This window comes from Colossoma macropomum, unplaced genomic scaffold (genome assembly GCF_904425465.1).
Source record: "Colossoma macropomum unplaced genomic scaffold, Colossoma_macropomum, whole genome shotgun sequence".
Lineage (NCBI taxonomy): Eukaryota > Metazoa > Chordata > Actinopteri > Characiformes > Serrasalmidae > Colossoma > Colossoma macropomum.
The window spans coordinates 19,518,321-19,620,231 of record NW_023494808.1 but is presented as its reverse complement, the minus strand read 5'-3'; the positions used below and the strand labels follow the sequence as shown (position 1 = coordinate 19,620,231).

The 101,911-nt window shown below is 39.1% G+C and overlaps 7 protein-coding genes across 8 annotated transcripts in view; 5 read left to right on the top strand and 2 right to left on the bottom strand.

The window, feature by feature from the left end:
• Positions 1-5,569: 5,569 nt before the first annotated feature.
• LOC118798182 (heat shock transcription factor 2 binding protein) lies at positions 5,570-20,061 on the bottom strand. The gene is made up of 8 exons (XM_036557548.1): positions 19,953-20,061; positions 18,118-18,265; positions 14,938-15,041; positions 11,822-11,971; positions 9,707-9,848; positions 8,523-8,640; positions 7,721-7,824; positions 5,570-6,710 (listed from the first exon to the last, which is right to left on the bottom strand). The coding sequence occupies exons 1-8, from the start codon at positions 20,001-20,003 to the stop codon at positions 6,478-6,480; spliced, it is 1,050 nt and encodes a 349-aa protein (XP_036413441.1). The 5' UTR covers positions 20,004-20,061; the 3' UTR covers positions 5,570-6,477.
• Positions 20,062-23,390: 3,329 nt separating this feature from the next.
• Positions 23,391-49,862, top strand: ankrd10a (ankyrin repeat domain 10a). Its single transcript, XM_036557353.1, has 6 exons — positions 23,391-23,591; positions 27,266-27,418; positions 33,584-33,675; positions 45,450-45,685; positions 47,767-47,853; positions 49,086-49,862. Exons 1-6 carry the CDS (start codon positions 23,391-23,393, stop codon positions 49,463-49,465), a joined length of 1,149 nt encoding a protein of 382 aa, XP_036413246.1. The 3' UTR covers positions 49,466-49,862.
• A 3,802-nt stretch (positions 49,863-53,664) lies between these two features.
• On the top strand, positions 53,665-56,169 carry LOC118797850 (ubiquitin-conjugating enzyme E2 A-like). The gene is made up of 6 exons (XM_036557128.1): positions 53,665-53,833; positions 54,215-54,295; positions 54,893-54,918; positions 55,022-55,111; positions 55,324-55,412; positions 55,513-56,169. The coding sequence occupies exons 1-6, from the start codon at positions 53,790-53,792 to the stop codon at positions 55,639-55,641; spliced, it is 459 nt and encodes a 152-aa protein (XP_036413021.1). The 5' UTR covers positions 53,665-53,789; the 3' UTR covers positions 55,642-56,169.
• Positions 56,170-56,325: 156 nt separating this feature from the next.
• On the bottom strand, positions 56,326-59,639 carry LOC118797848 (inhibitor of growth protein 1-like). The gene is made up of 2 exons (XM_036557125.1): positions 58,798-59,639; positions 56,326-57,518 (listed from the first exon to the last, which is right to left on the bottom strand). The coding sequence occupies exons 1-2, from the start codon at positions 58,931-58,933 to the stop codon at positions 56,782-56,784; spliced, it is 873 nt and encodes a 290-aa protein (XP_036413018.1). The 5' UTR covers positions 58,934-59,639; the 3' UTR covers positions 56,326-56,781.
• Positions 59,640-60,414: 775 nt separating this feature from the next.
• Positions 60,415-75,374, top strand: cars2 (cysteinyl-tRNA synthetase 2, mitochondrial). Its single transcript, XM_036557124.1, has 15 exons — positions 60,415-61,424; positions 61,503-61,553; positions 62,430-62,547; positions 62,636-62,707; positions 63,679-63,784; positions 63,887-63,967; positions 65,931-66,060; positions 66,661-66,794; positions 68,459-68,526; positions 68,718-68,784; positions 70,466-70,604; positions 70,730-70,853; positions 72,233-72,331; positions 73,163-73,390; positions 74,930-75,374. The coding sequence occupies exons 1-15, from the start codon at positions 61,243-61,245 to the stop codon at positions 74,996-74,998; spliced, it is 1,668 nt and encodes a 555-aa protein (XP_036413017.1). The 5' UTR covers positions 60,415-61,242; the 3' UTR covers positions 74,999-75,374.
• A 1,182-nt stretch (positions 75,375-76,556) lies between these two features.
• On the top strand, positions 76,557-84,866 carry LOC118797849 (ras-related protein Rab-20-like). Of its 2 annotated transcripts, none has more exons than XM_036557126.1 (2): positions 76,557-77,886; positions 82,719-84,866. In XM_036557126.1, the coding sequence occupies exons 1-2, from the start codon at positions 77,691-77,693 to the stop codon at positions 83,273-83,275; spliced, it is 753 nt and encodes a 250-aa protein (XP_036413019.1). In that variant the 5' UTR covers positions 76,557-77,690; the 3' UTR covers positions 83,276-84,866. The 2 variants fall into 2 exon arrangements, with proteins under 2 accessions (XP_036413019.1, XP_036413020.1); XM_036557127.1 differs by having other exon boundaries at positions 76,557-77,880; positions 82,719-84,861.
• Positions 84,867-98,770: 13,904 nt separating this feature from the next.
• irs2a (insulin receptor substrate 2a) overlaps positions 98,771-101,911 on the top strand; it is a 12,306-nt gene continuing 9,165 nt past the window's right edge. Inside the window, exon 1 of the mRNA XM_036557852.1 lies at positions 98,771-101,911. This exon is cut by the window's right edge and continues 286 nt beyond it. Coding sequence (XP_036413745.1) covers positions 99,014-101,911 — 2,898 coding nt within the window. The 5' untranslated portion in view covers positions 98,771-99,013.

Genomic DNA, 101,911 nt, shown 5'->3' with positions numbered 1-101,911 from the left:
TACCATCCTATGTATATACTCTTCTAATGATCGCACTGTTAAGGGTGGTGCACTCTTTTAGACACCCTGTTTAGTGTGCTAAAATGCGGTTTGAGACGCAGCCTTTAAAAAGTGCAACCTTCATTAGCACAGTCAGAGTACTGTGGCACAGAATGCTGGTTTGGACCCAGTCAGAGTGTCTGAATCTGAATCTGGAGCTCACCTGCTCAAGCTTTACACCAAAACATCACGGCGAGGTGAGACTCCTGGTGACCGGTCAGTCCTGAGAGCCGCTCTGTGAAACTTCCCCTCCCGCTCATGTCTGTTCGGCGTGTTTGAAGAGTTCAAGTCCTGCTCTGAGCTCCGCTCCGCTCACAGAGGAGACTCTCCTCCGCTGCGCCGAGACTCTGCAGCTGTGCTCTGTGTGTGTTGTGTGTGTGTGTGTTTCTCCTCGAAACCTTGCACACACTTCATTAGCGTCACACTGACGTCAGAGCACCTAGTCTGGCGGGCGCGCGCGGGCCGCGGGCTCGGCGGCTGGCGGGAAAGTCATGTTGCCGAGCAACGCAGCGTCTACGTGATTTAGATACGCGCGAATTTACGATCAGAACTTATTCAGGAAAATATAGCAATAAAGTTTCTGTTAGAGGGTCCTGACTTTTCAGGTTACTTCAGCGGGGTCTACTTTGCCAGCAGGCAAAAATAACCGAACTCCAGCCACATTAAAAAACTAACTGTTTTTGTAACCGTGGCGCCTCAGCAGACGCACTAGAGTGAGATGTTGTGGTGTAAAGACAGGGAAAAAACACCTTTAAGATGACGTATCTTAAAGGTGGGTGGAACTTCTGAGAATTTCATAGCACGTTACTCTGAACACCATAGCATAAACACTCACTATCTGCCTTAACAGTTACCTGTTCTTCCACTCACTGGCCACTTTATTGGAAACCCCTATCTTGTACTTCTACTCACTGGCCACTTTATTGGAAACCCCTATCTTGTACTTCTACTCACTGGCCACTTTATTGGAAACCCCTATTTTGTACTATTTCTCACTGGCCACTTTATTGGAAACCCCTATCTTGTACTTCTACTTAATGGTCACTTTACTGGAAACCCCTATTTTGTACTATTTCTCACTGGCCACTTTATTGCAAAACCCTTTCTTGTGCTTTCACTCACTGACCACTTTTTTGCAAACCCCTATCTTGTACTTCTACTCACTGGCCACTTTATTGGAAACCCCTATTTTGTACTATTTCTCACTGGCCACTTTATTGCAAACCCCTATCTTGTACTTCTACTTAATGGCCACTTTATTGCAAACCCCTATCTTGTGCTTTCACTCATGGGGTCACTTCATTGGAAACCCCTACCTTGTACTATTTCTTGCTGGCCACTTCATTGGAAAGCCCTATCTTGCGCTTTTACTCATGGGGTCACTTTATTGGAAACCCCTACATTGTACTACCACTCACTGGCCACTTTATTGGAAACCCCTACATTGTACTTCCACTCACTGGCCACTTTATTGGAAACCCCTATCTTGTACTTTCACTCACTGGCTACTTTATGAGGTCCACCTCCCTTATATGTCCTCTATAGTCTCATACTCTGCATCAGCACGGTGGAGCCACAAGACAGGTGTTTCTCATATAGTGGAAGGTGTGTGCATATTTTTAGCATAAGCTAAGCATCCATTATTTACGATGAAAAAGAGGGTGTGGGTGGCATACAGGGTTATTACAGGGTTATTAGTAAGGCTGAATCACACAGAAACACCCACAAACCACCTCTGTCAGCTAAAAGCTAAAAGCTGTGTTGCCTTCCAGTGTTTCACCCTTACAGCTTCTTAGCTCTGTGTCATCACTCACTGCGCCTGCAGCAGTAACACCTGAGAGCATTAGCTCTGTCAGCTCTTCTGAACACTCACCATGGCTCTTTTTTAAAATCAGACTGCTGGAGACCAACAGCAAACCATGTCCTCACTGCAAAACCACCAATGCTGCATGAACACAGTGTTTATACAAATCCAGCTAGACACAAATGAAACACTGCAAGAGCTCTGTGTTAATTCAACACAGGGGATTTCAGGCATGAGCAGGCAGAATTACAGCATAGGCTTAACACTGTGTGAACACTCACGCACACATAGAATCCCTGAAGGACTTGGCCAAGTGAGGCAGGGCTACACGGGCCAAGACCTGCAGTATTAACCCAGCCAGCATGTCCATGTGGGGCCCACGTGGGTTTTAACTGGGCATGGACTTAGAGTGGCTCCCTGGTTTTGTATGTGGGCCACAGTTGAGTTAAAAGTGTGGGTTTTTTTGGGATATCTTGTAGATTGTTCTGGCCCCATCATTAGCCCATTAGGAGATACGATAAGAGCCCATGTGAGCAATCATCCTCCAATTATGGCCCACCTTGGCCCCATTTAAAGCCCACATAGTGAGCCGATGGACAAATCTTTGTGGGCCCCTGCTGGAATGCCTAAAGGGGGCCTAAGTGCCAGCCCACTGTTAGTCTTACAAAATACACTTCTAAATGAATCACTAAGGAAGCAGGAAAATCCATTTAACTGGCACAGACAAGAAACAATTATAGACCACTGTTTTAGCACAGCACCTCAGGACAGACAATTTTTCAAACCAGGGCTGCAACCAAAACAAACCCATGTGTAACAAATGCAAAGGTAAACCTGGAGCCCTGAACCAGAGTCATGAACGCCTTGAACGTCACAAACGTTTTTTTCAATCCAGCAACTATCTTGTTGTGAAAGGCTCAGTCACAGTTGGCAGCTGCTTGCAATTTTTCATGTCTTTTCCATCAGACCCTAGATAGATCCTGTTCCATGGAAGCTAATAGTTGTGGTCTGCTTATCATGCATAAGACAGACACTCAGTTTACGTTTACCTATGTGGAGCTCACTAGGACATGTTGGCTGGGGACAGTTTTCATAATGAGCTTCATCAAGGAAACAGTATTCAACAGAATCCCCTGTGCTTAATTAAAGGAATGGTCTTTTACACTGTAGTCCACACTGTGAAACAAAATGCACACAGTATACAAGTATGTTGTACGCACTGTAGTCCTGCAGATTAGATGTGATATCATAATAAGAATGGGAAAACTGTGACACATTTTGGGCTAACTGTGAGTGAGAACGTGGACTTATTAAGGTAGGAACACTCTGAGTGTGTAATTTCTAAACCGATCCAATGCCTCATGAAGTTGGAGCTCCAAGTAAGGGGTGATAATGTGCTGGTCAACAATAAAGGACAACAAGCCTGCCGTTAGCCCACTGATGTAATGTAAGTTAGCATAGCTTAAAACTCTCCCCAGAAAGTCCAAATAAGCATGTAGATGTGAGTCCCGTTGTGGAGAACACAGTGCATGCAGTAATAAGTTGTCCTTAGAGGTGTATTCTCCAGATTATGTCTGGCACCGCAAGATTACATGCACTGAGGCCTATGTAGCTAACAAGAAATCAAGCAAGTATATTGTCACTGTTAGAACAAAACCTTGTCCCTCAAAAATGGTACTTTTACAGGAGAAGGAAAAACATTTGTAACTTTGAATGGAAGTTAATGGAAAAAGGTGTTCCCTGTTTGAAGCATTTATTTTGCTCCATTCATTGTGAAATTCTTACACAGTTTAAACAGCAGCTGGCTTTTTCAAAAAACATTCAAAGTATTTTTTTTTGACCGTGACAATAAGTCAGATGACTTAATTCAAAGCAAGTGTGCAACGAGTCAGTTACGAGATTCACTTTCTTATTAGCCACATTAGCTCACATTAGCCTTGTAGCTAATGCTAAACTAAATAAATACGTCTTGACTCATTATATATATCTGTGGCAAGGGGAAAACTGTGATGTGATTTCTGGCTGAACTATTCCTCTAACCCCTACCAGTGTCCAGCTGGACACAAATAGACACTGTCACTGTTCATTCAACTAGGATTTCTGGGGTGCAATGAACTGAGGGACATCTTTAGGCATTTTCTCATTTTCCCCCCTTTCAAATCTCCACTCTAAACTGCTATTTCTACTTGTTGTTTGTAACAGTTTCATAGAACTCAGAATTTAAAATTTTATTACCTAACCTCAACTTCTTTTCTCTGTCTGAAAAGATAAAAAAGACTTCTTAACTCTCTAATGTTCTTGTCATATCAATGATGCTTTGGTTATACTGTATTTAAATACGGTCATGCTAATAAAGCTGAATTTCAATTGAAATGAAATTTCTGTACTGTGCTGTTATCACTATGTCAAAACGTTATATATAACACATTTGTGGGGACTCAAAACCTTCTTTGCAACAACAACCATCAGCACATGGCTAAGTTATAAAGGACTATTTACAATGAACACACATTTCTCTTGCTTAAATACCTCCAAAGCACTGAACTAATGGAGGTTTAATCAACAGTGCGCATGAAGTCATTGTAAAGCCTTCTGGCAGTGTGCTCCTTGTTGTATAGCTAATGCTCCTGACAGCAGGCAAAGGTCACATGTGCTTGTAAGAGTGTCTACCTGCAGCTGGTCACATTGAGCGTATAATGCGATGTTATTTGCAGCAGTATTAGGGACAGTGCACAGCTACACATGGGCTCCATTTGACCTAGGCTTGAAAGTGCAATCTTCCTCTAGGGAACTCTTAAAATAGATAATTATTGTCCAGAGAGATTGAGTCCAGTTTTTTTTTAAATTTTAGATTCTTCTTTAGACTAGTCTCGTGGATGTCATTTTACATTGTGTGAACGTTTTATGATGACTGGACCAATAGAAATGGTACAAAATAACATGCATTGAAGTTAAGGATGTTACTTCCTTCTATAAAGTTACCATTTCAGAAATGTAAGTTTTTTTTCTTACGACAGTTGTGATATAATGCAATATTTGGACTATCTGTCCCTTTCACTTTCCATTTAGGTCATCAATTTAATGCAGTTCCACTAAAAGTGGAGCAAGAACGGTACTTGGTATTCTGTCACAAACGCTGACTGATAAGAAGTCCGCTATCTCCTAGCCTGACTAATCTCTTGCATGAACTCACCCACAGTTTAGACTATATATAGTGTATTATGTGGTTTCTCCCTGCAGATAAAACCGAATATAACCCCCACAGTCTAGCAAGGATTACGTACTGGAATGGCTAAATGCAGCTATCTCTTGCCGCCCACTTAAATAGTACTTAAAATCTAGAGATAAAGCCAGGGGAATGGCTACTTCCTATAGTGTTAGAGGTTTATAATGTATTTAGGATCCACAACATGGATCTGTAATCAGAGCGGAGTCGACTGAACACGTTTGCCACCCACAGAGGTGATCAATGAAAATCATCAATCTCTGTTGACCTTCATCCAGGAAGCTCACCTTTAATTTGAGAGTCTCTAATGTGACACTTTGTTTCATGGGACTGCTTCCTTTCAGTGAATACAGCGGAGTTAGGCACACAAAGCTTCTTTTATCTTTTGTCACACCTTGGTGGGTTAACAGAACATCATTGGTGATCCTAAAACAGCTTTTTATTACTGAAACAATGCAAAGACATTAGAAATAGTATTAACAGGAACATGTTATCGACACTGGTTATTAAGTGCAAAAATTGGATACAATCACAGCAAGCCAGAACTGCATGCTTAAAGGAATACTCCAGCATTCCTCAGCTTTATCTGCCATATCTAAAGAGTTTGACAGATTAACATGTGCTTAGAAACAAGCAGAAAACCTGAGCGAAAACACATTGGAAAATATCTAGAGACAATATATAGAGAACATGTTTCAAGTCAATGGACTTTTTCTATGTACAGGGAAACACGCAAAAAACACAGCAACATTATCATCCATGGTAAATGACCATATCGTTGTTGTCAGAAGAAAACCTCGTATCTCCATTTTTGTCGTTTTGCAGTTTTTAACATAATTTAAAAATGCCTGTTGCCCTTTACATTGTGTGTAAATTTTATGAAGAATGGACCAAAAGAAATGGTCCAAAATAACTTGGAAAAAAGGATGGTTTCATTGACTTACATTAAAAGTAAAGTAGGTTTTTTCCTTCTCCTGTAAAGTTACCTTTTTGAAGAAGAGGTTTTCTTCCGACAACAGCGATACGCTGCAGACATCGCAGATAGAGATTAGGTTGAAAATTAGGTTGAATATTTTTTATATATTAAAGACCAACCAATAATCCTCCCTATCCAGTGCAAACCAAAAGGTAACATTGGTTACTTAAACCAATATTATTACCCACTGGACCACCCCGGAGGTCAGTGAGCCATTTTTTAATTGGCTCTGTGACCTCTGACCCTTTTAACTGATTACACTTACCAATGATGAACAGAATTAGAGCTACTGAAGAAAGCCCCCATTGAAGAACTTGCCTGAACCTAGAACACTGTTCTGTCTGGACTGGGCCAGCAGTGTACATACACTGGCTCTTAATTTAACTGCAAGGGTATAATTAATAATGTAATGGTCTAAAGATGCCCAAAGCCTCACTGTTCTTTCTCATGGGCCGGGTTCTGGTTGTTGGTGAGCCGCTCTAGGTCCTCCAGGGCCTCCTGGGCCGTTTGTCTGAGGGTGGCATGGCGACTGGAGGTCAGCTGACAGACACGTCCTATTGGCAGAGAGCTCAGCAGGTCTGGGGTGAGCTGCTCCACAACCTTGCCCTCTACTAGCAGAGACTGGAGCAGCCGCAGAGCCTGCAGACACACCTCTGAGTCCCGGTCTAAGACGGAGGGAGGGAGAAACATGGGAACAAGTAAAGCGCTGAATTGACTTCATTCAAATGCATAGTACAGTGCAAACATCAGAGAACACCCTTCATTTGTTTCATTTCCAGTCAATATGACCATTAAGTACAAGTTATTTAAGGAGATATTTTCAGGAGATACTGCTGAGGAAATAATTCACTTGCATAAGGAAAAGCAAAATCAAAGGAAAATAAGTCAATAATTAAGATCAGCGTTTCCATAAAAAAGAAAGATATAGAGAAAATGGGACTCATAACAACCATGCAATATCTGGTAGACCACCAAAACTTTTATGTTAGATAAACAGTACTTAAAACTTTCATCTTCGAGAGAGAGGAGAAAATCAAGCTCCACTCTTGCTTTAGATCTGAAAAAAATGAATAAAAATGAGAAAACACGGACCAGTCTGAATAGACGAATAGTTGTCAAGAAGCCATTACTGAAAAATGTTTGGAAGCCCATTCCAGCACTAAAAATAAAAAAAATCCAGCATTGTTTTATTATTTGTTTCATTACTAAGTGGACTGCTATGCCATTATTCTGTGACGTACAGGTCATTACTTTGAAATACTACCTAATTTTTTGAGATAATATCTCAAAAATGCTCATGCTTAAAGGCTATTTTGACTGGAAATGAAAATGAAGGGCGGTCTCTGACTTTTGGATAGCTGGAGGTTTGTGACTGAATTAATTTTTTGTGTGTGAGATTAAAGGCGAGACTAAAAAATGGACATATAAGGAGGTGAATGTGTACTGGACTAACATGCACTGTTACATGCGCAAGAAAAAGAGAGGAAAAAAGCAACGTGCAAAGGACAGAGAGAGAAAGTGTGGGGGCTTTTCTTAATCCTCCCCTCCTCCGCACGTGAGTTTAGCTGTCATGACGTCAAAGCTGAGATCAGATAAACTCTAAAGCCTCTGGAGGCCTGCCTCAGCTGCAATCACTTACTCACACACTCATGCACACATGCAGACACACACACACCTTTAAGCAGGGTGCAGATAAGGGGGAGGAGTGCTGGACTTTCGCTGATGTATGTTAGCCCATTCACACTGATGCTGACGTTATATAAAGCCATCAGCATCAACCTGCACACATAAAGAAAAGTGTCAGTGAGAAACATTGAGAAAACTCATTACAGCATATGCACTGAAAGCCCTGACATTATTTGTACTTAAATAATTGAGTTGTAATTACTTAAATTCTCAAAATTAGTTGTTATCAATTAAAGGACACATTTTTTTTCTTATGTTATATTTTCCCTGACATCCATTTATGGCAGCTGTGTGCATTTATGTACCAATAAAAAGACATCATTAATTTTAACGTGACCATTTTCCAACCTCTCCTGATGCCTTAGAATTAAACAGGCCATTAATGCTGCTCTTTTAAAACTGATGAACATAAATGAGCTCTGTTGCGATTGTTTGCCCTGTATTATGCCTGATTTAGAAAGCAGTCCAGGCTGAAACACTCCTAATAACTTCAGCGTGAATAGGTGGAGCTAAACTGCTGTAGGATGAAGAGGCAGATGTATGTAAATGCATTGGTTATTGTGACATCACAAAAAACACTAAATACAAAGCAGGTTGCTACCAATATGTTAAATTCAGCAAATAAACAGTAATTGTGCATTAAAATGTGTGGAAAAGCGTATACTCTGTAAAGGATGTGTTTACTTATTTTCTTAGAAAATCAACAAAACGTCATTTTACCAGAGGTGACAGAGACTTTTGCACTGAGTGAGAATGTATGAGTGTCTGTGCATTTGTGAGTTTCAACCCACACTTTGAGTTTTGGAAACACTCCTGGCTTCATGAGCCCAAGCAGCTGCATTAGAGTGTCCAACAGGATGTGGGCGGAGCTGGAGATGAAGTCCCTCCCACTCGACACAGCTGCTAAATCTGTAAAATAACGACAGTGCTGAGTCTTGAGTTCTTTAAAGACATCTTAAGTACTTTAGTACAGCTGTTTAATACTATCACAGCAACCGTCCCCACAGCAGCACAAAATTCCATATTGTTTTTACGGCGTCACTGGTTCTCGATTTTTCAAGCAATTTTGTCACGTGATAGTAGATTTTGGGCTAAATAGCAACCTTCAGTTCTTCACCGTGTTCATCACCTTTCATCAACAAACTACGCATAAATTTGTAGAAAAAACAGATAGTTTGTCCTGCTGTCTTGTGAACTGTTCTATCATCTACCATGTTTTGTGATAATGAGGGTTTTGCTGTGTTTTTCCACTTATTTATTTATTTACTTATTTAATTTTATGAGGCTGTCCTGAACATGCAGATAAAAAATATCTGAAAAGTTATTGGCAGTGTTTCCCATACAGTCTACTGATATCCACCCAAGTACATGTTGTCCCATTTTAACAATTTCCAAAATATTTTATATTATTATGAACAAATAGGGGCACACTCTGTGTAAGTGACAGTCATTGACAGTTATATGCTACAGTGTGGGCATCCATTCCATTTTTGAATCAAAGTAACCACAAGATCTGCAACATATTCATTTGATTTTTTCTATGAATGGTAATTTCTTTATGTTTGATTAACTTAAAAAATAGAATTCTTAGTGGCTGACAAGACATTATTTTCATCAAATACTTTCCTTTTTTCCACCAAACCTACCATAAGTGTCAGCTGATAAATCCTAATGGCTATTCATGACCCTCCTTAACCAGTCCTAATGAGTCATTTAAGGCTTAAGTTAATTACATTCTCAGACTTTAAAACAGGAAGGCTGTCCACATTTTTTAAGTTATTCAAATATAAAGTAACTGTACATTAACATTTGTATAAAAATGTTTTTATTTATTTAGTTTGCTGCAGAGGTTGTGTTTACTTCTTTTCACTTAAAAAATAACAACAAAATATGGAATTTGGCCAAAAGTGCCAAACTTGTGCACACAACTGTACAAACTGTGTACAAAATTACAAGATAATGTCTGAGCCCTTACTGGTAATGACACCTGCCAGTGCTAGCACAAACTGATGCTCATGGGAACTGTAGTTCTGCTGAGGTTTTTCCTCTTCATCCAGAGATTTGACAAAACTTTCAAGAGTTTGACCTGCTACTTTCAGGAATGGCTCCAGCTTTCCCTTTATACAAACACACACACACACACACACACAAAAAGAGGGGTAGATAACAGAACTAAAACAGACTTCCTCCTTTTATACTACATGTATACACACACACACACACACACACATACACACACACAAGCACACATATATGTGTGTGTGTATGTGTGTGTGTGTGTGTGTGGAAGGTACAACATATTTTGAACTCCCTGCTGACTGTGAGATACGCAATATATAAATAGAATCAACAAACTAGCTTCAATGTGGGATATTCTGCTGGCTGCAGTGAGTACATTGACATTTTTTACTGGATAGTGTTCAAAATGCAGCAAATGAAATCCAGAAGAAAGCAGACCATATGACTCAAGGTGGGCAATAGTGATATCATGATAATTCAAAACATTTTCATCATAAGTCAAATCACTTATGTTTTCTGACATCCAGTAAGTTCAAACAAAGAAAGTAGTGCTTCATTTACAAATCATACTATGAAAAACTATTAATACAATTTCTTGTATTTAACATTTCACATACTACACTGCACTAAATCCAGTGAAACAGGACCAAACATGCTTCCTGTGACATATTGTAATGTAATTTATCGGGATAACGATAAATACTGTCAGGCCTACATCGTCATCTTTCACAGGAGAACCTTGACTGCAAACTCAATTTCAGTTAAAAATGAAGTAGTATCTTATAGTCTTCCATAATTTCCATATATTAACTCTTTGCCCAATGTTTGAAAGCTTCACCACTCACGAAACATGACTCTCTTTTCACATCTTGCTAACATTATCTTAGTTCTGATTGGTCAGTAAAGATTAAATACTATATCTGTGGGTTGGCTGAATAGTGACTGTGTAACCTGCTGTTGTTCCTGTGTTTGGGGGAGAGGAGGGATTCTCCTTCAGAATTTTCAGCTGGCAGCAGACCACCCAGACATTTCCCAAAACTAAAAACTCACCAAATCTACACAATTCATGTTCATGGCATATTCATAACTCAAAATGGCAAATTTCACTGAAAACAATTCAATTTTGATTTCAGGTTGATATTAAGAGTTTAAAGATTGTTTAAACACAACAAATGCAATGTGTAGATCCACTTATTACATTTCTGTGGGTACCAAAATAGCCTTGATTCATTTGCAGATGACCATTTTCCAACCTCTCTTTCATTCCTTAGAATTAAACAGGCTGTTTCTGTTGCTGTGCCATAAGACTAACATATGTAATTGTGCTCTCGTCTGATTGTCTGCCCTGTGATGAGCCTTGTTCAAGAAGCAGCATGAACGGTAAACACTCCTTACAACGTCAGTGTGAATGGGCAGGGTGAAACTGCTGTAGGTTAAATAGGTTCATACATGTTAATACCCTTTTTTTATGACAAGACAAATTCAATACAGTAACTTGATTTCTGTACATGGACTGTATGGACTGGAACTTCATTAAATTCTTATTTCAAATAAGTGAGGAGAATACAGTGTTCCACAGCTGACTGTCAAAACAATAAATTAGACACTCCAACTCAGAATAATGAGTGATACAGTTTGTAGCTCAGCGTTTGGAGATGCTAGTGCGAAAAGTGGCGAAGCAAAAGACAAATTAATCTTTCTGACATTTGGCAAAAAGTTCTAGCAGCTCAGATACAGCCAATTATTCAGCTTGGTTATCGCCATGTCAACATTAGAGACAGCAGTGAGAGATCAACAAATGAATGGAGAATAAAGCAGCATCGCATTTTCAGTGCCCTGAAAGACTGTCTTTGTTTATTTTCATTAGTTTTACACGTGTTTGAATTGATATATTGGCGTATGAATTTATCACACTCATTGTATAAAGGCTTTTACACAACACGTTGCCCAAAAATGTTAATAGCGCTAACAATAAACAAAAATGCTTCAAATCACTTAGTACTAGCCATTCAGTAACTGACAGCTTGGTCAGTATTTCTGGAAGAAGAATTCCTTTTTCAGGTTGACTTACATCAGCCAATATGTCCCTGACAGCCTCTTCTCTGCGGGAGGCGCTCCAGAGCAGAGTACAGGAGGCGGCGCCCAGACCAGTACAGAACTCAGCCTGCTGCTGCAGCTGCTCCCTGCTCTCCCACAACTGCTCCCTCAGGACCATCTTCTCCTGCAAACAGACACATAAAATACAGTAAATAAATCTCTGACCTCACAACGATTAGATGCGAATACAGTTGTGTAGGTGCATCATAAAATCTCACATTTCACCACAATCCAATTTGATTTTCATAAGTAATTTCATAATTAATCATTAATTTTTGTCTGGCTAACTTTTAAAAATAATTAGCACATACAGTGCTGTGCAAAAGTAAGAGACCAGCCTTCATTTACTCACTTTCCAGTCAAAACAATCATTAAGTACAAGTTATTCATGTTTCAGGAGATATTTCTGAGGAGATTAGATAGAAGACAGTCCACTTGCATAAAGAAGGGGGAAGTCAGAGGAGGTGTTCCCAAAACAGAAGATGAAATAATCTAAATGACTAAAAGTTATTGAGATAATGAGATTCTTAACAGCTGTGCAAGACCTAGTAGACCACAAAAGCTTTCATCTTTGAGGCAGAAGACAAAAACAAGTTCTACTCTTGCTTCAGATCGGAAATAATCCACAGGTGTTTCTTTCCATCCTTCCACTGTGAGAAGACGACTCAACACTATGGATCTGAAAGGATGTGCAGCTGTCAAGAAGCTGATAATGAGAAAAGAAAGTAGACAAAACAGAACATTTACAAACCACACAAAAAAGCTGCTGGTGTTCTCAGAACAATGGACTGGTCACTCCAGAGTCCAGACTTCAACATCGCTGAATATGTTTGGAATTATTTGGATCGTGAGAAGCAGAAAATGCAACCAACTTTCTAAGACTGAACTTTGGAGGTGTGAAAAATATCCCTGCAGGAAGCTGTCATGAAGTTGTGGACACACAAAATACTGATAAATAGCAAAAATAGTTTTCTGCTTTTATCTCACGCTGAAAAATGAGTAAATTGTACTTAATGGCCGTTTTGACTGGAAATTAAATAAATGAAGGGTGATCTCTGACTGTATAGTACTATACATGCAACCCTAAAAGGCCCCAAAGCAATGATTAAGGTAATCATAATTGGACTCATTTCAATTCATCCCACTCTCATTTACAATCATGTGTGCTTTCAGCTTGTTTTGCTCCACAGACATTATCTCCCCTGGAACTAACTGTTCGTCTGACTAATCAGCGTGTGCTGATTTACAGCGAGGCTGCCCAACTCTGCTCCTGGAGATTTGCCACTCGGCAGAGTTTAGTTCCAGTCCTAATCTAACACACCTGACCCTGTCAATCATCATAATGAAGGCCTTCAAGAGCGTCCCATTATTATAGCTGTGCATGCTGAAACTAAACTCTGCAGGGTGGTAGCTCTTTGGGAATAAAGTTGGGCATCCCAGAATTACAGGGATGATTCAGTTGATGAATAAAGGGACATTTTTTGCATTTTATTTTTTCCCTGGCATACACTTATGACATTTCTGTGGGATTATGTACAAACCCACTTCCAAAAGAAGTTCACACAGCAGGAATATAAAAATATAAATCTAAATAAAATATAAATAAAAACAGATAGCAATCATTTGCAAATCCTTTTTGACCTGTATTCAAATGGACAAAGTACAAAGACAAGACGTTTAACGTTTCAACTAATTTTGTATATATACATTTTTCATACATTTGATGCCTGAACCAGTTCCAAAAAAGTTGGGACAGGAGTATGTTTACCACTGTTTATATCACCTTTCCTTTCAACAACGTTCAGTTATTGTTTGGGAACTGAGGACACCAATTCTGGTAGTTGTGAAAGTGGAATTTCTTTCCATTCTTGCTTGATATAACACTTGCTCAAGATTCAATCTAGCACTGTCTTGCTGAAACAAGCAGAGCCGTCCCTGATGGCAGCATATGTTGCTCCAAAATGTGAACGTACCCCTCAGCATTAATGATCCCTTCACAGATGTGCAGTTACCCACTAACACACCCCATAGCATGACACACGCTGGCTTTTGATCTTTGCTTCAGTAACAGTTGGGATGGTCCTTTCCTCTTTGGCCTGGAGAACACAACATCTGTTATTTCCAAAAACAATCTGAAAGGTGGACTCGTCAGACCACAGCACATGTTTCCAATTTGTGTCAGTCCATCTCAGATGAGCCCAGAGAAGTTGGCGGTGTTTCTGAATGTTGTTGATATGTGGCTTCCGCTTTGCATAGTACAGTCTTAACTTGCATTCGCAGATAGAGTGATGAACTGTGTTTACTATCAAGGCTTTCCGAAGTATTCCCAAGTCCATGTGGTTATATTCATTACAGAAACATGCCAGTTTTTATTGCAGTGCCGTTAGCTTTGCTCTTTTCGCACAGAGATTTCTCCAGATTCTCTGAATTATTTAATAATGTTGTGGACTGTAGATGGTAAAATCACTAAATTCCATGCAGTGGTGTGTTGAGAAATGTTGGTCTCATCTGTTTACCTGTGAAATGTTTCAAAACACGCGTTTTGATTATTCCACAAACTTCCCCATCTTACATTGCCCCTGTCCCAACTTTTTAGCATATATTTACAAAAATCAGTAAAGTTAATAAAGCACAATATTAAATGTATATTCTTTGTGCTGTTTAACTGCCTGTAAAAAAAAACTGCTCTTTGTTTTTATCTGCATTTTACCTACTGTCCCAACTTTTTGAAACACTCCTTATAACTTCAATCTGAATGGGTGGAGTTAAACTGCAAGAGAAGAATTCAACTACCATACATGGACTACACAGACTTGAACTTTATCAAACTCTTTTATTTTAAATAAGTGGGAAAAGTTTTGTGCTCCATGATATTGACCCTTTAAGCAAATATTAAATAGCAAGTATAAATAAAATGTTAGCAAATACAGGGCAAAGAACCCAGTGGAACCATAAGAACCGTAAGAAACATTTGGATTCACAAAGTTTTTAGGTTAGTGCTCATGTTATGCTCATATGCACCAAAAGCTAGACTAAACTCAAGCAGCTGTAAAAAATTCTCCTTTTCTATGCATTCTTCCTCTCCCTCACCTCCTTCTCTCTCTGACACTCTGCCTGCAGGGCTTCCAGGCGCGAGTGAAGGTGTAGGCACTCCTGCTTTAGCTGCTGCTGCTCTTGCTGGCTCTGCTCCTTCACTGCACAACAAAGAGAACCTACAGTGAGATCCCCAAGAGCACAGTAGCACAAAAATGCACTTTATTACCTTCATAACATATGCAGCTTACCATTGGCAGCTACAGAGAAAAGAATGTTTATGATTTTTAGATGTGAGGCCTCTACATAGAACTGTCTTATAGTTCATTCACTTAATCATGTTTAGCAGGTTGAAAATTCTCCACAAGACGGGCATCATTAAAAGTCAAATAGCTTTGGATGCTTCATAAGAGCAGTGCTTCACACTAGTGAGACTGTGTGTCCTTCTTTGCACGTTTATTCCTTAAAATACCTGTGACTGACAAAATAAGCATTCATAAATGTCTATCTTTAAATGGTGCATTGTAAATACCTCACAAAGTTTTTAAAGAGATAGTTCGTAGTATAGTGTTGAAGCCTGGTCTCTGTCTCGAGTGTTATGGTGTTGAGACATCATTTGAACTTCTATCTTGTCTTGGTTTCAGGGAATAATGTGATTTATAATAAATGTAAAATATAATGTCTTCTATTAATATATATCATGTTTAACAAATGATAATGAATGTACAGCAATGAATGACACGGACTCGACTACTACAAAGTGTTGGTCTTGGCATGGACTCAATATGTCCAAGTTTCGGTCTTGACTCATCTCTAGTGGTCTTGACTATAACACTAGTTTGTACAAAATCAAATCTACGCAATTTTCCTTTTACCTCAAACATAGTTGATCAGTCAAGATATGTTTGGTGTCTGAAATGTTCTTCTTTAGTTTTGCACTGAAGCTACGAGGCCAATGTAGCTAACATGCATTGGAAGTTCATAACTCATCAATACTGTATTAAGACCATACCTAAATCATCACTTGCCCCAAGTCACGCCAAGTAGTTTAGTAATCTCAAATAGACTCATACCTATGATTTCTCACAGTTTAGGACACACTACTATATAAAAATGGACTAAAGTACACCACATAGGTAAAAAACAGCAGCAGAATGCACCTTTTATTTTATTTGGATTTTTGTCTGTACCTGTCCAATTTCATAGATAACAGTATGTCACACATTGTCAGAAACCACATAGGCACAGAATTATTCCTTTAAGTTGGGACCTTAAAAGGAAATTTCTACATAATGCACACCTTAAAATGCGAAAGTCATTCAGAGCGGTTTGGTGTGAAATGCTTTGCTCTAGATCAACCTACTGAGTCACAGTTGTTCACAGTGGTGGTGACAGGAACCAAACGTTCAAGGCGTTTAATGCGTTAAAAGCTACTTTCACAGAAAACTATTACAAAAAATGGTTATGCTGCCTGATGCCTGGAACGTTGTTCGGAGATAAAATTTTGAGATAAAATTGCAGGGTGCTGTAAGGCAAAACAGTTTTAAAAAAAACAAACCTTTTTTTTTAGATTTATCACTGTTTCACCATCATCAACATTATGTATTAAACTCAGAAGACACGTGTCGGTTCACTGGTGGTTTTGGATAGTAAATAAAATCACTATATTTGCATTGTAGACATCATGAGCCCTGGTTCCTATCACCACCACTGTAAAAAATTAATGTCCCAAAGAATGTACAAAGAAACATTTCACATGAAAGCAATGCTTGAAGTGGTAAAGCATCAGAGTCTAAACGAACTACAGCAGTGGAGCTTCATAAGTGTCTTAACTCACGTAACTGCATTCCATTTATGTGATGGTGACATAACATTGTGCTGTATCTCAGATTCGATCCATGTCTTTGTTTAAATAGTTTACAGCGCTGCTGAGAGCTAAGACCCCAGCGCAGTGCTGATTCTGAATTAAAAAGGCTAAAGGACAAATAATACGTGCCTTTTTGAAACACGTAGAAAGACAAAAGCCTTCTCACATGTTAATTAACTGCACACCTTCTGTGATGTGTTTAACACATTTGGTGCCACTGCTTTCTGTGTTAACCTGAACTGCACACACAAATGTGTTAACACAAGCTGTGTTAAAAGTAACATATCGTGTGTTGTAATTAACTAATGAACATGCCTAGATAAACACAACATGTGTTGTTTTTAACATCTGTTTTGGGAGCACACTGATATTTAGCTGCTCTTGTTTTCAAGCTGAAACAGTCCACTTACGTTCTTTACTCTTTCATTATTTCACGAGGGGCCAATAATGGTAGACCATTAGATAAATACACCTTAAGTTCACTATATTAAATAACCAACACAACATGACATGACATGTTTAGTGACATCTATTTTAACCAAAGATGTTTTTTGTAAATATTGTACTAGTTTGCAGTGACACATTCATATTCTAGTACATAATACTGGAAAAACTCTCACAGCCTTTGTTGATAACTGTTCCTTACACTGATTTATTACACCTGATTGAGTTCATAAAGGCTTCAGGAGCTTCTGAATAGGACAATCAGGTGGATCTGATCAGGTAAAACTCAACAAAATCCTGAAGAATAAGTCGCAGCTCTAAGGAGGAAATAACTTAGTTGTACTCTATTACTGCAGACATTTTAAGAGGAATTCCAGTGATTTTCCACCGTTCTAGAAAAACTTATCAGAACTGTTAACAGTTTAGTCAAAATTGTTCACAGTGGTAGCGATAGGAACCAGATGTGTGAGGAATTTAATGCTTCTGAAAGGTCTCTTACTGAAAGTTATTACATAAAATGATTACAAATTTGCTGCTTGATGTTTGAGATGTAGTTTCACAACAGCTTTGAGAAGGTTTTGGCTTAAAATGCATTTTTAAAAGTCATTAACGGAGAGATGTGCATGCAGGATGTGATAAGGCAAAAAAAGAACCAAAAGAAAACTTTTCTTTCCAAATTTTCCACTATTTTATCAACAATACATATAAAACCTCAGGAGACATGTTTAGGTTTACTGGTTGTTTTGCGACCCCTAGTTTCTCTACAATAAACCATTTCATATCAAACCACTCTGAAAGACTCTGTTTACATCTCAACCAGCAGAATTATGCAGACATTTTAATATCTCTTCTTGTCATGCTTATTTAATTAACTGGCTTCCAAACTGTTCTCCTGCAGTGTATGACTATGAGGGGGGTTGACTTACGTGTTTCTAAAGATCGTGCTTTATGCAGGGAGTCGATAAATTCTCTGTTAATAACCTTTGGCAGAAACTCTCGGAGCTGCATGACCTCTGTAGACAGTCTCTCCAAGTCCCTTTTTCTGACTCTGACAAAACAGTCTCCTCCTAAATCCTACAAAAGACAGTGCAAATTAAAAACGTGTGTTGTAATGAGAAGATCAAAACCGTCCACATCAAAAGAGTGATGATAGATCTGTGTTTTTCAGTTCCTGCACCTGACCTACATCATTAACTCACAACCAAAACCTCCTTTTGCTGAATCACTTGAACTACAGCAGGAAAAACAGTGAAAATGTGTGAAAACTGTGGGACTGAAACACTGATGAAGGTTATCCTCTCTGGCTTCTATCACTCTTCACTGGTCAATGAGTATTTTAAGGAACAAACTGAAACAATACTGACATCTAGTGGTGACTCTGAGTATCGACTGCAAGAAGTAACAAGAAAACAAAGGCCTTGACACTTGAACTCAATAGTAAGTATAATCTACCGCCATATATACACGTTTAAACTTCAATTAAACAAATATTTTAGCTCCAGGCTGTCCCACTTAAGTTGTGTCAAAACCTTAATTAAATATGCTGTACTGTATTCTCAATTCTGCATTTATGTAGAAAGCTTACATACTAACTTAAATGGGCTGTACAATGAAAAAACAAAATTTCCTCCCTTTTTTTTAATCAAATAAATGATTTTCACGTAGCATGTAAACATTAATGAAGTTTCAAGACATACTGTTCACTCCTCAGTCCACACAGTCCATATATGGAAAATAAGCTACAGATAACAGCTCATTTTTAATTCAGTGTTTTGTGATGTCATAAAAACTCAAATTTACATATATCCACCCATTCAGCCTACAACAGTTTAGCCCCGCCCACTCCTGCTGAAGTTATAAGGGGTGTTTCAGCTCAGATTTTCTGAGTAATGCACAATGCAGGGTAGCCAATCAGAACAGAGCTAACAAACATACACCAGTCTTAAAGCTCCCATTTAATGTTTCTCCCTTGAGGTCCACTTTTAATACTTACGTACATTTTTCTTGACCACCCGCCCGCCGCCCCTCCTAAATATATTTTTCTTGTATTTTATCTTTATTAACCTTTTCAATTAAACAGATTGTTTTAGTTACTGTACTGTTTAAGACTGATAATATGAGCTCTCTTCTGATTGTCTGCCCTGTGTTGTGCCTTGTTCATAGAGCAGTCTGAGCTGAAACACCCCTGATAACTTCAGCGTGAATAGGGGGGTGTATACTGTCAGGACTGGGGAGTTAAGGAATTATGTTTTGAAACTGTATTAGTGTTTACATACTACTTCAAACTCGTGCCTTTCAAAAAAGCAACAAGGGGAATTAATTTTACTTTATTTTTTATATAAGCCCTTAAAAATGCATAGTAACAAACATTTATCACCACTTTTTTAGTACATAAAACGACAAAAATAAGAACACAAGGAAATAAAACAAAATACAACACAGACTGTGGGACCTTGGTCCTTTAACGTCAGCTTACGTTAGACTTCATTTTTTCTTGTTTCACAACATTTAAATATTGTGTTGTTTTGTAGAAACTGGCTACTTTGGTTGTGCTTCTCTAGTTTAGAAGAGAGAGTTCACCTTGTCTGCGGTGTATTTGGTAGCTAAATTAGTCAAATTAATCCCCATTTAACTTCAGTTAACCTAGCTGAGTTAGCGTTAGCCACCGTTACCTGAACTATCCAAAATAAAGTGACACTGTGAGTCTCTCCGCTGTCTGAGAGTGAAAACCCTACAAAAGGACACGGACAGTGATATGTACCTCTCTTGTCGAGCTCAAAGGCGACACTTTAGTGGCGTCTAACGCTTTCATTTTGAGAAACGTTGACGGTTAAATATCTACCAGCATTCACAGCGTTTCTCTCACGGTGTCTTAGGCTGAGCGGGTTAATGGAGCTCTGTGGCGCCCTCTGCTGGAGATTCACGGCGGTTCTTTTCAGTGTTTTTAGAGCAGCACAATTCAACACTGCCGCTCAGAGGAACAAGACACAGGGCTAATCCAGCCAGCGATGAGGGTTAAAATCGATAAGTAGTCCTGACTCAGATGTGAGATCAGTAAGTCACATAACGATACTTTAAAGGGGAATCCCACCAATTTTTCAAAACGTCTCCACAATTCAGTCCTTGAGATGGAAACAAAGTGTTTCAGGGTGGTTTGATGTGAAGTGGTTCGTTGTAGAGAAACGTTTTCTTTACAGTGGTGGTGATAGAAACCAGGGGTCACAGTGTCTACAACACATATATAGCCATTTTATTTACTATCCTAAACCACCAATGAAGCTACACTGAGTCTTCTGAGTTTTTATATGTAATGTTGATTATGGTAAAATAGTAATAAATCTGAAAAAAAAAAAAAAAGTTTTCTTTGTGGACTATTTTGCCTCATAACCCCCTGTTTGTATCCCTTCACCATGAGTCAATTTAAATAAATTGATTAAAATACATTTTCAGCCAAAACTTTATCACAAAACTATCATTAAACAATGTCTTAGGCATCAGACAGCATTTACCTAACCACTTCATCTAACAACTTCATGTAAAAGAGAGGCCTTAAACTTTTCAGATGTCTGGTTCCATTTACCACCACTGTGAACAATTCTGAGTCTGTAAATTTCACATTAAACCACTCTGAATGACTTTGTTTACATCTTAACCAGTTCATTATGTGGAATTTTTGAAAACTTGGTGGAGTTCTCCTTCATAGTCTGCTATCTGTTCTGTCAAGTGACATTCAGATACAAACATATTAACTGTTTGTATGTGTTATTTTTAAGCCCCTTTGTCTTTCATTCCACATTGTCATATCCGAAATTTAATTTAGATTAAAATTAAAATGTTATTTGTAGTAGTAAAAACATGAAATACAAAATTCTAACATTGAAATTCTTTACTTATAGAAATCAGCATGTAAGATTTGAGTTCACACTAATAAGAATTCGTTGCTTTTCCCAGTCCATTTTAATGAGAGGAACAATTTTACTTGCATGAAGTAAATTTCGACATGGGATATTTGCAAAAGTAAAAATTAAATGTTGAATTTTTAATAGTTAAAGTTTACATATTTCCAAATTCATTTCTTACCTTTGAAAACTGAATCTTCAACATGTAAAAGTAAAACTGTCTATTTGAATTTCAACATGTCAAAATGTTAATTTAATATATATTTTAAACTAGCAAAAATTGCTCCTTACATTAAAAGGGAACCTGCCTTCCGCCCAATGACAGCTGGGATAGGCTCCAGCACCCCACCGCGACCCAGAAGGATAAACGGTTTAGATGATGTATATTAGTGATAACTGAAGTCCTACATGCTAAAATGTAACTGATTAATAAAAGTTACATTTTGAGAAATGTTGCTTCTTTGTCTTCTCTTCTTGTCCTAGTACACAGATAATTCTCTTTCATCCTAAATGAGATCTTTAACGCAGCTGAGCCTGAGCAGACAATGCCTCTGATGGGTTTGGTGGCATCCATCCTTTTGAATGCCTGTGAAATTGCCTTTGTTTCTGTGTATCTGAGGAGACAGATCCCTCACACTCTGGATTAGGATGGCCTGTATTATCATTTGGGCTCATCTCCATTTCTCTGACTACTCTTGCTTGTATTATGAAATCTCACTCAGATGAGAGGGACTGGACCAACTAAGAAAGCTGACCAGGTTCTGTTGGGTTTATCTTATTAAACTAAGATGCAAAAACAGCCCATTTTTTAATTTGTTGTTTTTGTGATGTCATTTACATGTATCCACCTATTCAGCCTATAGCAGTTTAGCCCCGCCCACTCACACTGAAGTTAGGAGGAGTGTTTAAACACAGACTACTTTTTGAATGAGGCACAATGCATGGCAACCAATCAGAACAGAGCTCATTTACATATCAGTCTTAAATTCAAAGTAAAATAACAGCCTGTTACATAGGGGATGAAGAGAGATGGGAAAATCATCATATAAAAATGAAACATGACTGGTTTTGGTACAAAAATGTCATAAGTGGGCCTAAAATTTATAGTGTAGGACATGGGCCTTTTAGGCCCATAGACAAGTGCTGTAGAGATTGTGGGCCAAAATTCCCTCTGCCCTGTAATGCTAACAAGTCCACATTTTTTCTTGATAATAAAGTGCTAGCTTGACCCATCTTCAGTCTTCTTGGAGTTTGTGTTGTGATGAATGTGTAACTGTACAGGCTTGAAGCTCTGACCTGCACAAAGATTTAATACTTACAGAAACTAGCGCCTTGTGCCACTGACCATCAGAGGTGGGTGGAACCCAGTTACACTTACTCAGTTACATCTTCTTAAGGAAACTTTTGGTTGACTGGAACTTTTCTGATTACTTTCAAATGTTTTTATTTATTTATTTTGCGTCTGTTCAACTATGTGTGTGGAGAAGGGAATCTACTTTTTACTCAGTGTTATTTTAGTCCTTCGTGTTCATAGTTCCTGATTCCTTTTTTTGGATAAGTGTGCTCGTTTTTTTCTGTTTGGTCACTTCCATGCTGGTGTCTATACCTCTCACCTTTGAGCTCTAGTAAATCTATTAAAGGGACTGTATCATGGAAAACTGCTATGTTTTATGTAGTTTCCCTAAATGGACTGTGTGCTACAGAGACCTTAAGGTGACATGGTGATTCGTTTTTAATAAGGTGTGGCCACAGATTAATACATTGAGGCCCCAAGTTAAATTTCTCATAACTCATGGCCTCAATATAGTAATTTGTTTTCTCACTATAGCATTTTGTGGCCTCAACAGTAATTCATGGCCTCAATTATAGTAAATTCAGGCCTCAGTGTAGTAATTTGTGGCTTTAACATATTAAACAATAATCAATATGTCACCTTAGAGGCTCCGTAGCATAAACAATGTAGGGGAGCTTAGATTTCGATTGGACATTAGTTTAGCAGCATTGGAGTTCCAATCCATCGTGTGTGTTCCATGTCTGCCTTTAGCCCCTACTGCACTAGAGGCCGTGATGCGGAGTTGAAAATCCGCTCCGGGTTTTACACGCGGCCACTCAAGTTACACTTCCAGAGCGTGTGTCTGTCTGTGTGTGTCCCGGAGTGTTTTGTCTGGTGTGTGTGTGTTTTTTGTGCGGTAGGGGTTTTCTAAGTCCACGCCTCGCTGGGTCCTGATCGGCGTGTTCAGGAAAGCTCCATTTTTTGTTTAGTTTCCACGCAGCTCAGTTTGAGCAGACGTTACACGGCCATGTCTGTGGGCGTCGAGTCCGGCTTCTCAAACGACGAGCTGCTCCACATTCGCTTCCCCATCCACCGCGCCTGCAGGGACGGGGACGTGGGCGCCCTGTGCTCGCTGCTCCAGCAGTGCTCCGCCAGCCCGGAGGACCTGGCCGCCGAGGACTCCTTCTACGGCTGGACGCCCATTCACTGGGCGGCCCACTTCGGAAAGGTAGCTAGCGTTAACGGTAACGGTTAGAGTCGCGTTAGCAAAAGTGACGTTAAAGGGGGATTTTAGTGTTTTTTAAACTTTCACGTTGACTCGACGTGTGAGGCGCAAGTTGGGCAGACGAGGCTGAAGTCGGTTTCCTATTCGTCAGCTTATTATTTGAATTTTCCCGTTCCACCTTAAATGGTGTAGCAGTTGTGCGTACAGCAGTTACACCCAACCTGAGGCGCCGGAGGGTAACTGCTGCACCATTTAAGGTGGAACGGAGAAATTCGAGTGAGAAGCTGACTCCAGCTTCGCGTTAAGCTGCAGGTTTGTCCACATCGCGGTTGGCGGTTTCAGCTGGCCTGCGTTAGCCAAACTCAGCAACAGACCTGAGGGACCACATCGTTTGGTCGACGAGGCCCAGAACCGGGAAGAGTCCTGTTTAACCGCCGCTCGCCGGCTGACCGAGTCGTGTTCAAATGAACGTTAGAGCATCAGCTGCATGGACGCGAGCGGGATTTTCTTCGTATTTGCCTCCGAGCGCTCTGTGCTTAGCTTTAAGTGAACGGGAGGTGGGATTGTTATGCTGGAAGTGTGAAAACGTGTCGTATTATGTTAGTGGGCCGGTAAGTTTTGACGCTGCGGTTTAGACCGATGGGGAAAATCAACTTGATCAGACCGGCGAGTCGGTCTCCAGGTGGGCGCGCGCGCAGCAAAAGCGAGTCGATCATTGGCTGAGCGGGAGCCAATGAGAGGCGAGGCGCCAAAACCGCCGTTTAAAAAGGGGCCCTTTGACCCCTGAGTCTCAAACACTGACCTTTTTACTGTTTGTTTGCTTTTTTCACAAAGCAGAATTACTGATACAGCCAGACAACATAAAGGGGAATTCCACCAATTTTTGAAAATTTCTGAATAATTCAGTCCTTGAGTTGTAAAGTCATTCAGAGTGGTTTGATGAATTGAGGAGAAACTTACTGACTTTATTTACAGTGGTGGTGATAGGAACCACGGGGTCACAATGTCTGTCTATAGCTGTTTTATTCACGATCCAAAACCAATGAACCTGCACATGCCTTTCGAGTTTATATATGTAATGTTGACAATGGAATAGACATAAATCTGAAAAAAAAAAATTTTTTTGGAGACTGTTTTGCCTTACAATGCCCTGCATGTATCCCTCCGCCTTGAATGGATTAAAATGAATGGATCCAAATGCATTTTATGCCAAAACTTTATCACAAAGCTACATAAATCAATGTGTCAGACATCAGACAGTGTATTCATAACCATGTCATGTATTAACTTTCTGTGAGGGAGCTTTAGGAAGTGGACATCTGGCTCCTATCATAACCACTGTGAATAATTCCGGCTCAGCAAGTTTATGTAGAACGGAGCATTTCACACCAAACCACTCTGAATGACTTTGTTTACATCTCAATAATTTAATTATGTGGAATTAAAAAAAAATTGTTCCCCTTTAAGCCCAGTGTTCGTACCATCAACTGTGTGGCCAGTTCTGACTGTGTTTATTATATATCAGAGCATTTCCCATCAAACCACTAAAAACACATTGTGTCCTTAACTAGACACATTGGTGTGTTTCGTTGAGGACAGCACTTGTTACTCATAACAAGAAATGTGTTGCTTAACATGTCATTACTGTGAATGTAAGAAGTGATCTAATGTTGTGCTGGACCCACCCAGGGAGTGTGAGGCCATTTGTACTCTCTTGGACTGTTGACCATGGAGGGTTGGGGCATCGCCAGAGAGAGAATGATGGAGCCAATGCTTAGACAGTTCAATCAATCAAATCTTTGTTTTTATAAAAAATTAAGATATTAAACTATAAAATAAAATAGTTGTACAGCCCTAATAAACATCTAATTAAAAATAAAATCAAAATATTGGAATGAAAGGATTATAAAGTAAAAGTGCTGTTGAAAAAGTAACACTTAAGGTTCAGTTTAAAAATGCCCTCAAGCTCTCTGGCACGATATTCCAAAGGCGAGGGCGGTATATGCTAAAAGCTGCCTTTTTATGTGTTTGTCTGTGCCCTGAGAACTACAAGTAGAATAGTGCCAGAGGAGCAGAGTGACCTGTTTGGTTCATAAAACCAGTTGTGCCACTCAGGAGCACCAGCTGCACCCATTGCTAATACTGGCATTCAAGAAAAGCACTGTTAATAGAAGTGGATGCTCTGGAGCAGCTGCACATGAGCCTAAGGTCACTATGCATAATGCCACGCTTCTGCTAGAGGGGTACAAATCCCCCCAGCAGTGGACTGTGGAGCAGTGGAACTGTGTATCCTGGAGTGTTGGAGCTCCATCCAATACCTTTGGAATGAGTTTGTGATCCAGGACTGATCTTTCAACATCAGTACCTTACCTCATTAATGCTCTTGTGGCTGAATGCAATCAAATCCTCACAGCAGTGTTCCAACAGTCTGCATCTACTGTAAAGTCTTACCAGAAGAGTAGAGGCTGTTACTGTAGCAAAGGAGGGCAAACTCCATATTAATACCTTTTTAATTTCAGAGGAAACGTTGTATGAGCAGGTGTAACCAACCTTTGGACATATTGTGTAGATGAGTAAACAAAGTGAAGAAGAAACAAAGACTTATTCAGAACTGTTATGCCAGTATGTCATACTGCCCACATTCTTTATGATCACTTTCAGCAGCCTGTAACTATTTTTAGTCTTCATCCCTAACGGAAGTTTCCACAGAAACTCCCTGAGCAGAGTCAAGTGAAAATAGCAGTGAAAAGTGTGGCATGGTTCAAGGCTAAGTGGGAGTCTGCTTCCCAAACAGTGCAAATCACAAACTTGTTGCATTCTTTTGTTTAGTTACATATTTTCATGCTTTCTTTGTGCTTTTCTTTTTAAATGTGACTTTGCAGCTGTTAATTTTCTGTGTAAATCTCACATCAAGGATGTGTACATCCTTTACAGCATGACATCTGTGGCTAATAGGACCGCTCTCAAGGCCGCTGTTTGTCCACTTAGTCTTATTGTCAAAGTAATGTATGGAGGAGGAGACATGAATCAGCATCTCATGTCTCAGCCAGACTTTTTGGGCAGATGTTTTGTACGTTTCTGCTGTCTGTGTATGCAGATCAGAGAGGAGGAGTTTGGCAGATGTGCGTATGTTTGTCTGCAGAAAGTGTCTCTCATGCTGGAAAGTTTGTATGCGGTGGTGGGAGAGCAGGGCCAAAAGACTAGGCGATGAGTCACCATGGCTTTCAAAACTAAAACAACAAAACAGCTGCTGAAGCCATGCAGCGATACACGGCCAAGAAACAGGAGCCTCAAACAACTGTAGCCAATCAGAGCATGACTGAAATAAGAGCTTCAAATACATTTCACTATTGTGGCTGGAAAACAAGGAGCTTGAGTTGTGTTTGTGTTTAGTGGTTAAAATTGCACAAGCCACCCTCAGTTTAGGTCCCATTTGTCACAGTAATACTATAATTAGGCCTTTCCTTATCACTTTATCTCATGAGAATTGAATTATGGCAAGTCCCTGGTGGTTAAAACCGTTTCCCGCCATTTTTTTTTTCTGGGCGTTTTCACAAGGTCAGACTTCCATTGCGTGTTTCGTTATATGGTGCCGCCTGTCTGAGGACTTTGGCTCTAATCCCTGTTAGAAAGTACCAACACTAAATGTCTCCGTATTTCTCTCCCTTCATCTATAGCTGGAGTGTGTGTTGCGGCTGGTGCAGGTGGGCTGTGAGGTGAACGCGGTCACATCCCGATTTGCACAGACTCCGGCACACATCGCTGCCTTTGGAGGTCACCCAAAGTGCCTCTTATGGCTCCTCCAGGCTGGTGCTGATATCAACAGACAGGTGGGTGATCTCATAAGTCACTGTACTGATAACAGTGGTGATGGGTAGAGGTGGACAATATGATATTGTTACTTATGAGTAATGACTATTTTTATAAGTATATCTGAAGTAGAGATGCACCGATCGCAAACTTTTATAGCTGATTGCAGTTTATCTATTTGTCTGTCTGTCTATCTGGCTATCTGTCTCTTTATCTACCTACGTAACTACCTAACTACCCACTTCCTCTTCTAAGCTCACACTGTGTGAGCTAAGTGAACACATGAAACCCACTAGCACCCATTTTCCATTACTCTCTATTATTACCTTTATTTAACCAGGAAGAATCTCATGGAGATTAAAAGTCTCTTTTACAGGGGAGTCTTGGCCAAGATAGGCAGCAATATATATATCATTGTTCCCACAAAAACACATTACATAACATAAAACAGAAAAATCAATACTTAAATTACTACACACTTTTACGTGGACATGCCACCAGCCTGTCTCCAATATACACATACATTTTATTTGCTCATTAATTGGCCAAACTGGCATTTTACATTCAGTGCCTGTCGTTATTTACTTTATAAAACCGCAACACAGGCCTGCCAAAAATAATTGGTTGGCGTCTAACCATTGCATGTATGGAGAAAAAAAGTTGAAATAAAGTCTAATATATAATGCTGAACTACTGAATGTAGCGTTTAAAAAGTTTGTAAACATCAAACTAAGGACCTTGAAAAAGAAATTTGTACGTCAGCATTAATGGTGACTTCACATGTGCAAGTTACTTGTTAATGCCCCAACATAACATGACAAATCCTGGCATTTTAACTTTATGCTGGTAACAATAGGGACGGTCCTTTTCTTCTTTGGCCCAGAGCACACAATGTCCATTATTTCCATAAATAATCTAAAAGGTGGACTCATCAGACCACAATACATGTTTCCACTGTGAGTCAGTCCATTTTAGATGAGCTTGAGCCCAGAGGGGTCATCTGAAACTTTTGATGCCTTTTAGATTTTTTGGCATCGTAGTAAGTCTTGACCGTCCTTGCTCGTAACAGACCAGACATCTTACTGGATGCTCCTTTCATACCCAAGCGTGATTGTATCACCTGTTTAAGAGTTTTCTTTTAACATTTCACAACGTTTCTAGTCTTAAATTGCCCCTATCACAACTATTTTGGGAAGTGTTACAGAAATATGATATATACTGTTTCCACAGTTTATGCTGTATGATCAATTACGCGCATAACATGAGTTTCCATAAAAAATAGTATTTTGTTCTTAATATTTCTTTAACCTGCAATCTACTGTTCTCCTTTAATAGTGTGGTTCCTTTTGATGTCCTGCTTATTTTGATGTCACAAACCAATTTGAGCAAGCAAACATATCAATAGGAATTTGTCCTGCTTCAGATGTCTGTTATTATTGCAGAGCGTCCAACAATAAAGGCAGCATGATAATGGCGATAAAATGGTAGCACACAGAAAGCTCCAAAACCACATGCTGATCCATTTTATGATGACCGATGTAGACATGAATGCGGACGTGCTAGGCAGACACTGAATGTATCACAAAAACATACGTTAGATAAGATGATCTTTAAGGCACAATATCCAAAAGGTAGTTTGACATGTTAATGTCAAAGGAACAGCAGGATTAAACATTCTCAGAAAGCTTTTAGGGTTACTGCGTATTTTGCAGATCAATTAGTTGATTGATTAATCCACAAACATTCCGAACAGGAAGTAATGCCTGAGCAAACCAAGCACCCAAAAACCCAGCTAAGCAAAATCTCACCTCCATCCTCCCTTTGTCTGCTTTACGGTGATCAGTGTAAATCTCTGCCAAGCTGATCCTCTTGCACAGGATCATCCTGACCTGACATTGACTGACAGCTCTATGAACTTTGGAAGATACCTCTCAGAGTCGGGCATGGACAAACTCAAAATACACAGTTGAAAATTGTGAAAAAGGTTAACTCAGAATTACTAACGACATATCATTGTTAGCCAGGTCATGTTCTTATCATACAATACATGCTAAAACAAAATGCCAATACGATGCAAATCCTGTACTGTGGTGTTGTGATGGGGCTGGGTGATGTGGTGGAAATACATTGCGTTACTCCCCCCAATTTTTTTCTGATATCTCATAAGTTGGAATGGCCAAAAAAGAACAAAGGGTGCCATGTTTAAGAAAAACATTATCAAAAACTATGAATACAGTCATTTTTATTTAATGTTTTACCAACAATACTGCCTTAAATCTAATTATGCTGTTTGTAATGAAACATGCAGTTGTTTACTGTTCCTCAAGTACTGATATCCACCATTTGCTCAAAAACAGTGTATAGTGATGTAATTTATCATTATGAATATCCTCATATTGCCCAACTTTATGCTGCAGTGTGTTCAGCACTTAGTTCTGACCACACAAGCCAATTGGTAGGAAGGTGTTCAAACCTGTATTTGATAACTTCACAGCATTTTTCTCCATACCTTTATCATTCTCCTGACCACCAGTTGCTAAGCAACAACAATGGCTAATTGGTTTGGTGGAACTACTTTTTTAGGCAGAAGAAATTTAGTATTGATAGTCGTTGTGTGTGTGTGTGTGTGTGTGTGTGTGTGTGTGTGTGTGTGTGTGTGTGTGTTTATTTATTTATTTATTTTAATAATTGCACACACCAGCTGCCCTTAAAATTAGTAAAGCTTTTCTGGTGAACCAATGGAAAAAGTCCAAAATGACATGGGAAATGTCTTCCATTATACGTTGAGAATGTTATTTATTTTTTCTTTTCTATTAACTTTCTTTCAGACAGCATTAATACATTTGAAATAATGTTCAGGGCTTCTTTGATAACCTTCTTTTTTCCTTTAGCTGGAAAGATGTATAGCCATGATGTTTGCGATGATAATGCCTCCTCAAGTGTTCGTATTGCTGCAATAACAAATGACTAAAGGAATGCAACCTGTATCTGGCTTTATATTTATATTTATATAAATATCTATTTAAGGGGCGGCACTGTGGCGGAGTGGGTAGCGCTGTCGCCTCACAACAAGAATGGCCTGGGTTTGATTCCCGGCTGGGCGACCAGGGTCGTTTCTGTGTGGAGTTTGCATGTTCTCCCTGTGTCTGTGTGGGTTTCCTCCGGGTACTCCGGTTTCCTCCCACAGTCCAAAAACATGCAGTTAAGCTAATTGGACATGCTAAATTGCCGCTAGGTGTGAGTGAGTGTGTGATTGTGTATGTCTGTCTGCCCTGCGATGGACTGGTGACCTGTCCAGGGTGTATCCTGCCTTCTGCCCAATGACAGCTGGGATAGGCTCCAGCACCCCACCGCGACCCAGAAGGATAAGCGGTTTAGATGTATGTATGTATGTATGTATGTATGTATGTATGTATGAAAATATCTATTTATCTACATCTGGCAGCTTATGAATGGCAGGCCCCTAAAACAGATGGGGGAGGGGGGTTGCGGGGGCAAATTCACTTTGTGTAAGGAGGTTAGCATGAGGGTTACTATGGGACTGTTAGGGGGAGGTATCCCTGTTGCAGCAGTGAGTCTGCTATAATTGTGCAGTGTGACCTACATTCTGCTGCGTTATCCACTGTTTTTGAAGAGCTACCAGTTCAGCGTGTCTGTATTCCTGCCCCTAGAGGGAGTGTTTGAGTTAGGGTTAAGAGTTCACTCTCTCCCTCATGGGCACTGGCTCTGTCTCCTAAATGTTCTGCTCACATTAAGATGACAGCTGCTGCTTCTGAATGCACTCTGAACGACAGTGTTGTGTCAGAGTTTTATAAATTATTTATCAGACTGTGGACTTGTGTTGCACAGTTCTTTTAATGCTACTACATGGCAAACAATTCAATATTCTAACTTTGAAAACTTTATTGAAGGAGGCTAACAGTACACTGATGTATTTTGCCTATAGGCGCATTGAATTGCAGATGCTGATTTAATGCGGATGGGCAGAGATGTTAGTATATCTGAAACATACAGGTGAAGAGTTTTATTCAGTAAAGTGTGGCCTTATGCTCTTAAGCAATATGATGTACATCCAATTTTTTAAGATTAGTTTTAAAGCCAGTGAGATAATTGTAATTAATAAACATGTTGTATATGTTTAACTGTTTAGTTGAGTATTTGATTTATTTAATATTTTTGACGAGTTCAGTATCGAAGATTGAATGTGAAATATAGAGATGTAAATTAAGCAGTAACATCTTGAATATTTTCCAGGATATGTTGGCTGTCCAGATTATGACAACATAGATGCCAATTTCCAGAGAAAGTATATTGTATATTCACAGGCTCCAAAACTGTATAAACATACCCGAATAGAACATTTCTAACATTAAATCATAATGATTTTAATGGATTTTCTTTACTAACATTCCTCTAGTAACCAGCTGTCTCTCTTACATAGTTAAATATACAGACATTATGGGCAGCACAGAGAGCACGAGAGTAGGTTCTACTGTTAGCTGACAGAACAGAACGTCTCGTATGAGCATGCTGGAGACAACGTTTCAATTAAATCAGTACACCACCACCCATAATGTGGCCACATCATTTAGAAAGGGCAATAAAATAAAAAGAAGAAAAACAAATCTGAATCCGACAGAGTTTATGATATTAGTTGTATGTGGGCAAAACCATACTACATACTAGATGTCCCGTGTCCCAGGCTTATACCTTCAAAATTGTGGGGAAAAATATATTTTAGAAGGGTAAACTATGGGTTGACACGTATGGGACAAGCGTGTTTACTGTAACATTATCCCCCACATGGTGTTCGGCAGGGATGCACGATCATTCATTTTTAATTTCTATCAGGAATAGGCATTTTAGTTAGATTGAATATTCGGTTTTTCACAGCATTTTTCAAATAATATCCAACAAATTCAGTATTCTGTAAGTAGGCTCTTGCTAGCTGTGCTAGCCATAGGTACTTGTTCTCATTCACTTTCCACCAATTCAGGGGGCACACTTGAAGTAGTATGCATGTGTCCTTGCAGTTGTGTTGAAGAGTAATGTGTTGAGTAGTGTTGAAGTTCTGTTTGAGGTGATTATTTTTGTGTTTTAATCGTTGCTGAACCGGACGGCTGTGGCAAAGTTTTTGGTTTCTCGGCCACCAGCTCAGTTGTTTGGCTCATTTTAGGTGCAGGGCTCTCATCCACATTCACACTGCTGAAAGCTAAAAGATGGTCTTAAAGTTGTTTCACGTTTAACTACATCGGCACATTTAACTACATCTGTACTGAATCTCGAGTGTTTGTGCCTTGGGGTGAGAAAAGATGCAATGAGTTTATTTATGTATTTATTTTGAATTGTTTTATTGTACATATTGATTGTACATTTAGACATTTCATATTGCATTTTGTCTATTTGTCTACAAATATTGCACATTGCACTGTCACTTTGTTTATGCATCTATAAATGTCATATTGCACAACTGTTAACATAAATTATCGTTACAGTGTATAGTCACTAGTTAATTCACTGGAGGGGACATGCACCACTGCATTGTCAACTGAATAGTATTTATACAGTATACTTCTTAGTTTTGTACTGCACATTATTTTATTGTTTTATTTTATTATTCATCTCTTTCTATTTATACATCTGGAAATAGTGTACAGCAATACTTTGCTCCTGTTCATTTTGCTCTTGTGTTACTCCTTCCTGTGCTTTGTACTGCTGCAATGAAACAATTTCCCTCTTGGATTAATAAAGTTATCTATCGATCTATCTATCGATATATATTTTTTTTCTTTTTCCTAAACTTTAATGACTATTTGAATATTCAAATATTCTGACTCATCCCTATCTTAATTGTGAAGCTCACATTGTGGGCTAAATAAACATATGAAATATATTAGCACTTTTCAGCACTTTCTGTTGTCCAAAATTGCATCATAGGATTATTTGCATGCATGTGAATTATGACAATGTTTTTGTATGGCTGTAGCAGCAGCATTCAAGTATAGCCTGAATGCTCTTATCTAATATGTATGTTTATATAATTAAATTGCAATATAGATCAGCCAAAATGTACAGAAACTGACTGATTTGCATGTTTGGAGCAAACATTTGCTAAAAAAAAATTTGTACAGTGATATTCTGGATATATGATATGTAAATATTAACATTCACTTGTGTGCTTCCAGGACTATGTGGGTGAAACACCCATCCATAAGGCTGCAAGGGCAGGTAGCATGGAGTGCATCAGTGCCCTGTTGATATCTGGTGCTAAACCGGAGTAAGTCACCCTCTGCTTTTTCCTTACTTGTTATATTTCTGCTCTTAACCTTGTAACAACATCTTAAAAGGGACCTCCACCTTCACTCAAAAAACATCTGAGCTTATTGCTGGCTTTGTCCATCTAAAAGAACCAGATGGTGCTGAACTAGAGTGCCTCAAGTCACTGGCAGCTTAAATTGCCCAGATACTTTCACCAAACAGAGCCAGTCAGTTTTGGGTGCACAGGGGGCTTTCAAATCCTATTTTCATCCTGAAGGGCTTAAAGGTTACATATAGCTCTAAGGAAAATTCAGCGTCCTTCTGAACCAGCTAGTTTCTGTCCAGTTTTGTTGAAACAAAGGCTTTCACTGGAAAAGCATCAATTTGAATAAAGTAAATTCTTGGAAGAGATCGTGCCTCCAAATATACAGACCCAGCAGCAGGCTGGCCCTGTGGTAAGAATTTATCTGGAATGAATCAAGCTGCCGTCTGCTGATTAAGTTTCCCTGCTGTGTAGGATCAGAGAGGCTTTTAGCATTTGGCAAACTAAGGGCATTAGGTGGAGTTCCCTTATTCAAATAAATGTCTGTTTTAACCTGTGTTCATCACTCAGCCTAAAGGTAAATTCTTGAGATTTTTTTTATGAGTTTTTGAAGAAAGATAGTGTTATTTCATAATGTGACGGAACAAATGCACAATTCCTTGTTTATTCCCTTGAAGGGAATTGACAGGTTTTTTTTTTTAACTTGCTCCTGATCAGAGCATCTGTTAAAAGAATAAATGTAGGGATGAAAGATTAATTGTTTTTATACCAAAAACTTATTTTCAAAAAAAAATTGAAAGTGCAATTTTCAAATTGGAGAAGCTACAACTTCAATTATATCTTACATCGTTCAACGTTTTCTTAAATTTTACGTGGAGATTTAACCTAGTAACAAGTAAGTTTGTGAGCTGGCAGTCTGGCACACTGCCATATTACTCAGAAAAATTACAATTAAATATTTTCCAGAAATACTTAATAGACGTAAAATCTAAACTTGCTACTGCATAATACATGTAAAATATGATGTGCCAGATTCATAAAATGCAGCACCAGATTTACTGTGACGTTAAGAGCAAATAGCGTTACTGTAATGTGTTTGCTCATTCATTAACGAGGATTACTGGTGTGTTTTACTGCTTGTGTGTTATGAGGTGTGGCTGTGCTTTTGTCTCATTTGCACATTCAAATTTAACTGGCACTATGCTTAAAATGGCCACTTCTTCCTATGACAGATTTGATGTTTCATGAATCCCCCTCCTGTGAATGGAAAGCACGTTTAGCTTTATTGCAAGCAGTTTTAGCTTTTAATCCCAATTTTTAATTTATAATGGATTTTTATAAAGAAATTCTATTGAAACATATAAAAATTACATTTGTACTACTGAATGTTTTTTAATTACTCAAAGCTAAATTTTAGTAGTTAAAAATTTAATATATGCTAGCTGAATTTCAACATTCACATGTGCAAATTGAATTAATGTGATCAAGTAAAATAGAGGAAAAAAGCCCTAGTAGTTAATTTCAGCATGTCAGTTTAATTGTGGAAAAAATTAACATGTTAAATTTTAAATCATTACTAAAATATTACTGCATTTATAATGAATTGGAAAATGGCTTGAATTCTAACCAATGAGATGAAATTTTACTTGCTAAAATATAATTCCTACAATTAAAATCTGAATTTTATGATGTTAAAGTTCAGTTCTTTATAGAAGTCATTTTTTTCTAGTATCAACAATTTTCTGATTTAAGAAACTTTGTTTCTTGATTAAAAGTTAAAAGCATCTTTACCAAGCAAACTCGCCAGCACATCTTTTAAAATTCGTCGCTTTGTTTCTGAGAATTCTTTATTTGACACGCATCGTCCGTTTTGTCAGGCAATTGAAGCGTCACTTTCAGTTTAATATGCATGACCTCATTTACATGTGGATTTTGATTGGCTTTTGCCCACCACAGGTGAAAATAGCATTAAAGACACCAGTGAATAGGTTTTATTTACTATGCCACACATTTTGCACATTTTATGAATCTGCCACAATGTATCTAAACCTGCTACTGTGTTTAGTTAGCAGCATGACTATACTCACATCTTGTGATGTTTGACCTGTTTTCCTTCTTCACAAATGAAGTAATGTCTCAGATCCTGCAGCGTTCCCTTAAATGGTTGCTATGATAATGGTGGGATTTACCACTGTCTTCTAGACTGTACTGCTCTTTTTATAAAGAAACATGTAGATAAAGAGGAAATGGATGTGTCTAGCACAAGGGAGTATGATTGTATAATTGCAATGGACACATTATGCATTGTAATGAAATAATAGCTGTAAAAACTTCAAACATTACTGTAATGGTCCTGTATGATCATTATGATTGCAGCCTCTGCAATTAGCTGATCACAGAAGTTTGTAGTTAATAATGAGTAAATTACTAGGATTCTGCCTATAAAACAATTATCATTAGTAATCAGGTGAATTGTAGTAATGCCATAATTACACATTTTCAAATGTAACAATCTACACTTCATTATAACTGTTAACATTTGGGAGATCAGTGAAATTATAGTGTTCCTTCCTTCCTTGGCATTGTTTCATTGTAAATCCCAGAATACCTAATTGGTTAATCAGGAAAGTAAATCCTGGACAAGCTGAGATTACTTTGTCTTAGATGACAGAAGTAAATTGATTATAGGGTTAAAACCGGTTATTTGTATATTACATTCAGTACAAAGATTTTAAGTCCTCAAATGTCTGTCTTCATGAGATTAAGACATGGCACTCAGACTTCTAAGGGAGAAGACTAAAGGGGCTGTGCATTTGTTCTGGAAGTAGAGTATCATGTTTTAAGGCAGTAGAAAAGCATGTATTATGTGTTTTTTTTCCTGTACAAAGGTAGTTTATTATTAAACTTGATGAAATGCTTTCTGCCAAAGTGCGCACTTGAAGAGAGGAAAGCTCATTGTGGGTTTTTTAGGGGGTTCTGTTTTATGGGGATTTATTCTTGTCTGTAAAGTCTCTCATAAATTGAGGACACATAAATGACACATTACATGTTCATCAGCATATGTTGATGTCGAACAAATTTGGCTGAGCTGCTAGACACATGCAGACATCTCTCCATTGTGCTTTAAGTTAGCTTTAAATTAACTGTATATGGTCTGGCCATTTTTGTTTGTCAACACATGGCATTAATAATTTTATATATTCTGTACAGGATGTTTTTGATATTTTTTCCTTGTGAGTTTGTAGAACACACAGAAATCAGTTTGGCTCTGATGAGATAGTTGGTGATGTTCCAAATGGTGTGGAAGTGTTTCCCCTTCAGTGGAGTACAACTGTCACTAATGGTTATTTGGACAAGTAATCAGATAATCACAGCTTTTAAAAATGTTAAACAATAAAAAAATTACTTAACTAAACAATAACAAACCATGCAGAGCATTTCAAACACTCTAAAATACTTAACTGAAAAGATAAACAAAAATCAAGTGATAATGCATGTGAAATTGCCAACGGATTATCAATGCTTCAAAAAGGTACATTGTAATCAGTGATTTTTTTTTTTTTCCATTTTATTAATTATTTTATAGGTAATTGTGACAGCTCTACAATGGAGGAGTGAGATGAGTAAAGTAAGGTTTGTGATTAACAGATGTAATTTAATTTGACCTTGAGGCAGTCGTGTGAAATGCGCTTAGATACAAGCAAGTATATGAAAGTATTTTAACAAAAGTGAAACTTGAGCAACTACTAGTAAAAACTTTTCATGATGAACTCACAAAGCTCAAGGTAACAAAGTGTATTTACACATTAGGTACTTACAGTAAACCATTTGGCTTCAAGAGAATTTACGAACCAGAGACTTGAATACTCAGAGAAACCCTTTGTTTGAGTAAATTGGGTCTGAATACACCCATAATTTGGACTAATTAAGTCAGTTGGATTAACATTTTTTAACTCATTGTAGAGTCAGTGTATCCTCAAATGTGTTTACATAGTCATTTATATATGTATGTAAGATGATACATTGACACTATGTAAAGTTCTTATTTCTACTAAAAAAAGCCTTTTCTACATAAAACTTATTGCTGATTTATGATAATTTTGAAACAAGTGTGGTATTCAAATTAGCCACTGGGAAAACTGTTGTAAACACAAACCTTATTTTCTCAGACCATCCAAAAACAAAGTAGTGCCTTTGTTGCTATTTTAAGTGATGTTCTTACACCTCCACACCACTCCTGGGACAAATTCAGGTACAGAGGTTGCCTATTTTAAGTATGTGTTAAGTCTGATTTATTCTTCTGAAGAAAAGTGTTGATGAACCAAAAGCACTGAGTGGTTTAAAGCCTGTCTGAGACTCTTAAACCTCCTAAAGGTTTGCTGAACTGTACTGCATGCCTGCTCAATTTTTAATCAGTGCTAGAAGACTTTTATCACACAGCTGTAATCAGCTGGCTAAAGAGATGTTTAGCACATTTTAGTGTGGTTCAGCTCTTTGTTCTGTAAGCAGGTATTTTTCTTGAACTTTTTGTTTGACATTAAATAGCTTTAACATCTTCTCCATTGTTGAGTTCCACTGCACTTCCACTCCTGAATTCTTCTTAAGAATGTAAATGGACGGTTGTCTTGGCGTGCAGTTGCCATGGAGAAGTCTCCAAACCATTAATGTTTAAATAGGTAAAGACACCTTTCTTCTGAAGTGTAAATTAGGCTTTGTATGTCAACCTGTGCAAAATTCTTATAAAACTGCCAGCGTTACAGCTGATCACAGTAGTAGTTTGTTGACTTTGTCATGTTAATGTTTTGAGGTCATGCACAAAAATAATTTATATAGTTCACATTGGCAGTTTAATGGGCCAAATATATCAAGATATTATTGTAAACAAGGCTTTGTGTTAAATTTGGATTACTGAATGTAATTAATGTGTAGCATATACTAACATTTAATCAAACAGTACTCAACATGTTCAGGGACTCTGTAAAGAATCTGTTATTTTCAAGTTTTGCAAATCTGCATTTTCTCAAGGCTTTCTGTAAAAAAAAAAAAAAATCCATGTTATTGAGGTGAGTGAATTAAAATGAATAATTTTTATCTTTGGCACAATGTAGGTTGGGATGTTTGGCTTAGAACTGCTCAGTTTTACTGTAATTACAGCGAGTAAATTTATATTGGCTGAATGAGGTACTGCTGCTTCATGATCTGAAATTAGATAGTATTCCTGGTAGGGCTGGGCGATAAAACGATAACTATAATTATCGCGGTATAACTTTTCTCGATAGAAATATAAGAAAGGTTCAATAAATGTTCAATATAATAGAGCATTCTCACATTTCCACGTTCTAGCGACAGCCCTGGTGGCGTTTTCTACTGCAAGGAAAGCGACACTACTCTGCTGTCGCCACGAGAGGGTGCGCTTTCCAACTTTTTTCGACATGAGTAGAAAGGGGTGGGGCAAAGAGTAAAATGAGTTGCCAAATACACTTCAGCAATACTTGACCAAGTGTGAGTGAGGAGATAAGTGGTGTAAGTATACTGTCGTAGAGTGAACTCACCTCTCTCCTAACATCCTAACAAGCTTTAGCAGCGTTAAATCACGTCTGCTCCACACAACTACAGCGCTGTTACAGTGCCAGAACAGTCGTATTTAAGTATAAGTGCATTCCCAAGCAACGAAAGTGAAAGAAAGAAGTGAGTTCATGCAAGTTACAGCCCTGATTTAAACGAAAGTAAACTAAAGATGCTGTATGTGAGGCATTTGAGAGTGAAAGAATGCTAGCTTCCCAAACTGGCTGTTTTTAGCATCTGGCTAACTTGAAGCAGCGCTCAGTCACTCGCACAACACGGCGAATTGATGTTACTGTAGATCAAACAAGACAAAACAGCACTGATTTCAGTTTAAACGTGCCTAAAAGGAGGACTCTGTCTAGTGTTAGAGAATCACACTGCAGTTAAAGCTTTTACACAGCGAGCGTCAGATATATTGCGGTTCACCCCTCAAACTACTACGATAGAATAGGGAAATCCAGACGTCTGCTAGCTGGTGTTTGAGTACTGTGATGTGCTCTGACATGGATGTGATAGGATTGATGAGAGTAACGCGGTGTGATCCATCGTTGACCTACCGAGCTAGCTAATGTTTGCTGTTCGTATTAAGCTGATTTTGAGCAACTAAACAGTTTAGCACTTGTAATGGGTTAGCCCAGCACTCGTCACCCGACAGCTAAAAATAATCTTTTGTTTCTTAAATTGTGACTATTACAAAAATTGTGGCTGTGCTTTTCCAGCTGGTAAAAACAGCCAACCAGAAACTTTGTCCTACTATCCCATGACAGATTTGTGAAATGTTCCACTGCTTGGTTGTTTCAAGTGCCGTGTTCTGACCATAAAGGATAGTTTAAAATAGCAATTAACTACTCAGGAGCAAAAATCAGCATTCAAACTTGAAAAATAATGAATTGACATTTATCACAGTATGTATCGATATCGAATGATATGAAATTTTTTATCGTGATAACATTTTTGGCCATATCGCCCAGCTCTAATTCCTGGTTATATTAAGCACATTTCATATAATTTAAAGGATAAAATTCTTGTTTTCCCATAATCTTAATGCAATGACCTTTACCCGCCTCTAAAAGCGTCTTTTGCTTTTCGATTATTGCCAGTGCACCAGCGGCAGGGAGAAATTAATTGATCACAGCCTGACTGATAAGTCGGCATGCAGATATTATCGTCTGATATGAGGTAGCTGCAGACAAATCAGTAACAACTGATAAAAGACAAACTTGGCTCTACTTCCAAGCTTGGTTGGAAGTTCCCAGACAAGCAAAGTGTTAGAAATTTGCCAACCTCAATCAGCTGGCTTGAAGTAGAGTTTTCTAACAGTTGTGTGGGCATAGATTTAAAGTCTTGCATTTGTGTTGTATTACAGTATGTTGACCAGTGCAAAAAAAATTGTGTAAAGCTAAAACTTTTGAAACATAGTAGAAGGATTTAGACATGATCCCTGTGGTAGGTTTTACTTTATGCAGCTGGAAGTCCAAGAATCTGAGACTTTCCTGCTGAGCATCTAACACTGTAGAATAGGTACTGCCGATGTTTTAATAAAGCAAAATTCTAAGGTATTCTTGGCAGCAGTACTTCATTTTGCTTAAACCATTTCTCTTACCTGTGTCGCTGCCGCGTGAGGCCTACGGCACTGTTGTCAAAACAGTTTTACACAGTTTCCACATAGCTCTCAATACGTATCGAAATGTTGTTAAATATTTGAATCTTTTTTTCACCTCTTTCTAATGAGCTTTCAACCCTCAAGCTTTGTAGGAACTTGTAATTATTTGCAGTCTAACTTGCAAATAATTATTATTCTTTTGGTTTAGTTGGATGTTAGTGAGGTTAGACATTGTTCAGATGTATAAGATCTGTTAAGGCAAGCAAATGTACAAATACGATTCTCAAATGTCTGTTTTTTGCTTCTTGTTTTCAATGTTAAACCATTCTGAATTTGACCTAATTGAGATCATGTCACTTTTTTCTGAAAGTAGCATGTTCACAAAAAAAATTACTGAAGCTACACTGTGAACCGTTACAGAGAAGGAAAATCCCTACACATCTCAATGTTTTGCAGCCATTGAATTTGAACATGACTTGATTTTCTCAAGTAAAGCCCAGAAAAGGGGGAAGCATTCCAAAAACTGCTGAATCTGCCACACGTGCTTCAGCGAACACCCTTACAGTTGTGGCTTTGAGTGTTCTCACTATCGCTTCCTTCAGTATCTACACACTGGCAAACTGTTGAGGTATTTCTTGCGGTGATTGGTTTTGTTTTTTAGGAAAACAGTAATTGTATTGTTTAGACCTGCATGCTTTGCTTAGATAACATCAGCTTTATTAATGTTTGAACATTTTTAATATTTGCTCTTTTTAAGGATATCTCAGGTTATAGGAAAGGCTCAGGTTAGTCTGAGAAGGTAAACATGTAAAAACATGGTTATTTAGACATTAGCTAGAATTTACCACTGTGTAGCAAAGGAACAGTTGTCTAGAAGGGTGCCTAGAATCACAAAGCAAAGCATTCCAGGAATGGTGAAAATATTTAATGCTTCCTTGGGCAAATAAACTACTGACAAAATGTAGTATGTAGGTTTATAATTGTCTCACAGAACTTCTCTTTTCACACTGTTTTCACTTTCAATGCCAGACATTGACCATTAGAGGCCATGGGAAGTTGTTTGCTGTCGTAAAGGATTAAGACTTTGCTTATATTGCAATGTGGTAAATGCAGTCAGATATCAGGCATTAGTGTCAAACTGAAACGTGACAAGAGGAAATGTAAAGTATACATTTAAAACTCATAACAAACAAAATTTGCATTACTAAAAAGTGTTGGCTAGCGTTCACAGGCTGACCTGTTGATTTGTTAATGTATTTAATCTCTATTGGCTGCTATTAAAATGAATTTCAAGCATTTTTTATAAAAGCCAACCATATTTGTAAAAATGTTAAGAATGAAGTTATAATAGAGTTGACTCATTATTTAGAATTATATATTATATATATTATATTCTAAAATTTTAGATATATTTATTTTATATATATATATATATATATATATATATATATATATATATATATATGGAAAAGATATTTTTATGTTCATATTAATTGAAATACTTAAAATAAAATTAGTACATTTTAAAGCTTAGTACATTTTAAAGGCTGATATGCAAGGTGTCAATAATATCTGAGAAGAAAAAGTGGTATTGTGCCATCTCTATCCTTAACACTTTGATATCCAGTGTTATTACTTTTGCTGTTGTCTTCAAACGTAGTTATGTAATTACATATTTAATTGCAGATTAAGTTATAAAATAAATTACATTAAATTTATATTTTGTATTACTACAAGGTAAATCTGCACTCAGTGGCAGAAACATAAAGCATTATTTTTTCAATAATTTATCAAATTCAAAATGTAGTGAAATCTCTCCTTTTATTTGTTTACAAATACAATCAATAGACAAAGTTTAAAATCTTTAGTTTCCACAGAATTTCTTGTTTCCATTATCTGTGACTGAGAAAAAATTAATATAAAATTGCACCGTGATGTTATTATTGTCAAAGATAACTGTGCCATACATATTAAATAATAGAACAGAAATATGTTGTAATTTGCTCTGTATAGACCAGAAGCAAACAAGTTTGTACTTGCATTCAGTATTAGGAGCACGTTTGTTTACAGACATATCTTTATCATGTCTGTCTGTATGTATGTAGTGTCCACGCACTCTAGTTTTTATTTTGTGTTACTTTTCCTCTATACTAAAATAAATACCAGTAAACTAAATACTAATACTGTACTTGTCTGGCATTGTTTGAAAAAACGTGGAGGGAGTGTTTTATTTCTGTACCTCTGCAGATTTAAACTGAATAAATGCACTTGGAAGCATTTAATTTTTTCAAGGATCATTTTGGATTTTTTTTTATGTAGGAATTTGTGAAGGCAAGCCAGCCATGTTGACTTTCATGTTAAAACTGTTTAACATTGTCTTCTTTTGTGCTCAGGATTTGTTTTCCAAATGCATTTTTTTTTTTATCTACATGGATGTGAAAGTAATCCAGGGACAGAGAGACAGATGAATTCATGAATGAACCCACTGACATTTTGATTGGTCTTTTATTTCTTTTTTACAGCCCTTGGATTAATAGAAACGGACATATTAGGAGCGCCTTCAGTTTATTCTGAAACATGTATTTAACATGTTTATCAAACACTCATCTGTATTTATTAAGGAATTAAAAGAATCGTAAATATCTTTCAGTAAGACTTTGCATTTGAGGGTACCTAAACGTACTACTACTTCTTGTTTCTTATACAGTTATTAGAAATAGGATGTTATGAAGACTCATAAGTCCAAAAAAAAAAAAACACCACTCAATAAAAAGAAATAAGGTATTGGCTGGCATCCAGTTAGCTACTTATTATGCAGTTGCTGCAGCTCTTATACACTGATTGTTGTATAACTATAATGGCTTAAATCTGTCTTTATGTTAAATGTTCCAGAACTACAGGAGATACCACGATTTAGTATGATATGATAACATTGACATTGTGCAGCCCTATTCTCAGCATTTTGCAGAACAAATGCAGAAATTAAATAACATCACAAATTACAAAATTTTCCAAAACGTCTTTGCTTACTGCGATAAAGTTAAGCTGTTTAAATAAAGCTGGTACGTTGTAGGTGTTTTTCCCCTTTCCATGTTTTTCTGCCATCAAACTGCACCGTTTCAAAATACATACTTCTGTACCAGAGAGCCTCTCCCATCTATAGAGACTTTTTTTAGCAATTGAATATGCTCGCTGATATTGTTTTAAAGCTAATATTAAAACCTTGCAATTATCTCAAATTATCTCTATTTTTGATATTTAAACTATGATTGCAGCTTTTGTTAAATGAACATCATAAAATACTGTTGCCTTTATTAAGCTTCTGTTCTTTTTGAGAGACCTGCTTTCAGTTTTTAAGGGATATTTTTCCACACCTCAAGTTCAGTCTGAGAAGTTGCATTTTCTGCTTCTCACGATCCAATTAATCCAAACACAGTGATGTTGAGATCTGGACTCTGAGGTGGTCAATCTATTCTGAGAAAACCAGCAGCTTCTTTGTTTGATTTGCAAATGTTCTTCCTTTTTTGGTTTTCTTTTTCTCAGTAACAGCTTCTTGACAGCTACACATCCTGTCAGACTCATGGTGTTGAGTTGTCTTCTCACAGTTGAAGGATAGCCAGAAACACCTGTGGATTTTTTTTCTGAAGCAAGAATGAGCTTTTCAGTGAATCTTTTAATAATTTTTTAAACTCTAGTTTTGAAAACTTTCACTATTCCCTTTCCTTATGCAAGTTTCCTTAACTTTAAGACAAATCTATGCCTTATTTGAACTTTTTGATATTTAAACATGAAGGAGAAATCAAATTGTTGCTTCCTAATACTCTGCTGTTATGAAATATACAATTTCCTTTTTGATCATTCTGAGGCAGAAATGGATCGTATTATTTTTAATAATTTTTCAAACCAAATTGCCAGATACTTTGTTAGGTGCTTGTTCATTCTAAGCAGGACTCTTTTTTTTATTATTTTAACAGTCAGAATACTTTATAATTCAAAATAAATCTCAGAAATTTGCTGTTGCACCTATGAATCTCAGACTTTTTTAAATGGGTGGGTTCATCCCTGAATTCTGTATTAAATTTTGATATTTGTTACTTACTGCAGATGGACTTGAATATGTTCTGTAGAACTCTGTTGTGTAAAAGCACCCATAGATGATTTGGTTGTTTACATTATTCTGATTCCTTGAGTCTAAAATTAACTGGTTGTCTAATAGACAGCTAAACATGGTCTCAGTGTCTGAAAATTGGCTGGACTTCAAGCCCTGTTACACTGTGTACAGACTGCATTTAGTGTTTCATTAGAGCTCCCAAAATTAACATATGAGAAATAAACCGAGTTTTGATCAGAGGTTTAAGAACTCAAAATATGGGCTTTTAAAATTTTAGATTTGTCAGTTCATCAGTTCCATATGATTTCCATTTGCAGTATATTTAAAAAAATCTTAAAACTAGCTCATGTTAGGCAAAGATTAGACAGTTATTATTTGATTATGAATGTTTGTTTTTGTCCTGTTGGTCAGTCTTAACTGTTAACATTTTAGTGTGTACCATTCTAATCATTCCTTCTCTCCGCTGTGCAGATTGAGGAATGCGAATGGTTTGACTGCAGCCGACGTGGCCCGTGCACAAGGCTTCCAGGAGTGTGCTCAGCTCTTGTCTAATGCAGAGAATCAGCTCAAGAAGCTCAATGGGTTTGGCCATAATGGAACTGACCACTCCCACATCCAAGGGCGAAGTCTCCTTAATGGAGCAGCCAATAGAAAGAGGCTCCTTGATTGTTCAGAGCCCAGTCACACCAAGAAAGCAAGAACTGACAGTAAGTTAAGCAGAGATCACCACGTCTTTCTGCTATTGCAGGAAGTGTTGAGAATTGCGGGACTGGTGGAAGTAAGGATGGACAATATGGCAAAATATTCTACTTTTTTTGAGATGCATATGTATTGCTATATATAATTTTCTGAGGTTTGATAAGTCACTCTGGAATGGTAACCTTGTTGACTTTTTATTTAGTACTGTAGTATTTGATATAGCGAATTGAGTGGAGACTCACCATGGAGTGCTGAAAGGATGGTACGATATGACGCGTTTTATAGTGCATTGTTTCTGTAATACAGTAAGCCCAACAAATCTTTTGGGTATAGCTGCAACAAACAAAATAGGTCAGTTGTGTTTTGTGTTGACTGACTAAATGATGACACAAGCAATTTGAATTACAAAATTCATTAGCCTAATATTAAATTGCATTTCTTAACATTTACTGTTAAAGATTTCTCAGTTGAAATTGTTGATGAATTAAAAGTATAGTTGCATCTCCAAACAATTAAAGTAAATTAAATATCTTTTAAGTATTCAGTCCTGTCAGGTAGGGATTAGCAGTATCTTGAGATTTGGTACAATATTTGTGTTTATTGTTGTGCAGCTTCATGTGTTAAACATCCAAAAATAGTGGCTAGAGAGAAGGCGTCCTCTCCTTGCTGTGCTTAGTGGGGGAAAGCTGATGTTTTTTCAACTTAAGTGAGCGGTTTAAAAGCTTACTCCTGGCTTCAAAGGGATTCTTGCGATCACTGACAATAGTGTGAATCCTTTGACAGCCACAGCACTTTTTAACAATTTTTTAAATGAAACATACAATTGTTCTGTCTGATCATCAGTACATATCAGTTCTGATATGTTCAGAAAAGTATATTGTGATGTAATTACCTTGATCACGATACATCATCACATCTCCCACCCCTAGTGGAAAGTATTAGGGATGCACTAATACCACTCTCTTGTGCCATATGGAGACCAATATCTGATCCTTATCTGATGCAGAGTACCGATATGAAGTCTGTCTACTCTAACTAGCTTCTAAGTCCCGATACTTATACAGTATACTTATACTTATTTTTAAATATTTTATTTTGGTAAAAGCCATGGTCTGTGTTGCAAATAAAACATGCCAAACTTGAATGAATGGCATTTACTTGTTGGATTTTATAGATGCTTTAAAAACTTCTTATTTCCTATATGTAATTGGTATTTTCTGTTATGTAATTAGTAATAAGAATAATGCTTAACAACTAAAGTAAATGCTAAATATTTTTATTTTGCACAATTTTTGAAAACCGAACTAAACAATATAGATAAACCTGTGGTGGGACATGTAATCACTCACCTGGCAGTGGCGCTAAATGTTGTTTCACGCCTGAGTTTCTTGAGTTGTTGGTCTCAGCAGTGTGTCCCATACACTATAAGCACCAGACTCTGCTGGAGTTTAGTAAACATTAATCATTCCTGTTGCCTGTAGCAGCGGATTTTTCACTGGGTAATGCAGCTGACAGACAGAGGTGCACTGCAGGGAGGGCAACTTGAACAGGTAGAGGGCTGTTATGCTAAAGGCTATCATTACCCTCACGATACTGGCAGTTCCTTCCATATGTCGTTTTATTTGTTCCCTCAATAACAACCTGGACTAACATTAAGACTATAACTGACTACATAGTGGGAGAGTGATTACTGAAATGAGTCAGCCATTCAGGTAACGATAAAGGGCTTTGTATTATATGTATGGTGCATTATATGTCTTATTGATGTCATACTGGTTAAACTAATACCTTAGGAACAATTCCAACAAAGATATCACCCGTTACTGTACTCTTCCTGCTGTTACAGATTTTACCATGACTGTTTTTACTGCTACTGTCCACCAACACCACTGACATTAAGTTCCATCTCCTAGTGCGCATGCAAAAGTCATTCAGTAGCTCGCCTACTCGTCAAATTGCCTTGTGGTATTGGCACCCCTGTCGCTGATACCAATACTGTGATTAAGTGGCATTATCTGTGCCTATACAGTATTGGAGCAACCTTAAGTATTGTATGTATGTAGCTAATTTCTGAATGTTCCCCATTCAGGTATGGATTTCCCTGTGAAGACACTGAATGGAATGGGGGAAGAGATGGAGAGCATGCATGTGGAATCTGCTCCAGACAATCAATCAGGTGGGACTGGACCTTTTCCACCTATGCCTACTGACAGTGAGCGTCATGAAGACAGTGTTACCATGGAGAGCCTTTCTCCCACCCCACGAACACTGAAGCCCACGTCTGAGTCATCCATGCCTGTTCCCTGGCGTTGTATAAACTCCTATGCCTATTTGTAATCACTGTCAAAAATCCCCCTAGACTTGTATAGTTTATTAAAAGTTTTGAGATGGACACTATTCAAAATATGTTGGGCCACTCCAGTATCTAAAAGTTTGATTGGTTGGTCATATTTCAGAATGTTGCACAATACAGCTTTATTCAGTTTATTCTGTTTCTTTACACATGTATGAAGTATGTTTATTAATCTTCATTCATGTGTATCTATTCTTCTTATTGAGATAAGCTGGCAGTCATGGTTACAGTTTTGTGTTGCACAATTTTGTCCATCAGTTCATCTTTATATTCGAACTTTAATACTTCTGTTTAAACTCTTCAGTGAATTCTTGTGAATTGTGAAAGTCCTTCAGTCGTGTTTTCTAAAATGTCTTTGTTTTAATAGTATAAACAGTACGAATGAGTCACTTGCACAGTCTTTTACTAATCAAAATTTTAAACATAATTTTGTTCCTTTGTAATTAGAAATGAGTTTTGTTCTGTTCAGCCCAGTGTATCTGACTTGGTCATTGCCACCTTTAGCTTAGTAGGTAGATATTGGTGATTTATTTATTTTTTTTATTTAAGTTTTAATGGTTTGTAGTCCGGACTTTCCTCTCCCTCTAATAGCCAGTTGAATCTCTGTTTTTTTGTTTGTGTGTGTGGGTTTTTTTTTGTGTGTTTTTGTCATTGAGATGGACAAAAATGTGCAAAACAAAAATGGACCATCGAGCATTTACGGAATAGCACGGTCCAGGAAAGCTAATGTGAAATAAATAAAAACCAGCATCCACCAGTTAGCATATGCAAATGACATCCTGCTAATGGTCACTGTAAGCTACATTAGCTTGTTTGATCAAGCTGTTGCTGTGTGTGCAACATCTATTCATTCATTGTGGTAGAGTTTGATGTTCTGTGTTTCTTAAACTGTAAATGTTCGATTATGAAGACACACCAAACAAATCATTTGGACTGTAATAATCTGGTTTGAACTGGCATCGTACAAAAGCTTCCCTGCTCTGCTCCTTAATCTTTCACCATACACTTGGGTGCAGTCTGGCTCTCTCTGACCTGTGTTATGTTTTGAATGACAGATGGCAGCATAGAAACAACCACAGGTTTGAGGAACGGTCACGCGCAACAGAACAACATTGCCATCAATGGTGTCCCCACAAACGGGCACTGCCACCCATCCCGCACTGAGCCTGTCCATGCTGAGACTAGAAGCGATATGTGCGGCTCGCTGCACCTCAGCGGCAGCCCCAGCAGCTGCGTTACTCTCAGGCCGTCCTGGGGCACGTTCCTTTCGGACTCCAGCGAACATCTGCACTACGGGTATTACCATGGCTTCGGAGACACTGCGGAAGACCTGGAAGATGCCAGCAGCCGCCACGATCACAATACGACCGTCAGGATCGAGCAGTACTACGATCAGGAAGTATTAAGCGCCATGCAACTGTTTCATGGCTCATGAATAGAATCTGCTGGCTGGCTACAATCCGTCCATTTAAGTACAAATGATTGCATTTGTTTGTTTGTTTATTTTTTTTTGTTGTTGTTGTAGCCACCAGCCACCTTAAACCGAGCGGTTTACCTTGACTTCGCTCTTGCACCTTATCGCAGGCCACAGTAAGAAGTTGGTTTGTTTGTTTTTGATGAATTATGGGGAAAACCTTTGTACCAAAGGGGACAAACTTTGTTTTTGTATGTGACTGTTTTGAATCCTTTATTTTATGATATGTTTGTGCAGTAGCCTAGCTGTGGATTCTTTGTTCTGGTCCGTTAAACGTTCCCCCACTTTCTCTTCACAATAGTATGAGAATTGAATGCTCTTTGTATGGTGTGATTTATGAATTCTTGCATTAATTGTTGGTTTTCTCCTCTCTCTCCTTGTTTGATTGTAGGCTTGGTGCCAGTACCTTTTTTCTACGAAGCTCGGCACTGTTGTTATGGAAAATTTTGTACAGAGCTTGTTTGTGTTTCCTGTAATTTCTGAGAACCTCAGTTGAATGGATTTGTGAGTGGATGTAAAATGAATTCTGACTCTAAAGAAGTATTTGTTTTTGAGAGGTTTTTGAGATTTTGGACATTCCTTTGATTCCTTTGTGCAGCGTTATATAAAATTTGAGCCACAGAATGCAGTCCTCTCGTCTTTTTCCAGTTTTTCTTCAGGTGTTTTTAGAACCAGGTTTTCCTAATTTTTTGGTTTTTGGTAATAAAACAGCTTGATATAGTATGTGAAACACTTATTTTTTCTAAAACGTTTCATGCCCCGTCTATACCTGTCAGTCTTAAAGGTACAGTAACAAAAACAGCTTGCTTAATTCTAAGGGATGTGGTCATGTAATTATGACTGTTTTTGGTACATAATCCCACACATGTTAAATGGATTTCAGGAGAAAAAAATACAAGAAAAATATTGGATAATGATCCTTTTAAAGTCTTACTGTATTCTCTAAAATTAATGAATTCATTATTTGTTTAAAATGGCTCTCTGACAGCCATTAAACACTTTTAGACACAAAAAGACTTATTTCCTAACTTATTTCCATTGTGTTTCACATAAAAGAGTGTAACATGACTACAGACAATAGAGGCACATTGTGTATATATATTGTACTTTACATTTCGGAAAGCCTCTTAATTATTGAGTTGAGGTATATTAGCCACACCCACAGCTAACTTGTATAAAATCTAGCACATAGCCATGCAATCTCAATTGGCAGTAGAATGGGTCATGCTGAAGAGGTCAGTGACTTTAAACATGGCACTGTCAGGGTGCCGCCTTTACCATTGGTCAGTTTGTGACATTTCTGACCTGGTCAAACAGATGTGCTATCATTGTGAAACAGAAGCGTCTTGGAGCATGAACAGCTCAGCCATGAAGCGGTAGACCACCCAAACTCAGAGAGGGGCCGCTGAGTGCTGAGGCACACAGTGTGTAACAGTGGCCTGTCCTCTATTGCATCACTCACTAGAGTTCCAAACTGCCTCTGGAAGCAGCATCAGCACAACTGCTTCAGGAGGCCATTAATAACATGGCCTTCATTTTGCAGCTTCAGGAAAAAAGCAGAAAACATATTTATAATTTAACCTCAAGAACTAAATATAAGAGGATCTTTTCTTTTTTTATTTAGTGAGTTCACGCTTTGCCTTTATTACAGCTTCCATTCTTTTCGGGAAACTTTCAGTTCTTCAAAGAAATATACAGGGACGAAAAAGAAATCTGAAGGCAGCTGAGGTGTGTCTGGGTAGCTGCTTGTGTGAATGTTAGTGTCTCTGTGAAGGGGAACAATGTCAGTGACATTTGGGAACAGCTTTTATTGCTGTAACTCATCAGTTTTAAGATTGGAAGGACGGAAGAGTTAAAGTGACACAAAAGTAAAGAGTGGACAAATTAAACACTGATAGATTTGATATACTTAGGTCCAATCCCATTTCTTCTTTTTACCCCTTGTTTTCGAGTGTCACCCTCACCCCTTGGAACTGAGTTACAAGGGGTAGTGGTTGAAATCTTGACCTACGAAATGGGACAACCCTCAAAATAAAAAAAAACAACAACAAACAAAAAACGTTGCTTCATTACCAGGCTACTAGCGGTGCTCTGTAGGCGACCCGGCCCGTCTTCAGTGATAGCAGAGAAGGGAGAAGTTCAGCGACCTCGCCGCTGGCCTTTAGTTACATTTAGGGCATCATATGATTTCAAAGAGGGGGTTTAAGACAATTATTTGTTATCTCCCACCGCTCATTCTTTGGTGATACGAAGCTGAAGTCAGCTATTCACCAGCCTCTTGTTCGAATTTTCCCGTTCCACCTTAAATGGTGCAGCAGTTACATTCTGACGCTACAGGCATCAATACTGCTGGACTATTTAAGGTGGAACGGGAAAGTTAGCTAGCTACCGAGACATTAGCATGCTATTAGCGATTTTTTATGCTTGTTATGAAGAAAACGACCATAATACATTGAAAGGCCATTAAACTAAGATAATACAGTGGTTATCGTAATTTTTGTAACAGAGAAAATTCTCATATTTGTGGGTTTCTTCGGTCGCTCGCGCAGACATCTTGCCGGTTTTTCTTTTTTTCTCATAACACTCCGTTTGGAGTGTCTCTGAAAAACATGTAGCCCTAACACTTCGCCCTACCCCTCTATCTCAACAAGAATTGGGACACCCTAACCCTAGACGTGAACGCGCAAAACAGAGGGCTAAGGGCTAAGTGGTAGGGGCGAGGGATGAAATGGGACTGGGCCTTAGTGTTGCTCTTCTGTGTAATTTTCTGTTAAATATATGATACACACATTGTGCTTCCTGTGGGCAGGAAACGAAATAACTGAACTAGATATTTCAGACTTTTAAACAGTAAAAAAATCACTAAAACTGAAAAGCAATATCACAATATGCTGGTATAAATGACAAATCACCCAGCACTGACACACTGTACTCAAAGTACTGAGTGGTGGTCCTGCCCACACTTTCAGTCCCCAGGTATGATTCAGCATTTGGACTGCACTGTGGACATTTCCTCACAGAGGTCAGTGAATTATTTGGAGAAAACCGCAATAGGTGAAAGAAGCTTTCATTCACGTTCAGTTCATGACCAACACAGGCGTGTTAGACTACCTCTGATGTTCTTTCATGTTTGAATAACCTGGGGATGCTAAAATTAGCAGCAAGTGAGTTTTTTGCCGGTCTCCACTATTAAAAAAGATTTTTAAAAGTTCTTTAGTGAAGGGAATGGTTCTAGTTAGAACCATGATTTCTATATAGAACCATTTTATGCTTAAATGGTTCTTTGCATGGTGAAATGGTTCTTCAGATTGATGGAGAATGTGTTGTACATATATCAGTCAAAACTACACTCTCAGAAAACTCATTTTTTAAGGGTTCTTCATTAAAGGCAATGGTTCTATATAGAACCATTTGCATGATTTTTTTTGCATGTCTTCAGATTGATGGAGAACGTGTGGTTCTATATAGAACATTTTTAAAAATGTATATAGCACCAAAAGAGGTTCTTCTATTGTAACAAGCTTGACATCTTAACAATAGCAGAACCCATTTTGGTGCTATAAAGAACCATTTTCATAAAGGTTCTATGTAGAACTATGTACAGCACATTCTCCATCAATCTGAAGAACCATTTCACCATGCAAAGAACCACTTAAGCATCAAATGGTTCTATATAAAACTCCTGGTTCTACATAGAACCATTCCCTTTACTAAAGAACCATTGAAGAACCATCTTTTTAAGGGTGAACGGGTAAATAAATGCTGATATTTGATTAGAATCTGCCTCTCAGAAGTTCCAACGCCCACCCCAGACCACAATCTCACGTGTCCGGACACACTCTAGTCATCTGGAGTCTGCGTCGACCTTCACTGCGTCATTACAGCTCCACCCACATGCACAGACCGTTCAGTCTGCGCGTTAAATAATGGGGGTGTGGCACTACAACGTTTTTGCAAAATAATTGTATACTTTCTGGGTATACGTACATTCTATATGCCACATTGGACATTAACCAGGTTATAGAGCCATCTCATTATATTTTATAAATCTTTGTTTACTTTATGTACCTGTTAAAATGAGGGTTAATAAAGGTATGCCCCCCCTACAGAAGTGGTACGGTCTGTAATTCCCTGTTGAAATCTTCATAGCAGATTCTAAACATTAGCTGGCGTCCGGAGGCCGAGGGGTCGAGGAAGAGGAGAACAGAGGGTGGTTTTTTTTTCGGAAAATAAACCCCTTGTTTTTACGTAAAGGTCTGCTTGGAGCCGTTTCTAATCCGTAACGATGTCTACTCCAGCACGAAGACGGCTCATGAGGGATTTTAAAAGGTGAATTCGTCCAGGAAGCCGCTGTTTACTGCAGTCGGTTGCAGGCTAGCTAGCTTAACGTTAACGCTGCCTCGTTGGAAGTAAATGATAAATGTCGAAGCGTTTCCTGCGGAGAAATGTTTACATGTTCGGACAAGTCTGTTAAAATAGAAGAAGGTTTCAGAATGAACATTAATTTGAGACCGAGACAGTCGTTTGTAAATGTCGGAAATGGTTTCGGCTTCGTTTATTTTGGCTTTGAGTCGGTGTCCGAATTTAAATGTGGTTTGAACGGTTTAAAGCGGCGCCCTTGTTGTTTCAGTGTTTGTGCTCGCTGTGTGGTCGAGGTGTGTTTTTGAGCCGATAATCTCCATCACTGACACTCTCCTGTTTCTGCCTCAGACTTCAGGAGGACCCCCCGGCCGGAGTTAGTGGTGCCCCCTCAGAAAACAACATCATGGTGTGGAACGCAGTTATATTTGGGTAAGCGGGCTCGAAGCCAGTCTACTCGCCAGTGCAAGCTGTGCTTGTTCCCTTGGCCCGGCTGTTATGATTCCTCTTTCGCTTAAAGAAATGGTTCTCTGAATACCCAAATGTGCACGTTTTCCCACTTAATCACCTCAAACAAAGTCGATCAGCCAAGGCATGTTTTAGTGTCTGAAGTTTGCTTCTGTAGTTTTGCAATGGAGCTGCGAGGCTAGTGTAGCTAGCTAAGAAGTAATGGTGGTGTATGTCCCCCAGAATCTTTTTGGGTGACATAGACATCCATTATAGCTAGTAGCCTCGTAGCTCCAGTAGAAAACTAAAGAAGCAGTCTTTAAACACCTTGTCTTTTCTGATCGACCATGGGGAAACTGTGTTTTGCCTTTTCAGTGACTTAATTTTTCCCCTTCAACTTGATTTTTGTGCAGACATAGCTTGAAGGCTATAGCTACATGCTATCTTTATAACTGTAACCCTTACATCCAGGCCTTTATGGTTCTGTCAGATGCATTTGTTTAGGTTCCTGTTACTGGCTGTAAGGGTATTTTTTTTGTGCTGTCACTTCTAACGTTGATGACTTCTTATTTTTCTTTACAGACCAGAGGGGACTCCATTTGAAGATGGTAAGAAATATCTTTTTAGAGCAGTGTGCAGCCTCTATTGACAGCATTGATAAACTGCATTGCTATTTATACTCTGCTTCTGTATGTTGTCCTCATTTTGCAGGTACTTTCAAGTTGACTGTAGAGTTCACAGAAGAATACCCCAATAAACCACCCACAGTCAGGTTCATTTCAAAGATGTTTCATCCAAATGGTACAGTCACTCTCTTTAATGGTTGTTGGGCATGCTTTTTGTTTCCTTATTGGCTCTTTTGTCTTGTCAGTGCCTTATTTTTAAATGCTTTATTAGGTTTATTTTTAGAATAAAAGAAGCATCCGGTTGAGAGAGGTAAAAAGAAAAAGCAAGTTTGTCTGAAAGATGCTAATTTTATGCTCCTTTGCCTGCCTTTTTGTTTTTTTTTTCAGTATATGCTGATGGAAGTATATGTCTCGATATTCTACAAAATCGCTGGAGTCCGACTTATGATGTTTCGTCCATTCTCACATCAATCCAGGTAAAGTTTTCTGGCAAGGATGCCTTTTTTTACTGCAAAGATCATTTTTATTATAACTTTTTATTATTATGATTATCATTATTTCTTTGCTTCTGTTCAGTCATTGCTTGATGAACCAAACCCAAACAGTCCAGCCAATAGCCAGGCGGCCCAGCTCTACCAGGAGAACAAACGGGAGTATGAGAAGCGTGTTTCAGCCATCGTTGAGCAGAGCTGGAGGGACAGTTGACCTCTCACCGAAGAATGCAGAACTTTGTGCGATGCTAGTTTAACCGAGTGAATTGTGAAGCATCTCGTTGCACCCTTTCCTTCTCATCTTTCTTCTTCTTTCTCTCTATCTCTCTCTCTTTCTCTTTCTCACTCCCTCCCTCCAACATACAGCTCAAATGCACTTTACCCCACCCATCCCCCCACTTTGGAGTACTTGCTCTGTCCTATTCAGCCTTGACCACCTGGCCACTTTCTGTCCAAGAAGTAACCAAATACGATGTTGGCCTGTTACCGTAGAAACATATGCAAGGGCCTTTTTTTTAAGAAGTGGAGTTAAACTCCTCTGGACTGACATGGTACTGGCCTGCCATCGTTGCATTTGTCTGTGCCTGGTTTGGAACTGACCTACAAGCAACTCCCACAAATTATGCTGTATTGTGTGCTGTTACATGCCTGGAAGTGTGGTTTTATATTCCATGATGTGTTTGTCAACTTGCCTCTCATGTATCATATTGTAAAAAATACACTTTGAAGTTCATGTACAGTATTTGTGTAGTTTGATTAGTGTTTTCTGGGGGTCCTGATTTTTTTTCTTTCTAGTGAAATTGCTTTTTAGCGCTAGTTTTCTTTATCCTCTGAATAATAGCAAGCAGACATTCAATAGTGACCTAAAATATCGGTATAGCACACAGACTGTATTTATACTTTTAAAAAGTAGAAGGCTTACAGTGAGCAGCCTGACCAAAGCATTACAAGAACGGATTCCATACTCGTTTTATTACCAATGAGAACATCTCCACTCAAACATTGAACACGATAACCACATGCTGCGAGTGCCTTCACAAAACAATACTCCTGTCAACCATACTGCTCATGTAACAACAGATAGACAAACTCACAAAATCAACATTCACATTCAAATGAAATACTTCATTGAGAGCGTCACTGGCACATACTGTACCCTTCAACTCAAAAGGCTGAATTAAAGCCCTTTAGTGCTACTTTGCTAGGTGATAAAACTCACATAACACTTCATACTGAAGTGACAAACTGACATGTAAAACAATGAAGTAAATACTTCTAGCATTAAACAAATGTGTATATACATATCAAATAAATAGAAATATTAACATGGCTGTGCAGTTCAACAGGTATTTAGCTACCTGTTATAGCCCCTCTCCTTTTTGGATTTCTCCAAGGCTTTGTCCATGGTTTTCTCTGTGTCCCCCCTGCATTTGGGGCAATACCACTTGCCCTTGGGCTTGTGATTAAGCCCAACACAGGAGAAGTGGAACCACTCGATCGGACATTCGTCATTGTCGCAACCTATCATCTCCCCATATGACACCTGCTCACAGAGGCAGTAGGTGGGCTCATTGGGGTCAATGGGCAGGTCAGCTGGCGATGCCTCTCTCTCTTGCTTGGCTTTGGACCTCTTCTTCTTCTTTGATGTCTTGGCTCTCTTCTCCCTACCTGTGATGCCGACCACTTCGTCATGGTGACTTGCGGAAGCATTCTCCCGGTTCTCGTTGCTGTTGGCCTTCTGCCGCCTCGAGCGCTTGTTACCCCCTGCAAGTCTGTCGACCAAGCCCAGGGCCTCCTCTCTCCGCTTTTCCTCTTCTCGCCTCTTTCCAGGCACAATGGTGGTCATGGAAGCAGCTGCTGCATTGTCATGGGGCTCACTGTGAGCTTCCAGAAGCTCGGCGAAACTGTCCACTTGCCGGCTACGGTTCTCCACCAGCTCCACCATCTGGCTGGCCAGCTGGATCTTCTCATCGCCCAGCTCCTGGCTTCGGATCAAGGCTCGCTGGATGCAGTGAAGCAGGCGCCTCCGCTGGTTCGGGTCCTCCTCCTGGCTGTGCTTCTGGTAAGCTTCGTCCAACTCTTTGAGGATCTCTGCAAAAGAGAAAAAAACGTTTTTTTTTGGTTGTAATAATTTTAGGTGAGTAATCAGAGTTCAATACTATTTTGGTATAGGATTGCGTGTCTGGGCATTATGCTCTTGACATTGAACTTCAAGTGAAGAACTTGGCTTTAAACACTCTGAGCATAAACACAATAGACCCGCCTTCCTAAACATCAACAAAGCCAATCACAGCCGAGCAACCAAAGCAGAGACCCGCCTACTTTAGCATGACGCCACCAATCAGAGTCCACGAACGCGCCCTAATGCGTCCGGAGTGGGCGTGGTCAAGAGGGACGGATAACTCGCAAGCTAACCGCTGCTTTTTGACGCAAAGGCTGCCCGCCCGCAGTCGGGACTACCAGCCAATCAGAGAGCGGCGGAGGAGGAGCCTGTCGACTATGCAAATAAAATCTGTAGCGTACGCTTCTTGCCCATTTCTGCCCAACAGTGTCGAGCGAGCTGACGCACTTTCGTTTAAAACGTTGGAAATACATGTTGATGGGTTTAAGAAGCGGTTTATCTTTATCTCTGCGGTTTGGTGGGACGTTATGGCCCGGTTTCCGCACAATAACATTACTTATAACACTCCGTTTAGGGAAGGGTCAGTGCGCCGAGTCGGTGTAAACAGAGTGACAATGGAATAAACACAGAGACAAACCTTAGAGACGGATTTTCTTATTAAAACGTTTACTGACCGTAGTCAAGTGGTTCTCCAAGTATGAACACGACCGGAGCATATATGGCAACTGCACACCTCTTTCAGACTGGCGAACAAAAAAAGCCACCGTTGTAACGTTACTACGCCGAAAACGACCGAAAACAAAGTGGAAAAGAAAGCAAGTAACGTTAGAAAACCACCATTCCTCAAAACCGTGTGTCCTTACGATCACTGACGACACCTTTGCTGAATGAAAGCTGGCGGCAGGACGAAGCTGAAGTTGGCTAAATTGTTCGAATTTTCCGTTCCACCTTAAATAGCGCTTTACATTTAAGGTGGAACGGAAAAATTCGAATGAGGAGCCAACTTCAGCCTCGCTCATTCACGAGTAAAAGCACTACGACAGCAATAACAACAACACTGAATCGTGAAAAAACAGCCATGTGAATCAGGGCAGATTTGTTGTGGACGTTTCCACCGGAGCGGCAAAGCTGTGTAAGCTCTATTGTGTCCACTCCGCAGCTCGACCCCCTCAAAATAAAAGGCACAGCGAGCTTTCCTCAACAAAATAACCCGTTTTCACGGCTAGAGGAGCAGACTTCGACCGTTACCTTGGTATTTGGAGTCGATTTCCCTCATGAGAGACACATTTCTTTGTAGGTCGAACGGCAGCGATTCAACCAAGTCCAGATATTCAGTCACATAGTTGGCGACGTGTAGCGGGTCCCAGCTGGCCGTGTTCAGCATTTCGGCTCCGAGTCGTCTAGTGCTTCAGATGCTCGGGATGAGTCCGCTCGTCGACAAAACAAAACGCATTTGTTATGTCCGAGTAGAGATGATCGTACGGCACCCGCTGCTGCTGAGGGACCACCCGACAGACAACTACTACGAGGCAAAAAAAGAAACGCGCTTTGTTAAAGGGGCTCAAAGCAGTGAGCCCGGCGAAGAGGAAAGCGGCGCGAAAGCTGCTGATCGCTGTCCGTTTTGTGGTGAGAACGTCCCCTATGTCGCATTACTCGTTCCCAGCGTGGAGATCAGATCCTCCGGGTAGTTTCAAACACTTGGGGAACAGTCTGGCTGCGCTACTGCGCATGCGCCAGCGTAGGACGATCACTCCCCGGCTGTTTGTGGCGAGTCAGAGTGATCGGCAGCCTAGAGCCCATTCTGGTGTGTTTTTATTCATCTAAATGCCTTTGGATTCGTCCTGTTTCTGGTTTTCGGAGCATGATGGTGCCGCCGGGGCTGAGCCGCTTTCGCCCACGTGTCACGACACTTGTGACTGCGAGTAGGTTTGGGAAGAGGCAGCGGTGCTGGGGTCGAGTCTGTGGGGGGAAAATGGCATCGTAATGTGGTTAGTTTGCAGAGACATGATTGAGATCGCGCTGGAGATGAACGGTCAGTTTCTCCAAGGCTGATCTGCGCACCCCCGTTTGTTTGCTTTACTGGGTTACGATCAGCGCCGTCTGTGAATGTAACTGCAGCAGCTTCGTAAGCGTTTCTTGTCATGTCTAGCCAACCAATCACGTTCGAGTAGGCGGGGCATTGGGCTATGTCAGCCGCTAGCGCTCCTGTCTTGTGTTGCCAGTTTGTGCAATTTACCGCCAAATTGCGCAGATTTTTAGTAGGATTCAGTGGGAGGAAAGGTTCTTTGGCAGGTGGAGAACATTTTGGCTGGCTTGCACAAAAGAAAACAGTAATGTTAATGTTACTTAATAAACTGCATTTCTGAATAATACAGCAAATGTTCCTTTTTTAAATCACAGAAATCACAGTAGGGCAGCACAACTTTACAAACAGGCAGCAGGATATGAAACTTATAAGGACAACAAACAAACAAGCAAACAAACAAATGATTAAATATAATCAAATAAAAGAAGGAGAAACACTCCAGAATTGTATCATTCGTGTTTTATCATTTCAAAATCTCAAATACGTTTTTGCAGCAATGTTTATGTATTAATCTAATTAATCTGCGAGAGGCAAACAAAAAAAAAACAACAAAGTTTTGGAAAACTGTGGAAGGATTGCTCTGTCTTTATAAACTTTACTTTGTGAATTAAAACAAATGACCTAACAAAGTAAAATGAATAACTAGGAGTTATTTTCCTTCAAAATAACCCCACATCGATATCTTCCCTAGTAAACAGACAAGCTACACATTTTCGAAGGCAAAATCATTGGTTAACGTACCCAGCAGTTTATTATTGATGTAATGCTGGTTTAAATATTATATTATTTAGTACTGTAGCTGAAATTCTGACCTCCGACATTTTGGCGGGTGTAGACTTTTTTTGGTTGGAAACTGTACAAGCAACCTGGCAACCCGGCGAAACAAACCCGCAAGACGGCAAAATGCTGTACTTGTCTGTTGGAAATGAATGATTTTTAACTGGACTGAAAGAGTATAAGCCAAACGCGACTTTATGTACTTCATCTGAATATCACTGAGAATTAAAGGGAGAAGTGCTTTAACGTTCCGCTGTGTCCTTGGCTCAATCTCACTTAGCTCCCTACCTCCTATATAGTACACTACATGTGGCCTGAAACTATGGCTACTGCACCCAAATTGTACACTAGATGTTAAATACAGGTGGCATGAAGTTTATAGCCGAATATCAATGGCTTTCTAGTCAACATAAAGCATGATTTGGCTGTAGAATCCATCGTTTCATGACTTCTAGTGCACTAGATGTGGTGCCATTTGAGACACAGCCTTTTACTCCTACAAGCTTTACAGACAGCGGCCATTTTGAACTGTCAGTAACAGATACAGAAGCGAAGTGCTTCGCTTAGAAACAGGGCTCTTAGTGACTGGACCTGTGCTGGTTTTGGCGTTATATGTTCACGAAGCTTTTACTGTAGAGGACAGGTGCTAAACTTTGATAGTAAACGGGAAAATGAAGAGGACTTTCGCTCTCCGTCACCACATGCGGCTCCTCGTCCTATAAACAGTCATTAAAGCTAACCTAGCTAGGCATTTCGAAGTGATGAGACTTAGACAACACATAAGACACAGTGCAAATGATTTGTTTTATCACAGCCACTTTTAGGTAACAATGAGGCCCTTTTTGACACTAGTCAGAAATACAGCCTCGTTGGTTTCAACTCGAGCAGTGTGCTCTGAATCAGGGAGCAGATGGATCAGACCAGCAGGTTATGACACTGGCTTAAAGACATACAACAGCCTCACCAAACAGAAGGAGCCGTTGGTTCTGGCTAAAGAAGGAGTAGCGACCTGGTAAGACACCTTCAGGTTGAAGTGGTGTACATGAAAACGCTAGAAGAGTCCTTTATATCAGTGTTGTTGTGTGTGTAGGTACAGTTGTGGACCCACAGTTTATGACCATGCCCACCTTGGCCATGCATGGTAAGTCCTGGAAGTCAGTTTGGATGCATTACTAGTTCAGAAGATCAGTGACCGTGAAGATTGTTGTTTTCTGACTTGGAACTGTTTAACATGACTTTAAGGGGCTTCCTGGACTAGCATTTAAAAGGGAATTCCACCCGTTGTTCAAAAATTTAGGAATAATTTCGTCCTTGAGATGTTATTCAGAGTGGTTTGGTGTGAAATGGTTTGTTGTTGAGAAACTTACGGACTCTGTTTTCTTTGCAGTGGTGGTGAAAGGAGCCAGGTGTCATGTCTACAGCACAAATATAGACTTTAGAGAATTTATTTACTCCACCAGCGAAGTAACATATGTCTTCTCAGTTTTTATATGTATTGTATGTATTGATGATGGTAAAATAAAAACAAATGCAGTGAAGCACAAAAAATTTTAAAACAACAACAAAATAAAAGTTTCTGCAAAAACAAGTCCTCTTTGGGGACTGTTTTGCCTTACGCATACCCTTCCACAGTGAACGGATTAAAATACATGGGTTTACATACATTTTAAGTCAAAACTTTATCATAAAACAACGTGTTAGATATCAAGCAGCATACATCTAACCATGTAATAACTTTCTGTAAAAGAGCTTTCAGAGGCATTAAACTCTGGTTCCTATCACCACCACTGTGAACGATTCTGGCTCAGCATGTTTCTCTAGAACAGAGCATTTCACTCCAAACCACTCTGAATGACTTTGTGTACATCTCAAACATGGATTTGTCTTTTTGGCCTGAGTGTCCGTTTAACCACTCCTTCAGCGTGGCCCATGTCCACATGTTCATGGGACTTTGACAGCTGTTGTCAGTCAGCCAGTGTTCTTGCCTGATCTCTTTTCTTTTCTTGCTCTTGTCAAGCTCATATGTCAGATTTGACATTCTGCAAAGGATTCTGACCAGGCTGTTCGGCATAAACGTGACTCACGTCATGGTCATCACTGACATTGATGATAAGATCATACAAAGAAGCCTTGAGGCAAGTGCACTTCAGCTTTTGTTTCTTTAAACAGTGAAATGTCTGTTTTGTCATACTAAAGCAAAATGGTTCTTGTTTTGCCCCACAGGAGAACATCTCACCTTTTGTGCTCGCCAGAATGTATGAAGAGGAGTTTAAAAGAGATATGATGGCTCTCAAGGTCTGACATCCCTATTTCAGTGTAATACACTGTAAATGCACATGTATTTTCCACATTTCTGTTTATATTAGGGATTCACCAATTATGAATTTTTATGGGCAATTCTGAAATTTCTACAGCCAGATTGGGCGGTTAACGATTTTTGGCAGATTTTTATTGCAGTTTTTTTTAACCTAAAGCTCACACTTTGTGCACTGAATAAAAGAGGCTCTGTAAATTTACACTATTAAAATGTGTCAAGTGGTTGCACATAAATACAATGTATGACATGATAGCAGTAATAATTAAACTTCTTCTTTTAAAAAAGCAACTGTGTTGATTTTCTTTGTGTGCAATCACATGACAATAAAATGAGCCATTTTTTTCAGTGCAGGGTAAATTTGAGTCAACCCCAGTGACTCATGTTATTTACATCATTTGAACAGTTGAATTGGCTGATTGTCGATCGCTTGGAGCAAAGATCTTCTAATTTCGATACAGTACTGTGCCAGTTTGTGAAGTCTTTCATTTATTTATCAGATATGAGATAATCCACTTGCATAAAGAAGGAGAAAGTCAAAGGAAAATAAGTGGAAAAAAACAGTGTTTTCAGAACTGGAGTTTTAAAAAATTATTAAGAAATTAAAATATGCTGCTATTACAGCAATTATTTGCCCCAAGATTTGATAATCAGTTTTCAGGTTTTATTTTATTTTATGTTATATAGCTTTTTCAGTCATTTTAGAATCTACAGCTCTGTTCATCATTCTCGACACATCTAATTTCTTTCACAGCTCCCAAAAATAATTTGCAACTTCAGTTTCACAATCATAATGTTCGAAACATTTTATGCATTTATCTGCAACTAAATAGTTTAAATATTATTGGCAACATTGATGCCAGAAGTTTGAATTTTAGTGTATATAACAGTAATGTTGATGAATGAAGGCTTTAAAGCATCCCATAGTTTTCTGAGCTTTTTGATTGTTTAGGTACTTCCTCCGGCTGTGTACATGAGAGTCACAGAGAACATACCTCAGATTGTAGCTTTCATTGAACGCATCATAGGCAATGGCCATGCTTATGCCACAGGTCAAGGTCAGTTTCACTTTCATGTTTTATCTCATGAATTCAGTGTTTAATGGATTGTCACCATAGGCCAGTGAAGAGGTGCAATCTTATCTGTGCTCTTTTTTATAGGAGATGTCTACTTTGATACTAGATCCATTAGTAGTCGTTATGGCAAACTGGTGAACTTCGGAGATGCTGTTGAGGCACCAGGTACAGTCATATCTCACATGTTTTAAACTTGGGTCTACAAAGTTTCTTACCTGTTTATATTATAACGAAAATACACTACCATTTAAAAGTTGGAGTCAATGTTTATTGTAATATAAAATCAGTCTGGTGGCAGATAAATATATCAAAAGATTCTAATGTCTTAGTTCCTTGGAACTTTACAAGTTTATGTAATTATAAATAATCAGTATGAAGCTATAAAGAAAATAAAATTAAAAGAAGTAATATTTTATATGTCCAGAAAGATGTACGAAGATTCTAAAATGACTGGCTGAAGATATAATAACATGAATATTCATAATGCCTTGTGTTTTAAAAGTGACAAAAAAAGTATAGTGAAACTATATATACTATATATAGATGACTACAGTGTATTATTTTACTTGAAAAACTTCTTGTTGTTGCCAAAATGCTTGTAATATTGACTATAACATCTAAAAGTATCTTTTGTTGTCTAGCACTGAGTATTTATATCTGTATTACCTGTTATGTGTACAAATTAATATGCAAAAAAGTCATTTGAAACTTATGAATGCTAGTGTATTTCCACACTATTTATTTTATATGTTTTCATATGTTACAGTTAAGTACTAAAGCCACACAATATATTGTTTGTTAATTGTTTTATATTGGCCTTACTGATATCTCACAACGCTGCAATATGCAGGTGAGTCCTGTAAGTCTTTTTTCTATGTGCTGTGAGCATCCTGGCCAATCACAGTTTAAGATAAGTGTCCCTGTGGTTGTTTTGATGAATCAACACATTCCTGTAATTCAACAAAAGTAAATTCTTTTGGTCAAAATAATGCAAGCCATGTCACATTACTGATTCAATGCATCTTTAATACCCAAAACATTATGTCCACTTATGAATGAGACAGTAAGCGGACAATCAGTTCTCATACTTGACATATTGGATGTGAGAGAAATGGGCAGGTGTGAACTTTAACAAAGTCCAAAATGTTATGGCCAGATGACTGGGTCAGAGCTTCCCTGAACCTGCAAGGCTTGTGGGGTGCTCCTGGTCAGCATTCGTGAGTATCTACCAAAAAGGAGGTCATAGATATTTTTGATGATAGTTATAGGAGAAAAGTCTCACAACACACAGTGCGTTGCACTCTGCTATGTAGCCAGAGACTGGGTTAGAGTGCCCATTCTAACCCTTGTTCGCCATTGAAAACACCTACAGTAGACGTGCAAGCATCAAAACTGGACCAACGGATGGTGGTCACCTGGTCCGACAAGTCTTGTTTCCCTTTACATCACGTGGATGGCATGGAATTCCCAGAAGGCAGCAGGATAGTGCACCCTGCCAGACAGCACAGTGTTCAGGAATAGTTTGAGCAACATGACGAAGAGTTCAAGGTGTTCTCCAAATTCCCAAGATTTCAATCCATTTGAACATCTGTGAAATGTGCTGGAACAGCAAGTCCGATTCATTGCAGCTCCACCTTGCATCTTAAAGGACTCAAAGGATCTGCTGCTAATGTCTTTGTGCCAGATACCACAGGGCACCTTCAGAGATCTTGTGGAGTCCATACCTCGACTGGTCGGAGCTGTTTTGGCGGCACACAGAGGACAAACAGTATAGTAGGCAGGTGGTCATAATGTTTTGGCACTTTCATTGTATACTGCAAGGTAATATGAGGCAAATGAATTGTGATACTAGTATTTCATTCATATTCATCCAGCCAAGTGCTTTTGTAGATGTTTTGTATGGGTACAAACAGTCAGGTCAGGGGTGCCCAGTCCCTGGGGATTTACTACCCTGGAGAGAACCAATACACTTGGCTCCAATATCTAGATGTCCCTAAAGGCTTTTATTACCTGGACCAGGTGTGTTAGCTTAGGGCTGGAGCTAAACTCTGCAGTGTGGCAGATGTCCAGTGCCCATGCTAACCCAGTATTAGACGATTTTGTCTCAGATCAGTCATTTGTTTCTCAGGCGTCAAGGACAAAAGGGACCCCCGGGACTTTGCCCTGTGGAAAGCCTCTAAGCCACAGGAACCTTACTGGATGTCTCCGTGGGGAAGGGGAAGACCTGGCTGGCACATTGAATGCTCCACCATTGCCAGGTAAGCACTTCTTTCATTTTTATGAACTGAGACATTCAAAAGTTCACATCTCAGCAGTCACCTGCAGGCCGGTGTGTTATGAGGTTGTCTTAGTTTACTTGATGTTGTTCATCTGATCATGGTAGAGGACAGTTGGCAATTGGTATCGACCTCATAACGCTGAGTGCTCCATTTGTATTTACAAACAAGGATCTTTAGACTCCTCCTGACTTCTGATTGTGTTGACTCATCGCATTGGCCTGATCATTTGCATAGGGAGCAGCTTTTATGATGCCCATGTTTTTCAGCACACCGCAGCCCTCAAATTTGAAGCACTAGTCCCATCATGCATCAAAATCTGTTTGACACAATGCTTCCTATAGTAAATTAATGGGACCTCTTGTGGTCAGTGCATCGTAACTTCACTGTGCTGTTCACTGATCACATTTTTTAAAAAATCATATTGACAAAAGCATCAAGAACATTTTTGTACTTGGCCAAAAAAAAAAAAATCAGATTCTGCTGTAATTTGTTTGCACTAAATCATTTTATAGAAATATCTATAGCTAAGCCAACTACATCAGTTGATTTGCTGTGGAATGACCCTTCTCTTTTCTGTAGCTCTGTGTTTGGGAGCCAGTTGGATATCCACTCAGGAGGCATAGACCTGGCCTTTCCTCATCATGAGAATGAAATAGCTCAGTGTGAGGCCTACCACAAGTGTGACCAGTGGGGAAACTATTTTCTGCACTCAGGTAAAGCCTGTAGTTGCACAGTGCAGCGGAGCCAAGTAGGTTCATTTTAGTGTTCATGCTGCTGTGGAAGAACCTTCTTTCTGAAATGAGATTGAAAGTTCTGAAGTGCACAGAATATCTGCAGCTCTTAATGTCAAAGTATTTATGTCAAAAAAGTACAAACCTCTATTTCAAGAAAGTTGGAAAAGTATGGGAAATGGTTAATAAATTCAGTTTAACCTGTATTTAAGTAAATTGAAAACAGTACATAAACACAATGTTTGATGGGTTTACCTTAGGAACGTGACAACTCATATACTCACTCCAAATTTGATGCAAAAATTGTGACAAAAATTTGGAACAGAAACATGTTTACCACTGTGTTACATCACCATTCATTTTAACAACATTTATTAATCCTTTGGGGACTGAAGACACAAACTGATCCAGTTTTGAAAGCAGTATTTTGTTTCCCATTTTTCCCATTATGTCTTCAGCCGAGGCCTTCAGATGAGTCCTTTGTTGCCATATTTTTCAGTTCATAATGCAGCAGACATTTTCAGTGACAGACAGGTCTTGACTGCAGGCAGACTAGTCTAACACCCACACTGTCTGATTACAGAGCCTTGCTGTTGTAACACGTGTGGCTCCAAAATATATTTATAAAGTATATATATCTTTTAGCTTTAGTGGTGCATTCATATGTGTGTATGTTGCCCATGCCAGACTCTGTTTTTGAACTTCACATTGGCAACAATCTGGATGGTGAACACCACGCTCATTATTTCCATAAACAATCTGAAAGATCAACTTGTCAGACCACAATAAACGTTTCCACTGTGGTTAATTTCAGATGAGCTTAAGCCCAGACAGTTTGCTGGTGTTTTTATATTTTGTTGACGTATGGCTTCCGCTGTGCATAGTACAGTCTTAACTTGTAGAAACGGTTTTGGAATGAGTGTACAGTTACACAAAAAACAAAACAATAAATTGATAAGGTAAGATTAAATATCTTGTCTTTGTACTGTTTTTGTTCACATACAGTCACACACACAAAGTGGATTTACAAATAATTGTTTTTTGTTTTTATTTGTATTTCACATATTGTCCCACTTTTTTGGAATTGAGGTTTGTACTTACTTTAAATAGGTCCTGAACAATATGACAATTTTGTAACAGATACAGATTTTAAGTAGCTAAATCCAGATTTAATCCCATGTTTTATATTGTCAAAAACTAAACAGATAGTAGTGGTAGTTTTAGCTAAAGAGTCTTACTGATTGATTTTACAGTAAATTGTAAGGTATGATCATCAGTTCGCAATTGTCAGGTTCCTTAAACAAACAAATTTAAATAATAAAATAACTTAATATAAATATTGTAGCACAGCATTTTAGTTGTTTTATTGGTTTGTTAATTATCTCTTTTTATGTCTGTTCTTCAAATAAGGATTTTGCCATAATAGTGCTTTGTGTACATGTTCAGTCTGTATTGCTGCTATAGAACTGAACAATTGGTTTATTACCAGTTTAGCAGTCTTTGTAAAGATAAAAAATGGAATTTGAGTGTTACTGCATATCTCTGGAACCTTTGTTTGTAAGAAAAGAAAAATGGTAAAAAGGATTTTTTTTTTCTGTTGAATGAGTTCAATGCAAATTATTTATTTCATGTGAATGTGTTTTCAGGCCACCTCCATTTGAAAGGCAGTTCAGAAAAGATGTCTAAGTCTTTGAAGAATTATATTACAATAAAGGTAAAGATTTCTTATCAAATTAATTGATAAATTTGGTACGTGTTTGGTATCCAGCTTAAGACTTTTACTGAATTTTAATATGGTTAAAGTATATAATTTAGTCTTGCACTGAATGATGATAAAATTGATAGTTCTCACATTTAAATTCATACATTGACACACCCACTCTTTTTTTTCTTTCCATTGTGTAGGATTATTTACAGTCTCACAGTGCTAATGAGTTTAGACTGTTTTGTCTGTTGACCAAGTACAGATCAGGTAAGCTTTGCAGTCTTTAAATCATGTATCTTAACATCCACACATTAGCGATTACTTGTCATGTTAATTTTTAGGTTTAGATTTATCATGAGTTTTATTTTCATTTTAAAATACAAAACACACCATAAAAATAAAATTAAAAGATATTAAAAAATGAAATTAAAAAATATGTACAGTGAGACTGTATCCCTGTCCCGCATGGCCACGTGCTGAGCAGTTGAGTTCCATTGTTTTGAAGTAGATGTGTCCTTAGGTCTGAAAATCAGTGTGCAACATTCAGAATTGTCTCTCCCAAAAACATATTTTCTGCAAGTAATGCTAACAGACACTAGAAGACTTTGAAAAGACTTTTGAAAAGACTTTGAAAAGACTTTTGAAAGACTAAAGTTTGACACCCTCTCACACCTAAAGACAATGTCACAGTTTTTGGTCACAGACTTTGATTTTGCAAAGACTAGAAATCTTGCAGGGTAACTCTTTGCAAGACTGCAACTAGATTTTTAAGATTGTTCCCCATCATGCACCTGGTGGAAATTTACAAGCAGAAAAACACTTTTCCTTCCTCTCTGAGCTTAAGCCCAGACAATTTGGTGGCGTTTTTATATTTTGTTGACGTATGGCTTCTGCTGTGCATATTACAGTCTTAACTTGTAGAAACATGCTGCAGGTAACGGGTTTGGAGTGAGTGTACAGTTACAAAAGTCTTCGGTATAGATGGAAAAATACATTGGCTGGGTGTGTAAAGATCTGGGGCTCAGCCTAGTTCACTGTAGAATTGCATACTCTGGCAGAATTTGTAAAATGTGCAGTTACTTTTATTTTTTATTTGACATGAAGATTTACACATCAACAAAACATGCAGCGATTCATTGTTGATTTGGGTGTTATGAATTAAACCATAAAATACAAACAAACAAAATAAAAAAAAACACTGTAACAAAGCAAAAAAAAAAAGTGCATATGCGTGCACTCGCTCGCTCTTACGTGCGGCCCTGGCACGTCACTATTTGCGTGAGTCAAGACTTGAAACTTACGATGACATTAAACTCAGGTTGATTTTGTCGCAGCGTCCAGACGAGAAAATGACTGACCTAAAACAGCCATCCTGACCACCTCACAGTAAACGATCGAGATGACGCGAACGCAATGCAACTCTAGCAAGACTCTCATGATTTTATTCCAACATTGGAAATTTGTCTGCGACAGTGAAATCGCTTGAAAAGTCATTTGGTGTAAGGCTGACGGAAGTAAACTTCGTCTTTTAATGAAAAATATGATGGTTTTATGTGTGTACAACTGTTCAAAGCTGTGTTTGCTTGTCATGTATTGGCTAGAGTTTTTGAGTAATGCTTAAAATTATTGAAAATTGTCACTACTTAAATGTTTGATCAGGTTTCGGGAGTGTTATGATTGTTTTGATAGTGACAAAATTGAATGTTCGATCATTTATTTTAATAAAGTAAATATAAAGTATAGAGCCATTCAATGCAAAAAGATTTTAGAGTAAAGTTCAAGTTCAGTTAAGAGTCTAATCCAAATATAGCAACAAACCAGTTGAGCTGAGGCAGTGTACACCTCTTCTGAGTCCTGAAAATAATTTCTTAATTAGAACTAAAATGAAACAGTCAAGGTCAGTTTTCTTCTAATAACATTCAGCGTCTCATTGCTTCTGTCTCCCCAGCGATCGACTACAGCGATGCCAGTATGAACGAGGCTCGTTCCACACTGTCCGCCATCTCTGCCTTTATCCACAACGCCCAGGCCTACATGCAGGGTCAATTACTGTGCCAAACCATACAGGAGAGCTTTTTATGGGAGAGGTAGGAAACTGCCCTAAAAATGTAACTGCATATAAACACTATAGACTGCTGCACACAGTACAGACATAGGGTGAATTAGTTCTGTTGTTGGTTTTGGTCACATCATTCTGATGTGTTCTGTTAAGGTTATCAGTCACGCAGGCCAGCGTCCGAAGTGCACTAGCAGATGATTTTGACACACCAAAAGCGATGGATGCGATCATGAGCCTCATTTACCATGGCAACTGTCAGCTTCAGCCTGTTACCAAGGTAAGCTCATATACAGCATATATATACCTGTCCTGCTGACATCCTGCAGTGCATGCTTTACAAATGGTTCATACAAACTTACTTCAGCCTGATTTACACCTTTTAAAATTTTAAAATTTAAAGTCTTATAAAGTCTTAAAATAGATACTGAACATTTAAGGTCATAAAATGGGAGCAGCTACTGTGTGCGCATTAGAACCATATGAAATCGTTATCACCGTATAAGATGCTTATTTCACATAAAGAGTCCAAACTAAAACTATTAGTTTTGAATCTGTAATACTGTGCACATATCAAAACTGAAGTGAATTCACTGCAGAATATTAAAGGAACTGGCTGCCCAATCATCATATCTGTCACTCTGATTTGATCATAAGCCAATACTAAACACATTACAAAATGTTCATTTTGAAAAGTAGGCTAAAAAACAAACATATCACTTTAGAATATCACATTGTGCTCACACGAAAATAAAAAGTTTCTGTTGTAGGATTATTTGGCAGAGCACAATCTTACCTAAATCTTACCTAAATTGTTTAGCCACATTATCTGTGAAAACACAGATAGCGGATAGTGGATCGGTCTAGGCAGATACTCGATATTAAATGACTTGGATCAGATCAGGGTGCAAAAAAAGAAAAAAGCGAATAGTTCGCCAACCAAAAATACCCTGCCGACAGTGGTTTTCTGGTCTAAACTGATCGCTGATGAAGGACTGCAGGACAAATCAGACACTGAAACGTCTATGCAAGGATTGTGCAGCCTCAATGATATTATTTTTGTTATGCTGAGGTCTTAAAAAGGTATTAAAAAGCATTGATTTTCATTTTAAACTGTGCAGCAATTTGGTATCAGTCTCAGATTACATCACATTATTAAAGTTAGGCATTCTGGCCTAAAACTAGCATTTAACATGTTATTTGTCGTGTTATATTGTATAATTTAAGCCTATAATATAATATCAGCCTCATCTCTTTTACAGAATTTATGACTTTGTGTCCTTTTTGTGTTTTCGTCCTTCAATGTTCTCTCACTACAGTGCCCAGCATGCATTACGCAAATACGTCATACTGTAGTATGTAGTTTCTTAAAAGCTCCTCCTTGCTTTAACATGCATTATAAAAAGCTCTAGAGAAAACTGCAGCGCCATTGTATCATGCAAGTAAGTGTGTTTACAACTGCAATATGTACATTTTTCATTCTAGCCAAGTGCCCCCTTAGAGATTATGCATATACTTAACTCTTGTTTTAACAGTTTAATTGAGAAGAATCCGTTTACTTGGTCAAAACATGATCTTTTTTTCCCCAAACAGTATTTTTTTTTTCCAATAGTGGTGAACAGTATTCAATCGAATGTGTCTTCTTTCTTATGTGTTAAGGCTGACGGAGCCTCTAGGAGTCCAGCAGTTTTTGGAGCAATGCTGACTTACATCAGAGATATCATGGACGTTCTTGGAGTTGATCTCTTGGACAGAAAGGTCAATAAAAACTGGTGTTTTTATTTACTGTCTACGGCAGAGGACAGCATGTAGACGCAGCAGTGGGATGTGCTCATGTTGATTGATTTTGTCCATTACTTGTCTAGCAGTGTCTGCATAGTTCAGTCATTACGATGTAAACAAATTGAGTCAGAGTGGTTTGATGTGAAATGCTCTGTTTTAGAGACACTTAGTGGGTTAAAATTGAGAACCAGATGTGTGTGAAGTTTAAAGCCTCTAAGAGCTACCTCACGGAAAGCTATTATATGGTTGTGAATATGTTGTCTGGTGTCTGAGACATTCATAGTAGTTTTGAGATGTTTTTTGCCTGAAATGCATTTTTCGAAATTCAATTTCATGGTGGAGAGATACGTGCAGGCCGTTGTAAGGAAAAACAGGAGACGCAGCTTGACCACGTTTAACACGAGTGTAAACAAAAGCAAAATGGAAACGTACGTGTTGACATACTTTTTACATGGGACAACCACAATCAGATCTGTTTACACTGGGGACATATTTTAGTGTATTTGGAATCTGACCAAAGTTTATCCAGATACGATTCAGATGCAAACTGTAAACAGGCTCTATGATGGTTTAAGCATGCAATTTGCATGATGATAACTGATGTACTTTCATTACTTGTTAGCTACATTAGCCTTTTAGTGCCAACGTGAAACTAAAGAGGCAAATATCAGACACCAAACAAGTCATGGCTGATTGACTACATTTGGGGGAATTTGAGTATGTTTGTCCATTTATGCACATTTTTTCTAGCCAAACTATATGTTGCTTTAGTCTTTACTTTGCATGGCATATTATCCTCTCTCGTAGGAGTCCCACGATGACTTATCCGGTGTTCTTCATAATGTGGTGGAGCAGCTGGTGCGTTTCCGCAGCGAGGTTCGAAACTTTGCTCTTTCTGTGGAGGACCAAGCCACTCAGAACCTTCAGAACAGCGTCCAGGCCCCAAGAAAGAAGCCTCATCCAGACAGAGTACCCTTACTGAAGGCCTGTGATGCCCTACGGAAGGATCTTGTGCCCTTAGGAGTACAGATTAAGGTAAGATTTCCTTTTTTGGGAGTAAGTAAGAACAGATTTAAGCCTACTGCCAACCAACTTTGCCACAGTTTACACACCTAGTTCTAGTTTTTAAAATCAAGTGAAGTGTCATGTGGCTTTTTAAAGATTTACATATAAAAGAATATGATTGTAAGAAAGGGTGTTATATAGGTAGTGAAAATAAGTGTTGAACCATTTTAAATGGGTCACTGTGCAGGATGCTGGCCCTCCAGTACTGGAGTTTATCACCCCTGCACTAAATGTTCTGGAATTCAGGGCTTTTCAGGGCTATTCTAACTTTTAAATCACATATGTGTAAAACATGTATATGTGATTTAGTCAAGTCAAGAGGCATATACATGTTTTGTTCCCCTAAGGCATGTCCTCTGCCACGCATTTTCTCCTAAAAGAGCCACTTTCAATGTGTTTTATGGTCTGCAAACTAGGATTTGATTTACTTTTCTTTGTAGTAATGGTTTATCTAGAATACTCGGATGTACTCTATAATGATAAAGGAACACTCCAGTGTTTTTCAACTTCATTTTTTTGTCTCCAGCATCTGTATCATACCATCGATTAGCAATAATTATCATTTCGACATGTTTCCCTGTACAGAAAGTACAGAAAATCCATGCACACAGAACCAACGGTCATTTGGCTAGATGCAGAATATAGCCAGAAGAAGTGAAACATCTATTTTTGTAGAACATTTTCACAAGTTCTTCAGTCAGAAGATTTTTTTTAATTTGTAAAAGTTTGAGATGGGATTAGCTGTCCAGAGGGAGGATTTTTTATAAAATATTTTACGATACAGATGCTGCAGGTAGAGATTAGGCTGAAAAGCACCAATATATTCCTTTAAAGATGATAGACACAAGCCTATTTAGTGTCGTAATGTGACACCAATCACCCAAGCGAGACTATTTGTTGAACAGATAACTTTATCTATAAGTCTTACATATCACCTACGTCTAGCAAGTATTCTATCTCAGGTTTTCAAAGAAGACGTCAGACGCTGGGTTCAGTTGGAGAAAAAAGGCATCAGTTTTTATTACCGGCAAAGTGCATTCAGCCTGGGCATTAGGCTCTGGACCCAAATGCAGATAAAATGTACAGAGTTCCATGTTTTATACACTTTTCAGAGATTAGGTGATCCCCTCTGTTTCTCTTTTGCTGTGTCATAGCCTGTTTTGCCTATCATTAAACCAAAGATTTATCACTGTTTTGGACCTAATTAAATTCAACCCATTTAAAAAGGTCTAGTTGTCTCTTATCTAAATCATTAAAAAGGGCAAGCTGCGTCTCTGGTACCCAGCACCTCCCTTGGTGCTTATCAGACACCTGTTTATTATTTGTGTCTTAAGGTTCAGAGGGTTCAGTTAAAGGCCTCTGCTTTTCCAACGTCTTAGGTGCTGTCTTATGTATACTTTCCAATGTGTGGAAATGCATACATCTTTTATTTAATCATCATGTTTGATCATTATGTTAGAAATTTTCATTTTATTTTTGAATTTTGAATTATTTGTGTTCTGCTTTCAGGACAGAGGAACCACCTCCACATGGGAGATCACACAGCAACAGAAGGAGACTAAAGACAAGAAAAGTTAGAATCTTCAGCCTAGTGTGGACCATAATGGGACTGCAGTCCATGTCACTGTTACCAATCAAGACCATAGATCATCAATTTTTGTTCAGCTGTATTTTTAGTCTGAGTGCCAACTTTGCATTGGCAGAAAAAGCACTTTGCGATCTCAGTGCACTCAACCTCTGAGAGACTCTTGAATTGTCGTTCGTGATGATGATCGCTGTAATTTGCCAAAAGTGAATGTAACATATTTCTGTAACTCAAAATGATCAATGCCTCATCTCTAATAGCAGCACTTGCTGTTATGCTCTATAAATAGCAGCCATATTGAATTATTTCACTTGAAATGACCAGATGTAATAAATATACTGCGCACACATGGCCCACAAAAACAAAAGGCATTGTCATCACAAAGCCTCAGTATCAGAAAAAACTCTTATTCTATTGTTTTGTGGTCTGACTGACTGATATCTCATGATCAAGTCATTGTCTCAACGTTAAAGGGCCCACATCTTTTTTCCCTTTTTTTAGGTCAGCTGTGTAATTTAAAATAGTTTTGTATAAAACTTACATGACCACATTCCTACCACTGCTCATGCCTTAGAATAAAACAGGTTGGTTTTGTTGCTGTGCTTTTAAAACATATATGTAAATGAGCTCTGTTCTGATTGGCTACCCTGTATTGTGCCTGAGTGAAAAAGCAGTCCTGGGCCAATATTCATGAATCTTTTCACAGTAGGAGTGCTGATCTAGGATCTGTTCCTGTCAGTAAAGTCATAGTAAATAAGGGAGGAATCTGATCCTAGATCAGCAGAATGCAGCCCCAGGCCTAAACACTCCTTATAACTTCAACATTAATGGGCGGAGCTAAAGTGTTGTAGGCTGAATAGGCGGATAGATCAGTGTGCTCCATTTACCTGTGCTTGCCTCTTTACGTAGCTAGTTTGTTATAGCTGTTCTTTTTGAAGATGAACGGTCACTTGTGGATTCAGAAAGCACATTTCGGTTTTACCACACTTTGCCAAGACTTGCCATGGTTTACCAAGTAGTGTTTGTTGTGATATGAAATGACTGAGCCGTGTCATACAAGGAAACGTGCTGCTAATAAATGGAGTTGAAACTGCTCCTTATATGAGAATACAGGGTGATTCAAAAAGATTCATCCGATTTTAAAATGATTTATTTCACTTGTAAATCATTACAGAACAATGCAGTATATTGTAAACAGTTTAAGTGAGCATAAAGTTTATTATGTAATTTTACAAGTGCTCAATATGAACCTCCTCCAGCTGTACGGGCCACATCAACACCGTAGTCAAATTCATCCCATACTCGATTGAGCATGTCGGGTGTCGCTGTGCTCATGGCTTTTTCAATGCGATTTCGGAGATCATCCAGTGTTGTGGAACCAACGACGAATGCTCTGAGCTGTTGGAGGTTCACTGCTGACGAAAATCACGTTGCACAGTTATGACGGATTCACTCTTATTGAAGTGGAGAACGCAAAACACTTTTGTAGACTGAAGGGAGCCATGTACTGGTGACAGTCAGAAACTCTATGACCCCCTCTTTCAGTTGTTATGTGATTGGTTCTTAGGCGCCTCACGGTTGTAAAAATATGGCGCTTTGAAATCGGATTAATCTTTTTGAATCACCCTGTACATTGTAGTTTGTGACATCACAAGAACAGTGAATTCCAAACGGGCTGGTTTTATATGTGAGCGGTGTGGATTGGGCACATTTTGAAACTTTTAACAGTGCATACAACATAGAAATTTATAAAAAAGGGGAAGGTTTTGAGTTTTCCATGTGGAGGTTTTTTTTTTTTTTAAAGGGAGAAGAATAAAGAGTGCCGGATGTGAGAAGTTCTGCTGATGAGTGATAAAAACACAAGTTCTCCTACAATGATGGAGTGCTGAAAGAGTTCTGTAACAGAATAGAGGCCTATAAGAAAATGAAGAGATCTTACACTTATGGAAATATTACTCAGAGACTGGGGTGAGATGAGTTAGACACAAGAGTTAAACCACATGTGCGACAACATTTTGATCAAAGTGAGAAAATCTGAGGGTTATTATTTCTCAGGAGCCAAATATCAGAAACAGGAGAAAATGTCTCAAGTCTCACTCTGACTTCAAACTGGACCTCATTTAGAATATTTCTTTCCTCTGGGGTCACACTTTTAACACAGGATTTGTTTAAGTGTGTTTAAATAATGGTTTTCTGTTTTGCCATAAAAGCTCATTCCCCACCGCTTGGATTTTCATCACCTAGAAAAAATGTGCTTCGTCATGTGTGAGAAATTCGCGGTGTGACGTCACGGACACATGCCAGATGGCGTAATTTTTGTTTTTTCAGCGGGCGTGCAGTCCGCCTCGTGAGTTCCCCGTGTCATTTCTTCAAAATCACCAACTTCCCACCGAGTCTGGGATAAACCTCTGCGGCTGCTGTGGAGAAGCAGCGCGTCTGTCTCAGTGCAGCCCGTGAGCAGCTCTTATGAGACTCTCAGCTTTGTTGTTTTCCTACAATACGTGCCAAAAGCGGAGACCACCTGATAGACAGGCAAAGTGGATAGGTTAAGCCACCAAAGCGGGAACTCTCATCTCTGAACTCCCACCACTCGCCTTTTAGAGAAAGGAGGGATTACAGAGGGAGTCAGCCTACAGACTGAGACTGTAACCGCAGCCTTACACCAGCTCCATTCACACATTTACGATGCCTGCAGCGAGGAAAATGAGAAAACCCGACATTAAAATGGTCATCTTGGGCGACATGAACGTGGGGAAGACGTCTCTGCTGCACAGGTACACCGAGAGGAGCTTTAAAGACACTCTGAGCACAGTCGGAGGAGCTTTCTTCCTGAAGCAGTGGGGTCCCTACAACATCTCTATCTGGGACACCGCAGGTAACAGTTACGTCCACAGTTGAGACGTTTTCGAGATGTTTGCTAACTTTTTTAACGAGGCTGAAATTGACTTCTTACTCGAATTTTCCGTTCCACCTTAAAAGGTAGCTACACTGGCGCCTGTACAGAGACAGGAACGGACCTCCTGCACTGTTTAAGGTGGAACAGAAAACACGAATAAGCAGCTGAGTCGAGAAGGCGCTACTAAAGTTACAGCATGCAGTTCTTCTGGGTAGCGTTTTGTTTTGGGTTTGTACGACCGCCGTTCGAGTGCCACTTTCAAAAAAGCCCACCAAACACTTCAAAATAAGAGCATAACATGAATATCTATAGAGCATTGGCTCATTTCCAGAGCATTCTCAGACATCTTGGTGGTCTTCTACACGTGATTCCCCTTCAAATCAAATGACCCCAGCATTAGGCTTAGAGCTCACATAAAAGGAGTTCCTTTATGCTACTTCAGGCTCTTTAGATGACCAGTGGCTTAAATGAGTATTTCACTGAAAAGGCAAATTCAGTTTTCTTCTTACCTTTATATTGTCCATCAGCCAAGACATGTTTGGTGTCTGAAGTTTACTTATTTAATGTAGCTAAACAATAAAGGGGAACTCCACTGATTTTCAAAATCTGAAAAATTAAATGCCAACATGTCAACAAAGCCATTCAGAGTGGTTTGGTGTGAAATTCTCTGTTCTAGATAAACTTAGTGTCAGTATTGTTCACAGTGGTGGTGATGGGAACCAGACGTCCACCTCTAGAAGCTCCCTCACCCAGAAATAATTACATGAAATGGTTTTGAATGTGTTGCCTGAGGTCTGAGAAACTGATTTCACGGCAGTTGTGTGATAAAGTTTTGGTCTAAAGTGTGTTTTTAACCAATGCATTTCCACTGTACTCCATTCATGGTGGAAGGATACATGAAAGGTGTTCTAAGGCAAAATAGTCCCCAGAGAAAACTTATGTTGTGTTGGTAAGTTTCTCCACAATTGAATTAGACCTATTTCACATCAAATCACTCCGAATTTCTATCCTAACAACTGAATTATGGAGAACTTTAGAGAAATCGGTGGAATTCCCCTTTAGTTTGGTCACCCAAAATCTACCTACCAATATTAGCCTTGTAGCTCCAGTGCAAAAATACTCAAACGTTGTGCACTGAACATGGCTGATCGAATACATAAGAAGAAAATAGTCTAAATATGGTTTACGCTCCTTTTAAAGAGAAGTCAGAACTACTTTGTAACTGTGTGAGGAGTCATTTAGGGCTGATTTAGTGCTGATCTTGAATTTGAGCACAGGTTCACTGCCTGTGTCCTCGTTTATGCTTTCCTCAGCCACTTTTCTTTACAGGGTCTTGAGAAAACAAGAACAGGGAAAATCTCATCTTTCACCAGACAACTTTCCTTCTTACTGTATGGCTGTGAAAAGCCATGAGTTAGCAGCTTGTGAAATGTTGGAAATATAAAGGTCAGGGACTTACACTTTCATGTGTCCAGTGTTAAAACAGGTTATTGTCCACGTATCCAATTAGTTGACTGAAAAACTGTATTTTCACAAAACACAAGAGAGTGAACCGGGCAAGTTGAGCAATTTTGCTTTTTTTTCATTTCATTAGTCACTTTCTGATTGAATTTTTTTGCACGCTGATATTAAATAATACCTTACAGTGCTGGGCATAGACGGCAACCAAGACCCAAACATAGCTCAAAAGAAAAAAACAGTAAAGAACTAAAGAAGGTAGGTAGGTTTCAAATTGAGCTTTTAATTAATACTTATATTGTTTTCTCACAAAAATGCTTACAAATTAAACATTTGAAAGGAAAATTAGAATTAATTAATAAGTTTGGGCAGCTCTGATTAAGTAGATTTGAAAAAAAGACTTTTGTCACAGCTTATGAGGAGTAAGTCGAACCTATGAGTGGGATAAGTTGAGCCAGTTGATGTAAATAAGCCACTGAATAGTTGCAAATAAAAATACACCAATCTAGCACTATTAACCCCTTTTAAAACAACAGTAGGCCACATGTAGGACTGGTTTTACAACACTGAAATGAGACTGCCAAAGAGCTCCAAAAGTGTGCTAAATAAAGTTGTTCCTAATATGTTGCATCATGGGTGGTGACGTCTCATGAAAGGGGGCACTTCCTGTTAAAGCAAGTTAAAGAAAATCAATTTCACCTTTAACCCAAATATAGTTTATCAGTTAAGATGAAGCAAACTTAATGTCCCAAGTCTGCTTCTTTAGTTTTGAGCTGCAGCTACAACAAACTGTCATCTATAAAATTCAGGTTTTCAGCTCTATAATGTGCTTTTGTCCTTTTGTCATAGCTAACAGTACAGTGTTGACACCAAATCAGTGATTACTGGCTTGAGAAAAGTGTCTTGAAATATATTTTAAAACGTATTCTGACTCTTTTTGTTATTTAATGTACCTTCAGTGCATTTATCCGTGTCAAATTTACACACAATGTCCTTCGATTTTGTACTCGCGAATATGGACTAAACTTATTTATTCATAAGCATAATCAACTATATGTTTAAGAATGAAATTGGAAGGAAAAAAGTATTAACACCACATTAATAACATTTGTATTTGTTGCAAAGCTGTTGTTGGCAGTTACAGCTTCTAGATGTCTAGCTTTTTTGCCACATTGTGGTTCAGTTTTTGCCCATTCTTCAGTTCCCCAAGGTTACAAGTGTCCCTCTGTTGGACCCACAAATTCAAACCCTCAATACATTTTCTTTAGGATTTGAGTCAGAACATTGTGTAGGCCATTACTTTCTTTTTTAGAAACCAGTCTTGTGTTATTTTGCTGTACATTTGGAGTCACTGTTGAATCTTCTCCCAGATTCAGTTTCTTGGCTTCTTCACTCTAATATGTTCCAATACATCATTCCGTTCATGTATCTTTCATTGACGTGTAACGCCACAGTATGGTTTGCAGAGAAGCAGCCCCATAATCATGATGCACCCACCTCCATGCTTTACTGTAGATATGGTGTTCTTGGGATCATATGTAATTTTAGATATGTATCTCTGTATTTCCTTTTTAGCAGAGGAGCTTTGCTTGAGGTGTAGGAACGTGCAGTTCATTGCTTGCTGCTGATTGCTTCTCAGAGTAACTGTTCCTGTTAGTAAGGAGTAAAAGTATCACTGAATTAGAAATAAAGAAATCTGATTTGAGCATTACTGTGGTTGCCGTGGGCATTTCAGTGAATGCGTGACTCAGACTGTACAGCTCAGCTGATACTGCATGGCTTTGGTATCTGATCACAGCACCCAGCTGTCTTGAGACACTGCCCTGCTTGTGCCCTGATCAGGAGTTCATTGATTTTCCCAAACTGTAGTTTTTAAATGTCTTCAGTGTAAAACATTCCACTTTCTTTTATATTCTTCTGTCTTATCTACTGTAGTGATTGTGAGTCATATTGGTTTTGTTAATCATGATAAAAACCTAAAAAAGGACTACTTCTGTCTTTCCTTCAGTTTAATTAAATGAATAACCAGATTTGGGCTACTTGGTACTAAAATGCTGGTTAGTTCTCTGCTGGAAGCTGCTGGAGATATCGAACAGTTGGGATTATAAGCGAGGCCAGTAAGTATGTCAGGCCAGTTGCTGCTATCAGTGATCAAGTCATGAAGAGAATGAAATTGAGTGAGTGTGTACAGAATCAGATCCTTTTTTTACACACAGTATCGAAGCAGGGGTTCAGCTAAAAATACATCTACATGGTTCGTCCCTTAGACCAAATGTAGTCAGTCAGCCAAGTGTTTCATTTCTAACTTCTACTTCTGCGATATGATGATTTTTAGACTTGTTTATGTGGTAAATAGGCTTTGTTTATTTGGTTTACAACACCATATGACTGTGGTAACCAGCCCACCTTCCTGTAGATCTACTTTTCTGCACTTCAACCCAAGACTAACACACCTCATTCAGCTAATGAAGGACATCTGAAGGCAATAATTATATAGGTCATGTGGGGTTGATTAGGGTTGGAGCTAAAGTCTGGAAGTTAGATCTGCAGGTACAGTGTTGGTGACCACTGCTATTATCTATATAAATGGACAAAATTCCAAGTTTAAGGTCATCAGTGGACAAAAGTACTTTGCATAGGTAAAATAGTAGTAGCAGCTGTCTTGAAGCCTGAATTTTCTGCTGGATTTTGTCTTTACGTTGGCCATTTTTGGAGAGTGATGTGTTGCCAGTACTGCAGTAAATAACTGGCATTCTGATATGTTTTATATTATTTGACATTAGATGTAACCACAGCCAGTATTTCTTCAGAAAAGGCTATTAATGGGGAGTTTGTACCTCTTTGTTGCAGTTACAGCCTCTACTCTTCTGGGAATGCTTTAAGCTAGATGTTGGGACATGCTGTGAGGATTTGGTTGAATTCAGTCACAAGAGCATTAGTGAGGTCAAGTACTGGTGTTGGATGATCAGTTCTTGATCCCAAACTCCACTCTAACTCATCCCAAAGATATTGGATGGAGCTCAATCACTCCAAAGAACACAGATCCACTGCTACACAGACCAGTGTTGGGGGGCTTTATACCCCTAAGTCTGACGTTTGGCATTGGGTATGGTGACCTTAGGGTCATTGTACAGGTGATGCTTTTCTATGGAAAGTATACAGGTGTATGTGAATGCCCATGTCAGCAGTGGGTGCGCCTTAAATTTGCTGTCTCTAGTTAAAAGGGGTTTCTAGACGCTTTTGGACACATGTATCTACTTTGTATTTTTGTTGGACCCTTGGCTCATGGGGGCTCCATATGCAGCACACCAAGTGTACAATTCAACCCATTTTGACTCCCAGTTTTTGCTCCTTCATAGGTCGTGAGCAGTTCCACGGCTTAGGCTCCATGTACTGCCGCGGTGCAGCCGCCATCATTCTCACCTACGACGTCACCAACTGGCAGAGCCTCTTGCAGCTGGAGGAACGCTTCCTTTCTCTTACAGACTCTGCCAACAGTGACTGCCTCTTCGCTGTGGTGGGCAACAAGGCTGACCTCACAGACTCGTACGCCCAGGTCGTAACCCCTGAGGATGTTGGGCCGGAGGAATCTGGCATTTCAGCTGCCCCTTCTTGCCCAACCCCTCCACACACCCCTACCATTCACAAGCAGGTTCACCGGGAGGACGCCATGGCACTGTATAACCGCATAATCCTCTACAAAACCCTGGACGAAGGCACCAGCCCTTTAGCGGAGAAGATGTGCTTTGAGACGAGTGCCAAGACAGGCTACAATGTGGACTCGCTGTTTGAGACACTTTTTGAGCTGGTCCTGCCATCCATCATCCAAAAACAGGCACGGGTCAAGTCGCCTACTGTGTGTTTGGAAGACTATGAGGAAGAGGGGAGGAAGAAGAAGCCTGACTGTTGCACATGAGGAACTGTAAAAGATCTAGGTGATAGGTCAAGGCTAGTTGCTCGGTAGGTTGTCTAGTTGTCTTTTACACTGATCTGTGGACAGTATTCCCCAACCATGTATGAGAAACAAGAGGACTGACCTCTGATTAATATAAAAGGGCATCATTACCTGCCAGCTTCTTAGGAATGTCTGGGCATCTTTCATCCTGCTGTAACTTGCCATTTTGCTTACCGTGATTTGGCGCAAACAGTCCTGCACATATCACTTTTCCTCCTCTATCATACTCGCATACTCCAGCTGCACAGGGCTGTACAATCTGGACAAAATACTAGTATTGGGATTATATTGCTGTATATTGTGATTGTGATACGCCTTGCAACAAAAATGCACGGGTCAATCAGTGTCATTGATAAAGATTGTCCTGCATTATGTTGACCAAAATAATTCACTGTTGTTGTGTTTCGTACTTTGAATATGTTGATTCATCTGAACACCCACAGAAACAAGACTCTGGAACTGTGATTGGTCAAAATGCTCACTTCCCACAGTAAAAATGTTGTGCTTGGTTAGAAGGCTCATTTGCATATTGTAGCCTTTTGTAAAGATCAGTATTCATAATGATTAACAAACTGTATGTTGTGATATCTTCACAGTTGCAAAAAGTTTGGAACACCACCTGTCCAAGTACATGTTTTATTGATTTTCTAAGTGAAAGTAAGTTAACACGTCCTCTACAGGGAAATTTATATATTTTTCTGCAGACTTCCGTGCACAGTTTCTGTTTATTTGTCGTTATTGAGTTCAACGTTTTAGAAAAAATAATATAAAATTAAAAATAGTAAAATTTTTGCACAGTCCACATTATATGCTTTTATTTTTTTCCAGTTTAGCAAATAAACAGTTTGTAACTTGTGCGTTAAAACGTGTGTTCTCTGTAGAGGAGATGAACTTGTTTACACGCGCTGTTTGACCAGGGACGCCCAAACTTGGCACTTTTAATCATGGATGTGTGAATGAAAAGTGTCGGGTGCTAACTGAACTGAAGTTACTTCTCTTTCATTTATCATCATGTGCCTTAGCACAGTATACAGTTGTATGCCAAAGTTTGGGCGGCCCTGGTCAGATTACTTGCTTTATAGATTTTCTCAGTGAAATAATTAATGCATCCTCTACAGAGAACACACTTCTGCACATTTTAATGCACAATTACTGTTTATTTGCTGAACTATTGTTCACTATGTTAACTTTTTCAATTTTCACTTTAAAAAATCAACAAACCATGTAAACCATGGCGTGTTCAGACTTCTGATGGTGTACATGTGAATCCACACAAAGATTAATTTAAACCTCAATTACAGCCTGTATAACTGGATTGTCTCTCTTTTTCATTTTAAATGTGTTTTATTTCATTTGTATCTACTGGAATTATACTGTGAAAGCTATTTATAACTTTTTTAAACAATTTGCAGCTGGAATGTTCTATGAATAAAGGTTTGTGAAAGTATTTTCACTTCACTCTGGACATTCCTTGTTTGCTTGTGTGCTGTTTTTAAACGCTTTTATTGATTTTGACCTGTTTTCATCCTTTATCTTGTTCCCTTGCTAAATTATTTACCTTCTGGCCAAAAAGGGTCGAGCGTGTTTTCACGAGCAGCACTAATGAGGAAACTATCCTGTTTCTCCAGTAGAGGCCACTCTATACATTGATAAGGATGATGTGGCACTGATTTATATGGGTTACATAGACACACACTTCGACAGAGATTAAATCTAGTACAGAACTAAAGCTTTTTAGAGAACACCCCAGAGAAATTAAATGTTGGATCTCCTTTACTTCTCCTAGACATAGTTAAAGCCCTTTTTTAATCAGAATGAAACTTTAGCAATTTTCTCCTATTGTTGAAATTCTGCACCTGAGAAACAATCCACTGATGCCTGGCTCATCTCACCCTGGAATTTTCTGAATAATATTTACGTAAGAATAGCTTAGAATGAGATTTTTGTCTTATTGCAGTGAAATTCTAAGAATCGCTCAGAATTCAGTGATTTTACATTAATACTTATGTTTCACACAGAAAGTTTTCACACTAATGGTTAAGACTGCGCTGTCTGATGCCCGAGACATTTTGCCGATAGTTTTGAGAGAGACTTTTGGCCTAAAATGTTTTTTAATCTTGTTGTGGTGGAGAACTGCTATGTGGCCAAAAGTATGCAGACACCTGACCATCACACCTGTATGAGCTCGTTCAACATCCCATTCTAAAACCATGAGCTTTAATATGGACTTTGTGACTATAACAGCCCCCACTGTTCTGGGAAGGCTTTCAACAAAACTTTGGAGTGTGTCTGTTGGAATTTGTGCCCATTTAGTCAAATGAGCATATATGAGGTCAGGCACTGATGTTGAACAAGAAGGCCAGGCTAGCAACTGAAATTCCAATTCATTTTAAAAGTTAGGTGGAATGTCTCTGTTAATGAAGACATTTTTCTTTTGGGGAAAATTTACTGCTGACTGTTAGGAAGCACAACTTAGGTAATAATATCTAGGTATTATATTAAATGTTTAAGGCCTTAAAGTGATGGTTTGGCCAAAAATCACATTTCTGCAGTTTTCCAAATTACTTCAGTGTAGCTGGTCAGCTGAGACCTGTTTAGTGCCTGAAGTTGTCATGCACTGAAGTTACGAGGCTAATGTAGCTAACAAGCAATGGAAGCTTATAGCTTATAATGTGTATCCTGTTTCTCCAGCAGAGGTCACTCTACACATTGATAAGGATGATGTGGCACTGATTTCTATGGGTTACATAGACACACACTTACTATGCAACATAGTTTTCTCGATTTTTATAGAAAACAAATAACTTAAGACACGGAATATGTCTTGGCTGATGGACTGCATTTGGGATAATGGGAAAATCGAGTAAATAAAAAAATGCTGAAAATAAAATGGCATTCCATATTTGATACATATATATGCAAAACGAACAGAACCACAGACTTTTTCCCCTTCAGGGGATTCCCTCAGGCCTTCTTTAAAGCAGATAAACAGTTCATAGGTGAATTCATAGACGTTTGATCTTTTAACCTGAATTAGCACATTTATAGACAAAATTAAATTAATTAAATTTAATTAAATTAAATTAAATTAAAATTAAAATTACTTTTTAGGTGGAGGTTAATTAAACCACCCCAAATGTGGTTACAGTTTTTGTCCACCATGAGATTATGAAGCTGCTTAAAGTACCTAAAAGTAAGTCTAATTATTAATCAATCAATGTTTACAAATACAGAAGTCCAATTTCCCAAGTTACACAATTCTTCAGATCTATATCAGCTTAAGTGGGGACAAATCAATTCCGGTCACTCCAGTTTTAGACTGTTATGGACTGTTGTTATGGTAACTATCAAAGTAAAACCCATACCATGTACACACTGGATTAGTGTACGGATTTTGTCTTAAATCAGTTTTGTGTGGGCCTAAGTGAGGGCTGCTCTTACACGTATCTTTAAATCTCTGGTTGTACGTTTCTGCTGATATCCTGTAAAGGTCAGGGATATTTATTCTTGTTGTTATGTCACTGAATTACCAAAGGTTAAAAGAAACCTTGCTCAGCAGTCACATGTTTCAAGCTGCATGTCCTGGTGAGGACATAGGAACTTATTCGAGACTTGCAGTCATTGTTTTGTGACCCTTTATACATACCTTATAAAGCTGTTGTAGTAACATAATAGAAATTATATGTTACTGTAATCTACAATCTATATTATTAGAATAGTATCCCTTTTATAGTAATCTATTGAATTTATGCAGTGCCCCATAGTAAACTACAGTCATTGTCTCAAATTACTATAAGATTCCACTAGAAATTCCATTATCATCCTTGAGTATTATTATATTTCGTGTCATAAAGAATAACACAGATGAATCTGACCCAAATCATTTCTACAAGCTACAAGGCTTGCTGGACTACATTGGCATCAAACTAGCCTGAACCAGTCTCTCAAGCAAATAGTAATCACACCCAGAGCTCAACGTTAGCCTCAAAGTTCAGTGCTGACTGAAAATATTCATGTCTAAGGTCAGAATCTAATGTTTGGGTCTGAGGCAAACATCATCGAGGTTGTACAACAGTGATATGCAGTTTTCTGTTGGTGAAGTCTAGCTTTACTTTCAGTGCTTATTGGTTCACAGTGTTTTTGAAAATACTTACATATAACAACTACATTTTGTAAAGTATCTCCTGTATTGTTTGCACAGCACATTTTTGGATTCTAAATTTTTAGCAGTATTGTGAAATCCATTGAGTTTCAAGGGATCCAGTCAAACTAGCCCAAGTCAAATTTCGGCTAAGACTAGGCTTCATATTAATGTGTAAAATACCTAACACACACACACACATCTTCTAAGCCGCTTATCCTTCTGGGTTGCGGGGAAAATACCTAACAATGAAGTACAACACCAATTTGGCCATTTTCTTTCTGCTGAATGAATAGTTGGTTGAAAAATTAAATGTACAAAAATTCCCTCTGCCCAAGCTCAGTCAATCAGCCACAAAACTTTGGTGTCTGAAGTTTGATTTTTAGTTTTGGACTGGAGCAACAAGGCTAAGGTAGTAATGGAAGCCTATAGCGCATTGATGAACATGGTGCTAACAGTTTGCCTTCATCATACTTACTTCAAATGGCATCAAGCTGTTAAGTGATCTCAAACAGACTTGCTCATGTGTTTTCTGGACAAAAGTATCAACAAAACTCAGGCTTCGAAATAGCTTCTACTACTGTTTTTAGCAGTGTGACTTACTTTTGACCTACGGACTCCAAAGAAGCTGGGAATCTCTAAGGGCTGATGATTAGCAAGTCACCACATTTGGCATCTCACTTACTCAGTCTCAGAGCGACACCTTTCACCAAGTAGATTCTGGAAACCTCTTCAGCACCTTTTAGCTTCTTTGCACATGAAGTAAATGAGGCTTTCCTCATCTCTGGCTGACATGGGCTAACTCAGCTTGTAGCTTGGGAATTGGGGTCAGTGGATGTTGACAGGCAGCCAAGTTTTTGGACACTAAGTGGAGTCCTCAGATCAGCTCCAAGGTTGTGCCTAAAATGATGGATACTGTTATCAGTGTGATTTAGGTTGTAGTACTAATAGGGAGTTTAGTGACAATGTCAGGCATATGATCAAAGTTGTGGAAGCTGAGCAACATATAAACAACTTTGTCTGCCATTATTTTCTGGTTTGAAAAGGAAGGCACGTCAAGTCGCAGTGATTTCTGGGTAAGCTCAAGTCGACACTTGTGTTTACTCGACCCCTCGGCCCTCCGAGGGCTCATCTAACACCCATCACTTGAGCTAATAAAGTAACGGAATGGCCCTGAAGATGGTGCCTGGGAAAGGGCGAGACCAGGGGGACAAGGACTTTTTTAATGGTAGAAAATGTGTGTTTCGGTAGTGACAATTCTTAATGTTACACACTGATTTTCAGACTTTGGGACACATTTACTTCAAAACAATGAAATCTTACTGCTCACTATGTGGCCATGAGGGACAGGGATGGAGTCTCACCTCCTGCTCTAAAATGCAGGGTGTGGTTAAATTAGGCTCCGCCTATTAACTAAAACTCTTTATGTTTCGGTAGTGACGTGAAACATGGGACTGCATTTTTAAATACATTTTTAATAAAAGAAAACTCATAATAACTCTAAATATTTGAAAGAAATCAAAATGTATTTTTTAAAACAACATGATAAAAAATTATTATTTTCACAAGTTAAAATTTAGGGGTTTGGAGCAGCCACCTCCCAGTAGAAAGTACCCTATAATGAAGATTTTGGAAATATTTACATTATAACCTTTTCAATTAATGTCTTGGGATGAAATAGATCATAACGTCATCCTTGTATATATCTAATGTGGTCAAATGCTATACACAGTCAGTCTGCAAAGGTATAGCTTGTGACAAACATGAGTAGAAGAATGGGAGTTATGTGCTCATGTTACATATCAGATGCTTGCTCAGCAGTACCCCAGTCCAGTAGGGGGTCTGTAATTGCCTCTTTATACTGATCCAGGGCCAGTCTGCCTAACTGTAACTGTGTGACATCTCATCAGCATTCAAGACTGCAAATTTACCTGCTGATGCCATTTGTTTATTACAAGTCTGGCTAATCATGCAAGAAGATGGCTTCAGGGATGAATGACTGTTGAAAGAATTGTGTTAATTACTGCCAAGAAGGAAACAACTGAACAGCAATAGGAAGAAGCTGTCTCATCTGTATTTTATTTGTAGGGGCACTGAAGAGTCATTCTGTCCCCATTAGATGTTTTTCTGTGTCCTAGTAGCTACACCTGAGCCAGGCTGCCCTTGATTGTGGACTGGATTGGGAATGTATGCAGCAAACCATCAAACAACTCGGCGCTCTTGAACTTCACCAACTAGCAGACCTTCTTACCCAGCTTTTCTATTTCAGTCCTTGGCCCCATTTTGTGCTTAAATATCCTGACACGCTTGCCCCTTTGTCAGTGGAGCTGCGTTGCATACTATCTTTATCAGAGTCTGCGCTGTATGTAAAATATGTAACCCACTTGTTTATTGAATTATGTTGTGTAGAATTCAGTGGTTTGGATGTTTCAGCCGAATATGAAGTTAAGAACCCCCCACCCCAACTAATTTGGGGAGAAAACATTTTTAGATAAATAGATAGAACTGGCAAGACACATAATTGCACATAAACTTACATATATTAGGCAGAAATAAAGGTAGAAATAAAAATATACATAAATTAGGCAGAAATAAAAAATAAACATAAGTTAAAATATGAGACAGTAGGAATAAACATATATCTATTTGCATATTTACATAGCATATAAGACAGATTTGTTGTATTTACATGAGAGCAGGTTTTGTACTAAGTGGTATGAGGTAGTTACAACACAATGAGTATAAACATACCTAGGAATAGCAGCAGTATTTACAGTCTAAAGTGCACAGTGATAGTGTCATTACAGTAGAGGTTATGATATATTGCACAGTGTGTATTAACAAGAGAGGTGATATAGTGATGTGGTTCAGTACAGTTCAGACAGCAGGAGATCAGCACCATCTCTGCAGTAAGGGGACTCGTTATAGAGCCTTATAGCAGTGGGTAAGAAAGATCTCACACAGCGCTCTTTAACACAGCGCAGCTGTAACAGTCGGCCACTGAATGTGCTTCTCTGTTTATCCAGTGTAGCATGCAGGGAGTGTGAGGTGTTGTCCAAGATGGCTAACAGCTTGTTGAGCATCCTCTGTTCTGCCACAACCTCCAAAGAGTCCAGCTTGACTCCAACAACAGAGCCAACCTTCCTAACAAGTTGTTTAATTTGTTAATACGTTTGTTTAATTTTGCATTATCTTCAAGAATCATGTAGCTAATAAGCAATGGAAGCTAATACACACCCACTAACATCATATGAATTGCATGGATAAATCAGCACAGTTAAAACTGAGCATGAGTATTATGAAGGTCATGGTCAGCAGGGCTGTCTAAAGTGAGACCCGCAGGCCAAAGCTGACCCATCAGGACGTCAGAAGCTATCTGAAGCATCCTGTGTTGCCTTGCTTGGTTTGCCTTCCTTTGTCAGTTTTTTCTTCTTGTTTACCTTCCCTCATGTCTATGGCCATGTGCTTTTGTTTTTGTTTTGGTTTTCCTGCTCCTCCCTTGCTCCGCCCCTTGGTATTGCCCCACCCTTGTGTCTGATCATTTACCCTGCCCGGCAATTGTTCCCAGGTATTCCTCATTTGTTTCTTCCAGTTTTTATACTTCTTGTGTTTGTCCTGTTCCTTGCTGTTGTTCTGTGTTCGCAGATTCTGATTTTGCATCTCTAGTATTTTATAATCTGTTCTCTTCTGTTTCATTGTACCTTGTTTAGTAGTCATTTTTGGTTACTCTGTTTATTTTCTTGTTTTTTTTTGTTTGTTTGTGGTTTCTCTTCATGCCTTTAATATGGAAAACAATAAAACTCCTAGCTTGCACTTGCTGCCCCAGCCCTCACCCAGTGAACAAACATGTTTCCACACTACACTTTTAAAACAGACACTTCAAACAGAAGAAAATGGATCTATATAGAACCAAGAACACTCAAAGAACCTTCTGAATAATAAAATGTTTCTTTGCATCATGAAAGCGTTCTTCAGATCGATGGTTGTTTATGGTTCTATATAGAACCTTTTTTGAAAGGGTTCTATATAGCACCAAAAAGAGTTCTTCTATTGTTAAAATCTTGACATAGCAGAGCCCCTTTTGGGTGCTATATAGAACCCTTTTCAAAAAGATTCTATATAAAACCATATACAACACATTCTCCATCAATCTGAAGAACCATTTAATGATGAAGAGACACCTTTAATCATGCAAACGGGTTTTTTGAATGTTCATGGTTCTATATAGAACCATTTTCTTCACTAAAGAACCTTTGAAGAAATGTGTATATAACTTCTTATGACTTTTCTGAAAGTCAGAAGTGACAGAAGTGATATGAAAAACAAACATGCTAGTGACAGCAGTAGGAAGGAGCTGTCTCAGCTGCATTGTTTTTGGAGAGTGGGGGGCTGGGGCATTGGGCAGGTTTAATAATACCATTAAGGAAAACAGTCCACAGGGAACATCCCTCCATCTGCTCTTAATGGACTTGCAAGATATCAGAAACAGCCTTGTTGATTTCTAAGCTAAGCTAGGCTAAGAGAACCTCCATGCAGACCACTCTTTTGTGATTATTTTTTTAGCTTGGGGTGCTTTAAAGGATTTGAGAGCATGTCTTTGACCCTACTCCAGCTACTCAGAGCTGAAGTCTGTGAGACGTCTAGGAGATTTATTATCAGTATACATTCATATATGTATATGTTCAATATACACAGGAATGTAAAGCTTTCCGCTATATTCCTTGATTAACATGTCGGAAAACAGGAAAACAAATAAGGCCTTTGGCTACATACACTGAATGCACTCAGGAAGGTTGTCTAATGCATTCTGCATCATGTGTAGTATTCTGTGCAGTATGAGAGTGAAAGCACTGTGGGATATTAAGTTTAGTTATTACAGTTTTTTGCTATACATACTGTTTAAATGTATTTATGTAATTAGAGAATTTATCACTTAGTTACATAATTACATTTAGATTGGATTTACATTCTGTATACTGACTACTGTAACTATAACAAAGCGATAACACTATAAACTTGCATCATGCTTTTGTTGGCACCACTGCTAACTGTGAGTTCTGAGGATTAATATGTCTCCTGTTATGATAACAGGTAAAGAACCTGCTGCATCAGGATTTAAAGAATGTTCTTGTGGTGCTCAATGTTCTCTCGTCAAGGTCTCTCCAACTGTTCTTTTATGTCAAAAGCATTCTTCAAGCTTTGCTTTTTAGAGTGATACTGCACAGTCCTTCAATCCTTTGGGAGACCTAGATTTTCAAAATGTTCTAATTAAATGAGCATGTTTGCTTTGCTGGTTTAATTAACATAAAATATTATATAGAAAGATAGAAAGCTGTTTAGATATTTATTTGTGAAAACTGCAAAACTGATAAATTGAGATAAAGTGAACCTTTCAGGCATTTAAACCACCTTTGGGCCAAAAGAGTAAGTGTCAAATCATCCTCCTCTTCATACCAAGGAAGAATTTACGTAAGGAAGATCTTTGAGGAGCCTAGTACTGAGGAAAAATATACCCAAAGCATTAATGAACAGCTGTGTACATAACTGAATAGTAACAATGAAATATTTAAAATGGCAAAATGCCAATAGTCAATAGTAGTGGTAGTGGTATTATAGTAGTGGTGTTATAGTATTATAGTACAGTTTATAATAGTATTATATTGCAGTAGTATTGCAGTATGGTCTATATTAGTAGTATTATAGTAGTAGTATTACAGTATTGTCTAGTCTATAGTAGTTCCTTTACAGTATAGTGCGTAGTATTGTAGTGGTATAGTGTTATAGTATATAAAATAGTACAAGTATTATGACATTGTATACAATATATATATTGTATTGTACAGTATCACAGTATAGTCTATAGTTATAGTGTTATAGTCATACTAATACAGTGTAGTCTGTAGTAGTAGTATTATAATAGCAGTGTTACTGTATAGTCTATAGTAGTGGTGTTATAGTAATGGTATTACAGTATAGTCTGTAGTAGTAGTGTTTTAGTCATAGTATTACAGTATTGTCTATAGTAGTAGTGTTAGAGTAATAATATTGCAGTATAGTCTATAGTAATAGCGTTATGGTGATAGTACTACAGTATAGTACTAGTGATATAGTAGCAGCATTTACTATATAGACTATATATTCTATTTACTATATAGTCTGTTTATTATAGGAATGACATTCTAATCTTTGGTTGAATTCACAAAAAGGAAAAGAACTGTGCTTCAAAATCTGTTAATTTCAAATTTAAATTTCATAGAAAGTCATATGAAGATAACAATATTAAAATCAGGCAAGCCTTATTTTTATTTTTCTACAATGCTTTTCGCTGCCTAGAGTGGATCATCAAACCCTTTGACAACAACAGTTGTGTCTGCATATATCATTAGCCCAGTGTGTCATTTTGTGCACTGTCCAAAGGTTTGGAATGAGTGTTTTAAAACTATATTTAAAATATACAATCAGAGTATTTTTTATACACGCATAGCATAATGCTGGTATTTTACTAGCAGTTTCAATTGCTGCATAGGAAGCTATAAAAATTAAGAAATTGTAGAATGATAACCAGAGCTGTAGAACATTGATAATGAATTTATACTCAGAATACCTCATATTTGAAAAGAAATAATAATATGTTGTTCATAATTTAGTTTAATTCATATTTAATTTTTTTTTTTGTTCCCAAGATAAATTAAAGTATAGAACAAAACAACCAAAAATAACTTCCGGTTTCTAGTTTGTAACATAAAAAACAAACTAAGATTATTAACATGACAGATGATTCCACACTTGTGCACGGTGGTGTAGGTGGGTAGGTCATAGCTGAGGTTTCACCAGTGACTTCCAGTTCTTTCTGGCTGTCACCGTTTCCATCCTCTTCGTTTGTAAAGTGTGGGCTCTTTTTAGAGTCAGTACTGGTGCTATTTGTGTGCTGTTGTGTAAAGGATGGGTCAGCGAGTGCCCCAAGAGGTCCTACAGTTCAGTCTAACAGCTGGCACTTTAGGCCTCACCAATCCAAAGCAAACATAAACTGATTCCACTTGTTTGAGGCATTATATTAAAAGAATAATAAAAATAATAATAATAATAAAAAAATCCTCTAATAAAGAGATGTTCCTATGGGTCCAAGGATGCTAGGCTATTTTTTAATTTTTTCGGTCAGACTATGAAACATCAGTGTCTATTTTGGATTGTCTTATACATAGTACATTTACACCAGGCCTAAAGGTCAGAACCAGATTTTTATTTTTTGGGCTGCCCCAAGTTGGGACGTTTGATTATGGCCCACCAGAAAGTTAACCTAACCCTACCCCCTTATCCTGTGGGAACCAATATATACCATAACTCTTTATATTAATATTTTCCTTTTAAAACTGTATTCATGAAGTAAAGCAACAAAACGGTGTGTAATATGATTACACAATTAAAAACTTCATTTGAAATGTACCTGTATTTTTACATTGTTTTGTCTTTTTGGAGCACCACAAACATTGCACATTGATCACTGAAGGAAAAAAAGTTTTGGCACCTCTGTTCTACAGTTTTTCTTTGAAAGTTTACATCTTTGCCAAGTCCATCCACTTTATTTGAAAAATAAATACCTGCTTTGTGCTTCCACTCATTGGCCACTTTATTAGAAACAACTATTTCCTTTTTGTCTATTTGCTTTTTTCACAGACAGCTTCTTGACAGCTACACATCCTTTCAGACTCAGTGTTGAGTTGTCTTCTCACAGTGGAAGGATGGACAGAAACACCTGTGGATTTTTTCAGGTCTGAAACAAGAGTGGAGCTTGATTTTCTCCTCTCTCTTAAAGATGAAAGCTTTAAGTACTCTTTCTCTGATGATGACAATTTTGGTGGTCTACCAGGCCTTGAACAGTTAGGAGTCCCATTTTCACTTCATCTTTCAATCAATTTTGTACTCCATTTTACATTTATTTTCCTTTGAAATTCCCCTTCCTTATGCATGTGTCTTATGGATGATCTTACATATAATTTCCTCCTGAAAAATAAATAACTTGTACTTAATGGCTGTTTTGACAAATCAAGCGTGGCCAATCCCCTTTGGACAGCACTGTTTAGGAAAACAGTACTGTAAAAAAGTGGCTAAGCAATTGCACATGGAGTGTGCTGGCCTACATTGGCTTAGCATCCAGAGTGTGGCCTACCGTGCCGTGCCTGAGTAGCTGTATTGTTCCTAAGCCGTCACCATAGGCTATTTGCTTTTTTCTCCATTGTATAAGATTAGTGACGCTAACACATGTTGTTGTTTGGGCTAAGCCCCCTTTGATTTAACACACGGGGGGCAAAAACAGATAAAACAGGCAGATGTCCAAATAACATGTACGATCAAAAACAACATCAGCAACAACAGCCAAGATACCCCAATACTATCTTATTTAATCTGTGTACGTGTGTGTGAGAGAGAGGTGGGTATTAATACCACAATAGACAGCTGCTCATTTCAGAGAAGGGGGTCTGTGGCCCCCAAATCTCGCCTAGCCAGATCAGTGCTTTTGTTTACACTAATCTTCTTTAGGGGACCAAATCCGGCAGTGGGCTACAGCGGGATGCTCTCGGGTCTGGATTTATTAGTGAATCTTTGGAGCAATACAATGGTTTCTGCTCCAGTACAGTGACATCTAAACATCATCAGATTATCTCCAGATCAGTTAACAGCAAACAGACGGTGGACGTCCATCACACACAAACAGGCACTGTAAATGAGGGATGACTAAGGTGAATACCATGGCTCCTTAATATGGAAAATCAACAAACAACTTTTGGCAACAAAGCCATCTGCATGTCAAAAACAAGTTTGTTGTTCGCCAGCATGCCGTGAGTTTACCAGACTCCATTAATCACTTGTCAACAACACTGGACCTTTAAATAAGCATATTTCAAATGAGGCAAAAATATAGTGGTAGCTTGACAGTGCTAATTAATATTCCACCTGCTTAATACTTCTATTAATATATGATGCCCCCCCACCACTGTTATGCCACTTCAGTTCAGACACTAAGCATAACCAAAGCATCTGTAACTCATTTAATCTGGGATAATATTAAAACTATATTGGGTTACAACAACACTGTCCATCTTTTAAACATTTAATAATTCACAGACACAAAGCTTAGGCACCTTACAACTGGTTTGTTTTGCAGTAATGATAATAGACTGCACTGTCATGCCAGGCAAAGGTTGTTTTCAACCTCCAGGTCAAGGAGTCCATTGGGTCCTAATGTGATGGCTAGAAATGACCAGTTGGGGGAGCTATTTTTGAGTCCTCTTGTTGTGGAGAGATGAAATACTATTACTGAAAAAACAGGCTACATTACCGCATTGCTGAAATAACCAAGGGCAGGGATGGATTACCAGTGCCCAGGGGCCTCTGACTGCCCTGGGGGGCCTTAGACCACAAGCTCTAAGTGGCCCAAATACCTGCGATAATCCACTGCACATGTAAACATTTGAATAAATAGCCTTGGAATATGCAAGAAAATGCTGAATAAATGAAATAAATAATCATAAATGTTATCCGGCCCCTCTTTTTTATTTTTATAGTGTTGTTGAATAATAGATGTCTGTTTTTGCCATTCAAATGGGATGTTTTAGATGGTGGTGTTTGCGTTTACCCTTCCATGACTGAGTTTGGCTTGAAAAATTGGCAGAAATGATTTTTCAAGTCTTATATAAAAAGCACAGATTGTTATGATGTAGACTTCACACATTATTATATTAACTTTTAATATTATATATATATATATATATATATATATATATATATATATATATATATATATATATTTACTTATTTATTAACCATTGCTAAAAGTGCATATAAACGTGAAATGTTGTTTAATCTCATTTTTCAGGTATTTTTTGTTTGTTTACTCCTTACTGGAGTGTGTGGGGGCTCTGGTGCCCACGGGCCTCACAAGAATCTCAAATGGCTCCCTACTCCCTATGTAGTGCACTACACAGGTCACAAAATATGGATTTAACAATCATATAGTGATCTATACTGTAATGCAGTACTTGAATGTAGACGCCATTGTTCCACGATGTATGCAGTGCATAGTATATAGGAAGTATCTGAAACTGAGGCCATTATCAGGTTCTGACCAAACAAAAACAACGAAATCGTCATTTCCAAAACGACTTGTCTTACAGAGCACTGGAGGTTTGTCATTGCCACGTTTAAATACGTGTTAGACTGCGTGGAGCTCAAAGCCGTATAAAGGCCATTTCCTGCCCTGAGAGAAGAAAATACGCGAATTTATCTTAATGACTTTTACTGCACTTGTTATCAATGGTACAGTGCTGACACGCAAATACACAGGCGGAAACGCTGCAGGCAGGGCCAGTGTCCCCACCCGTATTCCGACAAGCCCCCACCGATAGGTGGACTGCGTTTGTGTTTGAGCTTCTAGCCAATCCCCGCACAGAAGGCGAGCCGCTTCTGGCCAATAGGAGGCGGGATAACAGCCGATCCTCGCGCAGGAGGCGGGGCCTTCGTGGAATACAGGTGGGAAAAAAAACTCCACAGCGCTACAGGGACACCCGAGCGCGTAGACACAGAACGTCATTCGCGTTACGTAAACACGCAACGCGCGCGCGCGCAACTGTTGTTTACAAGTTGAGACGGTCTCTGACTGAGCTGAAAAACCGGACAGAAAGACGAGTGTACTGTTTTAACACGTTAATATTTCGTTACGATACCTGAATCCCCCTTTTTAAGTGAGCGACGTGTCTAACGGTCCACTCTGAGCTTGTTTTTTTACCCTGTCTAAATGGAAACATGTCCTACTTTGTCGAGATATTGGCTAAAACGGTTAAAAACACTTCCGGTCATTAACGTTAGCTCACCAGCACTTGATTCAGGTATCTACTGAGGACAAACTGGGTTAGTTTCTTAGTCTTAATGACGTTTAAGTGTGTGAGTAAAATGTCCCACCGTGTCGAAAAAAAACGATAGGCTGTCTTTTCGAGAACAGCCCGTGCCCGTAACGGTATCGACATTTTATAAATGGACATTAGGTAGTCTGACGGAGAAATGCATCACTGCCTTAGACTGCGTATGTACAGTAAAATGTGTCATCCTCGCGCTGTGTTTGGGATTAGGGGAGGGGAGAGGACGGGTTGTGTTCGGGGGAGGGGGGATTTGCCGAGTGCCTCGCTCGCCTACTCGTCCATCCAAACGTAAATCTTCACGCTCGACCAATGAATCCAATGAGCAGCTCCGTTGGCTCAGATTGGCAGGCACGCCCCCCCCTCCCACCCCGCCTGGACGGTCGCACCGCCTTATATGACTGTGTATTTTCTCCACTGGCCAAAGCTGGGATGTGAGTGCAACGTCACATGTTGTTTTTCCTCTTTAGTTCAGTCATTCTGAAAGAGGAGCTATTTTGCTGTGAACTTTTCACGGAGAGAGCGCGGAGCTGCTTCTGCACGACTAAGTGAGCGCAACTCGCACTCATTACTTGGATTTTCTTGTCCAGCGCGGGGAAATCCACTTCCACAAAGTCGGTCAGAATATTGTTTTTTCAAGTCCGAGGGATGGCGAGCCCGCCGCAAACGGGAGGGTCGTCGTTACCAAATGTCAACATGAACTCGAGCCACGTTAAGAAAAGTGGATACCTCAAGAAACAGAAGCACGGGCACCGGAGGTTTTTCGTGCTGAAGGAGCAGAGCGATGGGTTGACAGCCCGGCTGGAGTACTACGAGAGCGAGAAGAAATGGAGAAATAAAGCAGCTGCCAAAAGAGTCATTCCTCTCGACTCGTGTTTGAGCATAAACAAGCGCGCCGACGCCAAACACAGACACCTGATAGCTCTTTACACCAAGGACGAATATTTCGCCGTTGCTGCTGAAAACGAGCAGGAGCAGGAGAGCTGGTACAGAGTCCTAACCGATGTGATGAGTGAGGGGAAAGTGTACGACAGCGCCGTCTCCAATTCTGCATCCTCTCTGGTGGGCTTCGACGAGGGCAATTACGGTATGATTACGCCGGTGAATGCCGCCTACAAAGAGGTATGGCAAGTGAATGTGAAATCTAAGGGACTTGGGCAGACCAGAAATATCACTGGAGTTTACAGGCTGTGTTTGTCAAGCCGGTCAATTAGCTTTGTGAAACTTAACTCTGAGGTTGCCTCTGTCAGTCTGCAGCTAATGAACATCAGGCGATGTGGCCATTCTGATAGCTTTTTCTTCATTGAGGTGGGCAGGTCTGCCTCCACAGGACCCGGGGAGCTTTGGATGCAGGCTGATGACTCTGTGGTGGCGCAAAACATACACGAGACGATTTTGGAGGCTATGAAAGCCATGAAAGAGTTGTCAGAGTTCAGACCGCGCAGCAAAAGCCAGTCATCAGGCTCAAACCCCATATCTGTACCCACCCGGCGGAACTTAAACAATCTGCCCCCCAGTCAGACAGGGTTAGTAAGGAGGTCAAGGACAGACAGTGTGGCGGCCACATCCCCTGTCACCAAGTTTACTTCCTGTCGGATACGCACAGCCAGTGAGGGCGAAGGCACCATGGCGCGTCCGGTATCCATGTCAATATCGGAGAATGGAAGCCCCTGCATTGCTGGCCGGACCCACATGTGCAGGTCCAACACGGTTTCTGTCGGCTGCCGAACATCTGAACCATCACTCTTGCATCACAGTAGATCCATGTCCATGTCTATGCCTGTGTCTCATTCACCTCCGTCTGCTGTAAGCCCACTCAGTCTCTCTTCTACGAGCATGAACGGCTCCGCAGTACACAAACCTTCCAGCTGCAGTGGCTCTGTCTCAGGGTCGCCTAGTGACACAGGCTTCCTGTCATGTGATGATTATGGATCCAGCCCAGGAGATGCGAGGTACAATCCATCAAACCGTAGCAATACTCCCTCATCCTTCTCTGGCACGCCCCCTTCCCGTGAAGGCAGTGATCTCTGTGGTTATATGATGATGGACAATCCATCTAGCCACTCCTTGAATAAGAACCAGGCTTCCAGCAGAGAAAGGCTGGACTTGGAGAAATCATATAGGAAGAGGACATACTCCCTCACAACACCACGACAACCCAGAGCACCCTCTCAGCAGTCATCAGCTTCACTTGACGAATACATGTTGATGAGGGCGGTGTACACAAATGGCCATTCTGGCCCTTCTGCCTCTCCAAAGGTTTCATACCCAGAGGATTATGGAGACATTGAAATTGGCTCCAGCCGGAGCTCCAGCAGTAACCTAGGTGATGATGGCTACATGCCCATGACACCAGGTGTGGCACCACAAGGCAGCAAAAATGACCACTACATGCCCATGAGCCCCATGAGTGTCTCAGCTCCCAAACAGATCGTCAACCCCAGGTCCCACCCTCAGGCCCTGGGCTGCCGGGGCACGACAAACTCCCCCAGTGGTAGTTCCATGGAGGACAGTGGCTACATGAAGATGTGGTCTGGCTCCAAGTCCTCACTGGAGAGCTCAGATGGCAGAGTGGCAAATGGGGAGTATATGAATATGTCACCTGTTGATCCATATGTCTCGCCCACGCCACCTGATTATTTCCTTGGTGGGTGTGAGCCAGCCCAGCGGCCTTCTCCTTCCTTAAGCTGCCGGTCTAACAAACATCAAGGTCCTAAAAGAGAAGAGGACCAATATGTTTTAATGAGCCCACAGAGCCATAGGCCAACTGAGGAGTCCAACTACTACACCATGTCTGCCGCAAATGCTGGGCCTTCATTGACCAGCCCCTCCACCCTTCCCGCATTTAGGCACAGCCGCACTGACGCACTGACACATAGAGCACGAGTCAACAGACCCAACAGATTATCTCTGGATACTCTGAGGATGCTCCCAAGCATGAACGAGCATCCCCTCCCTTGTGAACCCAAAAGCCCAGGGGAGTATATCAACATAGACTTTGGTGACGCCACCCAGTACTCCTTGCCCTCGGAATCGGTGGAGAGCCAGGGTTCACCTCCCAGCCTCAACAGCGTAAGACGGCGGTCCCCCCTCTCTGACTACATGAACCTTGACCTCAACTCACACTCCCCTAAATCAGGAGAAATCCTCGCTAGTCCCTTACATGAGATGCCTGAGCTCACCAACTGCCCATGCCCATCTGAGGAGGGGGCATACTTCCCTGATGAGCAGAGAAGCTCTCCTTGTCCGCCTGGCACAGGTGAAGATGATTATGCTGAGATGAAGTTTGACGATGCGCGCATCTCCCCCTCCTTCATCTCGGAGAATAGAGAAAGTGATGCAGCTAGCCCCGCAAGCAGGGTAAAGAGGCTCACTCTAGGTGACAAAGGCATGCCAAGTATTGGGGCGTTCCTGTTGCCCAGCACCTCAGTGGACCCTGACGGAGGGGCAAAGGTGATCCGAGCCGACCCTCACGGTCGGAGGCGGCACAGCTCGGAGACCTTCTCATCCACCACCACTGTTACGCCTGTGTTTCCCTCCTTCGCC

Bases quoted from the DNA above. Each gene is read 5' to 3' on its own strand.
- LOC118798182 (XM_036557548.1), bottom strand. From the start codon at position 20,003: ATGAAAGCGTTAGACGCCACTAAAGTGTCGCCTTTGAGCTCGACAAGA. The intron at 9,849-11,821 runs GTAAGTCAACCT...GTTTGTATAAAG, and splicing joins TCAGGGACATATTGGCTGAT to GGAAAGCTGGAGCCATTCCT. The intron at 8,641-9,706 runs GTAAGGGCTCAG...GTTATTTTACAG, and splicing joins ACTGGCAGGTGTCATTACCA to ATTTAGCAGCTGTGTCGAGT.
- ankrd10a (XM_036557353.1), top strand. From the start codon at position 23,391: ATGTCTGTGGGCGTCGAGTCCGGCTTCTCAAACGACGAGCTGCTCCAC. The intron at 33,676-45,449 runs GTAAGTCACCCT...TCCGCTGTGCAG, and splicing joins ATATCTGGTGCTAAACCGGA to ATTGAGGAATGCGAATGGTT. The intron at 45,686-47,766 runs GTAAGTTAAGCA...TTCCCCATTCAG, and splicing joins CAAGAAAGCAAGAACTGACA to GTATGGATTTCCCTGTGAAG.
- LOC118797850 (XM_036557128.1), top strand. From the start codon at position 53,790: ATGTCTACTCCAGCACGAAGACGGCTCATGAGGGATTTTAAAAG. The intron at 53,834-54,214 runs GTGAATTCGTCC...TTTCTGCCTCAG, and splicing joins CTCATGAGGGATTTTAAAAG to ACTTCAGGAGGACCCCCCGG. The intron at 55,413-55,512 runs GTAAAGTTTTCT...GCTTCTGTTCAG, and splicing joins CCATTCTCACATCAATCCAG to TCATTGCTTGATGAACCAAA.
- LOC118797848 (XM_036557125.1), bottom strand. From the start codon at position 58,933: ATGCTGAACACGGCCAGCTGGGACCCGCTACACGTCGCCAACTATGTG. The intron at 57,519-58,797 runs GTAACGGTCGAA...TCTCTTTTGCAG, and splicing joins AATCGACTCCAAATACCAAG to AGATCCTCAAAGAGTTGGAC.
- cars2 (XM_036557124.1), top strand. From the start codon at position 61,243: ATGAGGCCCTTTTTGACACTAGTCAGAAATACAGCCTCGTTGGTTTCA. The intron at 62,708-63,678 runs GTCTGACATCCC...TTGATTGTTTAG, and splicing joins GAGATATGATGGCTCTCAAG to GTACTTCCTCCGGCTGTGTA. The intron at 63,968-65,930 runs GTACAGTCATAT...TTTGTTTCTCAG, and splicing joins AGATGCTGTTGAGGCACCAG to GCGTCAAGGACAAAAGGGAC.
- LOC118797849 (XM_036557126.1), top strand. From the start codon at position 77,691: ATGCCTGCAGCGAGGAAAATGAGAAAACCCGACATTAAAATGGTCATC. The intron at 77,887-82,718 runs GTTACGTCCACA...GCTCCTTCATAG, and splicing joins CTGGGACACCGCAGGTAACA to GTCGTGAGCAGTTCCACGGC.